Below are 144,179 nucleotides of genomic sequence, written 5' to 3' on the forward strand. Positions count from 1 at the left end.
AACTTTTGGTAATATCCGTAGTTGGGGACTAACTGATTACAAAAGTAACTCTGATTTGTTACATTACCAACTCAAATATTGTAATCGGATTACAGATACTTTTGGAAAAAATATTACAGATACAGATTACTTTTGGATTACTTCAATTGAAAATGAATAGTTGCGCAAAATAATTATGACACGTTGATTGTTAGATTTTTTTAATATGTTTTAAAAACATAGTTATTTTAACCAAAATAACAGTTGCGCGCCTAAATTGGGTGTGATTATCATGCGTGCAAAGGTGGGCGCGCATAACCAGATTAGTGATCGAGGAAGCACTAGTTTTATTGGTAAAAACAGTGTATCTACGATAATATAAACTATTTGTCAAACGCACTCAACACAGCCAGGAAGAGTTTCGAAGATTATGGCAACTATTTGTTTTATAGCTGTATGGCGCTACCTTCAAGATAAAACATTATAAGTAATTTATCACGACTTTTGAGGAGAAAATGTGTTGGGGAGCACTTTGCCAAAGGATGATGATTTGCATTTGACGCAGCCACCTCAACTCCCAGGTAGGCCATGTGATCCTGCTTTTGCTTTGCATCTCAGAAAATTGTGGTTATATGGCTGCTGACCGCATTGAATTTAAGCTAAGTTATTTCTTTCATTTGCGTTTTGAAAATCCATCGTTGGTGGCCCTAGTAATCACAAGTTAAGTTCACGCGGGTAAAATGTATTTGTGTGTGGGTGTTCAAGATTGCAAACGTGCATTCGCGTGCCTGATGCTTTTGCAACGTTTTCACAAAGTTTGTGGTTGTGGAGCAAAACATCAGACTACTGCAGATTTAGTGTACGCAAGTATATGCAAATTCCGTTTTTGCCCAGCTATGTAGTCTGTAACATTGATTGATCCCGCAAAATGTGTTCATTTGGTTATAGGCTATAACTATTTGTTTTCATAATGCCTCTAAATATTAAAGTCATCTAAAAGTAATTCAAAATTATCAGATTACGTTACTGAGTTTGAGCAATCAAAAAGTTAAGATACTGATTACTAATGTGGACAGGTAACTTTAACGGATTACATTTAAAAAGTAACCTACCCAACCCTGTTAATAGCCTCTAAACAGGGCACAATACAACCTTCTGTAAAGCAAAAAAATATTCTGGAAAAGAAACCTAGAGATAAAACATTACACAGGGGTTGTTACATGTTCCATAAAATTGGTATTTTGGACAGGATACACTTGTGCATATTTTTTTGCATCTATGTCCAAGAACAAGACATTAAACAGTGTATCCACGGCAATAAAAACAAGGCACCTAGTGAAAATGTCTTGAGATTTGGAGAGGGGCCCAGGCATTTCAGGCAATTCTTACAAGGCCATGGTCAATCTAATGTCTGTCACAGAATAAATACTCTAGTAACAGAACAGTTCATCTAGCATCAATGTGTTGGGACCTTGGGATAGTCAATCCACTTTTCTTTTTGCGAGTTAAACTAGGCATGAGGGATGAAATGTTTCAAACTAAGAGAGAGCTTGTCTGTCCCTGATATTATCATGCTTCTCTCCAGAAAACGAATCAGACAGGCGGAGCTAAAAAAGCTCAGGAAATTCTTTGTAAAACCCCATGTCTGTGAATCAGTCTTTGTTTTTTTAAACAAATAAAAATGCTTTAACTGATAAAGTGGCTATATGCAGACAGTGTTAATTTCCCTCTATCGTACATTCAAATATGCAGTTACTAAAACCTGGCATAGCTTTTCTATTGTTTCTTAATGTCTATGAATTCCCACTCCATCTCTTAGGTTAACCAGGTCCGTCCTGTGAGTCAGTAATATTGCTGCATTTTATATATAGAAACCATTTTATCTCCTTACATCATGTTTTATCAACACTTGTTTATATAGCACACACATTTCTGGTTAATCAGAACCACTCACAGTTTCAGGTCCAAACAGGTATTATATGGTTAGGGTTTATATCCAATGCATTTCACTACAGCAAACACAGACTACTTTATCTGGTTCAAATAAAAAGTTTCATATAATTATTACACAATGCAAAATACATAGTATGAGATTTACCCGAATGTTGTTTGTGGGAAGTACACTCTATTAGGTGTAATTGTGAAAATAATGTACGTTTCTACATGCCAATATGATCAGTAGAGAAACCACAATGTCTTTGTTCTCTAAGTTGCACATATGACAATGTTTAATTTAAGAATTAAAAAAGATTATGGGCATCATCTTTTTTTATATATTCTTTTTAAAAACACCTCTATTCGTTTTGTCTCCTTTGGTTGGTTAAAACAAGTTTAAATATAAACCGGTCAGATAGTAAGTTATAAATGGAATGCAATTCCTTTGTTGTCTTTCTTTCCCCTGTGTCCTGTCTGTTAATGGAAAGTGGTTGTAAGGCCTGTTTCTCTTTGAGGCTTCCCAGGTTTTGGCCCTGAGTAGGTCTCTAGGTTTATGCTTTGTCTTGTAACACTAAGCCTAAAATGTCTAGATTGTCAGTATGCTGTTGTGTGATGCCTTGTATTTTGAACCCATATAATCAATAATTTGAACAATTTAATAAATCATTGTTCAGTGTGAAGTAAATATATTCAAAAATAAAAGGAATTGGTTTGGTTTGTTCTTAACCATATGGGTATGTGTTAACACATCATACCAATATCAAAAGACCTCAGAAGGCCCTTCCAAGATTATTATTATACAAATTGAGAGAATTCCTGACCCTTAGCAATTTAAACCACATTCAGGCAAATATGACCAAAAGATGCTCATAGAAGTCTCTTAGAACCCCAGGGGGAAATCAAGGGATCCGTCTTGTCATAATCAATGTCAAAGGAGACCACACAAACTTGGCTTACAGAGGAGGTCGGGAAGGAAGAAGCCTCTGCTCTCAAAAATAATATCATTGCACGACAGACGTTTGCCAGGCAACACCTGGGTAAAGACCAAAATGTCTGGAACAAAGCGCACTGGACAGATGAGTCAAAGGTGGAGTTGTTATGGAATAGCAGAGTCAAAGCCCAGATATCCATTCTTTTGAAATGCTGTTTTGGGGGAAAATGTTTCCTTAGTTGATTTCATAAAAAAGGGGGCAACGCAAGCTATTGAAGCTACTGTTTCCTTTGTCAAGGCTTGGTGACAATGACCAGGGGTCCAACATAGGGAGAAGTAATTTGACACAGGTCTGCCTGGGTTGGAAGTGTGGGAGGTCGGACAGGGCTGCCTGGTCATGTCACTCCCTAATGACTCCTTTTGGTAAGGAAGTGCACCTGCAATCTAAATTGTGGTTGTAAAGCTGGGGAATGGTTTACCTTCATGCAATGGAATACCAGGTGCAAAACCAGAATGCCTTTGCAAGACATGCTTGTAGAAGACCATTTTCGACCATTCTGTACTTACTGTGGGGTTACTGTGACAAGGCAAGGCCATAATGGGGGATTGCATATGTAAAATTTGATTAAACATGTAAATATAAACATATTATGTTACATCTTTCTTCATATTCACAACACCATCCATTTGCTGTGTCTGTGTGTTAAGTTTTGCCATTGTTCATGGATACAGTATGGCTCTTCACCTCTAATGAGAACACAACACTCCTACTGAAAGGGAAACAACAGTCACATCTGAAATCTCCCTCCATCTGAGACCAACTTGCAAACAAATAATTGCTTTAAGATACATAATAAGTGTGACAATAGATTAGATAATTATAAGAGACAGAGCGGTTCCACCTTTTCCCCAAAACAACGTCTAGACTTGGTGACATCGCTTTTTAAGAGCAGTGTGTTTTTGGAGCTTGGACATTTGAATTGAGTGAACATGTTGTCGTTGTTCCCTTTAAGAGATATTCTCTATGAATGCATTATTAATCGAGAACTCAAACGGGTGCCCACAAACAGAGATGAATGCCACCGAACCCACCACATCGATCATAGTTTGGCGAAGAGCTACAATCTCCACTCTACCAGCACAGAAGCATGTGGGAATCAGTATTAATAAATGCAAATTATTGCTGTGTTCTGCTCATGTAAAACTACACGGCTGCAGTTCCTGTAATGTCTTGCCTCGTGTTTCCCAGAGGACACTGTGGAGATTCATGTGGAGAATCTCATTTCACAATGGAAAAAAGTGTGCATGTAGTGTGCTGCTTTACACACACTACAACACTGAAATACATATGCGCTTAAAAACACACACACACACACACAATTGTGCTTGCACAGACACACAGAGCTAAAAGTGCAAAAAACTGAGTGCAAGCTAGACTGGATATAGGATGGTAGCCTTGTCTCTACCATGCAGTAATCAATCAAAGAAATGCAACAGCGCCGATAAAACTTTAGTGTTGAGGCTGCGAGGCAAGGGTTTATTTCAATCCCTTCAGGGCAAATATCCCATTGTCTTCTATTACATTTAAACATTAGCAGTTTAATTTCAACCAGGGTCCTGTAAACTGGAAGATAATTGTTGTTTATTTCTGCTGGTACTCTTATGCGGCAGAGTAGAGGGAGAAGCATCAGGTCAGCATTACACTAGAGTACAATACACTTCAGTGGAACAGAGAGACAGAGATGGATGAAGGACCAAGCTACTCTCACAGCACAGCTCATAACACAGCTCCTCCCTATGTGCAATCTAAGCTGCCTGTCACAAGAAAATGTAGTCAAAAGACCATGGACAAAAGATATCTGAACAATCTGCCACAATAGCACCCATGTCATATTTTCTTCATACATTTGTAAGAGGGCTGAAAGGGCAGGGGGGGGGGGGGGTGTCTGAAACATGTACAGTTACCTTAAGGCCTGTCATACCGACAGAGAGATTGTGCTTGTTGGCACCACACCAAACTGTGAAAGTGAGAGTTGGGCAGAAAAACACATGTTAAGTGTCAGAGTTTCCACAAACACAGACATGCACACAGACATTCATAATCTCACATACGCACTCACTGAAAAGTAGGCATGTACTGTCAGCCTTGAGTCATTGTTCTCTTCCATGTTAAGAGACATTCTCATTTGTTCATGAGGTAAATAACCCCTTAGCTGGTCTCATACAGACCCCTTACCTGGTCTTGTACAGAGAGAAGCACCTCAGAACAATGTTGGCTGTGTCAATCTCTTTTGTATTCAAACAACAGACTTGAAAGATGTTAGCCTTGTTAAAATTCTCCAATCCAAAAGGTGGCAGTACTACAGAGCCCTGGAGGTGACATTCAATTAGATTTTTTTTTTTTTTAAACGTGCTCTAGTTTTTTAAAATGTGCTCTCCTTTTACTAAAGAAAACAAAAGCACATTTAAAAAAAACTATAGCACATTTAAAAAAATGAGAGCTAGTTTTTTGAAAAATGTATAATAATTCAATGTCACCTCCAGGGCTCCCAGAGGGGAGGAATGTTATAAGAATTCCGGGAACGCTTCAAAATCGGACTGGGGTTTGGGAGTTTTAAGGCTAATGGAAGTGAAAAAATATATCCTTCGTTGTAAGTTTTCTGAAAATCATAATGCATATCTTAAAGTTGAACCACAGTCTTTAAGGAGAATGTAAATTTGTAAACTTTTTGTTCCTCACCCTGAAAGTTATCTAGGGTCCAATAGGAACTGTAATCCATGGTTCCGGTTTTTTTTTTATCCCTGGAGTTGTCTTACCACTGTGATGTATGATGTAATCATATTCTGTTAAAGATTTGGCCTTGTTTGCAGTCTTGTTCAATAAGAAACCAGCAGCTGGTTTTGGGGTCTCTGTCCTACCCACAAGGTCATCCAAGTGTTATAGTTCCTCCTTGGATTGGGTACAGTATGTACTCATGGCCCTGGTGGATTTAGGGAGGTGTCATACATGCCGATCTTCTCAAAGGGCACTTTAAAAAGCTGAGCTGGGGGTTGCTGTCAGGGCGCCACCTGCTGGCAGACCAGACACTGTGGCCAGATTTGTGGACCCAGGCTCAGAGGGGTGACCACTCCTCTTCTGGCTGTGCCGGGTGAGATATTAAGAGTCCAATTAGAATAATAAATACATTTCTCTGGGCTAAATCCAGCGTCTATTTGATTCTGGACTAGGTCAAAAGTATGACCAGGTGGACAAGAACAGGGACAGCAACGGGCCCCCCAAACCAGGTACTCCGTAGGTGTGGACCAGGACCTCATCTTCTCCTAAAATGTAAAACTGGAGGAGACTGAGAAAAGTTAGAAGTGCATTCCTCATATCCCCCAGCACAATAATATGGCAGCGTAACACCTTGGAACTGAGACGGGGGGTCCGGCGACACTGTGGCCCTACCCGGGGGAGGCCCTGGACAGGGCCCAACAGGCAGGAAATCAATCCACCCACATTGCCAGGCATCAACCAAAGGGACACCCACCAACCGCAACCCCCCTGAATGAGGGCCGAGTATTGCCAGCAGCGTACAGCCTAAATTGAAGCCTAATATTCATTAATTTGTCTGGATAACCAGGGAGAATAGCATTGCAGTAATCGAAGATGAAAAGAAGCAACTCTTGAGACATATGTTATATGTTCTTCAAAGGAGAGGTCAGGGTCAAGGGTAATGCCAAGGTTTTTTACAGTTTTTGGGGACATGACCATGCAGCCGTCGAGGTTCACAGTGAGATCTGCTAACAACGCTATTTGTTTCTTTGGTCCTAAAACAAGCATTTCTGTTTTATTTGAGTTTAAGAGCAAGAAATTCTCTGTCATCCACATCCTAATATTTGAAACGCATGCTTCCAAAGTAGCTAATTTAGGGGCTTCTCCATGCTTCATTGAAATATATAACTGTGTGTCATCAGCGTAACAGTGAAAGTTTACATTGTGATTTGGGATTACATCGCCCAGAGGGAGCATATATAGTGAGAACAATAATGGGCCCAGAACCGAGCCTTGAGGAACACCAAAGCATACATTTGACTTGTCAGAGGATATGCCATCCACACTAACAAACTGATATCTTTCAGATAAATTAGACCTAAACCAGGCTAGAACATGTCCACGTAGCCCAATATGGGTTTCCAGTCTCTCTAAGAGAAGGGAGTGATCAATAGTGTAAAAAACAAAACTAAGATCAAGAAGCAACAGGACGGATGCGGAACCTTTGTCTGAGGCCATTGGAAGGTCATTTGTTACCTTCACGAGTGCAGTCTCAGTACTATGATGGGATCTGAAACCGGACTGGAGTATTTCATAAATGTTATTTGTCTTTAGGAAGGCATTCAGTTGTTGGGAAACACATTTTTCTAAGATTTTTGAGAGGAACGGGAGGTTCGATATTGGCCTATAATTGTTTAATATGTCGGGATCCAGATTAGATATGTCAGGATCCAGATTAGAAATGTAGAGGCTAAATTTCCGCTATTTTTAGTGAGTTTGGTACACATCCGGAGGAAAGGGTGCAATTTATTATGTTCAGCATTGGCTGACCTAGCACAGGAAATAGCTCCTTAAGTAATTTTGTTGGAATCGGGTCTAGCTGAGAGTTTGTGGGTTTAGAACTCATTACAAATTTAGTAAATGTGTTGAGCGATACGGTATCAAAAAATTCAAGTGTCCCCATTGACACCTGGCCAGGGAGGTGCATTAAACATTAAACCATAATGCCCAAATTCAAAATTTCCAAACTTTTTGGAGCTTTAATCTGTGCTACCTGACTTCTGACTGTGGTCTTTTGAAGGACAACGATATATCAGGTTCCCCAGTTCCATCGTCCTCATTAAAATAAAGTTATGGTGCTCCACCAGGGGGTACAGTTGTCGTTACAGAGACATAATTTTTATATATAACTTTGCTTATCTGTAGTATGCTAGACAATTAAACATGCACTTTATGTTTCGTTTTTTTTTTTTAATGAAATTATATAAATATTTCCATTTAAACATATGTTGCATATATATTTTGCATGCTGTGGCTTCATGTGTCTCCTTCAATCTGTGTGACTCTAAGCTTTTTGTAGAAAAAAAGAAACACAATCCTGTAGAGATTGTGCACTGTGACTTATTTTAAATAAATACATCCCTTTAACACTTTTAGTCTCTGTCCTCTCAGGAACAGTGTCCTTGGTTCTGCTAAACAGTTGACACACGTTTCATAATCAATACAAAGGAGAGCTAAGTACAGTTGTTGCAAACATTCTTGAACACTCAGTAAAATCCAGAAGAATTGGCATTCATTTGTTCATGTATTCTTACTATTGTAGTAGTAGTAGAAATGTAGGTTTAATCACAAGAGCAATAAACAGCATTCACTGTCTCCAAATTGGGTTTGATGAGAACACGCAATTGCTGACTAGCTGCGTGACAGTTGATTAAATGGAATCCGGTCAAGCAATCAGTTTTATCTTTATTAAGAGTTGAGTCAGGGATGGGCTAACATTTTGTTCAAGGGGGCTACATTACAGTTTTTAAATTCAAAATCATATTGTATTATTCATGATTTGTTTGTAAAAATCTATTTGTGGGCCAGAAAAGGGCAGTTTTTAAAACATTTAAAGGTCAATTATCATTTGTACTTATTTGTGTTTACTAACACAAACATACTTTTTTATAATTAAATCTAGAGTACTATTTTGAGTATTGTGTGTACTGTAAGCATCCAGAATGCTATTAGGTTCAGGTTTTATTTCTGTGTAGTATTCATATGAGCGACTGGGTTGTGCTTTTAGCAATGTCTGAAAATATCACGTGACTGTACATGAGGTGAAACGTTGTTACATTTATACTTTAGATCACATACTTTGTGTGCTGAGCTTCATAAAAGATGTTTTCAATAGGAAATACAAGTAGTATAATTCATTATTAGTTTTTTCTTGAGTTCTCTGGGTGTTGAATGGACTTTTGTTGAATTCACTTGTGGTTTTTTACTCTTGCTAACTCTGCTTTGTGGGGGCCTTCAGCTACGTGTCTTATCGACTTTGTTGTTCAGTATGCATTCATCACAGCATGATGCTACCACCACCATACTTCAATTTAGGAATGGTGTGAGTTAGGAACTATACCATTCAGGAATGGTATAGTAGGTTCACGCCACACATAGCGCCTTGAATTTTGGCCAAAAAGTTGTACCTTAAGGGGCTTACACACCGGAACCGGCAACCGCCGGCCTAAAATGCCTTGTTTTTATTAATCATCGCGACAATTAGGGCAGCATGCAAAGAGGCAGAAATGTTCAGCGTTTTTCTGGGGATCCAGTCACTGTGATGTCATTCAAGTTTTGGTCAACATCTACTCTGATTTGTCATAACAGTTTGTAAATATTATAATTTCAGTTAGTAATATGTACAACTAAAACTAAACTGAATGTGAAATATTGGTTTGGTACATGTTGTGATCCAATGAATGTAGTCTAGTTTAACAACGTACGTAACGTTTTTGTGTGTGGAACTAAAATAGTAAACTCAAAGTTTCCCCCGGAACGGACCTTGGAGCCGTAACTATAGCAACAGAAGTAGCCTAGCACACTTGATTCAACATAGTAAATATGGCAAATGACAAGCCAAACTTTTATGTGCCTTCCTTCGTTTAGGGAATTATGGCAAATTCGTTTTGTTACTATATAATTCTTGTGTAATTTTAACTCAGATTACTCTGACACCAGCAAATCCTCCATTGTTTTCAATAGTGACAAAAGCGCGATCTCTGATTGGTTACCATCCAGCGGCATGAGGCAAAAGTTGAACATGGTTGAGCTTCAGCGGCAGGACCAAATAGTGTGTACGTTCCCGTGGGCGGCATCCGCCTTGCTTCGGCTTGCTGCTGCCGCGGCCGCCAGAGTAGGAGGCCAAGGTGCTGTCAAGGATTCATTGAACTTAATGGAGGTGGCAGCGGTTGCCAGTTCCGATGTGTAAGCCCCTATAGAGTCCAGTTGTTGCAGAGGTATTGATATAATTTACCTGTACATCATACACTTGCACCTATTGAAATATGTAGCTACTTCAAAGGGATTGTTGGCTTTTCTGCGTTTTGGCGTTTCTCCCAAGTCTACTTTTACTTTGAGGGCTGAATTTTGAGGGACACCTTTTTCTTTGCAGCGCTTTTGTGGGGATGGATTCCACTTCCTGCATATTTTTCAGATTATTTATTTAACTGCTCACTATCCAAACACCTATATAATATTTTGTACCCTTTCCCCAATTTTTGATTTTTGCTACTGTACCTCTAACTTCTGTAGAATGCTCTTTGGTCTTAATTTTTGTTCAGATTCACAGCCTAAAAAAAAGTATCCTTCAACAATGTTTTTTTTCACCCAGAAAATCTACCTTAATGGTTGAACAGGTGGAGGCCAATGTTGAAGTAATTGTTTCCTTGTTTTCTCATAGTGCAATTTCTTGATTATTTTGAGTGTTAGTATTTTTAAATTACATGTCAAAAATGTCAGTGTCCTTTACCATTTGCAGTTCAATAAAATGAGAGAATTGGTCAAGTGTTTGAATTTGCAAGACACTGTATAAGCGATTAATTGAAGACCAAATGCATATGTGTATATGAATGTGTATATATCTATGTAAATGCACAGTGTGGAGAACAAGTATTTGATACACTGGCGATTTTGCAGGTTTTCCTACTTACAAAGCATGTAGAAGTCTGTAATACTCGCCCTTCCAAAGGGGATATCCCTATTTGGAGCAGTGGGTAGTGTGCCTGCCTGGGGAGCCGAAGGTCACAGGTTCGAGACACTGCCCTGCCAGATGCTACATTATTTTCATAGGTACTCTTCAACAGTAAGTGATGGAATCTAAAACAAAAACCCAGAAAATCACATTGTGTGATTTTTAAGTAATTCATTTGCATTTTATTACATGACATAAGTATTTGATACATCAGAAAAGCAGAACTTAATATTTGGTACAGAAACCTTTGTTTGCAATTACAGAGATCATACGTTTCCTGTAGTTCTTGACCAGGATACAGACACTGCAGCAGGGATTTTGGCCCACTCCTCCATACAGACCTTCTCCAGATCCTTCAAGTTTCAGGGCTGTCACTGGACAATACTTCTTCCATTTTCTTCTTCCATTTTCTAATAATTGCACCAACAGTTGTTGCCTTCTCACCAAGCTGCTTGCCTATTGTCCTGTAGCCCATCCCAGCCTTGTGCAGGTCTACAATTTTATCCCTGATCTCCTTACACAGCTCTCTGGTCTTGGCCATTGTGGAGAGGTTGGCGTCTGTTTGATTGTGTGTGAGGACAGGTGTCTTTTATACAGGTAACGAGTTCAAACAGGTGCAGTTAATACAGGTAATGAGTGGAGAACAGGAGGACTTCTTAAAGAAAAACAGGTCTGTGAGAGACAAAATTCTTACTGGTTGGTAGGTGATCAAATACTTCTGTCATGCAATAAAATGCAAATTAATTATTTAAAAATTATTCAATGTGATTTTCTGGATTTTTGATTTTAGATTCCGTCTCTCACAGTTGAAGTGTACCTATGATAACAATTACAGACCTCTACATGCTTTGTAAGTAGGAAAACCTGCAAAAGTGTCAGTGTATCAAATACTTGTTTTCCCCACTGTATATGTATGTATGTAAATATATATAGAGTCCTTACCAGTTGTTCCCAAGCCAATGATAAATAACCTCGGATTTCATTATGCCTGGCCCCAACAAGCAGTTTGCCACCAAGGTCAGTGGATGTAGAGGAGTGCTGTTGCTATTACCTTCTTTAAATTGTGTTCAGATCTATTGGTTCCATGATCACTGTTTATGTGCTGCATAAGATAAACAGACAGATGAGGATTCTGTGATATACAGCCTCATCATGCTCAAGCAAAAAGCTAATAGGCAGATTTACCTGCAAGGATGAACCAGGATGTATGTATTAGTGTGAGGGTTGCCATGGTATCAGAGCATTAAAATGTGAAGCATCACAGTCGATTTATGGAGCTAATGTATTTTGAAGGACCTCATTTCTCCATTATCATTTCCTCTTGACTAGAGAGGTTTAGATTAGCTGGGGACTGAATGTGAGTCGTGCCAATCATTATTCCCCCAACATGTGGTCCCAACTGACGTTCCTCCCCCAGTTTTAGCTCCTGCCATGATAGTGCGAGTCCCTCCTGACGTTCAGTCCCGGGTTACCTTGAACTGGCGCTATGGAAGGTCAGAGAGTGTTCCTGGCAGTGGCTGGACCTACTTTATAGCCATAGGTGGACAAACAGAGATTAACACGATAGGAAGATATTTATTTGATGTTGTGCCTTCGACTGGAAAATGTAGGAAAGGCTTCCAAGGAACAAATTGCTCTCGCTGTTTGCCCAACCTTCCAAACAAAGAAGGCTTTACATTTTTTATGATGGAAACATATTTCTATCATATTAATATAATAAATATATACACTACCGTTCCAAAGTGTGGGGTAATTGGGAAATATATATAATGATTATATTGCTGTATAGTCATTCAGATCTTATACTAAGGACTGCATTCTACCTGTTTTGAATTAAACAACATCAGCATAGTGGTTGCATTGGCAGTGTAGTAGGTGGAACTGTGTCAGTGCTGTCTATTCCAGTGACTATTTGCATTACCTTCTCACCCATTGGATGCAGCAAAATCTCACCTGTCTTTCTATCCGACAAATCCCATGCGATGGTGTTCAAAATTCATGCAACGCGTGTACTAGTTCAAATACTCAGAATAGACTGATATGCATTATGCAAGAAATCATCCCTCCAAATGAGCATGCATACGTCTGTCATTGGTTCAATCATCAATAGCATACACTTTTAAATGAGCGTGAATACGTCTGTTATTGGTTGTGTCATCAATAGCATACACTTTAAATGAGTGTGCATACGTCTGTCATTGGTTCTATCATCAATAGCATACACTTTTTCTCTGCATTTTGAAATTTCTGGTATGAATAATAAGGATGGGAGTTGTTTGTGATTTACTATGATTTACTATGCAGATGTCGGCCAATACAGTTTAACACTCAATATTTGATCTGATTGGATTGAGGCCTAATTAAGTATGTTAACTGTATCTTATACAAACACAAATCCTCTCATGAAGAATAAGATCAGTCAAAAAACCTTAGTCATCATTAAAGAGCCATTGTGGTCTATTACCAGATGTAGCCGACAAACAAACACATGGGTGTATGTGTTCATGTCCTGAATCAACCACGAATGGTGAACTTTACTCGGCCATTGTCAGCTTCCCGGCAGAAGAGCGATGGTTGCCGGTCTCTTCAGAGTTCATTAGGATACTGTGTACACAAATAATGGCTGGAGAGATGAGGCGAGATGGCCATGAATAAACCAACTGAACATGATGATCAAAGCTGCAAAGACAATCGGACACTGTGCATGTTGAAGGGGACGGAACAGACAGGAATCGGTTTCAAATAAGGTTTTCTTTGGTATTGTTGGTGGTGTTGAAATGTACTGGCTGTCCAATTAGTTTTAGTCATTCACTTTTTTTATCAATGGCATTGTACAAGAAGTATGTGGAGGTCCACAAAGGCATGTGATAGTCTGTTGCTGTTGCTAACCTAGTGTTTTTATACAGTAATAATGCATTTTAATACTGAAAACATTGTGGTTTTGGTGAATGCTTCCTAATTAACATTTTATGTGTTATCATATACTATAGTAAAACCAGGTTCAAATTCAAGTTTTGCGTGATTATTGTACTGTATGTGCTACCTCGGGTCAAATAGTAATTATATCGAAAACACTTTTTTTCATTTTCACAGCAAGACCTCCGCTCGCAATTATCTGAATAACAGACCAACAAACAAGTTGCAATATTTCAGAGGTCAAAATGGATACATTTGTAAGAACATTAGGCATTAGACCCGATTTCACTGAAATCCCCCGGACAAGTTAACAACTATTCCTGTTATATAATTTTTATGGTGCCAATTTGACTCCTTACATAATTACCACATGGCATGTCTTCTTCCCCTTAAAAGCCAGTGGAAATGGTAAGATCTAGAGACCCCTCGACTGCATGTGGGGGAGTCGAGGAGAGAAAGAGAGGGGGAGATAGTCATCTCTGACACCCACACTTGCCAAGTACTGTCATTAGATTCTGCTGGGAGGCAAAGTTCAGGAGGTCAGCCCCGTGTTAGGCGTAATGGTTGTTAGTAGGGATGAGGGAAAAAGAGAGTGAGAATTAGGGCACGAGATAGACAGAAATAGAGACACTGGGAGGTGGGGGGTTTAATGAAATGGGAGGCAGGTAGCAATGCGGAAAGTATTTCCAATGTGTTTTAGAATTAAGTGAAACTTTTTAAAATGTAGACAACATTTATATAAAGGGAGATGTGTTTATATATACACACACCTAGTGATGTTTACTTTTCCACCTAGTGACATTTTATTTTCCTCTTTAATTGATTTAAATCTTTGAATTAGAGCTTAAACATCTGATTCTGTAACCATTCTAAATCACCATTAGTGGTTCCTCAGCCACATTTCTACTGCCTTTACTGGTTCCTCAGTGAAACAACATTATTTTCATCTACACACCTATTGTGTTACTTTAGGAGTGTGTGTGTGTGTGTGTGTCTATGTGTGTGTGCTTACTGTGTGTGGAGGGGTGGGTGCTTAAAATCATACAGTACAACGGATATGCACTGGACACGTCTGGGTTAGTTCCGTGCTTGTGGATTAGAAGAAAATAGTTTCCCTTCAATCCCTTCATGTTCAATTAAATGGCCGCTCAGGAATGCGTAACAAGTGAACCTAGCCCCAATTATTCCCCCCAATTTTCCCAGAACAATGTTCCAGCACAGCCCCCCTCAAACACCCCAGTTCTTGAGCTAGGGGTGTCAGGCCTGGCCTCTGAACTATTTGGTTTGTCTGCACTAAAGTGCTTTTCCACAATGCCCCAGATCCATCATTGCAGGGCTATTGAGGCTCATTGTGTGTGTCCATTAACTGTATCTATGGTGCAAGCTCACAAAGGGGCAGCTTGAAGAGGGTCAGTCAGTGGTGCGTGGGCCCCCACCACCATAAATCTGGCTCAAGCCAGCACTGAACCTCCCTTGTGCTCGACTGATGGCATTCTAATCACTCGTACCACTTCGTGGGTGGGACACAGGGGAGTGGAGAACATAACTCATTTGTTTCCAAGTGTCCAGTGACCCCAAACGAATCACCCCCACTTTGCTGTATTTTTCAATTTGAAAGTGTTTTAGTCAGACCAGAGCACTGGTCAAACACGTCCCTTGTCAATATATTGATATTAATATTTGTCAATATTCCACCCATTGCAGCACAGAGATTATATCCATATGAATAATAAATACTGTGAAGTCCACACACACAGCTATGTGAAAGATGGCTAACCTTGCCTCTGCCTGCAAGGTGCTTGTGAAATTGTACATCAGTTGAAGTACATTCTGAAATGTTAAATTAACTAAAATTACTGTCTGAAATGGTACATCAGCTTAAGTACATTGTGAAATGTTAAATTAACTATAAATACTGTCTGAAATGGTACATCAGCTGAAGTACATTCTGAAATGGTAAATTAACTAAAATTACTGTCAGAAATGGTACATCAGCTAAAGTATAGTCTGAAATAGTGCGTCAGCTGAAGTATTGTCTGAAATGCTACATAAGCCTAAGTACATTCTTAAATGGTACATAAATGGAAGTGCATTGGCTGAAGTGAAGCAGAACCTTCTCACCTCCCTGCCACTCCCCATGTTGTCTAACAGCTGTAGCTTTAATAGCAGCCCAGAGAACTGCAATATTAATGCCTCCACAAAGCAGAGATGATCTTCCTGGCAGTAAATTCATATCATAAATGCAGTTTATTTTGTTACCAGGCTCTGCTGAAACTGGAAAGTCCGCCTAGTCATTATAGGCCAGTAATTGGTTCCTGTATGATTGTGGTGGAACCTGGTGGTTTAGCGCATGTGTTAAACCTAAAGCGACATGTTGGAGACAAGGACCGGTGAACAAGTGCAATCCAATCTAATAGATGTCATACCATTTCTACATTTAGAGTTACATTCAATCAAATTCAGAATGCAGTATTTACACAGTAGCTCTTGGTCACACCACGGCCAGCTCCAGGCATACTAAACTACTGCTTCTGTTGCCTACGCCTGGGTCAGTGTGAAATTCAGGGACCAGGCGCCACACCACCAATAGCCACCATGGCTTACAGACCGCTAAGATTTGACCATTGATATAACCGTAGTGGACAAAATAACGGAAACACCAGACAATATATCAAGAACCTAATAAGGTGTACTGTAGGGCAACCCTTTGCCTTGAGAATGGTTGGAGTTTTCATGGAATACTATCATACACATCCTGAACTGTGTTTAGTGGGATATCGCACCATTCCTCAATGAAGAAAATACTTGAAGAATGAAGGACATGGCAATCTTCTTCACACTCTGCGCTCCTATAAAGGTTCAACAATGTTCTAGAATTCCTTAAGCAATGTGTATGGGTGCATTATCATCATGGAATATGGGAACATCTTGGGGAAAGTGTTTGTACCATTGTGGGAATCTGACCCTGTAAAATGCCTTTATATACTTTGGCCATTATATGGCCATGCAGAGAGATCATTGGAAACAATGACTCCCATGAGATGGCTGCCCATATCTTTAAGGATCCCCCACCATGTTTAACAGTTGGCTGCCGACATTGTGTGCAGAAGGCATCCTTTAGCTTTCTCCAAAGATAAACCTGTCCGGATGTAGGAAATAGGGTGAAAGACTACTTACTTTTTTCATTGTTCATAGGTCCAAGTTTTGAACTCTTTTTACCAAGTTATGTGTCTTTGTGTGTTGGCCTTGAATACAAATGGTTTCCATATGGCAGTCCTCAAGTTTAGTGATGCTCACAACCCACACTTTTTGTTAACACTGGGTCACAGAGATGCTGATTCAATTCTGTGGTAATTTTGGGGGCTGCACTTTTGGGGCATTCAGCAACAATCATGTTAAGTCCCTTTCAGTCAACTTTGACTTATTTCCGATCACAATTTCTCTATGCCAATGCAACTTTTCTATGTTCAGCTTGTACTATCATGACTTTTTGTGACTGTTCTTTTTCACGCACTGAATAATTTTGTAGTTTTTGTGACCGATGCAGCATTTCGGGCACAGACTATTGTACCTCTTTGGAACAATTTCCTAGTTTTTGTGACCGATGTGCCAGCAATTCAGCACAGATTATTACACTTTTGGAACTCTGTTAATTGCTTAGAATGTTTCCATATCAAAGTGATAATTGTCAGAACTCTTTTACAGTTGACACATATTTACTGCTAATTGGCAATCAACCTAATGTGACCTCTCCAGCTGCGTTTGGAATTATGATTTGTTTTCTTATAAGTACAGTAACAGTACTTTTCCATGTTGTGTTTCTGTTATTTTGTCTTCCACCTGTATACAGGTGCATCTAAAAAAATATTAATATTGTGGACATTTTCATTTTTTTCCATAATTCAAATAAAAAGTGACACCTTCATATATTCATATATTTTAGATTCATTACACATAAAGTGAAACATTTCAAGCCTTTTTTGTTTCAGTCTTTATGATTACGGCTTACAGCTCATGGAAGTCAAAACTCTCAACATTTTAGAATAAAAGAGCTCTAATCAGCTAATTAACTCAAAACACCTGCAAAGATTTCCTAAGTATGTTAATTTATGCATTCAATATTTGGTCACAGCTCCTTTTGCATGAATTTCTGCATCAGTGCGGCGTGGCATGGAAGCAATCAGCCTGTGGCACTGCTGAGGTGTTATGGAAACCCAGGTTACTTTGATAGTAACTCAACTCAACAGCCTTCAACCTGTCTGTGTTGTTGGGTCTGGTGTATATCATTTTCCTCTTGACAATACCCCATAGATTCTCTATGGGTTTCAGGTCAGATGAGTTGGCTGGCTTTTCAAGCACTGTAAAACAATGGTCAGCAAACCAGTTTTCAGTCGTTTTGGCGCTGTGGGCAAGTGCCAAGTTCTCCTGGAACAGGAAATCAGCATCTCCATAAAGCTTCTCAGCAGATTGAAGCATGAAGTGCTCTAAAATCTCCTCGTAGACGACTATATTGACTCTGGACTTGATAAAACACAGTGGACCAACACCAGCAGATGACATGGCACCTCAAATCATCACTGACTGTGGAAACTTCACACTGGACTTCAAGCAACTTGGATTCTGTGCCTCTCCACTCTTCTTCCAGACTCTGGGACCTTTATTTCCAAATTAAATGCTAATTGTACTTTGGCCATTATATGGCCATGCAGAGAGATCATTGGAAACAATGACTCCCATGAGATGGCTGCCCATACTTTGGCCATTATATGGCCTTTCTGAAGAGAGCACTTTGGACCACTGGGCAGTGGTCAAGTTCTTTTTCTCCTTCGCCCAGGTTTGACGCTTCTGACTTTGTCTCTGGTTTACAGAGTGGCTTGACACTAGGAATGCAACACTTGTTGCCCATTTCCTGGACACGTCTGTTTGTGGTGGTTCTTGATGCACTGACTCCAGCCTCAGTCCACTCCTTGTGAAGCTCCCTCAGGTTCTTGAATTGTCTTTGCTTGACAATCATCTTAAGGCTGCGGTCATCCCTGTTGCTTTTCCTACCACACTTTTCCCTTCCAGTAAACTTTCCATGAATAAGCTTTGATACAGCATTCTGCGAACAGTCAGCCCTTTCAGCAATGACCTTCTGTGGCTTATCCTCCTCTTGGAGAGTGTCAATGAGTGTCTTCTCCATGATTGTGGTTGTGTGTACTGAACCAGACTGAGTGATTGAAGGCTCAGGGAGTTAATTAGCTGATTAGAGTGCTTCTCAGGTCAACATTTCGTTATTGTAAATTGTTTATTCTAATATTTTGAGATACTCTATTTTTTATTTCCATGGGCTGTAAGCTGTAATCGTCAAGATTGAAACAAAAAAGGGTTGAAATATTTCACTTTATGGGTAATGAATCAAGACTATATGAAGGTGTCACTGTCTGATTTTAATTGTGGGAAAAAAAGAACTTTTCCATGATATTCAGTTTTTTTTTAGATGCACCTGTATGTATATTAGCAAATGCATCGTGGTGTCAAGTTTGCAATAACATTAAGAACAGTATTGCAAATGAAGATACATTGTAAACATTACTATAGCGATTTGAATGAATCAAAATGTTAGTTCCAATGCGTCTTAACCTCTAATGGCAAGTGTTCTTTCATTTTGCTATGAAGGGTACCACACATTAAGATGGTGCACAGGATCATCTATCACTATCAATATACATGTCCAGAGCATCAATGCATCACAATCAAGGCTAAATAAACACATTACAGAAACAGTACACAGATGAAACAAATTCCTGCTTTGCTTTCCTTGCTTCGATAAATACAGGTTTCCTGTTTAATCATCCCGCTTGGTTGACAGTTGACCGTTGTTTAAAGTTGTTCATAACCAGCAGGACCTTTGTATGCGGAGACATTTCCCTGCAGCATTGCCATGCAGGTACCTATGTCAAACTAATTTAGGAATATATGGGTTTGGCCAATTGCCCAGTGCCCTGTGATATGGCCTGACTTACTGCAAGAAGCTATGCATTGAATGCCTAATTTAAGCTAATTAATTCAAATAGCTAGACTGAATCTCCCCTAACACACAGCACTCTGTTAATGAATCGTGGGCAGTTCACTCAGACCGTCTCCCAATGGAGTCACCATGTAATGTCTCACATGCGGCTCCCACATACATGACTCCCCCCTGAATCACAGGCTATCATTCCCACAGTATGATTCAGGCACAGCCAATGGAACTCCACAATACCTGACCAGTGACCATGCCAACTAGACCACAAAGAGCAGTGTGTACTGAGGTAATGCCTCAGTGTTGCCTCCTATTGCTTAGTGACGTCAGAACCAGAAATAAGTGAAGGAGTAGAAAGTGTCCGTGTGGTTGATGAGTCCACTGAGACTGGACAGGGTCAAGTGTTTATTTGCAGTCTATTCATCCTGCCAAGGAATCCACTCTTTCTCACAATGTGACGGGTACAAAGACCATGACGCCAGCAGTACCTTATGGAGGCATATTTTGATCAATTGTTCTTTCACAAATCAATGAAAAGATAATGAGCATGTGCTTTAGAAACACCGTTGCTGCTTAATGTTTTTGGAAAAACATAATTTTTAGACAGATTAAATCATATGCTCCTTAATGCAAAGGTTCCATCATAACATATTGTTGCAAATAACACATATCAGACGGAGTGGTGAAAGTGTGCTCCGGGATCCACTCTGTTATTCAACACTGGCCATTCAACGCTCAACATCCTGTGGTATTATCATCTTTGCCTAGTCTGCTGGCCACATTAGGACAAAGATCAATACAGAGACATGGTCACACCACCACATTCACCTACCATTGGTTTGGAAGGATCTAAACATGATCTGAACAAGGCTGGTTCTAAATGTTGTCCAATAGCTCTGTTATGATCTCTGAACTATAAAAAAAAAGATTTCAAATGTTCACCTTGTAACCTTAAATTGGCTTCAGAATTACCTTTTGCATATAAGCATGTGTGTCCTTCCTCCATCCTACCAACAACAATAAACATATTAAATGTTCCATCGACTTGCCTCCGGGTACTGTAAGAGCAGTTGCACTTGAATAAATTACAGAACCTTCACTAAAATCTTGCAAATTCCCAGTAGGCTGCTCCATATTCATACTGTAATGTCCTCCTCTCTTATCCAGAGAACCTGTTATTTCCTTGTCTACATAATCACTGAGATTTCTTGAAATGTAATTATTCAACTCACTCGCTTTCAGGTTGAAAGCAGTTTGACTTGTGGCTTTAAACAAAAGCTTTACAGCAACCCAACACTGAAGGAGGCTATACTTTTTTCTTTATGCTAACACTTATAGAACTGCATGCAGGACCACGATGTTTCATTTGACACAATTGGCTAGCTATTTGATTTGATGTGGGCCTTCCACCTACACCGTTCTCACACCAAATGTCTGACTTGGTTTAACCTGTTGCTGCTTTTTGAGTGATGGAATTGCTGGCTGGTAACAGTCTGAAAATGACACCAGCATCACTATAATGAGCCAGCGTAGAATGAGGAGCTGAACAAACAGGAACATGGCTTCATCATCGCCACTCAAACCCACAACTATGCAATGAAACTAATCAACCATGTGTGTCAGGAAGTAGATAAGAGACGCTGTGTGAGAATGAGATGGAGCGAGAGGGAGAGAAATGGAAACAGAAAGACAAAGCAGACAGGGGTTTGTGTCTCTCATTATAGGCAAGATTGAAAGCAGCATTTTGCCTATGGTGGTTTTGAACAACACAGAGCCATCACCTTCACCCCCATGGCTGTGGTCTGGCTTTACACCTCTGGGCCTCCACTGTGGGCAGAGTCCTGCTCTGGCCTTTGTCATATTTCTACTACGACATCAACGGATAGTTGTTTGTAAGCTATTCGTTATCCTGAACAAATCACCATCCAATAATGGATTGGTTAATGGGTATTTCTGTCTCTCAAAAATAAATAAAAAATAACACACACAAGATCATATATTTTTATTATTAAAGTATTGAACATGATACACTAGATATTATTAGATATCTTAAGGAACATTTTTGAGATTGGATGCAGCCATGGAAACTGCCAGTCCACAATTTCTATAAATTGGCTTCCTTACAGATTTAAAACAATATAAAAATACTGTAGTAGTGGCTACCCACTAAATTAACTCCACAAAAATACATTACTCTAAGATGGGGTCAGATTAAGGTCATGTTCACCATAGTTGAGCTGCTGGGCAATTTCTTATTTCTTTCATTGAGATAGAGCTGTCAAATTTCACACTCAGCTAAGATATGTCTACAGAACTATTTCTGGCTGTAGTGCTATCACAGATTTTGTTCATTGCAACCCTGGGGGCCATTTCCAGTATGGCGGCAAACAAGCTGGGGCCATATCATATACAATGGCATATCTCCTTTTGAGATGTGTGTACTGTAGGTGTAGAAAACATATATAAAGACAAATAAAAAATTACAGAGAAATTGACTTCTAGGATACGCATCTTCCTAAGATATCATTGTTAGAGTATTTAACTTTATTTCAAAATACTTGTTGAAGCGGTTGTGATACTTTTTCATGTTTAGTCTTTTCTGGGACCCTTTATCCTGCCCTTTATTACATGTCTTATATCCACTCTCAGTAAAAAAAAGGTGAGACACTATTTTGCCCAATGCTGTGTCGAGCACAACTAATTCGAAATACAAAAGATAACAAATCACTTATTCATATTAATTATTATTATTTATTTTCTTTCCATCAATTTGCTATGAAATGCTTATAATGGACATGTATAGTAATTGATCTGTGTGGTATATGATGTATTTATTTCTTGTCTTGCTTGCCCCCTCAAAGGAGATGAAATCATATTTGGCCGTGTGTTCCAATTATCCAAGGAGATATGGCCATGTGAAAGCTGTTCAGTATGGCCCTATCCAACTGGTTGGCTGCATTATTGGATATGGAATTCAGGGTGTAATAGACAAAATCTGCAATGATATTATAGCCAAAAAGTATTCTTTATACATGCCCTAACTGTATTTGGAATTTGGTGGCTCTATCTCAAAATCCCCACTGTACAAGCGTAGACACTTGACTATAAAAACCTGAAATGTAGTTTTTTGGACAGAAATATGGTGTCCTATATATTTGTCTGTGTAATTTCATGGTTAGATAACAATACTGTGTCATTTTAATATTGCTCAAAATCAGCCTACCTTATTTTCTTCCAACAGAAAATATGAATGGCAGCCATTTCATTTATTGAAAGTTAGGCTTCATGCACTGCCTAAAATCCTTAAAATGTTCTGTAATGTACCAAATATTAGTGTAACAAGTTTTATGCTTTTATCATTTAAATTCATGGTTATTTAAATTTTCCACTGGACTGTTGTGGATATGCACAATTCATACATTGAAACAATTCAATGTGCTTTACAAAGAAAAATATATGAAAGTACAATAACATAAAAACAAATACTCAAATGAAAACATCAAAGCAAATGAATACTATAATAATCATAATAATAAAAAATACAATAAGAAAACATAAAGCTTAAAAATGGGATAAAAACATAGGAAGCTGTAAGGCTAAACAGTGTGGTTAAGTTTAAGTGCTCAGTCATGGGCATGTGAGAAGAGAAGTGCTTTTAACCTGGATTTAAAAATTGAGACGTTTGGGGCACGTCTAAGATCTTCTGGTAGTTTATTCCAGTTTTGTGTAGCATAAGTGCCAAATGCAGCTTCTCCATGTTTAGTTTGGACTCTGGCCTATGTATTCATTATTTACAATGGGCTTCTAATTAATAGTCAATAAAGGTTTATTGTTAGGTTAGAACACTTGTGATAATATGTATCCATTATTGATCAGAAATTCCTAGTTTACATTTAGGGAAAACATTGCATTTTATTTGTTCCATAATTAACAACGTTTATAAATGATGGTGTCAAATGTCCTGATGAAGTTGCTAATGGACAGCGATGGTTCTCAGGCTGTTGCCTGTTATATCACATAAATGATTTACTTAAACATTTCACCACCTTGTTGTAAATTTAATTCAAGATGAACATTCATACACTAATTAATTTAAATTAACTATACTTATTACAATACATAAACATTATATCAGTTTTTTTGTCATGTTTCTGCTTTGCGATAGACTTAGCAAGAAATAATTCAAATTAAACAAGGTGTCCAAGTTAGAGTGGTGACAAGCTTCGATGGATCCCCTATTTTAATGCCCCCTGAGAAAATGTGAGCTTCTTTATTTATGTTTCTTTCAACTTCAAAAGGACATTGCCACAGAGAATGCTATAGACACTTACAATGAGCCACCCAGCGTTTGAAGCTGCAATGCACTTAGAATAGAGGGCAAAAGGTCAAACTAAGGAAATAAGGTGTTTGTTAAAAAAACTATGGCCTAGAGAAAGATTAGTCCACAGAGGGTGAAAATGACTTTAACATCATCCAGTTGCCGTGAAAATCTGTTTCACACCTCTGATGATCGTCAAGGCAACATCTGATTGGCATGAAAGACGAGTTTTAGCGTTTGGTTGAATCAGGACACTTTTTTGTCAATTGAATTTTGGTGCCTGGGGGCCAGAGAAGCAGAAAAGGGGTTGTCTTTCTTTGTACATAGAGTATCAGAAAATTGAATGTCTAAATGTTTTGTAGCCTGTATGTGTCTGTCCGTCCCGGTCCATGTTCTAGTTTCCGACGTACAATGCAAAGAATATTTTCATTATTTACTTCACATTTCACCATTCCCATACCATGTTTGAATGGAAACGCCCAGATCTATGAACTTGGTCTGTGTTAATGAGTTTTCTCCTTGTGTGGCGGATAGCTTGTCATTCTAGTCCACTGTCTATGAATGGTTGATTACAATAGGCCCAGCCGACCCGACAGGAAAACCGACCCAGTAGCCTCTTTTCACTCTGTAGAGATAATAATACAAACAACCCATTGTATAATCAGCAGCACATTGATCCATTGCGGTCTAGCCTTTAGCAAATGTATTAGCCTCCCAGCGTAGTCTCACACTTGACAGGACAAGATTATAATGAACATTTTAGAGAGAATAAAAATCTCATATAAAGATATTTCTCTTCGGCATTGTATGGATGTGGCCAGAGGGAAATACAACCGTAATGATACAATTTTGATAGAATGGCATCTGCCCATTTAATAGCACATACTGTAAATCCACACACTTCAGTGGAGCTTAGCAATGTCCTGTTTTCAACCATGTGGTTTTGTAGATACTGTAGTACTCAAGATATGATATTCTTCCGCATAGGTTAAGAAACATACAGTCTTGGTCGTATTTTACATTATTTTTATATCAATACATTTGCAGTTACTTGGCCATTCAATACATTTTATGCCACATAAAAGATAAAGCCATATTTTCTATAATCTCTTTAAGAATAAAACATATTTTAATTGCTCCTTAGAGTAACTGTATATGTATCAAAGATTATAAACACGTTTGTTAAAAATTTTCATGTTTCTGGCATTTTATAGCCTGCAGAAATAACATTCTGAGTGTAAGTTTTAGTTTAAGAATTCACCTTAGGTTTGTGGGTATTTTCATTTGGAAGAAGTGCATTCATACAGAGTAAGTCTCCTTATGTAACTATAAAATCTCTCAAAATGTTTTCCAAAATGTTTCAAACATTCATGCAATATTCCTCCAAATTCCATACTCACACTACTATCGTAGTGTTGAATTGTTTAGTGGAAAGTCTCTCCCAAGGGCCTCCCTGCATAAGCCAATAAAACCACATGTCCAACCTGCTTGACCATCTCAGTAATAATTACTGAGAGAGAGGCAGATCATTGTTCTAATAAGTTACCTGTTAACAATTCTATTTTATAATTGATGTTATATTGTTTTTGGCTTTGGTATTATGTACATTATGTCATGCCAATAAAGCAATTTGAATCAAATTAAACTGAATAGAGAGAGAGAGAAAGAGAGAGAGAGACAGAGAGAGAGAGAGAAAGAGACAGAGAGACAGAGAGAGAAAGAGAAAGAGAGAGAGAGAGCTAGGCTAAACTAAGCTAAGCACTAGTTGGCTGAACAAGTGTCACAGCCATGGTCACTGTTACAGTGTGTTGAGTCCAGCCTACGCAGAACACAAAGAATCAGATGCAAACAAGCTGCTTAAGTATTCAGCCCCTGACCTTTGGTGGAACCTCCAAGACAGATTTCCAGAATGATCGACATAAAATCCTGACCCTGCAAGCGGATAGCGTATTTCTTACAGGGCACATTCCACCCTCCACTGACAGCCTCAGTCGGCTCCATACGATGAATAAGCAAGTGTGTTGCGGCTCAGCATTCACACACAGGGTCAGATATATTTTTTCATTTGTCTACGCATCTACAGTATCTAAAATTGAGTAAACCCCTCACATTTTTGTAAATATTTGATTATATCTTTTCATGTGACAACACTGAAGAAATGACACTTTGCGACAATGTAAAGTAGTGAGTGTACAGCTTGTATAACAGTGTACATTTGCTGTCCCCTCAAAATAACACAACACACAGCCATTCATGTCTAAACCGCTGGCAACAAAAGTGAAAATGTCCAAATTGGGCCCAAAGTGTCAATATTTTGTGTGGCCACCATTATTTTCCAGCACTGCCTTAACGATCTTGGGCATGAAGTTCCCCATCGCTTCACAGGTTGTCACTGGAGTCCTCTTCCACTCCTCCATGACGACATCACGGAGCTGGTGGATGTTAGAGACCTTGCGCTCCTCCACCTTCCGTTTGAGAATGCCCCACAGATGCTCAATAGGGTTTTGGTCTGGAGACATGCTTGGCCAGTCCATCACCTTTGTCACATGAAAAGATATAATCAAATATTTGCGAAAATTTGAGGGGTGTACTCACTTTTGTGAGATACTGTACCTACTTGTTTATGGGGCATCAATCACATAGCCCTAGCTGTAGCACAACCCTGTTGTGTTTCATTACTGTTAATATGATTGGTAGCTTAGGATGCATGCCCCCATAGAATAAGAGAGAGACAAAGACCGAGAGGGTCAGAGCAGGAGGCAGAGAGAGGGGAAAAGAGAGTGAGAGGGAGGGAGAGATTGAGACTGTGCTCACATTTAGCGGTGTTGCCCGCGCATTGTAACGAAACGTTTCTCCTACACATCCGCTGTGTCCACATGGTGACTCGTTTTCTTACGGGGCACACCCCAACCCTAACCCCTGTTGGGCTCCACATGGTGAACAAGCAAGCGCCTTGCAGCTCACCGTTCACACGCGGTTAGGTAGATTCTTTCCTTTGTCTTTGTATCTACCTATTTGTTTATGAGGAATCAATCACATGCCTTAGCTTAAGCACAAACCTTTTTGGATTCATTATTGTGAATGTAAGTCATCAGAAGACGGGTAGCTGTGTTGATACAAGGCCTCGTTGGATAACAGACAGGGAGTCAGTCAGACAGCCATAGAGAGGTAGAGATGAAGAGAGAGAACAATATAGACAGAGTGCGATAGATAGAGGCAAAGAGAGAGCAAGAGGGATTAGAAGTTTCTTTATTAGTATCTACTCATTCATATAAGATGTTATTTTTTGTCCAAGTTGTTTGTTATAGCACTAATATGAGTCATAAAATCAACAGCGGTGAATGGTAAACCAGTAGAATACATGAATGACTCATTTGTGAGACCTAACATTTCAAAACAAAACGTGTTTATACCTGGTGTCAACATAATATTTGATTGGTCCTGATCTTATCCCAACAAGGATTGTGCCCACATTCAGCCACTGGATCAACACATTGTTAAATTCTTCTCTTATCTGTCCCCAATATATGCATTGTGACCATTGATGTAGTGATAAATAAGGTTGGTTAGCAATAAACGCCTTCGGGCGATCTTGGTAAGACAAAAAATTATAGCCATAAACCTAAACATATTAACCAAAGCAATATTTGATTGCTTTTCATGTGGGTCTATTAATAGCAATTTTCTATGAACACAAAACCCACATTAGGTCATTTATCCCAAAATTGGTAATTTGGACTGAACACCAGTGAAATGTATCATCTTTTGGAATCACATGAATGTTTACAATTCTCATATCAGCTGTTTCCATTACAGTAATTCATTAGAAACAGCTGAAGTTCAACGGTGCGGGTATGTACAGTATGTGGTAATACATGAATGAATGTACAAAACCGTCACATAAATCCACGAACAAACAACCTTTAATTAATATAACACTACTCTCTGTAAAACAAGGTTTGAAAGTATACGTAGTACTGGACTACAAGTTATATACCCACTTAAATGAATCAGGCAAACATACGTTGCATGAGCGCAGCTAGGGGACACAAGTGGGCATTAGCTCAGGGAAGCCTGCTAGAGGCAAACTAGTGGGATTCTGTGTGGGTGTTGTGCAGGGACACCCCGCAAGGTCCAGCTGGGCAAACGCGGGGTGTCCGCACCCATGGGAGATAGATTGCCATGGCTGCGGACATGGGGGAAGACCCGAGTCCCGAACGAATACATAATAGGTACGACTTTGCTCCTCCGCTCTGTTCTCAGCTCTTCCTTGGTACAATTTCAAACCTACCTTAGTCACCTTGTCACCCCTCCTCCACAGTACTCCTCCCTCTCCTGGTCAAGTATCCCCCCCCTTCTCAATACTTTCCCTTCCCACATTCCAGTATCAACCTTGAACTAATCAAGTGTCATCCCACCTCCTCAAACATCACCCCTCATTTAGTCAGGTATCAACTCTGAACTAGTCAGATGTCATCCCTCTTTCTCACGCCTCTCTTAGTCAAGAGTCAACTATACACTACTACAGAATACATATTAGGATCTCCATGGCTACTCCTACTCAGACCTTACGCCTTCCCTAGTCAAGCATCACCAATCCTCTCTTTTCACTCCTTCACTAGTCAAGTATCAACCCTGCACTAGTGAAATGCAAAAGTGTCAACACTCCTCCACAGACTTCACCCCTCCCCATGTCAATTATCCCCCTCCTCAATTCTCCCCCCTCCTTTGGTCAGATATCAACCCTGGACATGTCAAATGTTAATATGTCACCCCACCTTCTCTCCTCTGCCCTAGTCAGGTATCAACCCAGCAGAAGTCAAACGTCGCCTCTGCTGCATAACCCTCCCCTGGTCAAGTATCAACCAAGCACTAGTCAAACGTCACCCACAAACGTCACCCACGAATTGTGCTGCCGCCACTGCTGGACAATCACAGACAACAGACACAGCTAGCTAGCTTGTGAAAGGTAAGATTAATATTTTTTTATTTTCAGTACCATGATCATATTTAGAGAGGTTTCTGATTTCTTTCTTAGAACAATATAAATCTGATTAATAATACTAAAGGTAGCTACAGTGGGGGAGAACAAGTATTTGATACACTGCCGATTTTGCCAGTGTATCAAATCACATTGTATGATTTTTAAATAATTAATTAGCATTTTATTGCATGACATAAGTATACATCAGAAAAGCAGAACTTAATATTTGGTACAGAAACCTTTGTTTGCAAATACAGAGATTATACGTTTCCTGTAGTTCTTGACCAGGTTTGCACACACTGCAGCAGGGATTTTGGCCGACTCCTCCATACAGATCCTTCAGGTTTCGGGCTGTCGCTGGGCAATACGGCGTCAGCTCCATGCTTCACGGTTGTGATGGTGTTCTTGGGGTTGTACTCATCCTTCTAATTCCTCCAAACATGGCATGTGGAGTTTAGACCAAAAAGCTCTATTTTTGTCTCATCAGACCACATGACCTTCTCCCATTCCTTTTCTGGATCATCATTCCTCCTCCAGGAATTTCTGGCAAGTACTGGCTGGGTGCTACATGTGACAACAATCTCCCGTATTCTTCATATGAATGGGCTATGGGGTAGGGTGGCAAGACGGAAGCCTTTTCTTACAAAGAAAAACATCCAAGCCGAGCTGAAGTTTACAAAAACAAACATCATGTCCCCCAAAAGCATGTGGGAAAATGTGTTATGGTCTGATGAAACCAGGGTTGAACCTTTTTGGCCATAATTCCAAAAGGTATGTTTGGCACGAATACAACACTGCACATCACCCAAAGAACACCATACCCACAGTGAAACATGGTGGTGGCAGCATCATGCTTTGGGGCTGTTTTACTTCAGCTGGAACTGAGCCTTAGTCAGGGTGGAGGGAATTATGAACTGTTTCAAATACCAGGCAATTTTGGCACAAAACCCCAAAAGGAGATGTCCTCACAATATGACAGATCTGGAGCGCTTTTGCAAAAAAGAGTGGGCAAATATTGCCACGTCAAGATGTGCCATGTTAATAGACTCCTACCCAAAAAGACTGAGTGCTGTAATAAAATCAAAAGGTGCTTCAACAAAGTATAAGTTTAAGGGTGTGCACACTTATGCAACCAGGTTATTGTGAGTTTTTTCAATTGAATTGTTCACGTTATAGGTCACATTAAAGGTGGAAAAAGTTCTGACATGATTTATCTTTGTCTCATTCTTTTACAACACAAGAATCATTTTAACAGGGGTGTGTAGACTTTTTATATCCACTGTAAATAATAAAAGAGTATTCAGTAAAATGTTATATATTTGAAATATTTGTTGAACTACATTCTGTTCATTTGACAAATAAAACATGAAACTCATCTTCACAGCCTTCATTTTGAAGACAAATCCTAATAACAATGTAAATAACAATTTAAATAGCTTGATCCTCCAGATTTGCTAACATTTGATGGATATCAAAATGCCCCGGGGCCTTGACCCACAGAACTCACAGAGGTGGTCTGAAAGATCTGTTCACAAACTTTATATTTAAAATTCAAAAAATGTGTGTTCAAACAGAATGTGAGCTAAGTCAGGACAAAGATGTACTGTATGTTGGCAGTGGGTACAAATTGGGCACCAAATTATAGAACAGTGATCAACAGACACCATCTACAACAGCCTGATCTTTTCTTAGTGTTTCCACTTCCATCTACAAAAAATACAAAGAATGGCCCTCTTTCTGTTCCAACAAAACTATTCTGCCTTTCCCTCGCTCTCGGCTGCTCTCTCTGACTGCTATGCAGTTGATTTATCAGGTCTCATTCATCAGGACCCATCCCCTGTATTATTCTCATTCAGCACACAACCGTGTCACAGTGGTCACCGAACGGGGTGGTGCACCGAGATGAAAATGATAAATGATATTTCTTTCATAAGATGCATATCAGCCAGAGCGTGTGATTTTCATCTTGTGTGTTGCAATCTGAAAATTCAATGTCACTTTCTGCAGAGAACGTCCGGGAGTAGTTTTCATTTCTCTGTCTGGGTAGTGTCGCATGAGCGGTTGGCACGTTTCAAACAGGACATTTACTCATCAGAACACAGACACAGGCATACAGTAAATCTGTTTATATTTTAATAAGTTTATGTTTCAGGGTTGTTACAGTGTATGGCAAGTCTTGCAGTTCAATGGAATTACTCAAAGTTACACTATGATTTCAGGACATGTAACTGGTAATAATTGCTGCCTGTAATTATAGAGGTGTAACAGCAAATCCTCGTTATTTCATTACAAATGTGCACGTTATCACAAAATATGTTTGGTTTCTTCTCGGCATCATCCAATTCAGTAAGAACCGTTCTAATGTTGTCTTCTTCCCTGGATAGAATCTGACCGATCTGACTTCTTTTCACAATTATTCATTCTCAGACTGTAGCATTACTACTGCACAATATAAACATCCTCAATTCCCTACCCGATTCACATTTAAATACTGCATATACATGTCTGAACTTCTATATCCGGTTAATTTGACAAATAAAACGTGAAACCCATCTTAACAGCCTTCCCCTCAAAGATAATAGTGAAAAGATAATATTGCTGGGAGTTTTTTGTCACATTTATAGATGAAAACTATTGACGTGAAGCCAGATTTTATTCAGGATTTAACTACATTAGCCAAAAATTGTAACACAAAAACAACAAAATTATTTATAGTGTTGTCCATCTTTGATTGGTCCTATTCATATCTGTACAACTTTTCACATTCCAACATTAATTGGTTTTGCAAAAGACATACAGTGGGGAGAACAAGTATTTGATACACTGGCAATTTAGCAGGTTTTCCCACTTACAAAGCATGTAGAAGTCTGTAATTTTTATCATAGGTACTCTTCAGCTGTGAGTGACGGAATCACATTGTATGATTTTTAAGTAATTAATTTGCATTTTATTGCATGACATAAGTATTTGATACATCAGAAAAGCAGAACTTAATATTTGGTACAGAAACCTTTGTTTGCAATTACAGAGATCATACGTTTCCTGTAGTTCTTGACCAGGTTTGCACACACCGCAGCAGGGATTATGGCCCACTCCTCCATACAGACCTTGTCCAGATCCTTCAGGTTTCGGGGCTGTCGCTAAGTAATGCGGACTTTCAGCTCCCTCCAATGATTTTCTATTGGGTTCAGGTCTGGAGACTGGCTAGGCCACTCCAGGACCTTGAGATGCTTCTTACGGAGCCACTCCTTAGTTGCCCTGGCTGTGTGTTTCGGGTCATTGTCATGCTTGAAGACCCAGCCGCGACCCATCTTCAATGCTCTTACTGAGGGAAGGAGGTTGTTGGCCAAGATCTCGCGATACATGGTCCTATCCATCCTCCCCTCAATACGGTGCAGTCGTCCTGTCCCCTTTGCAGAAAAGCATCCCCAAAGAATGATGTTTCCACCTCCATGCTTCATAGTTGGGATGGTGTCCTTGGGGATGTACTCATCCTTCTTCTTCCTCCAGACACGGCGAGTGGAGTTTTGACCAAAAAGCTCTATTTTTGTCTCATCAGACCACATGACCTTCTCCCATTCCTCCTCTGGATCATCCAGATGGTCATTGGCAAACTTCAGACGGGCCAGGACATGTGCTGGCTTGAGCAGGGGGACTTTGTGTGCGCTGCAGAATGGTCCCAGCTCTCTTCAGGTCATTGACCAGGTCCTGCCGTGTAGTTTTGGGCTTCCTCATGATCAGTGATGCCCCACAAGGTGAGATCTTGCATGGAGCCCCAGACCGAGGGAGATTGACCGTCATCTTGAACTTCTTCCATTTTCTAATAATTGCGCCAACAGTTGTTGCCTTCTCACCAAGCTGCTTGCCTATTGTCCTGTAGCCCATCCCAGCCTTGTGCAGGTCTACAGTTTTATCCCTGATGTCCTTACACAGCTCTCTGGTCTTGGTCATTGTGGAGAGGTTGGAGTTTATTTGATTGAGTGTGTGGACAGGTGTCTTTTATACAGGCAACGCGTTCAAACAGGTGCAGTTAATACAGGTAATGAGTGGAGAACAGGAGGGCTTCTTAAAGAAAAACAGTTTTGTGAGAGCCGGAATACTTACTGTTTGGTAGGTGATCAAATACTTATGTCATGCAACAAAATGCTAATTAATTATTTAAAAATCATACAATGTGATTTTCTGGATTCTTGTTTTAGATTCCGTCTCTCACAGTTGCAGTGTACCTATGATAAAAATTACAGACCTCTACATGCTTTGTAAGTATGAAAACCTGTAAAATTGGCAGTGTATCAAATACTTGTTCTCCCCACTGTATGTCTACTACATATCTATATACATTTCAGGTTTTTGTAGTTTATATCTATTTAATACAAGCTAAGAAGCACAAATGAAATCTTTCATACATAAATAATCTGATCCTACGTTTTCTGGCATGTATATTAACATATTACCTATTCAAAACAGCCACCGCAGGAATGAGAAAGTGGTTAAAACATTGTCTATGTGTCTGTGTCGGAATATAATTTATGTATATACATGTACATCAATCATACATTCACCTAAAGGATTATTAGGAACACCATACTTATACTGTGTTTGACACCCTTTCGCCTTCAGAACTGCCTTAATTCTACGTGGCATTGATTCAACAAGGTGCTGAAAGCATTCTTTAGAAATGTTGACCCATATTGATAGGATAGCATCTTGCAGTTGATGGAGATTTGTGGGATGCACATCCAGGGCACGAAGCTCCCGTTCCACCACATCCCAAAGATGCTCTATTGGGTTGAGATCTGGTGACTGTGGGAGCCATTTCAGTACAGGGAACTCATTGTCATGTTCAAGAGACCAATTTGAAATTATTCGAGCTTTGTGACATGGTGCATTATCCTGCTGGAAGTAGCCATCAGAGGACGGGTACATTGTGGTCATAAAGGGATGGACATGGTCAGAAACAATGCTCAGGTAGGCCGTGGCATCTAAACGATGTCCAATTGGCACTAAGGGGCCTAAAGTGTGCCAAGAAAACATCCCCCACACCATTACACCACCACCACCAGCCTGCACAGTGGTAAAAAGGCATGATGGATCCATGTTCTCATTCTGTTTATACCAAATTCAGACTCATCAGACCAGGCAACATTCTTCCAGTCTTCAACTGTCCAATTTTGGTGAGCTCGTGCAAATTGTAGCCTCTTTTTCCTATTTGTAGTGGAGATGAGTGGTACCCGGTGGGGTCTTCTGCTGTTGTAGCCCATCCGCCTCAAGGTTGTGCGTGTTGTGGCTTCACAAATGCTTTGCTGCATACCTCGGTTGTAAGGAGTGGTTATTTCAGTCAAAGTTGCTCTTCTATCAGCTTGAATCAGTCGGCCCATTCTCCTCTGACCTCTAGCATCAACAAGGCATTTTCGCCCACAGGACTGCCGCATACTGGATGTTTTTCCCTTTTCACACCATTCTTTGTAAACCCTAGAAATGGTTGTGCGTGAAAATCCCAGTAACTGAGAAGATTGTGAAATACTCAGACCGGCCCGTCTGGCACCAACAACCATGCCACACTCAAAATTGCTTAAATCACCTTTCTTTCCCATTCTGACATTCAGTTTGGAGTTCAGGAGATTGTCTTGAGCAGGACCACACCCCTAAATGCATTGAAGCAACTGCCATGTGATTGGTTGATTACATAATTGCATTAATGAGAAATTGAACAGGTGTTCTTAATAATCCTTTAGGTGAGTGTATATATATATATATATATATATATATATAATTATTATAACGTTTCGTATTTCTGAAATTGTGATTATCCATTCAAAATGGATACATTAACAGGGCTACATTAAACATCCACCATGTTTACCTTGAATAATATGGCCATGTGGTCCGATTGAGATATTATCATTTTAGATATTGTCAGCTGAGATAATGTGACTGTACATGGACCATTCTCTGTCATCTTGTAAATGGTGGATTTTGTACAAGTCTCTACTGGATAAAGTAGAATTCTCATCTCAATTTAGAAAACACCTCAGCTTAATACAACAACAACAAAAGCGTTATGTAATTACACAACACCCTACGGTATACCCTCATTTTACCTGATTAACTTGTTTGCATATAAGCTAGATGTTTATGTATGTGTTGATTTGTATACTGATGATTTTACTTAATACCTGTACATTTCCTGCCCTCTTCTATTTGCACTTCTGATTAGATGCTAACTGCATTTTGTTGTACTGTACTCGTACTGTTCAATGACAATAAAGTTGAATCTAATCTAATCAAATCTAACATGTATGATCAGTCTGAACTGTATGGATATGTTAGAAATCAGCCGTTTTGTATAGTGGTAGAAATAATGTATGCATACCCGGTCTTCAAGGGACAGTAATTCAGTTATTTATTGCAGCATTTGATAGTCTATTGTTCATGTCTCGAAACTCTGTCTTACACACTTGAGCTCATCTCACTCAATCTCAAAGAAACTTCTGGTCGTACCTCAGCTTTATAGACATCCCAACCTGCAGTACACAGAAGCCCATTGGCTATTTACTGTCATGCTTTGAATGAACATGATTTCCTGTGTATGGAAAATAAACAGATGGTCGGTTGTAAACTACACATAACAAGCATACACTTCAACAGATATGTATGCTGATACACAATATGTTCAGGTGTGTCTACTGTATATAGTCATCAGTGTTTTCTTAGAGCAATACTTTTCGTTCTTGTTTTTATTTTATGTAGCTTTGTCTTCGAGCTGTTCTTTTTTAAACCAATGTTTTGTACTATGTTGTTTTATGTTCTGTTTGGACCCCAGGATATGTAGCTGCTGTACTAAAAACAGCTAATGAATAAACAAAGAAAGTTTCATTAGAATCAGGTCAGAGGTGTCTGAGATATTACATGTGACTAACACATTTCAGTCGGTTACTCCTTGGGTCAATCAATTGGCCAGTGGCCTGACACTTCATTAACCAAAGTTTTATAAGAATTGGTGGAGTATATCACAGTATATGTGACTAATTTAAATGTACGTTTCTGTTTGGTGGAGTTTGGTCAAAGTGGCCCTGTTCTTATGCTCCCTTGACTGTGCTAGTATACAATAGTTTGTTGAAATTAGTGTGTATGGTTGATCAAAAAGAAGCTTTCACATATGGCCAGGGACAATTCCAGTCAGAAGCAACACAAGCGTTCTGTGAAATATTATCCATTCACTGCATGTTTATTCCAAAACTTCAAATAAACATATTATCTTCCCAGGTGGACTAATTAAGCAATAACGCACGAGGGGCCACAAAGCCCAGAGAAGCCTTAATGTTATTATTAACTGGTTACCAACACAATTAGAGCATTCAAACGTTTTGAGATGTCATGCCCATGGTATACGGTCTCATTTAACATGGCCATCAGCCTTCAAGATTATACCACCCAGTATATAATGTACATTATTTCGCAGTAGCTCAAGGACATGTTTCATCTGCCTTTACTGTTATCCATCTAGCAGGTCAATCTACCTCCAGCTCTGTTGCGGTATATCCAACCACATGGCCAATATTCTGTGGCTAAAGTGTTTGTCTCTGTACGCCACCACAATGGACCTGAAATGAAACAACCAGTATGGAATTGAAGTGTAGACTTTAGCTATGATTCAAGGGATTGAACAAGAATATTGTATGAAACGTTTAGGAATTGCAACCATTTTCATACACATTCCCCTTATTTCAGGGGCTCGAATGTAATTGGACCAATTAACACAATCATAAATAAAATTTTCATTTTTAATACTTTGTCGAGAATCCTTTACAGGCAATGATTGCTTGAAGTCTGGAACGCATTGGACATCACCAAACGCTAGGTTTCCTCCTTTGTGATGCTTTACCAGTCCTTTAATGCAGCTGTTTTCAGTTGTTGTTTGTTTGTGGGTCTTTCTGCCTTAAGTTTTGTTTTCAGCAAGTGAAATGCGTGCTTGATTGGGTTGAGATCAGGTGATTGACTTAGCTATTGCAGAATATTCCACTTCTTTGCCTTAAAAAAGTCATGGGTTGCTTTCGCGGTATGTTTTGGGTCATTGTCCATCTGTGAAGTGAAGTGCCATCCAATCAATTTTGCTGAATTTTGCTGAATTTGAGCAATATAACCCCATTGAACTTCAGAATTCATCCGGCTGCTTCTGTCTTCTGTCACATCATCAATAAACACTAGTGACCCAGTGCCATTGGAAGTCATGCATGCCCATGCCATCACACTGCCTCCACCGTGTTTTACAGATGATGTGGTATGCTTCGGATCATGAGGTGTTCCAAGCCTTATCCATACTTTTTTTCTTCCCATCATTCTGGTAGAGGTTGATCTTAGTCACATCTGTCCAAAGAACGCTGTTCCAGAACAGGGCTGTCTTTTTTAGATGTTTTTTGGCAAAGTTTAACCTGGCCTTTCTATTTTTCAGGCTTATGAATGGTTTGCACCTTGTGGTGAACCCTCTGTATTTGCTCTTGTGAAGTCTTCCCTTCAGGGCAGCCTTGGATAATGATATGCCTATTTCCCGGAGAGTGTTCTTCACTTGGCTCGATGGTGTGAAGGGGTTTTTCTATACCATGGAAAAGATACTACTATCATCCACCACTGTTTCCTTCCAGGGACATGCAGGCCTTTTTGTGTTGCAGAGCTCACCAGTGTGTTCTAAATTTCTCAGAATGTACCAAACTGTTGATTTGGCTGCTCCTAATGTGAATGCTATCTCTCTGGTGGATAATTTTTTTGCAGCCTAAGGATGGCCTGTTTCACATTTTCACTTGCATTGAGACCTCCTTTGGCCACATGCTGTGGGGTCACAGAAACAACTTCCAAATGTGAATGCCATTTGGAGACTATTGAGTCCATTGTCCAATAATTTTTTGTCCCTTGAAAAAGGGGGGGTACATATTAAAGAGCTGTAATTCCTAAACCCTTCCTCAAATTAAAGCTGAGAGACTGCCGTATTCATTATTTAACTGAACTGTAACTTGAATATATTTTGATGAACAACCAAAATGACAAAACCTTTGTCAGTGTCCAATTATTTACGGACCTAACTGTGTATCACATCCCTGTGCTTTATTGCTTAAATATACCACATTGTTTAGCCAATTAGCATTCAGGGTTAAAAAAACCAAGCTTCTAGTTTCTAGCAATGAGCAATAACGAGGTATGTCAAATTACCAATATTCAAATCTTAAGGATGGCTCTTATGAACTACACAATTCAGAGGGCCTGGATACAGCCTTTAGTAGCCTTATGTTATCCATATATCACATACCCTGAGGTGTCTTATTGCTATTGAACATTCTGACAGTGCTCAAAGGAATTGCATGAAATAATGTAAGAAAGTGCTCAAATCTAAATCTGCAAAGCTTGTAGGGGCATACCTAAAAAGACTCAAAGCTGTGATCACTGCCAAAGGCATTTCTACAAAGTACTGAATAAAGGGTCTGAATACTTATGTAAAAAAAAATGTAAATAAATCGGCATACATTTCTATAAATGTGTTTTCCTTTTTTTGTTATGGGGTGTTATGTGTATGTATATATATATATATATATATATATATATATATATATATATATATATATATATATAATATATATATGGCAAATCAAATATAATCAATTATAAATGTGTTCTGTACACACTTTATGTATTCATTACAGACCTCACTTTGACTGCTTTGTAAATTAAAGAGAGATATTGTAATGGACCCAGCCGGTCGGGACTGTTCCGGTTCGTGTTTTCTGTGTGTTCGTGGTTTGTCATGTTCTTGTTTGGTCTTTCCTGTTCCCAGTTCAGTTAATCAGTTTATTCCTTTCACCTGTGTTTAGCCCTCACCTGTTTCTGTTCTCCTCGTTAGTCTGTGTATTTAGTTCTGGCATTTTCTCCCTGTCCTGGTCGGTAATTGTTGTGTTCGCCTGTCCTGTCTTTCAGTGTATAGCTTTTTGTGTCTGTAGTGCATGGCATTTGGTTTTGTTTTCCTTTTGTTCTTATTAAAAGCTTCTTCTTTGACCTTGCATTGGCCTCTGCCCCTCCATAAACCGGATAGATATTTGACGGGTCATAGGACCTTCTGTGTTTGTTCGTATGTGTTAATTCCATGAGAAAGTGGATTTGGTGTTAGAATAGATACATTGCTAAACGTAAGGACAATATTTTGCACTTTCCCGATGAAGACAATTAGCTATAATATTACTTAATGTTAAGGAGAATTTAGATAAATCATTTTCTTAATGTTTTTCTGTACTGTATTATTCACATATTTTCTATTGTTGTACATTGTTACAGTGTATCTATGTGATATGCTACCTAAAGGTAAACATCAATCTGTAAAGGGTGTTTACCTAAAATGTTACACTCCTAAAATGTGATTTTAATAAATGATGCTTAAATGTGTTGTCATTGTTTATAACGTGAGCTTCTATTGCGTGAGAGGGGGCCCCCAAATCAAATTATGTGTGAAAATATAATTTCTTTTGAGAATTCTAAGTAATTTACATCAGTATCCTAGAATTGTATTGGGGTCTAAAGGTTTAATGATCATGTTGCCTCTAAAAGACCCCTCTTATAACTTTTGTATGAATACAGTTCTGCTTAGGGTCCCCCCAAAGGCCAGAGACAGCCCTGCATAGGGCTCTGAGATGGCCTTCCATTCCTCTGGGGATAATATTTGTCGTAAAACTCCAGTCCAGTTGCAGAATACCAGTTACTCCCTCCCACATTCCATTCCTTATTTCCTCCCTCACTTCCTACCTCCCGTGAGGGTTAAAAATGAACAGGACTCAAGTGCAGCTCGGATATGAACCCATTTATTTGAGACATTTGTACATCAAGTGGATGGGCAGAGGAGGAGGGCTCGTAGATTGGTGTGATGAACAGTTAGATGTATAGCACACCAGAAACTGTAATGTGGTTAAAGCTAAAGCGTGGAACTAGAACATATGGGATGGAATTTGACACTATATACCTACACTAATGGTATGAGAGGAGTGGCATGTGGTATACGATCAGCTTCCATTGTCTGAGAAAGCAGAGAGCGTGACAAAGCTCCTTTCATTGGCCCAGTGAGTCATCATCAGCCACATCGGTTTCTGCCATGGCCAGTCCATACTTTGCACAGCGGTGGGGAAAGGAGCACTGAAAGGGCAAACCTTAGAGGTGAAATCTGTATGTTAACACAAAGAACGAGCCACATAAAATCCTTAATGTTAACCCTTAATGTGCCAACAGGGTTCGATTTTGGCAGTCAGTGACGGCAAAAATTTTATCAATTCTAAAGCCTTTTTTTGATCCTTCAGACACGTTCCTGTAAACAACAAATCTATGTTAATGAGGATTAAGGAATGAAATGCATCTTTGGAAATACGACCTCAGTGGTCAATCTTGTGATGAAAGAACAACATTTGGCAAGGAAGATGTACAGGGCCATCCAAAATGATTGGCACCATTGGTAAAGAGCAAAAAAGGCAATGAAAACATTTCTTTGTTGTTTTTCAGCTTCAGATCTTACACTCAATATATGAGAGAAACCTAACAAAGGTTATTTTGTTTAAAGAAAAAACAAACACGGTTTGACAATTATTGGCCCTTCTAGAAATTACCATTGATATATACATTTCTGTTGAGAAGTTTGGGGTCATTTACAAACATCCTTGCTTTCCATGAAAATGTACATGTCATTGTCAATATCAACTTTATTTATATAGCACATTTACAACAACCATGGTTGACCAAAGTGCTGAACAGAATAAAATATCAAATACATGAATAAACAAGTACAGAGTTAGTAACAAAGAAAAAGTAAAGGAAAAGAAAAGAAACAGAACAGGAGCACAGTAAAATACATCTGATGCCAAGTTTAATAACCAGAGCAAAATGGTTTGTCTTTAGCAGCAACTTAAAAGTTTGTGCAGAGGTAACCTATTCCAGAGGATGAGGGCACCCACACTGCAAAGGCTTGATCTCTTATATTTTAATGCCTGGATCTTAGGACATCCAAGAGCATCTGGCTGGTCTACCTCAGTGCTCTAACTGGAGAATGGTGGTGTAAGAGTTAAGCCAGATAAGGTGTCGCCAACCCATTTAAAACCTTGAAAACATTAAATTAGTTTGAATAGGCAATATAGCAAAATGAATTGGACATATAGTCATTGACCAGGTTAGAAAGGATTTTTAATTGAAATAATAATTGTGGCTTCTTACATACCACACAGTCAAGCTGCTCCCACAACAACTCAACAGTGTTGAGATCCAGTTGTGCCAGCCACTCGACAGAATACCAGCTGACTGCTTCTTTCCTAAATAGTTATTTAATAATAGTTTGAAGCTGTGCTTTGGGTCATTGTCCTGTTGCAGGAGGAAATTGGTTCCAATTAAGCACCGTCCACAGGCTATGGCATGGCATTACAGAATGGAGTGATAGCCTTCCTTCTCAAATCTCCAACTTCACCACCACCAAAGCACCCCAAGATCATCAAATTGCCTCCACCATGCTTGACAGATGGCATCAAGCAGTCCTCCTGCATCTTTTCATTTGGTCAGCATCTCACAAATGTTCTTCTTTGTGATCAGAAAATCTGAAACATATGTTGTCAGTCCATAATTCTTTTTCAAATCTTCCTGTTTCCAGTGTTTGTGTTCTTTTGCCCATATTAATATTTTATTGGCCAATCTGAGATATGCCTTTTTCATTGCAACTCTGCCTAGAAGACCAACATCTCGGAGTTGCCTCTTCACTGTTGGTGTTCAGACTGGTGTTTTGTGGGTACTATTTAATGAAGCTGCCAGTTGAGTACTTGTGAGGCATATGTTTCTCAAACTAGACACTCTAATGTATTATTTTTTAATCAGTACTACAGATTTCAGCTGTGCTAACGTAAATGCAAAAGGATTTTAAGTATCAACTCTTACATGGGTTTCTGTAACTTCCTTTTTTTATTTTGGATAAATATGAGGTGACACACAACAAGAAATATTTCGGAGTAATTGCAACTTAGCTTCATTTATGTTAAAAGTTCCATCTGGAAATAAAAGCTTACGATAATGTTGATAGCCAGTGAATGTGGCATTAGTGACCAAGGCTTACAGTTAACATAAAATCATGTTAATAATCATGTCCCTTGAAGGTCCCCAAAGGCTTGGAGTTGTCATGCGCAGATGTAGACTGTCTCCTGCTGAGTAAACTCCAAAGGCACAACAAGGACAGCTTTGTGAAGCCTGTACTGGCACTGGGTAAGCTGAACACAAACATGCTCAACCCATCCAACCTGACAGACCTTTCTGACTGGCTCAAGGCCAAAGGCCAATCACATCACCTCTCCTTCAAGATGGCAGAGCTCCACTGAACCATCACAAAGCATTTGAAGGGAACAACTGTCCCCTTCATGGCCAAAAGGTCATGGTTCATTCCATGCCATGTACCCCTCCTTTTAAATATGTTTCTCCAAGTTGCATTTGGACCGCTGGTTTCTTACCAGAGATCCACGGTAACACTAGAATATCTGCAGCGAGACTTGTATGAAGCATGGCCTGGTCAGGGCCTACTGCTGCATTATGGTTTGGAATCTGGCCAACAGCTCTTTCAGCAAAAAAAAAAATCCTATCCCCACCGAAAATATATTTTGAAGACAAAAATACTTCTAAGAAGCTTAACACAAAGTGTTAACAAGGCATAATTATTATGTCAACCAAAACACAAAAGCCAACTAAGATTCAAAAGACCACCAGTTATTTTACTGTATTCCTTAGCAGGAAATTGCAACCAAGTACTGTCTAATTAGACTAAACTAATGAGGCGTGTCCAGTCCACCCCTGTTTGGCTGAGCACAACCCTCTCCCTGAACTACAATTCCCAGTGGGGAACAGCAAAGTGGAGGAGTGGAAAAAAGTCTGAGGCAGAGGGTAGTATTTACAGGAAGGATACATGTCTCTCTGATGGGTCTGTAACAGCAGCGGTGTTGTGATCAATTTAAATCACCCTGTGGTCTAAATCACCCTTTTTCCTCAGAAAACTGTCATCTTCAACCTTGCTTCAGATTCAGATTGAAAAAAGAATATTGAACCTTGTACGCACATGGCCAGATGGCTCCTCTCTGGACTATTGGACTGGTCCCAAATGGGTCTCTATTCCCTATGTCGTTCAATACAGTTCCCTATGAGCGCTGGTCAAGAGTAGTGCGCAAGGAGCAATGTGCCATTTTGAACAAATTTCTAAGGAGGTACCAGCTGGGTATGATTGATCATTACGGCACTGACCTTTTGACCTTGAACTGGCTTACAGGACTGAAGAAGAGTTATTAATTTCTGTTGCTTGTCTTTTGGATATTGTATGTACAGCTATTCTAACATTAGCATATTTATATATCTAACAGATATATTTTACTATAAACAAATATTTAAAAGCATCAATGAAAGACTCAAGTAAAATCAAGAATGAAATACGTAATCCACCTCTTGGTAGACAAAAGTACAAACAACACTGTCCAATCAAAACTGTCCAATATGTTATGTAATTCATAATGCAATTAGAAAGGAAAGAATGCTGAGTTTGATGAATAAACAAAAACACAGTTGTTAGCTCCAAAATTAGCATTTTATTCGGATGGTTGGGGTCAGAGATGTATAATTTGTATTCCAGTACATACTTATAACCACAAAGCTTCAGACAAAAACCTTTCCCAGTCTTAAAGCTGAATCAGTAATTAGTGCCAACGGTGCCACAACACCCCACCCACCCCCTTTTTGGTACAAATTCAAACAGTTGTGCTGACAAGATTGCTATTTTTTCAATTTTTTTGTTCAGGTGTTTTTTTTTTTTTTTTTATACAAAAGACTCTTAACTTCTACACATTTAATGTCACCCATTTTTTTTTCTTTTTGCTTTGTAAATAAATTTTGGAAATAATTCTTTTTCATTGTTGTGAAAAGATAAAAACATGCAAAAACTTTAATTTGTAGTCCAAATTATACATTTACAAGTTCCACACTTTTTGCACTCCTTCATAGACTACATCAAAAAAAAAAGAAAGAAAAAATACATTATGTACACACATTTTCTTTACAGTGAAGTAAAAGTTGAAAGTACCAGATGATGACTAAGGCAAATGAAGTGAACATGGATTAGAACAAAATAAACAGTTGTTGATTTTGTAAAATACTACACCACTTCAGAAATAAAGGAGAAAACATATTCCGCTACAAAAGTATGATTTATGACTCCCTTTATTTGCAACCAGCTGCATAACTTAAATTTTTTAGTGAAAAAAGTCTAGAATTCTAGCGTACTGTACAGTGCTGTTTTCAATTGTATCTTCCCATCCAAGCTAACAAAGAATCCTTCATCATCTCTTCATCTTTGTAATTCATTTAAATAATTATTGTTCAACAAACAGCAGTATTGTGTAACCAAAAAAGCATGTAGAAGCATACCATAGTTTAACATACTTTATGTTTTGAAATCACTCCAAAAGTCAGTACCATTAAAGCCTTGAACATAAAACTAATCATTCAGATCCAAAAAATGTACAAAAAGGCACATTATATCCCAGTGCTTCTGTACTGTGAAATTCAAGTGTAACTGAGCGCGCTCAATGTCAACGATCCAAACAGTGACAGTTCACCAATGTTCCCTCCCCTTCTCATATTCTGGACCGCAGTTCAGCCTGTGCCTAAGCCTTCAACAAGCATATGTATGCGGAGACTACAACAATAAGAATAGGTTGGTTTCTTTTTGCAAAATATTTCGGAGTTACGTTTTTTTTTTTAATACTTTTCTGTCATTGTTCTTATCACCATTCTCTCAGGGAAATATCGGTAATCAGAAGCTGTCCATGTCCATTAAGAGAAAAAAAAAACAAGATATTCTCTCTTTTCCTGGTTCACCATTCTTTGTCATATTTTCTTTTTAGGTCTTGCATGTCCTGTGTCCTAGTCGTCACTCCCTCCGTACATATCTGCCAGCTTTCTGAAGCGAGGGCCCCAGTCGTTGAGGTAATCGTAGTCCTGGTCTCCGCCACTGCTGGAGGAGTTGAGGGAGCTTAAGGAGCCGGCCGTGGAACCACTGCCCTCGTAGTCGAACACCAGCAGGGAGTCATAGGGCGGGGCCGTGGGGTCGTTGTCTGCCGCTTTGAGTCCCTGGATGGATGAGAAGAAAAACACTCAGTTGTGTGACCAGATTCACCTGTCCGTCCACCACCACCACCACAACCACCACAACCCGGTGACAACTAGAAGATTGCTCCCCCATACATGATCAGTAAAGACAGGCTCTCAATTCCCTGTGAGTGTCCGATGCTCCGTGTTTGGCTGTGAATCTTCCTGAGGTTTCTGGCATGTGAATTACCCAGGACTTGATCAAAAGTTGAGATTCAGCATGACCAAATGCCTCGTCTGACTGGAAGACTGCCACTGATCAACTGGCCCTCCCCCACTCCTCAACCTTCCATCACACCCCGGTCCACAGGCACTGCCTGAGGGGCTTGACACGCGGAGAGCAAAGGATTGCTGACAATATGCCAATATGCCAGTTATAGCCACTCTGGATCCTGATTCAGTACTACACTACAGTACCCACTCAATTCCACGTGTTTAAACATTTCTCCCGAAAACCTGGAACAAAGTGTGTTTATTTTCCAATAGTGTTTGTGTGTGTGTTCCACAGGGCGCTGTGATGGTGATGGTGGGGGCTTCCATTTTGAAGATTGTGCTTAACATTCCCAGAAGCTCGCATAGCGGCCTGAGAGGTCCTTATGGATTGCTATTGATTTCCAAGCCCATTTCTTAACGGGACTCCAGAGACTTGATGGATTGCTAATCTAGCACGGGAGATGTGCTCTGGCCATGAACCGCATTGGGCCCCTGCCCGAATCCAACCTCTTATCACTGCCACTGAGGACATCTAACAAATAATAACTGAATTAAAAGAACCAGAGCACAACACTGAGAAACGAACGAGCCACTAGGCTCATTGGAAACATGTCAGAGATTTATTGAGCTCTTCAACCGCCATCACGCACTCTCCCTCTCTCTCTCTTTCTCTCTCCCTCTCTCCAAAAGGATAGATTGAAACGAAGTGCCTCGATGCTTAGTGATTATTTTCCACTTGTTAGCCTTTGTTAAATGTTGGCTTAGGGCTGTGACGCTGATAATTTGGTGGGAAATATGACAGATGGATTGTTCATTACAATTACAGCCATCACTGCTCCAGTGGATGAAGCCCCATCCGGCACAACCACCACCCCACTGACAGTGTGACAAGGTCAGCCAATCATAGAGCTTCCCCAACTAATTCCATTAACACTGAGTCATCCTCTGTGCAAGAGAGACAATCGTCCATCTTAAGAAAACATTGCACTGCCCTGTCGTCCCTTATCTAGCCTGACTTCTACCTCAGCTCCACAGCTCACGATACAGGTCTCTGATTAAATAAAATAATAACCTCGGAGATTTCACTGATCAGTTCCACGTATTAAGTACAAACTATTGCATTGTTTCTATCAATATGAGGGTTTAATGCAAATAAAAGTGCTGAATTAAAAACATTTCCCCACAATAAACCATTATTGGAATCTTTAATCTAAAATTCTCTGTGTGAAACTTTTGTCCAGCACCTGTGGGCAAAGAAAAGGTTATGCAAGGTGAGCCTAATTTCCCCAACATTAGCTCTGTGAGTGGGAACAGGCTAAAAGCTGAAGAATAGACTATTGTTGGCCACTCTGAGAGGCTAAATTCTTGGGCGGATTTGTGACCTACGCTCCAATTCTAACTCCCCCTTTTTTTTTAATTAACTTCCAAAAGGCTCTGTAGGCATGGGGTTGTGTGCACACTCCAGAATTTGAGCCCAGCCCCGTCATGATTCCCCCACCCATCTCTCCTCCCTGGGCAACACGGTCAGACTCCAGCCCTCAGTGACAGCAAGGCATAAACCAGCTACAAGCAGAATACAGTGGATGGAATCCACCATGACCGGCTGACACGTTGTGCTTGTAATGTGGCTGTCCAGGTCAGGTTGGTCCGGCCCACGACATCCTCCTGTCTCTGTACACGATGAATACCTAAAAGAGCAGAGTTTTCTCTGCTCTAAGAAGTTGCTCGGTGTTTCAGCTTTTTTTATGCACTGGGCAAAACACTCAAAGTCACTAGATATAAATTGAGTTGACAAGAGCATTAAGTGTATTTCAGACCTTTCAGAGAGAGTGAGAGAACGTAGAGCAAGTAGGGAAGCAGAGCTGAAAGGGCAAGTTGTAATCTAAAAACATGGGAATGAGAGAGAGAGAGAGAGAGAGAGAGAGAGAGAGAGAGAGAGAGAGAGAGAGAGAACTCCATTTGTAATACTGTGAAAGTCTTGTCTGTTGGTGCTGGTGAAAAATACATGACCGTCCTTTTCATTTTACTTTTCCCCTTCAACGCTGAAGTCAATGGTGGCCTGAGGCAAGCGAAGCCATGTCGAACAGAACAGGGTGCCTCTATGGAAAGCCAATGTGCTGCAGTCTCTTTCTCATTCCACTTGATCTCTACAGAGAGACATCCATAACTATAACTATATCCCATTCTGCCGCACAGCTAAGAGAAATACAATTATATCCAAGTGAACTCTCTTTGAATACTCATAATATTATAATTACATGCGTGGATTTAGTTCATTTAAATTGGACACATTATAAATAGCTACGTTTTATCAGAGAACAAAAAAAACGAATATCTCATATTCAGAACATTTTAATACAGAACTATGGCACATGCAATCCTAAACTCAAATGGGAAAATGAATTCATGAAATTAATTTCCCATTAACCTCTCATGCGTCTGTTACATTTCACACAATACTTTCATAAGTATAGGGAGGGAGACTGGCTACATGAACCAAACGTATAACAGCACCATCCAACTTCCTCAACGGCTTGCCTTTATTTTGAAGCATTCGCTAAATCTTAATCCCTCTAAACCTGCCCCCAGTCTTTAGCTGAACAATGTTCAGGCATTCGTTGTCTCATTCTGGCATGAGCAACACTGACACATTGGCCCTCTAAATGGACTTTGGAAGAGGGGTCTCGCATGTCCTGTGTCCTCTCCCAGTGGTGAGAGCTGAGACACGGGTGCGTTTGTTCGTGTGTTGGAACACTGGTTTGTTTCATTGTTTACCTCATTGATGAAGTCTCCGATGTCCCCGGGGTGTGGGGCCGCTGACCTTATGGGGTACTGGGGCTCGGGGTGCAGCGGCCTCTCGTCCATACGCCGGATGCCCACGGGCTTGATGGTGTCCGGCTCGATTGTGTCTGGCTGCTGGAGCTGGCTCAGGTCATAATCCTGGAGGGGACAGAAGGACAGATGGGAGTCAGCATGAAGCAAGATCCAAGAAGAGATCCACAAAGAGCTGGGGAGAGGAACTCAACATGGCTGAACCCCCCATCCAGAACGAGTCCATAAAATCATGGATAGAATTCTCTACCTACAGTACATCAGTATACACACTGACAGATTCCTTACCTATACCAGAACACACACACACACACACACACGCTAAGAATCCTATCAGTGGGTGGACGTTAGGTGTTTGTCAAAGTATTAGCACATGGACAGTTAGCTGCATTTAACAGAATCCAGTGTCGGGTCAAGGCTAAGGAACAGAAGATCAGTTGAGGTGTTCCTCTAGTATGCACAGGAAACTATTCTACTCTAATTAGGCTCCAGACACGGAATGGCAGATATGCATAAGCCATTACTAATCCTATTAACATTGCCAAGGCAACCTGACTGGCTCGCCATTTGGTTTATTGAGTTTCACAGGAGTAGAGAGGGATGAAGAGAGAAGAAATAAATGGTGAGAATGAGAACAAAAATGAGAATGAGAGAAAAAAAGAGACACATTGAGAAATAATATTTTTTTTTTTTTACGCTACAAGTGTTTCATTTAGATGAACAAGAGTTGATGCCAGATTTGCGTTGGAGTTACAATTTCTATAGTGTAAACGTATGAAAATAGGAATTGTTGCACACCACCTTCTGAGGAAAGGTGGGATACTTTTCCGACTGATATTCCCCACAGCTACTGAGGTCTAGAGACAACGGCTCGCCCAATGTGTATTGGAGTAGAATCAGTGACGTGGGAGTCTGGTTCTTTAGGTCCTTCCAGCTCCATAAACAGAAAGAAAGAACAGTCGCTGGGACTAAAAACATCACACACCAGAACAGAAATAATGACACTATCATCGGCACTCGTTCGACAGAGAGAACAGTGCCAGTTACCAGGTAAACAACATAGTCAGTGAGTTGAAATGCCTTCCAGGTCAGTGGTCTGGCCGAAGCACTGCTACGTCGTGTGGTGCAGCGAAATTAACCCGTCGCTTGTGGTGTGAATCGAGAAATGTATTTACATTTTATGTTAATGTTATTTAAATGAAAGCTTGTTCATGATAATTGATGCAGTATAAATAGGCTCTAAGTGAAAAAGAGAGAACGTGACAGAAATTGAGAGAAAATGAGAAGGAAACAGACATGGAGAAAACTACAAGGAGAATGTGAAAAAAGGAAAAATGGAGAGGCAGGTTGTGTTGTGGACAGGAGAGGATCAGTGCGGAGCTGGACTGATATGCTATCAGAGGATATGATGGAGGGAATGCCATGGGAGAATAGCTGTGTGCTTAATAAGCGTGTATGATGGATTGTCCCTCTTTAGCAGATTTTCGGTAATCCATCCATCTCTAATATCCACCTTCAAAATTGTCCCTGCTCGCTTGCACACGTAACTATCCACACACAGGCATGCTCGCACACACACGCACACACGAATAAACACACAGACACACACACACACATACACATCACTCATTTTCAATACTTTATTTGAATCCACAAATCAATCTTTTTAAAGGATACTTAAATACTGATGGGTACAGGAAGCAACTCCTCAAAAATACCAAGGAGCCCATAACCAGTAGTGGTCAAACAGGAAGGCCACTCCCCGTTCCTGTTTGACCACTACTCTATTTAATTTTTTTTGGCTTGCTGAGGTGCATGGCCCATCTGAACACCATCATCTATGTCAACATCTGTAAATGTGGATTGGCAAGACCCTCCTCACTCCTTCATGTCAGGCAGTTAGATCAGCGGACTGGCCTCAGGCCGCAGGGGAATCCCACAGCTCTGGAAACTACCATTCACTGTATTCCCTTGGTGAGGAAATTGTCACCTTTATCTTTAAGGCAAAGAGGCAGGTTTTACCAGCAACACTCATAATCTGGACCAGCTAACCATGATCTGTTATGTCGTACACAGGTCAAATGTAATGGAGTCTGGTCCACATTTTTTTATAGTCGCCGTTCATGTAAGGACTTGCACATTAACTGATTTTATACTTGCCCTTGTCTAAGCATACTCCTTTGTGGAAACCCGTTTGGTTACTAGTAAGAGCTGCGGTGAAGTCGCAGGATGCTTACTTCTTGTTTCATTTGGTTTGCAGTTTTTATTTTTCAGCAATCCACAAATATAAACACAAACGTTTCGCCTTCACACGTTCTTCAGTGTGCAAATGCAATTCGAACATCTTTCATCAGTGACAGAATGTGCTTCGAATTTGCATCATGCCCCTCTGGAAGTATGAAAGGATCTGGAAGGGGACATTGGTGACAATGTGATCCTTCTAGAACCATCTACAGGGTCATCCCAGAGGTGAGGGTTTAGTGACAGGGACCAGCAGCATAAAATTAAAGCCTCAGCTAGATAATGACGACATACTACGCCCTTAAAGGAACCATCCTTCACACAATACAGCAGAAAGCACCAAACAGCTGACAAATAGTTAACCCTGCCACACCCAGGCAGCACATTCTATCGCCAAAATTGTGACGGTCATATAACACAATGTTGTGTTATAGGATCCACTTAATCCAATAACAGTTGGAGCAGGACAATGAACAACGATAAGAACGTCAGATAAACAAACACGCTATGTAACGGAAGGAAAGCGTTCACATTTTCTTCAGCGCAAATCAAAGGTTTGCCCGACGATGGCCCAGTTGACTGGCTCAGTGCACTCCTCTGAGGCTTTAACAAGAGGTTGGTGCTTTATTTTGACAACTAAATGAGGAATTAGGGAACCTGCTGTGGCTGCCACACAGGTTTGTTCTGTCAGAATAGTCTGGTGCTAATGAAATAACATGGCTACGACTGTCTGGATAAGAGCATCTGCTAAATGACTAAAATGACAAATGTTTTTCCAGGCAATTAAAGTTAGCATCTTCAAGCTACATTGACTGAAAAGTGGTGGTTGAGAAAGCAATAAAGAGAAGACCAGTCAGAAGAACACTCATAATGATGGAGTTTCTCAATCAACTTACTAAACTTCAACTTCCATAGAAGTTTCTCTAATGTAATATACTTTCTACACCACATTACTCTACACTTCTCAAACGGCCAGTGAACAAGGATCACCTGTCTCCTCTTGGTAGAATGAGTGCCACGCCGAGTAATAAAAACCTGGTCAATGGCAGCCAGCAACTAAAATAAAATACATGGGAGTGCAGAGCGGCCAATGGTCTGACACTTCAATTTCCTTCTCAGCAGGAAAGATAGGGAGAAGAGGTGAGGCATTATATAGTCCACATTAGTTGGGCAGTCCTGTTCATTTTTTACCTAACACGGCATCACCTGTTGGACTCCCAGAATCCATTTCCTTCTGGCACCCAGCCTTCCTCCACTTAGCTAGAAATGAGGGCTTGTTTTCTTTCAATAAATCTGAAATCTGTTACCATGCCTGTTTTTTTTTTTTATATCAGTCTCTTCCGCAATCACTGTCTGCCTTTGTGTGTGTGTGTGCCTGTTTGTTTTTACATGTAGAATTCTTTAAAAGTCCTAAAGACAACAAAGGAACATAAGTCAGGACCCTTTGTTTTGGGTGCATAGGCCGACGGGTGCTAACAATACAGTAGGGAATTTCAGACCTGTGAGAGGAATGTGACATTCACTTTTTCTTATCCTGTGGTTTTTATTATTTAGTTGTCAAACTGATCTTTTGGAATAAGTCTTACTGTACAATTTTTCAGAGTGACTTAATTTCAGTAGTTAGTTTGACCAGAAGGCCACAATGAATTTTACAGTGGAATTATGTGTTCCTCTCCCACCAAACCTCCTGACTTAGTGTACTCTGACCACCATCTGTCTACTATGTTGGTGCAGAATATCACGACATTAATGGACATAGCTTTGTGAAGCCAAAACATAGGCTATGCTACGCTACGCTGTATGCTTCTGCTTAATCATGAACTTTGCCAGTTAGCCAAGCTTGAACTAACTGTTTGAGGTTCTACTTGCGTATGTGGATTTAGCTGCGCCAATGTTCTACTGAATGTGCATCATACAGAGGACACACACTACAGGCAATCCTATTTTTCATTCATTTTATTTTAAATAACAAAGCCTGCATCGTCACAATGAATGTCTCTCTCGCCCTCTCGCCTTAACAGCAGGCAAACGCGGGGTAAGATCGCGAGCAACGGGTGAAAGAATGGCGCTGAAATGTTAAATCCGGGGTTAAATCATCGGCAGCCCCAGACAAGACATTTCACAACATTTCAGCAGGAGGGAGTTAATACATTTATCAGACTGGGATGATGTAGGTTACACTGGCACGTATATTCATATTGATTGTTGTACACGGAGATTTGGAAAGCCAGGAAGTCTGGTTCGTTTTGGCCAAAGTTTACTAAAGCCAAATAGTTGGTAGCCAAGGAAGATGCCCCCTAGTGAACTGGAGTGGGGCCAGCAAGGGCATCGCGCTGCAAAAGGTTGTTGAACTCCACCCACGTGGATGCACGTGTGTGCATTGACAGAGCTAGCCTTGTTTCAGTCCTAATAGAAACCACTGTGCCTGTGTACAGGGCCTGATTAATGCAGGGTCTTGCAGGGCCTAAAGCCCACAGGGGGCCACTGAGACAGTTTTCTGCAACCTGCAAACAGGCCCACAAGAGGCCCAAGAGATGCTGTTACAGCAGAAGTACATCAAATTGAAGTTATATTACATAATATATTATGCCATTTACCAGATGGTTTATCCAGAGTGATTTAACAACATGCATGCAAATATTTTAGATACGAGTAGCTCTAGTGGGAATCGAACCCGCAGTTGTTGTTGTCCCACACAACATGCTCTAATGACCGAGCCACATAGGGCCACGTCTTTAGTATTAAGCTCATACATTTTGGGTTTTATGTAGCTCTCCCTCCTGCCCAATTGCTGACAGATGTGTAATGGCTTCCGAGTCATATCGTTGCCTTTAGATGAAGCTTTGTTAGAACACAGTAGCATATGTCTATATCCCAATTACATTACCCCAGCAATTATGAGCCTCAGAGGCTAATTTAGGACTGAACACTATTCTCCCAACCCCACACTACTCTCCAGTCAACACCACCTAGACCAGTGTTTGGAGAATGGGCCTGTGGCAAGAACACAATCCATTTGTGCAGGATATTACCAGACATTTAGGTAATCATTCACTTGTATTAACTGGAGTTCATTACAACAAAGACACACACCATTATATCCACTGCTACAAACACACACATACACACACAAAATGTGTGTGATTGTGTGTGTGTAGCAATGACACACACAGAGAAAATGTGTGTGTTTGTGTGTGTGTGTAGCAGTGGATATAATGGTGTGTGTGCGCGTGTGTCTGTGGATATATTGGTGTGTGTATATATACTCTTTGTGTTGTGTGTTTGTGTAGCAGCAGATGTATGGCGTGAGAGTTCATGTATATCCGGGTGTGTGTGTGTGTGTGTGTGTGCACACGCGTGTGTAACTGTACCTGGTCCTCCTCTCCTCCTCCCTCCTCGTCGTACTTCAGGATGTTGTCCCTGACGTCGTCCTCCGGGTCGATGAGCAGCTGTTTCGCCTGACGCTCCTTATCACGACGCTTCATCCACACCACAAACATCAGCACCAGAACTGGAGCGAGGGAGAGGGAAACAGAACCACAAACATCAGCACCAGAACTGGAGCGAGGGAGAGGGAAACAGAACCACAAACATCAGCACCAGAACTGGAGCGAGGGAGAGGGAAACAGAACCACAAACATCAGCACCAGAACTGGAGCGAGGGAGAGGGAAACAGAACCACAAACATCAGCACCAGAACTGGAGCGAGGGAGAGGGAAACAGAACCACAAACATCAGCACCAGAACTGGAGCGAGGGAGAGGGAAACAGAACCACAAACATCAGCACCAGAACTGGAGTGAGGGAGAGGGAAACAGAACCACAAACATCAGCACCAGAACTGGAGCGAGGGAGAGGGAAACAGAATTACAAAAACACACAGAAAATTCCAATACCAACAAACAAAATAACATCAATATTTAGCATAATGACGTAATCTACTCCGGAATACCAGGGCTTGCCACAAGCCTGATCAGGCCACATTACGGATAATCCTGCAACGATCTCCTGGTATCTCTCAGAGATGACGTTTATCTCCCTTCATTATCCCAGGGGAATAGTCATGACCTGATGCCTGGTCTTGGGGAGGCGGGTGCGGTGGAACGCTAGCGGGGACACTCACTGAGGAGAATGATGATGCAGAGGAGGATGGCGATGATGGCCCCTGTGCCCAGCCCTGGCGCGATGATGTGCTGCTGGTCGGTGCAGTCGCCGTTATGGTCACACTGGCACACCTTCACCCGTAGGTAGGACGTGTTGGACATGGGCAGGTTCCCCGAGTCTGTGATGATGATCGGGATCTCATAGATGCCGCTCTCCAGGAAGCCGATCTTCAGGCTCACCTGGGCATAGTCACCTGGGAGGAGGGACGGAGACGGAGACAGGGTGGATGGAGCAGGAGGGAAGGAGGTGGGAACGAGGAGGAGGGAGGCAGAGAAAGGGGAGGTGGATTGGGGTTTTTGGAGAGAGGGAGAGAGAATAACTATAAATATGTAACTCAGTTACTAATCCCTAAATTACACAAAACAACACTTCTCCCAGAGAAACAGATAAGTCCGTCTTTGAACTTGCCATCTGCATAAAATATGTACAAATGAGATATCCATGTATTACTACTGGGAAAAGGGACAAGTCATGAACAGCAAGCATTCCTATACCTGGAAATGGATGTTGTGCCAGCATTGCTAATCCAAAATATGGTCAGGATTTTAAGCTCATAAATCCACAGAAGACCTTCTGATAATGCCGCTAAACTCACAGCTCCTCTAATCCAGATGTCTGTTATCCTATTAAGATATTTATTCATTCACTGCCGTTTATACTCACATCTAATCGCTGGCAATGCACAAACAATGACAGATTGCACAATTTCTGTGTCTGCGCAATTATCATAATCAATTTGCGAGCTACTTGATAAGACTAGGAATTAATCTCCTTTATGGTGCGGTGTCTTAATAAAGGTCACGTGATTGATCCAAACTGACAACGCTGTCTATTGTTGTAGGTCACAGCACTTGGCCCAATGGAGAACCAGAAACTCCATGTCCCAAAACAGTCATGCCCATACAGGACTGCCTCTGAGCCAGCGCCAAGCACTCAAACGTTACAGTGTTACTGTCAAAGTAAAACTGCCATCCATGCCCTTGCGCCTCTGTAGAAAGCTGAGAGTCAGGGCCGGAGAAATTCTACGATACAAATATGAATGCATGTCGATGCATGTTGATGGTTTTAATGTTGTTTTATGGCTAAACAGTAAACGTCAACCAACGCTGGAATAAAGCGTATATAATAGATACTGATTTGGTACAACAGTTGAACCAAGCTGACGACGCTTTTATCAAGAATCGATGAGCACATTTGACTAATTAACTCAATCCAACAGATGGAGGAAACCAACTGCAGACTGCATCTTCAACATCAAAATTGTAACGGCCCTACATTTCTGATTATACTCTGTAGTCCCTGACAGTTGATTGGTGCATAGCGCGTTCTGGCCAGAATGGTCACTGGGCCCACTCATCTGGGACATGGGTCTAAAGCAGTCTCGGTTGAAATGGGGCAGAAACCGGCAGCTCTTCAGCTTCTCCGGTCAGCCTGTTGTTTTCCTGGTCTTACCACTGAGCCGTGTGATGGTCCAGTTCCTCCGGACCTCCGGGGGCCTGTTGGCCAGTTCAAACGCGAAGGGGCCGGCATTGGGGTTCAGGTCTCCGTCCAGCGCTGTGATGTTGATGCCGTTGGGCTCCGGCTTCTCACACATCTCCGCCTCCTGGGGGGAGACGTGGGGCGCGTTGTCGTTGATGTCCAGCAGTATGATCTGCAGGGTGCCTGTACCACTCGCCGGGGGGATGCCTGGGTGGAACAACACACACACACACACACACACACACACACACAGAAGGATGCACGCTTAGAATAAAGACCTAAACAGCGACGATGGAGGCAGTGATACCAATTACCATTCAATTGATCTGCCTCATTATAATGCATGGCGTCCCGCAGCACATTTGGTAATGCGGGAAGCATTTCTCCAGAGCCTGGTGCTGGGTTCTAAACCAGGGCAGAGAGGAAAAGAGCCACTCTGCAGGGACCACCATAGACAGCAAACTGATCTGAGAGGGAGAGCCTCTGTCTCTGGAGGCCACATGGAGGGGAATATACCCTAACGTTTGGGGGAGGGGCAGAGGGTCTGTGTGTGTGTGTGTGTGTGTGTGTTTGAGTGCATGTGTAGAGGATTAAGAGCGAGTGTGTCTTCCTGATGAAGGAGGAGGCCACAGGGTGAGAATACTAAAGCAGATCGACAGAGAAGAGCCCTCTGTCATTGCCTCAGCCCCAGAGCCTCAGTCCCTTTAAGTATTCAAGAGGCTAGAAAAGCTTTTTTTACCATTCAGGCCACGTTTAAAGGAGCTAGTCATCTAATCCTGATCTATTAATGCAGAGAAACCTCTTCTTTTGGGAGAGTTTTTAAGCCCATTGCCCTGCGCTGTGCTCCGTGGAACAGGCGAAACCTGAACGCAGCTGAATTCCGCCAGGGAAGGAGAGAGGTGAACATGTCCACAGTGGGGCTGGTGGGCCGGGATTTGCTCGGAAACATGAACCCATCACACGGTGGTGGTTGCTACGTCGCTGTCGCACACAACGTTACCCTGGACGCGACATTTCGCGGCTGCAAAACAATAAACCACTTCACTGTCGCAGGCAGCAGATAGTGCCTGGCGGCTAGGCTACGTACCGTTGTCAGTGGCCAGGAAAGTGGCGCTGTACATGTTGTCCTTCACGTAAGGGGACTCGCGGTCCAGGACAGCGATCGTTGTGATGCGTCCGGTGTTGGGGTCGATTCGCAGCCAGTTGGCTGGGTCTGAGAGCCTGGTGTATCTGAGAGAATGCAGGGGAGGAGAAAACACGGTAGTCACTCCAAGTGTTCACACAGACGTTTGTCATACAAACCGAGCGTGAGAATGTGTTTTATTGACATAACACCAGCCAGTGCTTTGATAAGGCCGTCTGAAAACCATCGATGAATGCAGCGGTCTGGTAAAATGGCTACCTGATGCTCTGCTGCATAAAGCGATCAGGGTCCTGTGCCGTGAAGGTGGTCAGAGAGGACTCTGCTAACATCCCCTCCTCCAGTTTGATGAGTTTGGGGTTGGGGTCAAAGTAGGGGCTCTCGTTGACGTCGATGACCCTGATGGAGACAGTGGCGGTGGACTGGCGAGGGGAGTGGATGCCACGAGCCAGGGACACGTCGTTCACCGCCACCACGGTCAACACGTACGTCCTGCTGATCTCGTAGTCGATGGGCTGGAGGGAGGAAACATAATGTCAACTTAAATCAAACGCAGCTTATGCACCTCAGCCTACTGAAGACCACTGCTAGCTTGGGGGGGTGGGGGCAGTTGGTCTCACCTTAACGACGGTTACCAGGCCCTCGTTAGTGGTGGGGTCGGTTGGCACAGAGAACCTGCCGGTGGGGTCACCCCCTGTGATCTTGTAGACGGCGTTCCATGCTGGCGTGTTGGGCTGGTCTTTGTCTGTCACCGTCAGGTTGGCCACGATGACATTTACCCGGTTCTCGGGCACCTCTCCAAAGAACTGCATGAATAAAACATGGAGGGTGGGACACAGAACAGTTAAAGAGCAGAAACACAGAGTGCTGCACCAGCAGAAAACATTGGCTCTGTGTTACAACTCTGAACACAGACAACCGATTTCAGGTAAATAAATGTCCACAGCAACTTATCCTGTTATCGCCACCTCCGTCTGATAGAAAAACAATACCATTACATTACACACAGGGGCCACTTCATCTCTCATAAATACATAAAGCACCTCTCGTGGCTCTCCTCTTTGACTGCCTGATGCACTCAAGATGTCAAAACTTACACATGCAAACAAGCGGGTGAAGTACGACAATAGTAGATGCACGGCTTGCTAACAAGTCATCTGAAATGATCTACAAGTAGGGCTGAGTGTGGGCTGAGTGTGAGGTGGGGAGGTGAGAGGTCTGCCTTGTTCAGGACCCGAAGTGTAACTTGGAGGTGATGCGGTGTAGGGACGATAAGTGGCCATTGTCTCTCACCGTCTCTGCTGTGAATTCGGGTGGGTTGTCGTTGATGTCGGTGACTTTGATGACGGCCGTGGCGGTGTTGGACAACCCGTACATGGGGTTGCCCTCCATGTCTGTGGCCTGGATGATCAACGTGTACTGAGGCACTTTCTACGAGGAAAACAGAGGAAAGAAAACATTAATAAACAGTCCTCTCACCGAAACACCTCAGGCTGTAACTTGTATTTGTTGAGTATTACATTTACCAAAAAAACATTTTGTCCTACAATTCATCTCCCCCTCTAGCTTTCAAACCACAACGAGGAATACTAGTGATTCTCACAGTGATCAAGCCCACATCATTTCCCTATGGAGAAAGGCTCAAGTCAGCTTGCTATGGGAGTGCAACACATTTACACCACTCGGTGTAGAGTCACGGTGCATGATGGGTAATCCCGCTCTAACAAATGACTCCCTTCACATTAAAAGCCACTCAGGTGACGGACCAGTTGCTAGGTAATGAGAATCTGCAAATTACTTTCACGGTGGCAACTGCCGTACATATAACAGCTATAACAGTGCCCCCGGGGGCAATTTGATTGAGCGGGCCATCTAGCCAGATTGCCCTTGCCATAATTGCACCAACTGGTGTATTTTCTCTTCGATTTATGTATTTATTTAGTTATTTTTCCCATTCATCCACACAATAAAAGCAAGGCCATTGCCAAGCAATTAAATAGAAGTGTTACCATTTATAGCAACAGGATGAAAACATTTAGCTGCTCACTGATGCATGTTGCTTTTATCTCAGAGTAAATAAGTATGAAGCAGACGGCGAGTCCATTTCCGGGTTTGTTGGTAAGATGGTAATCGGACATGCTTAGCGAGCTTCATTAGTTTTAAGACCCACTAAAGATTATTAGTGGCAGAATCAACCCAAAACTATGCAGCTATGGTCCTGCAATCCACAGCAAATTTAGGATAACAAAAGGAAATTATCTCTTGATGTATGCGAGTTAGAAGAGCGCTCAGCAGCAGAGGAGGAGGACACATTCATTAATGTGATAAGTGGCTGTGATAACAGGACTGTAAATTTAATGCTACTGCAAAGGAGTTTAATAGACGGGCACGTGTGCACAACACACACATGCACGCACACAAACTGCCATAATGCCCACCTCTCTGTCCAAGCCGGCTGCCACCGTAATGATGCCCCCGGTCTTGTTGTTGATGGTGAACATGTTGGATGTTGGGCTCTCAGGATTCTGAGAAAGGATCTTGTAGCGAAGCATCCCATTGGCTGTTTTGGGGTCGTCTTTGTCAACGGATGTTACTGTCATAACGAAGGTCCCTGAGGGGTGACGAGACAGACATTGAGACTAAAACTGGGGATTTAACAAGGATTTTAAAGAAGTGTAAACGTGTTTAATTTCTGTACTCCTGTCTATCAGGATCCATTTACTAACATGGCACACAGTCAAAGCGCTGCCCAGAGAAACGCTTTGGCTTTGCCTCGGATGTTGAGAAAGCACCCGAGAATACTTGCTATTGGCAGAGATCTAATCCATATCAAACCGAAGCCAAATTAACAAAATGGTTACTCCCCATGGTTCATCAATGCTGTTTGATGAGGTAATAGTCTAGTGGCACTGTGTGCCAAAGGGCAGGAGGCTGCTCGGGGCTTCTACCTGGTTTGGAGCCTTCAGCGACGGAACCGTTCCAGATCTGGTGGATAAACTCCGGCCGGTTGTCGTTCATGTCAATCACATTGATCACGATGTCGATGGGGCTCTCTACCTGGTTACCGTTCAGATCCACAGCATGGGCTCTCAGCTATAGCAAGACACCAAAGAAATCACCTGTCAGGGGGTCACGGTGGACAGACGGCAATACGCTACACATATTATTCATAAAAGAACAGACGTAATTAGGGAGAATACGGAACACACTTTTCTGGGCAGAACTTTAGCATCGTCATGGCTCTCTACCTTTGGCTACATCCAATTCAAGTAAAAATACTGTAAACCAGTTCCACGGAGGACAAAGTATCCGCAGGTTTTTACTCTCAACTTGTACTTGACTGATTAATTAGGTCACTAATTGGTTAGTTTCTATCCTCACCTTGTTGTTAAGGTCTGAACTGGGAACCAATTTATATGAAAAACCAAAAACCTGAAGAGACACGGCCCTCCGTAGAACCACTTTGAGACCCCTGCTGGTAATGTTTGTTAACAGTGCAGCACTTCTGCAGATGCCCCCTCCACTATACCTTCTTTATCATCCTTCTGCAGATGCCCCCTCCACTATACCTTCTTTATCATCCTTCTGCAGATGCCCCCTCCACTATACCTTCTTTATCATCCTTCTGCTGATGCCCCCTCCACTATACCTTCATTACCATCCTTCGAATTACTGCTTTTATTGCCGGCCCACAGTCGAATGCCTTAACCTCAGTAAAGATTCCACTAGCACTGGACGCTAGACATATCATGACCTCACTGTAGGTTACTGTTACTTTTACAGCTAGTTTAGTAACAAATTAATCTGCACATTGAATCTTTCAAATTCTCAGACGGATAAGTTAGAGGTCCTGAATCCTCCTGGCATCTATCCCTTTCTCCAGGGATCACCGTGGAGGGTTATTTGGACTACAAAGGGGCCTTAAGCACATGGCAGCTAGCCTTCGTGACAACACATACAGTACATATTTCTCAAACGAGGTCGAATACGTTTGCGATAAGAGGGCTAGATGTTTGGTTGACATTACTGATAATGTTTGAAATGTCTGAGCTGTTGCTGCTATTCACTGTACAGATAAGCAAGGCCAAAGTTCTCTCTCTATCATGGACTAAAGTCAATAAAGTCCGACACACTTTAGGTGGTGCATGGGTCAAGGAAAGCTTGAGATTAACGGGAATTGAACAAACTAAAAGTCCACCAAAGTATTTGGCAACCAAAAAAATTATGTTTCGATCATCCGTTCTCTCTCCTGAAAGCCCATTTGTATGTACATAGGAGGGTGAGTGGACGTACATGGAAGTTAGATATGTCTTCTCTGTCCAGAGGTTTCATGACAGACAGCTCTCCACTGATGGGGTGGATGATGAAGATGCCTGTGGGTGGCTGGTCAGCCCCAGGTCCGGTCACACTGTACCTCAGGGAGCGGTTCTTGTCATGGTCCGACCGGATCTGTTTCAGAACGGGAAGTAGGTTGGTTAATGATAATTGCTCAATTGTAGGTATGCCTGTTTATAGAATATACACTGTGTATGTGTGTGTGCCGCTTCACAGTGCATTCCCATTGGTGATTGGTACAGACTGATTTTCCAACATCCTGGGAGTGTATGCGTTTGTGCGTACCTCAGCTATAAGTGGGTGTTAAGTATTTGAGCCTCTGTGTCTTCACTGGGCTGTCTACTTCAGCTGTTAGGCCTGTGTATCCATGGTGTTTGCCCCGACTGCCTTACCCTTATGCCAGCCATTACCCCCCACCCCCCACCACGTGACCCAACGGCCGTGAGTTAAATTGAATATCTACAGGCGGCATATACTGGATTTAGCACTCCGTCAGGAACCAGTAAGCTTACAATGAGAAAGTGTCTACTTCTTAACTGACATGAGGAGGATTTCCAGTCATACCTCATTCACATCCACCCAACCCCTGCTATGGAGAGATGTGTGCAGTTGTGTGTGTGTGTATTTGTTAAAGATAAATGGATGGGCTGGGAGTGCCCTTGAGCCCATGATAAAGGGAGGATAATATCTCCACAGTCAACCTGAGGGAAACAGGCCAATGGAGGGCTCTTTGTATTTCTCACTGTCGTCTCTGATGCTACATAATACCAGGTTACATTCTTACTGACGGCCTGCCTGGGAGTGGGAAATCAGCTACAATTGCAAAAGCACTTGACCTTTTGGGAAGTGCTATAAATATGGCAGTGGACTATTGCTGTTGATACAAGCAGAATGGAAATGGCCCCTCTAAAAATCCACTGCCACTCTGCAGAACTATGAAGCTGAGATAGGAACAAGAACATGTCGCTTGTGGTTATGGACTTCTGTGACTCTTTACCCGGACCAGCTCCTGGGGGAACTCTCCTCTGGAGTTCTCTGGGACGTTGATTGGTGGGATTACCCAGTCCCTCTTCATGCGTTTCAGCTGTCCCACAGAGCTGCTGTCTGACTGTCGAGATGGGAACCAGATCTCCTCAAGACCCTGGGACAGAGATGGGGGAGCTGGCATATCCTGGGCCTGGAGGTAAAAAATAACATCCACACATTTAAAATAAAATAATAAAAAAGGCTTTTGGTAGATTGTTCATGCAGTAGAATCCAGTGGCTTCATTAAGACTGGTCATACAGCCACAGGGAAAAATATTTACCAACCAAATAATTAATAGTTGGTAATTATGCTAGGTGACTTAGCACTTTTTCCTTTATTTTCTTTATAATAATGCTGCATAGGTGGCCAAATGTAGATATTTCTGTTGATGTGATCATGTAATATTTTAGTATCTACTGTATTTAAGAAAGTGATGGTTAACATTGTCTTCATACTGTGGTGATGTGTTTGAACGGCCTCTCCAGATTTCAAGTGACAAACACATGGCTGGGCATGAGAGTAGTGTTTGAGATGCTTTAAATCACAGACCACCTCTCATATCATGATAAAAAGAATGCTCGCGCGCGCACACACGCACGCACGCACACACACACATGCTTCTAAAATGGATGCGCAATCTTCCCTTGGCTGTAATGAATGTGATTTGAAACAAAGGAGGATGGTACCTGCAAGCCAAACTCTAAATACCCATATGGCTCCAATTGCTTATTCTGTTCCACAGAGAAAGACTATTGGGAGAAAGAGTGAAGTAGCGCCAGAGAAGTCACAATAACCTTGAACGCACAGCGGACAAATGAAAACAAGATGACAGCCAACGTAGGTAGTCAAAGTAAATAAATGACAGCTGCAATTTCCATGCTGCAGAATAGTCCCGCTTCTGAAAGTCGCTTTACTCTCTGTCCTTCATCTGTAAATACTGATTGTCAATTCGTTGCACAATATCCCAAGTACTGAAACTAGCCTAAAGTTATCTGTGCAAACACCAAAATTAATTACTGTTTTGCCACCTTACACGAACCCCATCCCACGCCGCCGCGCCGCGCATGCCGCCCCTCCCTGACGATCTTCGGAGCTGTCGGAGCGCCTCCACTAATCATGTTTGAAATCCGATTATGCTGCTTTCACACATTTGAAATGCAGAGAGGCAAGCGGACAGATAGTGGGGAACATGCCTCAGAAATATCTATTACCCTATTAAAGCGAAGGAGAGAGTGAGAGCGGTAATTATTTGTGACCTGGCGTCTAGAATGATAAATGATTTGGAGGGTTTGCTTAGAAGCCTCAGCCCAACACACATAGTCATCTGTCTCCGGAGTGTACTGCAGGTCTCTCCCCGCTCCGTCAGTCTACCTCCCTCTGTTCTTTGATTGCTAGTCTACACTTCAGCCTCCTCGCATGTTTGTGTGTGTGCTAGAGAGGTGCATGGTTATTACAATATTCCAATATAAGAAAGGACGTTAGTTTTCGACTGTTCATGTGCTAGACCTCAAGGAATAGACCTCTTTAAACACTGAAATACTTTTAATTTATTTTTTATTGAATTAAAACACACATCTAACATTTTTGCATACAATTATTTATATGTGTAGCCTACAGTCCAAAAAGCGGTAGCCTAAATGTTGTCTACAGTCGAAAAGTGGTCCTTAGCCTACAGTCAAAAACGACGTAGCCTAGTTGTAGGGTACAAGGTTCCATTGGTATTGTTTTTTAGTGGAGTGAGAATTCACTAATGTTAATGTAAGATTTAATAAAATTACCTAATTTAATGTTAGCGAAATGAGACAGTAGGCTAGAACAAGCAACTAACTGGTATATTTATACATATTCACACATATTCAGAACTTGTGTTGGTGGCCTATAACTTGTGGATGCCATAAGTTCTGTAAAGTGCTTTGCTACTGGCACTCCTTCCCTCCCCAAGCTCTTTCTGTATGCTTGCCCCCATCTCAGCCGAACTCAGCTAACAGTGAGCTAACGATATAACAGTGGTGATGCTAATGCTAGCGGTAGGTCACTAATGTTAACGAGACAATCCTTACTTCATTGATGAAACCATTTCCCCAGGGCTGATGCATTTGCAGCGTTTGCTGAAATAGCATCTAATTGCTGATGTGATTAAGGATCGCATGCTGATGATTCAAGATAATCAATCTCTATTGGAAAGCTAACTACCTAACCAGATAACCTGGTGAGAATAAAGAAGTCAGTCAGAGATTTGATTAATACCATATCACCAAGGCCATAGCCAAAAATGTCAAAACAGTGCATGGAGTTGACAAACAGCACTGACATCAATAGCAAATCAGAGGGTAGGCCAGGTCTAGTCTTCTAAAACAGATATGCTTACCCATTTGAGTCAACCTGTATCTATTTGAAAAGCTGCGGTGGCCAAGCCCATAGTTTATCTATGCTAGACAAGTGTGCATTTCTCTTTAAATGAGCGACACTGGTGACTAATGGTCTCATTAAAATCACATACCTGCAGGAGTCACTATGGTAAATGAGCATCAATGCCTAACGATGCTGTTTTGAAAACCCTCCACAATCCTCCCCTGTAGGATTTTCGTTTTAAACCACAGAACGACTCCATCACTGCAGCTAGTGGTCCGCTGCACTCAGACTAACTAGACATAACTGTCAACATTAACTTTTAATCTGGGGGCTTATAAAAGAAGGCCCTGGCCTTTTATGTGATGCTTTCTGAGAGGTCTTTTTAAATAGGCTGCTTGTGTAGCTAATTTGGCCTCTATGTGACTGGAGGAAGAGACAATGTATTTTCAGACTGTTTCTGTTGAACAAACAGGCTGAGTGTACTGCATTCGTTAACAATAACCGTCCACAGTGTAAGAAGATCAGAAAACACTGAGTTTAATAATTCACCTAAAACAACTCACTCACATCCCTGGAAATTGGTATGAGAGAGGGAGAGCTGAGAAAGTAAAACAATGCTAGTGAACCCCCCCCCCCCCCCATCATAGCTTAATGGGAATCTCTGCACTCTAGCCAATTAACACCATTCTTGCAAGTGAGAAAGAAAGAATTTCACAGATGATGGCCATTCGATTGAACAGGAAAACATAATCCACTACTGAGTGTGAAATGGTAGAAGTACACGGCTGTTTTCCAGTCAACTCCCTGTTCTCTCTCCCTTACACTCTTGACTGCATTACCACGCAGCAAACAGCCAATCACAATGTTGACTGACGAGCACATGGTGAAGCGTTAGCCGTGCCTGTTGACCCAAGCGGAAGAATGAACAACAGAATCTTTAAAGCTAGAGACAGATGCTTCCTGTCTTTTGAATCACCACTAGGAGTACACTGCGAATCACAATACACTCCTCCTGGCCGCTACCGACCACAAGGAGGCTGATTGAAATCAGTCTTGATGAGGAGCTATTCCGCATCTGCTGTCTGCGCCCGCGCCACAACCCACTGACCGTGTTCAGTATATGTTTGTGCTTCCTGTTAAACTGACACATTACGTTTTAATTAGGGAGCATCCACCCAGTCTCCCGGAACACCTGCTACAATTTACTGAACAGATCATCTGTGAACGCTACGGCAGGGCTAATAGGCGGAAGGAATGGGATAAAGGGTTGGAATCGGAATTGAAACATTCCACAATTCTACCGGAAGTCGTAAATGAACAAATGAACCAACATGAGAGAGGGAGAGTGAGAGAAAGAGGGAGGCTGAAAAGAGAGTGAGGGTGGAGAGGGAGTGTGTGTGTGTGTGTGTGTGTGGAGGTGCTTGACGTACCGGTGGGGTCTGGCCTATGGGGGGCGTCAGGGTGACCTGGGTCTGCCACTGCAGCTGGCTGGTCTCATCCCTGGCCACGACAATGAGGGGCACCCCCCGGAGCCTGGACATAGCCAAGGGTCTTAGTGCATAGACCACCCCATCAGCCCCTATCCGGAAATCCGACGGGTTGCTGCACTCAAACCGCACCAGTCCACCTTGACCGCAGTTCACAAACTTCACTGTTAGAGAGAGAGGGAGAGAGGAGTCAGTAAATGAGATTGAAGCTCAGGCAACCAGGGAGACAGACAGACTGACCGACAGCGATTACCCACTCAGACAGACAAACAGACACCCAGACAGTCAAGGGGCCTCCTCCCATACCGCTCACATACTGTATGGTATAGTCCACAAAGGCTCTCCAATTCCTCCTAAAACACATACATAATTTATTTCAAGCTGCACCCCAAAGGTATTGTTCAAAACAGGTGCAGTAAAAAGAGAGAAGGAGAGAGGAAAAGAAAGAGTGCAAAAGGGAGACGTGCACCCCTGAAGGGCACTTGCTGAATCACAAGACAAAATACCAAACCAATCCATGTTAAAACCGGGCTGCCAATTAGACTGTGGCTTAATGCATTGTTTTGTCTGGAGAAATACAGTCATCGGCTTAAAAATTTAAGAGAGAAATAATGGAAATGGGTTACATATTTGTTTTTTGTAAAACCTTTTGGCTCCAGTCATTTAACCTTAGCTTTTTTTCCAATGAGAAATGGGAATGATTCGCTGTAGTTAGCAACCAATCCTAAGGAAGTGAGAAAGGTGGGGTGTTTATTTCATTAGTACACACACACACACACATCTCAATGGAACTTCTTAGTACACAGTCCCAGTGTGGATTTATGGCAGCAGTTTGACAACAGTTCATGTCACATGTGAGTGAGAGTGCATCTAGCAAACTACACACACATACATTCATACAAACACACAAACAGCAATTCACGGTCTCTTTAGTGCATCCTGCTTGGATCCATTTCTGTAACAGGTCTGTGTTCTATTAACAGTGTTAGAAGACAACAGAGCAGATAATACTGAAACTCCTCTAAGCTAAGGAGATCACACGTAAAGATACAAAACAATTTTTTGTGCGGGCTATGCCAATGCTATTTTGAATTATTAAACTAGCGTGGAATTACTTAACAAAAGCCTCTATAAAATGAAGTGTTTCCCCTACTTCCCAACATTGGCAGTGGGGGGGGGGGGGCAACATGCCGAAATCAACTACACAAAATTCTCAATGCATGAAATGCTAAAACATCCTCCCTGTACACCAGTCTCTCTTGCTTGTCAACTTCATTTTTTTAACATTATTTGACAATACTTTGTTAACATCATTCCCTAATAATAACTTAAGTACTCACTCTCAATTAACCATTCTCTAAAACTGTTCATCAATCGCCTCCCAGACTCCTAATTAACGCCAGTAGCTACTAACTATTGAGGCAATATGAATTCCATGTACAGTATAGTGTATTGCATTGGGGGTTAAAGAGGGGGTAGAAAATATAGTTCTGAGTATTTTTTACAATATATTGCAGCTCTGAATAGTTTTTCTTCAAAAAGTTTCCCTTGTACATTGAGGGAATTGTGAGTGAGGGGTTAGAAAATATAGTGGTTGGAATTATAACACAATCCTTCTCTAAAGCTAATGAGAAAAAGCAAATTAAAAACAATAACATCAAAATAGGATTTTTTTAAATTTAGTTCTCTACATTTACTTTAGCTCTAACCATTTCTCAGTGTGCTCCAACTTATAATATTATTTAACGTATGTAAATTATTATTAGTAATGTTGTTTCTTTCATATTTTTCCTACATAATTTTTCCTTTGAAAATGTACACAATACACACTATATAGACACACGGCAGGCATGTATTAGGCAAACTATGAAAATCGGAAATCTTATTATTCCAGCCAAATGTATATAAAGTTTCACCACAGACTTTTATTTTGAAGGCAAATACACAAAAAAACTGAGGTCTTATTGTTGCTGCCAAATCTCTAATCTTTCCAGGATGATGCTAATCTATTGTAGCCGATTGTAGCTATCGAATTGTTACAGTTGGTTAGCTAGCTTGCTTCTTACCTTTGATTTTCACTCAGATGATGGCTACCTTCTTTATATCAATGTGACAGCCACTTACTGACAGTTAAGTACAAACTTGTGAACAGACACAGACAGTTATGTTTCTCTGCCCTCACTCCAAGGCTTGGAACTCAGAATGTTGGGTGCAGAAATGTTTTGCCCAGCTCTGATGTTGGTGTGATACTAAACTGCACGCAATGGTAAACTGCACTCAGCTTGATAAAAAAAATATATATATATATCATAAAGAAATATTCTGCTTTTCTGTGGCAGCACATCACAATTTAGACAATTAGGGGGAAACACTGGAATTGTATCTTCCATTCTTGTGTTACCTTAAGGACAGAGAGTGTTATAGAGCTTCAGAGGGTCTTTTACTGGGAGAAGAGCAGTGGGAGGTAGGGCATTGCATCTGGGCCTGTGGAGGAAGGCTGCATCTCAGCTCTGAACAGATACTCTAACGTTTAGCCCTGGCTGCTGAGCAAGGAGATGTCGAAAGTAAACTATTTTTGTGAGAGTGCACAAAAACACATCCGACAATACACAGAAATACAATGTATTTCCTACCTACTAACTAATAGCTTTTCTGTGGCCACATAATTAACACTGCCTTGCTAGTTCAAGATTGCTAGTTCAAGCCTTTGTGTTCGCTTACATCCGGCTCCCAACATACTATAGAACATGTCCTTCTACTCTGGAAAATAAAGCACAATGGCTAAACCATCACAGCAGGAGATGGAGCACTTTTCCCGATGGCAAAGTAATGTGAAACAGTGAAAATGGGCAAAGCATAAAGAGAGGGGAAAAAATCATTCACTTGGTCAGACTGTTGACTTTCACAGTTGGGATAAAGGCATCCAGTGGTGTGAACCATACTGAATGAACCCCCGTCTTCACCAAAAGAGGACAGAAATATAGCATTTTTCTTTCATGAAGCACCATTTTCATATATATATATTATAGATTATTATTATTTTCACATTATAGGTCACATTAAAAGTGGAAAAAGTCTACACACCCCTGCTAAAATGCCAGGTTTTTGTGATAAATCATGTCAGAACTTTTTTCACTTTTAATGTGACCTATAATGTGAACAATTCAATTGAAAAACAAACTAAAATCTTCGATCGGGGGAAAATGAAAAATAAAAACTTTACAATTCCAAAACATTACAATTTCTCAAATGTTTGAGAACTGTATTGACCGACACTGTTTTAATAATGTTTCTTAAGAGAAAGCTTTTGGCGCAAGCTCATGTGCTATGCATTATCTATTAATTCTCTTCTCTGGGCAAATCAGTGCCGCTAGAACAATTTAGACTAGCCTTGCCCTACAGACTAGGCCTTACAGACAGAGTTGCATTTGAGGGCACACTTTTAAGCTTATACTTTTTTGTAAAACCTACTTGTACACAGGCAGCCCATTTCTGATCTAGGAATATTGCTAAATCATTTAGTATAACAATAACTTAGCAACACATCTGAATGAAGTGTGAATATACCCCCCCGGACCTTGTAAGTAGGGCCTCGTCCCTTCCAAAATCCCAATTTAACCGCTGGTTATAATCAATGAGAAATTCTGCAAAACCTGAGCCATGTTGGTTGAAAATCAAACATTGAACTCAAATGAGGAAAATTGCAGACCTGTTCTATTTTATTATGTCTTCAGTGAGAAAGACAGAGAATAAGGCAACAGGGCCCAGCAAACAGACCATGAACTAAGCCAGAACACTGTACTGTACATTGGTTAGTCTGCTACATATGACAAATTGCCATGCATCTAAATATTGATGAAAAGCGCACAGAAATGTGTCTCAGAGAGCAGCTCTGCATTTTAGGGGAAAAGCAAAGAGCAACATTTAATGATGATTAACATACTAGCGCTGGAGGTCAATCTAGCCCATGCCTATGGTAACAGAAATGTGTATATATTGACCATCTATCCATACTTGACGCAGAGATTTTGCTCAAGCAACCTCATCCAATTATTTTTTTTGTCTGTTTGAACCTGGCAAATCCAACTTCAGAGTGCTACATGACCTTGGCTAGCTGAAGGTGTTTCCTTGCAGCCATCCATCTGTAAATTCAAAGCCTTCAGGCAATCAACTCCACAGCACTAGTCTTCAGACACATAGGCAGAATACAGAGAGAAGTGTCAGAATGGCTCAGCTCTCAATGACAGCTGCTGGGTGGATGAGACTTGAGAGACAACACATTGTTAAGGGGCGAGGTGAGACAATCTAATTCACACGCTCTATTCTTAATGAGCTATATTGATTGGCTGGCTGAAGCACTTTGTTTGTTGTTGCCTATGGGATCAAAGAAATGATAGATCCAATTAATGTGTGGATGAAAATCACCCCAAAAACCATGTAGAGATTCTTTGTGCACCTAGGTGGGCTGCCCGGATTTGTACGATCAGCACAAAGTGAGTTGGAAGTGAACGAGGTGGGAGAGAGAAAGACTGAGAAAATATATCAAATAGAGAAAGACAGAGATGGCACATGGAGGTGGGTGTGTCCTCTCGATTGTCCCTAAGACAGTCATTAGTGTTCATATGTTTTCTACTTTACTTTTTATATTATTTACAGGGCAAGCTCCTGAGCCTGGTCTGTCGCTACCAAAATATGCTACCACAGAGAGGTGTGTGTGTGTATAATATCAAGGTTAGCCTATCTGGACTGCAGGTTTTCACTTCATGGCATTGGGGCCTGTAGTTGGGACGCTAAGCTCCAATTCTCCAGCTCAGTCTGAGATCCGGCCATGTGAACACCTCTGGGCGGCCCTTCAGCAAAGAAGCGTCATGGCGATTGCTGTGCAAATTCCCACCAGGCAACACCAATTCCAATGATAATGAATGGGGATGTCCGGCATGTGTCTATTAATTTATCATGCCCAGCTCCCCAACCCAAGCCCCTGAGCTCACATAGCCCATTGGAGACAGGGGCAGCATTTACTATGTTCCAGTTTATCTATATCTAGATTTATCTGCTCTCCTAGGTATAACCAAACTAAAAGAGATCCTGGCTGCCACCACCGCCACGCCCAATCAGACATGTCGTCATGACCACAGGGCCGGGGAGACAAAGGCCTTAATTAGTTCGGACAGAAACGCCGATGCAGCACAGAGAGGGCTATATACTGCTGCTACTAGCTACCCCGGCTTTTCGGGGGTGGGGCAGGGGGGAGGGGGGTGGGGTGAGAAAACAGGCACGTCAGCAGAAAGTCCATTCCAACTAATGCCTAGCACCGGGGCCCAACATTACCTCTGACTCAACGAGCCCATTCACAGGCTCATAGAACCCCCCGTAGCTGACTAACAACACAAAAAGCATAGCTAAACTCCCCAAAGTGTCACTCTTTTGTCTGTCTCCATCACGTGATCACCCTGACAGACAGGGAACAGATAAAGAATGTTTGTGCATGTGTGTGTGTGTGGGGAGGGGCGGGGGGTTAATGTGCGCATCATTTGCAGTGTTCTCAAGAACAGTCACATAGGCAGCAGTTTTTTTGGAAGATCTAAGATGTGTCATTTTTATGCAGCCTACCTGACAGTAAGAACAAACAAAGAAACAGTCTCTGATAGTCAAACATCCGAGACAGTAAAAATAAAAAACAGAAATCCATAAGTGTATTCCTTTTTATTCCAGTCTGTCAATCCAATATGGTGGCAGGAAGCTGGTATAAAGCTAAAAGGACCATAATGTTGTATTAATGTGACAAGGCTGTGCCACGTCATGTGGGTCCTGATATTACCATAATTCATCTCCAGCTGGTGATGTCATTGACATGTGTGAAATACTCAGCAAAGGTGTTTCATCAGTCTCCTGGCAAAAAAACAGACCCCAGCGAATGCTCCAGAGGCAATCCCTTCGGGCAAATGCCAGGACGCCACTGATAAAATGCATTATTCACAACAACAAATCACCAAATCTAGTTCATACTCTAACAATGGGCCTAGCTAGCTATACTGGAGATTAGACAATGCGATATAAAATATAGGCTGCGCATTAGCTGTGTTCAGTGGAATGTCAATACAAGGGGACATTGTTAACAAATCATAGTGCTAATAAAGCCACTCTGGAAAATAAAATAGGGGCTAAATTGATAAATGGCATAACATTTTTTTTAAGAGGCTTTAGTTTCTGATCACAAAACATGCATTTTCCGAAAACATTTTGCATTAAATTAGAACTTTATCCCCCAATTTTCCATTATGGCCGTTCTACCTTTCACAATATTCTGTCCAAATTTTCCAATAATTATATGAAAAGGCTTAAAACAACATAATGGTTTTAAAGTGTCATAGTGTAGCTTTTTTACTGCTCATAATGATGCATGCTTGTATACTTAATTCTCCTGTAGGTGGATTAAGCTTTTACTATGAATACATTTGGTACAGCCACAAGGGTAATAAGCAAAGAACTGCCATTTTAAATAGTTAGCATATATAGCTTTTTTCCTCAAACCTTTTCTTCCATCACAAGAATCTAAAAGCCATTAATTCTGACGGGGAAGAGGGTAAAGCAGCAATGTTTTTGTTTTGAGTAGAAGGGAATGCAAAAGAAGTAAACAGTTTACAGTTGATGTCTGGATGTTGGGATGATGAGGCTGGTCTTTTCTAGACTGGGGTCTTGCTTGAAGGGGTTTTACTAATGCAGAGCACTTCAAACACCACAGAGAGCCATGTGTTGAAGGCTCTGACTAAAATATGTACAGGATTCACATGAAAGAAACATGGCGAAATATCGACTTACTCTACTCATGTATTTCGGCTAAATAAACTTGTGAAAAGTGAAGAAGCTATCAAAGTCAAACGGGCTACGAAAGGCAGCAGCCTAAATTTATTATAGAGACCAACTCCCACGACAATTATGTGTTATTGCAGAAGACATACCCTCCTGAAACTGAGGCTTCAATTACAGAATGAAAACCTAAGAAAGCTGTAAAAAGATTGGTATGGTGGTCTAACGCTTATCTGCTGAGATTACTTAACACCTGAGGGCTGGCAGTCTTTTTTGTTTAAGATAGCACATAACACCTACAGTCCGACTTGTTAAAATACTCCAAACCATATGACAGCAATACAGTACTAGCGCTTCTTCCTTTTTTGGCATGTCGTTTGCATGTTTTTAGCTAGCAAGTTTATGTTAGTTAAATGGCTACCATGCCATTCACTTGCTAACACAACATAGCTTTCTGGTTAGATGCTTCATGAAAACAAAGCCATTGTGATTTATAGTGACAATACTTGTTAGAGTGGCCAGATAGCTAGCATAGGCAAAGCATTTAGTGTAGCCCAATCGGCTGCCAGATGGGTCTTTTATTATTTTATTCTTACATTGATTTTAATGGCAAGCTGGCCTGAAAGAAAATGAATGCAACACGCCACTTCAGGAAATAACCTCAGCCACTCCAGTATTGTGGTAGGAATGTTAGACATACAGCTCCGGAAAAAATTAAGAGACCACTGCACCTTTTTCTTTCTTTTCCAAAAAGTATATAAGGAATGTTTTGAGTGAGCAACAGAAGTGTTCAATTTGCAATGGTCTCTTAATTTGAACCCTTCTGCTCCTCACTTAAACCCTTCCTTTTCAAATTTTTTGGAAAGGAAAGGAAAAGATGCAGTGGTCTCTGTATAAATATATATATATATATGATGAATGTATACACACATTACTGATACCGTATAACTGTATTTCTTGTGTCTTCGCTAGGTACTCGACCGAGTCATTGATACTGGCAGGGGGTTGTCAATTCACACCACGCCACGTCAGTCAGAAATTGAACGGTAAATAAAAGGCAGACAGGCATTTGGACCAGTTTGTTTCTGCCTTAACCAATACAGTGATACAAACTCTACCATGCAACCCCACACCTGCACAAACTCAGATGGAGACACACCCAGCACAAGTAGCTTCATCTTGGCAGCTAGAAGCAATAACTTAAGCAGGCAGGTCCCTTTCAATCTCAGACAGGCTGACCTATGGGTTTTGTGGATATGCTAAATGGACTCCTTGCCCAGAGGGTGGCAAACAGCTTTTTTCCATAAAGGAGATCCTCCCTGTCCTCCTTTCTCTACACACTTAGCATTTATCTCACATCAGCTCATGACCATTTTTGCTCTTTTAGGAGCCAGCAGGCCTGTCTGACAGTCATAGTGTTGAGAGGACAGTAAGAAGGTAAGCAGATCCACTCCCCACCGGTGCCACTCAGTCACCTCCATTTCCTTCACAGAGAGGGAGATGCAGATATCTATTTCCTCTTGATTGGAACCATTAACGTCCTGAGTTGCTAAAAGAAAATGGCTTAAAAGGGATTCAACAAAATTCCTGCAGATCATTACATACTAGCGCACACTGATTATTATTATTTTTTCTCCAAATGGCTAAGAAATAAAATAATAAGATGTATTGATTGCATGTGTTTATACCCCAGAGTAATTACTTTGAGGAAATACCTTTGACAGCCATTATAGCGGTGAATCATTTGGAAAAATATTCTATGAACTTTCACTTTCAGGGCAACATATAGCTATTGTTTTTGTCAAACTTGCTCAAGCTCAGTTTATTTGATTAGGAATCACTGATATATTGAAATATTCTACGTTTATATGAAATTGTTTTGGACTGTTTCATAGGCTTCCGATTTTATTTTGAATCTTAACAAACTGGGCATTTTTTGTTTGTGACAAGCAAACTCATAACATGCTTCAGTCATCATTAAGTTACATCATTATAAAAGACTTCTTTTAGAGGTTTTGGCTGACAACAATGAAAATAAATATTGTAGGTGACTAGTTTTAGCTGATTGTATCTGATGAATGTATCTGATGAAACTTATTAATATCAATAACCGATAATATAATAATGGATTTGATAGACAACTTAGTGTTCACTGTGCAGATGTATTATGCTTTCAATGTCAAAACATTTGGAGAGGATTTTGACTGATAATATAATGGCAATTTTAAAATGTTTTCAAATGTAACCCTAAACACCAAAATAATCTGTTTAATGATAACCAGCTACCATGGTATAAGCTAGGTGTTAGAAATGGCTATCTAGTTAGTCTGTGGTCTATCATCATTTTATAGGTTTAAATCAGGCTTAACACTTTGTTAATTTTGATTATTTAATTTCATAATTGTTTTTTAATAAACATATTATTGTTAATTGTTTATCTTTCTGAAACTTATGTCACATATTTCAATTTGGAAGTGTTTTTTTTTATGTTGTAATACAGGGCACAGCTTTAAGAGAGAACTAGGTCTCAGTCGTTGTCTGTATAAATAAAGGAAAATAATGAAATGAAATAATGTCTCTATCTCACTTTCTATTTGAGGAACAACACAACTGCTGGCACACAACACCTAGGAGGATACACCCACAGTAGCTCACTACCAGTTTGAAAAAGGGTCAGGGGGATGGCAGCTAGGGCCTTCCCGTTTGCTATGTTTTGGGAAAGAGACAGGGATAGTGGTGGGTGACACATTATAATAATTATAAATTTTATTTGGGGGACGCCATTCAAAACACTCAAGGACATCTTACATAAAAATGGGCCTGTATAAGTGAGTTAGCCAACAGTGAAAGTAAAAAAAAAGTGATGGAGAGGCATTCCCAATTTTGAGACAACAAGGAACAGAAAATACTTTGTGGCAACAGATGGGTACTAACACAGTGTTATACTGCATAAGTGTTGGTATTGCTCTGGATCAAGTTAATCTATGACTCTGAGGCTCAAAAAAAAAAAAAATATTAACGCATTAATGCAAATAAAATAAAAATGTTTTAATGTCTAACTATTTTAAATGAATTGAATGTGCTAAATTTGACAGGACTAATATACTTTATATCTACATATGTGCAAATGAATGAAAAATATTGACACTTATGAACTATTTGAATACTTTTCCCCACTGTCTTTCACCCTGCTTAGTGTCCTGAGTTTCTTCAGACTACGTGACATGGTCAAATCACGTGTTGAAGGAAAATAACCACTTCTTTGAAGTATATCACCAATAGCGGCACATAACTTCAAGCATATTCCACTTATCATCTGTTCTCTCTGAGATCAAAGGGAGATGAAAACCTATTTCTTTGTAGAATTAAAACTGTCATTTTAACTGCAAAACCTTGATGGGACTACCAGTGGGGTCAGTGTGTGTGTCTGTGTGTCCATGTAAAAGATGTTAACCTCCTCCTAAGGGGATTTGACTGTATGTAGAGGCCAGGCTGAACCACACTGTCCAGAACCCTAAAATCATCATTAAATCAAAGTTTGTAAAAATAAGACCATTGAACTTTGTGTCTATAAATGATGCCCTTTAACCCCGTTCTCCCCGTCTTATAAAGGTCACTGTTTTAATTACCTTGACTTCCATCGTAAAATGTTTTACTGCTGAACACGGCTCACTCACTCAGAAGGGAGGGAGACCGACAAAAGCTACTGTATCTATTGCCGGATATCCAAGGAAAATGACTCCAGCAATGCCAGTGTTTTTATGTTAATGTAAACTCTAATGTAATTGTGTTTCCACAAGAAGGGGAGGGAAGAGTAAACTTTCACTGACCTTCCTCTTCTGGTGATGAAGAAAAACTGACGCCATTATCCAGCCTGATGTCACAATGGCTGAAATGGATGAGTTCTGCATCCAGATCATGGGACATGCTGTGCCCACCCTACCGCCAAGGAATTGCGTTCATATGGTACATAAATCGGTGCAAATGTGTTCGTTGTTAACATATCTCCAGTGATATCCTTCCTTAATAACTCACTATTACTATACTTTTTAACGTTTTGCTATTATGTCCTTAATGCAATCAATTCAGAATGAAAAATGCCTTATTACGAATAACATTTACAGTAAACTAAGGGTTAAGGTTAAGCATCAGAGTACTGGCAGTAGGGTTACGATTAAGGTTAGGTTTAGGTTATGCTTAGGCATTGTAGTACTGAGGTTTAAGTTATGACCAATGTTTAGGGTAAGGTTACAAAGACAGAAAAAACACAATTCCCCTACAAAGAAATGCTCAACTCTTGCTGGAATGAAATGCGCTAAAAAAACGACGCAATTCCTCAACAAAAAATGTGTTCCCTCTCGATGGAATCCGAACCGCAACCATGTGACTGAAAGAAGATTGTGGAAACGCCCACCCGCCATCCCTGAACACAACGCCCCAGCAAACAGCCACTCCAACTGTTCCTAGCGGCTACGTTCCGACCTTGAGCAGCACGTCTCATATGTTGACTCTGAATGTAATCGCGGATCATTAAGGACCAATAGCACTTGGATATGTTGACATTCAATGTAACAGCACTGATGAAATGTTCATACTGAATGTAATCATGTTTTCCAAAATTGTAACATATATATGTAATTCCTGCAATGCCTGCTAATTCCTGCAGCTCCCTAGATAACAGGGGCTGATATGTGTTTTATACAGGAGCCTAACGCCAAAGTTATTTTCTTTGGACTTTTAATTAAGAGAACAATATGGGATGGATGAACTATGGGATCATAGAGCAGCAACTTTCTAGTTAGATTCACATGTGCCAGTTATTGTGGTTAGTTATGGACTGACATTGTATGTATATTAAACTAACTAAGGGCTGTGACAACTTGTATTTTTTGAATTCCAATTCAAACACTGTCCATAGGTTGCAATAAAACACAGTATGTCTTTAACATAATGCACTGCTTTTTAAACAGAAAAGTGTGTATTACCGGCAAAATCTTAACAAATTCTAAAATTACGATTGCGATCAACTACAGATGATTATGCAATTAATCACAGTTAATTATTTTCATTGTTTTACAGCACTAAATGTAATATATAAACAATATATAGTGGAATATAAGGACTACATTGAGGGGTGCCTGCTATTATTTTGGGATGTATTCCAGAAAACAGACTTATTATATCAACTAGCAGGAATAGGCCCTAAAGCAAAGCCTCCCAGCTAATAATATCAAAGCGCGCCCAGGATTAGCATAACAGTGTATTTGGTGCTAACGTGAAACAACCTGGCCAGTCAAATGGTGGTGCAAAACACAGACCAAATCATCAGACACTGAACTGAATATATAAAATTGAGGCATACTCTCAACAAATCAACAAGTCAAGTAATAATTAAATTAGTGAACATAAAAAAAAAATGCTTTTACCCTAAACTCTGTACTGAAATAAGTGAAATCCCAATTTGAAAAACACTCTGCTATATAGTATGAAGGCCATTACAGAGTCCACTCAGTCTGAGTAACATGGTGAAGGCAGTTCAATCAGGTTCTATAACTGCATAAGACCGTACTTTAATATACCAGTACTGTAAATGCATACACTTAGACCATGAGGCTCTCACATTTATTTCCATTCAGAGAATTCAGAGAATATAGAAAACATTGAAAAGGGTTTCCATCAGCTGATGTTTTGAACCAAAGTAAGGGGACAGAATCCAATGCTCAAGATATAGTCAAGCACAAATTCATATGGCAGAGACATATTCATGTTCTCTGCCTAGCTGGATCACGTGTGGGCAGGCAACTAAAGTGCTTGAGTGCAACATGTAATGGGACATTAGCTCTGGATTTTGATCAAAACCCAGGGCTTCAAAGACATTCATTTAACCCCCTTTACCATTTCGGTCAGAATGCCATAGTTATAGAAACCGCTATGGTAAAAAATTAATAAATTATTATTTATTTATATGTATATATATATATATATATATATATATATATATATATATATATATATATATATATATATACACACACACACACACACACAGAGTGGGGAGAACAAGTATTTGATACAGTGCCGATTTTGCAGGTTTTCCTACTTACATGTCATTTTTATCATAGGTACACTTTAACTGTGAGAGACGGAATCTAAAAAGATTTTTAAATAATTAATTAGCATTTTATTGCATGACATAAGTATTTGATCACCTACCAACCACTAAGAATTCTGGTTCTCACAGACCTGTTAGTTTTTCTTTAAGAAGCCCTCCTGTTATCCACTCATTACCTGTATTAACTGCACCTGTTTGAACTTGTTACCTGCATAAAAGACACCTGTCTACACACTCAATCAAACAGACTCCAACCTCTCCACAATGGCCAAGACCAGAGAACTGTGTAAGGACATCAGGGATAAAATTGTAGACCTGCACAAGGCTGGGATGGGCTACAGGACAATAGGCAAGCAGCTTGGTGAGAAGGCAACAAGTGTTGGCGCAATTATAAGAAAATGGAAGAAGTTCAAGATGACGGTCAATCTCTCTCGGTCTGGGGCTCCATGCAATGATCAATGATCAATGATCATGAGGAAGGTGAGGGATCAGCCCAGAACTACACGGCAGGACCTGGTCAATGACCTGAAGACAGCTGGGACCATAATCTCAAAAAAAAACATTAGTAACACACTGGATTATGGATTAAAATCCTGCAGCGCACGTAAGGTCCCCCTGCTCAAGCCAGTGCAAGCCAACAACCTCCTTCCCTCAATAAGAGCATTGAAGATGGGTCGTGGCTGGGTCTTCAAGCATGACAACGACCCGAAACACACAGCCAGGGCAACTAAGGAGTGGCTCCGTAAGAAGCATCTCAAGGTCCTGGAGTGGCCTAGCCAGTCTCCAGACCTGAACCCAATAGAAAATCTTTGGAGGGAGCTGAAAGTCCATATTGCCCAGTGACAGCCCCGAAATCCGGAGAAGGTCTGTATGGAGGAGTGGGCCAAAATCCTTGCTGCACTGTGTGCAAACCTTATCAAGAACTACAGGAAACGTATGATCTCTGTAATTGCAAACAAAGGTTTCTGTACCAAATATTAAGTTCTGCTTTTCTGATGTATCAAATATTTGTCATGCAATAAAATGCAAATTAATTACTTAAAAATCATACAGTGTGACTTTCTGGATTTTTGTTTTAGATTCCGTCACTCACAGTTGAAGAGTACCTGTAATAAAAATTACAGACTTCTACATGCTTTGTAAGTGGGAAAACCAGCAAAATCGTCAGTGTATCAAATACTTGTTCTCCCCACTGTATATATATATATATATATATATATATATAAAGATGATCAGTGAGTCTCCACTGTGGGGATGCTCATGGAGGCTTGTAAGAATTGGCATTATTACTCCAGTGCAAAAGAAAGAGGTCTGTCACTGGGTTGTTCCTCACAGCAGTGCTTGGTTGGCTGGCTAACCTCAGTCTCCCTGTGCAGTACATGACAGTTAAAATTGCACACAAAAAATTCTAATAAAGCTCTCGGTGTAGTGGTGTGGTGTTATGTGTGTGTGTGTGTGTGTGTGTGTGTGTGTGTGTGTGTGTGAGAGAGAGTGTGGGTGCCTTCTCCTCTCTTCTCTAGACACTATATATCAGTATCCCAAGAGTTAGGGACAGAAACCAAATAACTGACACTTCTCCCACAGTTAATATAGTTGCCTACTTTCTGCTCTCCTTTCACTGTATTCTTTTTTTGCAAACATTACAAATCAAAATATACCACTTCTTTGTATGAAAATAAAAAAGCCTTGATTGCCCAATCATGCAGTCATAGATTTGACACCTAGTAACACTTCAAACAGTCCCATTATTTCACACGATGAGGTTGTAATAACTCTATGAAAATAATGACAATGCTGTTTTTTGTGTTAAAGCCAGAAAGATGTCTGAAATGTTAACATGTTCATGTAGAATGGAACATTTGGCCCACAGAATTTGATCTGATTATAATATATTTAGGTGGTTATCAACAAACAACCATTTTAAACATGCCTACTAGGGGGCAAGGAGACCCCAACCCCCGAACCATTATTTCCATATTCAACATGGTTCCTAAAGAGCTCATGCTGCGGCAGACATCAAAGGCTACTTACACCAGTATATCAAAAGTTTCGAACTGACCCTGACAACCTCCAGAACCGCAACACTATCTCATGTCTTATGCTGGAGACCTTCCCCACCGATGCTAATGCATTCCTGGTCAGATACCTGCGTGACATCAAAGTGTGCAAGTAAACTGGTAAAAGACTGAGATTACACTGACAGACACTTCCAATATAATTCACGACATCTGCACCTAGACTCTTAACACAGACGGTTTCAAATCCACCCATCCAGAAAAGGCTTGCTGCATGGGAATGATAAGTGACAGTCAGCTCTCATATTTTGGCCCACTTCAAAACGGTGACAAAAGGCCCTTTTTTTCTCTCCATCTACAGAAAATCGCAGGGTTACGACCTATGCTGTCAGAGCCTGCAGCTGAGCACCTCCGTGCCTTGGAGTCACCACGATAGAGATGGCACTTTTTGGGGCTCAGCGTCCAGAAGGCTACAGTATGTCCTGAACTGTGCTACACATGTTCTTACCGACATTCTCCCCTGTGTGCACATCACTCCACTGCTGTTGAACGCCCCCATATGCTCAGGCACTGACTCAAAAACCTTAGCTGACACCTACCAGCCTCTCCAGAACTCTTGACGCAAGTATCTGTCTGACCTTGTCTCCCCGAATTTTGTCAATACTGTTTTCCTGTATACTTGATCTGGGATACCAAGTATATGCTTTGGTGTCCCCTTGCATTGTTCTGTATTGTATTTATTACAATTGCTATTCATTTATATCAATTGCATAGTCATGACCTTTCATCAATTGGCTAGCTAGGAAATATATTTTGCCAGAGAATTTACATTTCTAACTGAGCTCATCAGCTTCCATCCCAAAGTAACTGTGTGAAATTACTTCATCGAAGGCAAATATATATATATGACTTACATTTCTCCATTTCCGTCCAGATATGAGCACTGGCATCAGGTAAGGCTGTTTACTTACGTGACTAACGCAGGAAAAAGTGATGATTTAACAAAGAAATTGGAGGAATTAATATTGTATTTATAAAGCGCTTTCAGAAACATTCTTTACGAAAACAATCAATTCTCCCGATTGGTTCTAATCAGAGGCAGTAAATTCATATCAAATACTCAATTAATTTGTGGATGTGTTATCAACAGACAGTGGCTGAAATCAAAAAGCTGAACACACTCAAAGGCTCTGATCATCTGATCAAGGGACAACATTATCCTCAAATGCTGGCATACAATACTGTGCAAAAGTCAAACTATAGCCATTTATTAGGGTAGTAGTGCTTCAATAAAAAGAAATACCTACATAGACACACACCATCCAAATAAATGACTTTAGTTTGACTTTTGCACAGTATTCTACATGTATAGAGACAACTGTATTGCTGCTGTCAGTAAGTAAAGCTAACGCTGCCAAGGGAGAAGTTTAAACTAGAAGGTTCAGCTGAGGCATCTGCAAACTGAACCAGACAGGATTTGCATCACCACCCAATTCAAATTACCTCTCAGCACAGAATCTTGCGGGGAGATATTCTGATTTTGTGGGGGTGTGGAATTGGACGGACTGGCATTCAGCCGCATTTCAGCATTTCCGTTCAGTGAGCGTGTGAATTATAAAAAAAAAAAAAGTGTGTCTGTTCGTTGGTTCCAGCCAAAAACCTATCCCCATGTGTTGCCATGTCTCTGACACGTTTAAAGCACTGCACCTCACAACTGCTTGACATGGGTGAGCTACTGAGCGTCACTTGACAATGAAATTGGTAGGGATAGGAAGGGGGCCATTAACTATTTGTCAAGTCATTTATGCTTTGAAGTCCTTTTGAGTGTTAAATTAAATCAAACTGGACTTGCAATCTCTGTGGTGGTTTAGAGTGGAATTTATACCACTTATAACACAGAGTGGTGAATATAAAACAGACCAAACTACTTCAGAGGTTTAGCAAAGCTAACAAGAGAGAGCAGCTCTTGACTAGAAACATGTTACATAAATTGAATGGCCATTATAATGTAATTGAGAGCTTGTGATGGACAAATAAAGAATACATGTTTTTAATTAGATTACTGTAAGTGCTAAATCAATTTATCAATGGGAGATAAAGCTAACACAAAGGGGTGCCCTGATAATGCAGGATAAAGAAACAGAAATACAGAGAGCAATATAACTTCAACTTGTTAGGGACAAAGGGCTTCCGATTCTGAATGAAATAGTAAGAGGACAAAAGAGATGTCCCAGGAGCTCCCTTGGAGAGTCGGAGAGAAAGAAGGAGACCTTTTGTACGTTATCAATTCTGATAAAATTAACACGCCTGTACATTATTAAATTTGAACAAATTGTCCACACTCGTGCAATTCTTCTTGACATCGGCCTTCAGTTCATTAAACAATGCTCTCTCTGAACCGCCAGCCAGCTCCATCCACCACTAATAATAAGCATCACATATGACAGAGGGACCACTCGTAAGGTGGCCTCCATAATCACACGTGACGTGCCCACCCATCACGGGCCAAACACAACCACATTAATCCATGGGTTTGTGAATTGCTCTGCCTACAAGTGATCGTTTGTATTCCAAGTGTCTTAAAATCCTGTAATGGTATTTCATTTCATACAAAACTCACTGAATCCCCTCATTCTGACCTCAGTGTTCGGTGTTGAGTGACAGCACAGACAAACGGCCTCTCCCTGTTAGTGTAGACACTGGCCTGCACACATACTGTGTGAGAATCAAGGCACTGACAGAGTACAATGAATATTCCCAATTACATGCACTAGTTCCCACTATTTGTTCAACTAGTCATTTGCAGACAAGTGTCCAAATGTGAAGGCTTTCTGTTACTCTGAATGCCCCTTGGATATAAGGCCAAATAACACTTGGATTTAACATGCAGCCTACATGCAATGTAAAACAAAATCAATATTATATTGGGTGCTGTTCTATGCCATTAATACAATTTCATCATATTAATGGAAAATTACAGTGTTTTGTCTTTCATTTAAAAAGGATATGTGTTGTGGGAAATTTAGGCTAGCTTCAACAATGTGATCAAGAAAAAAACACAGAGCAAAGAAAATACAAAAAACAATGAGCAAGAGCGCTTTTTTGCTTTGTTTTTTAACTCAGTGTTTTTTTGGAATATTGGAAAATTCTTAGTTATGTCACATTGCATCAAGAACAGTTGTGTTCTGCACAGGGGGCGGGAGGGGTCTGTAGGGGGAGAGCAAATTAGGGACCTCACTCTGCTCCTTTCCAAGGAAGATGTGGGGAGAGGGAGGGAAGGCATGGGGAGATAAGAGAAGCTGGCCGTTGGATCCCGTTTTGGGGAAGAAAGTAAGCAAGAGATGAAGGAAGGTGAGTCTAACCGTCTCTCTAGAGAAAACAAGAATGAGACTGCTAACAGTCTACACAGCCTACTCTGCTCTGTCTCCAAGAGAAAGCAGGTGATTTCCTGAGGCTAAGGAAAGACACAGATAAAATAATATTTATTGGAACATTCATGATGTTGTCCATCATTACTGTTAATGAGAGTTGTGTAGACCTATTCAGTGTGACAGAGATGGACAGGTTGATCTTCCACAAAAGAAGAATATTGAATCTCATGCAAAGGTATATCAGATCACTGTATGGAAATGTACTTAAAGTAAACTAGCAATGGAAATGCCACATGGATACCTATACCTAACTACATGTCGATATATGGACAAACAGACCGTGTACCATTATGTGACGACCAGAATATTTCAATGCCACACCACCTAATCTCCAAACCCTCATACTGCCCACCCAGCTGTTATTGGACCCTAGACCACGGGGAACTACATAGGAAAAAACCCTGACCACTCCACCAGCCACCGTTCTCTAGGGAAAGACAAAACAGAGAAGAAAACCATAGTCTTGTTATGGGTCTGTCAGAAAACAGAAAACCTGCTTACTTAAAGAGAAGAAGAAAAAAATTCCTCAAAACAATGATGCTTGCAAAAGAGAAAAAGAGACAGAGCGTTCTTCAAAGAAAAAGGCAGGATTAGAGCAGCTGCCAATACAGGGGGTAGGCTGGGTGTGCTTTCGCCAGCCACCACACGCTTGAATCAATACGTGTCAAATTCCGCTTGAAACACAATTAGCGCGGCGCTAAAGAAAAATAAGGAAAAATACACACAGCGAAGATTAAAGGACGCACACAATGTTCCTCTCAAAAGCTTTAAAATTCAACACGTACACAGGCTTTCAGACACATGACAGCTTGTTATGCGCCTGCTCGAGTCGAAGAAAGCTGAGACGAGCAGAGCGGGGAGGACAGGAAAGCATGCATCTGTATGAATATACAAACACCTTTTTAATGTGTCTGTTGATACCACTGAGCCATGTGTGCTGTTGTGCGGGTTTCCTAGAGATGTCGAGCTGGGATACGTCACACAACGCAAAACACAACACATCATCTTACCACTAACCTACTACGGCCTACTCGATTTGGGACCCCCCCCCAAGCCCAAATTTAGTGGCTCAAAAGAGATGAACCGACTGATTGCGATGAAACGGAGGCGGTGGGAGGTGGTCAGGGCGGGGTGTGACTGGAGGGTCGGGAGTTTTGGGAGTAGTCGGATCATCCATCTGTACAAGCAATTAACGTTTGTGTCTGCAGGCTGAGTGAATCACACGCTTTGACATTTATGGCACAGGCTTCTGTAATAGCACTGACGGTTGGTCGCCTCGCTGTTCAAGGAAATAAATAAACAGTGCATTTATACTGTATGCTTCCGTGTACAAATGGGAAGCTATCAAACATACCCTGCAGACAATGTTGTGTTTTGACAGTGTTATATGCGGGTTCAGGTAAGCTATGAGAGTGTCCCTTTTACATGCACGGAGGGGATCAAACCTGCAGGCAGTGGGAAGGAAACATGAGGATATGCAATCTATTGACCGGAGGAGGTGGTTAAAGATTTTTGTCACTGCTATCGTTCTCTCACATAAACCCTCCGTAGCTCACATCTAGCAGTTGGAGAGACATCGGAGGAACGTCTTCCCATAAGGCCAGCTGCTCACAGTCATACGCAATACATCCTTTTGACTTGGCAGCCGCAGTAGCAATTTCAAAACATCTCCCACCTACACACGGGCGCACCGCAATGTCGCTGACTGAGACTTGGCTTAACCCAACAGCACCAGGCATTGGCCATTGCACAATACATTTCTTATCAAACAGACAGCGAAATAGACCAAATGGTATCCCTTTCCACTTGATTGAAAATAATCAAATGTGTCATTTTATCAGCACGCCAAGCACATTCATGCCACAGATGGGATATGTGAATATATGAGTTGGTTGTAAAGGAATGCATGGTCTACGTTTATTGTCATGAATATTGAATCCTTGCTGTTATGTATTGCTATATGGTGTTAGTACAGCTGTGTTTCTACACTGGGCATAAATACATTGTTAACAGCTGTGTGAGCCTGCAGGGATTGGCTTCATCCCTGTTGGTAAAGCACTTCAGATGGGTCATACACCTGATTGTTGCATGATAAGAATAACGCATACGGACTGGTTAGGGTCAAAATATACACAACCGTTCAAAAGTTTGTGGTCACTTAGAAATGTCATTGTTTTCCCTAAAAACATACATGAAATTAGTTTCATTTGTGTCCTTCAAATTTGCTTTTGTCAAATCCTCCATTTGTAGCAATTACAGCCTTGCAGACCTTTGGCATTCTAGTTGTCAATTTGTTGAGGTAATCTGAAGAGATTTCATCCCTTGCTTCCTAAACCACTTCCCACAGTTGGATTGGCTTGATGGGTGCTTCTTACGTACCATACGGTCAAGTTGCTCCCATAACAACTCAATAGGGTTGAGATCCAGTGACTGTGCTGGCCACTCCATTATGGACAGAATACCAGCTGACTGCTTCTTCCATAGTCTGGAGCTGTGGCTTGGGTTATTGTCTGTTGTAGGAGGAAGTTGGCTCCAATCAAGCGGCGTCCACAGAGTATGGCATGGCGTTGCAAAATGGAGTGATGGCCTTCCTTCTTCAAGATTCCAAATATCCCACCACCACCAAATGACCCACATACCATCACATTGCCTCCACCATGCTTGATAGATGGTGTCAAGCACTCCTCCAGCATCTTTTCATTTGGTCAGTATCTCACAAATGTTTTTCTTTGTGATCTGAGCACCTCAAACTTGTCTGTCCATAATACTTTTTTCCAATCTTCCTCTGTCCAGTGTCTGTGCTCTTTTGCCCATAATAATAATTTCTTTTTATTGGCCAGTCTGAGATATGGCTTTTTTGTTGCAACTCCCGAGTCACCAATTTAATGTTGACTTTGAGACTGGTCTTTTGTGGGTACTATTTAATGAAGCTGCCAGTTGAGGGCATGTGAGGCCTATGCTTCTCAAACTAGACACTGTATTTGTCCCAGTGTTTCCCAACACAGCTAAATTGTGATGCGCCGCCACATAAAAACAGAATATTTTTATGAAATACCAAGCTGAGCGCAGTTACCATCACGTGCAATTTACTATTGCACAAGCATCAGAGCAGGGCAGCAATTTTCTGCACACGACGTTCGGAGTATCAAGCCTTGGAGTGAGGTCAGAGAAACGTAACTGGCTGTGCTCTGCGCGCGCATGTTTGTGTTGAACTATCAGAAAGTGGCTGTGACACTGAAATAAAGAAGGTAGTGACAACCAAAGATAAGAAACAAGCTAACAAACCAACTGTCACAACTTGATAGCTTCAATCGGCCACAATAGATAGCGTTATGCTGGAAACATTCAGCAGCAACAATAAGACCTCATGTTTTTGTATTCTGCTTTCAAAATAGAAGGCTGCAGTGAAACGTTATATACATTTGGCAGGAACAATAAGACTTCCGATTTTCGTATTTTGCCTTCAAAATCAAAGTCTGCAATGTGTCTATATAATGTATATTGTGTACATTTTCTAAGGAAAATCTATGCGGGAAAAATATGGAAGAAATAAAATTTCCATTTAAATAATACTAATAAGCTAAAGAATATTATAAGTTGGAGCACACTGAAATGGTAAGAGCTTAAGTAAGTTAATGTAGAGTACATTTTGTAAAGTGTCATTGGGTCCTTTAAAAGCACTGTATATATATAAAATGCATTATTATTGTTATTATTATATACATATATTACATTTTTATGTTATTACTGTTGTGAATTTGCTTGTGCTCATTAGCTTTGGAGAGGGATTGTGTTATAATTCCAAACACCCTATATTTTCCATCCCCCCCTGCAATATACAAGAGATACTTTTTGCGAAAGAATTATTCAGTGCTGAAGTGAATGTATTGTACGAAATACTCAGAGGAGTAGGTAAAGTTACAAATGTAATGTGAAATCATGAGGCACTGTGTGCTACTGTACATCCAGCAGAACTACATTTTCGACCCCCTCTTTAACCCCCAATGCAACACAATATACTGTACATGGAATTCATATTCCCTCATTAATTAGTAACTAGTGGGTTTTTTTTAGGAGTCTGGCAGGCGATTCATGAACAGTTTTAGAGAATGGTTCATTGAGAGTGAGTACTTAGGTTATTATTGGAGAATGATGTTAAGACATTATTGTTAAACAATGTTAAGAAAATAAAGCTGACAAGCAAGAGAGACAGGGAGGATGTTTTAGCCAGTTTGCACTGTTCTGTGAATGGAGTATTACACTTCCGTTTCGTGGCAATTTCTTTTCTGGAATAGGCATTTATTTCTCAGAATAAGAATAGACTGATGAGTTTCAAAAGAAAGTTCTTTGTTTCTGGAAATGTTTAGCCTGTAATCGGACACACTCCACTAGTCTGTAGAAGGCCAGTTCTATTGCTTCTTTAATCAGCAGTTTTCAGGTGTGCTATCTTAATTGCAAAATGGTTTTCTAATGATCAATCAGCCTTTTAAAATCATTACCTTGGATTAGCAAACAAAACCTGCCATTGGAACACAGGACTGATGGATGCTGATAATGGGCCTCTATTTGCCTATGTAGATATTCCATAGGAAATCAGCCTATTTCAGCTTGTCTTTAACAACATTGGCAATGTCTACACTGTATGTCTGATCAATGTTATGTTATTTTAATGGATAAGAAGCTTACCAGCTTATTTGCAGTATCCTCTGTCAGCTAGATGGGTTTTTACATTTACAATGGGAAACAAGTTGTGTTCCCCCGAACACCGTGTACTCAGTGACACACAGACGTTAGCCTTGATGTTGATGCTGCACATTTTTGGGCACATGTCAGTGCCGATCAAAACGACACAAAACTGGGCCCGTAGCGTCACTGCTAATGTTCAAACCACAGGAAATGATAGCCACCAGCTGCACAAAGACAAAGTGAAGTCAAATCCAAGGTTAACGACTGTTGTTGATGGAATGGTGTAAGAGCAATAAGAATTATCTGTGTCCATAGGCGGTTTCATTATCAGTGTGCAATATTACAGCAAATGGTGACACTGGTAGAGACATCTTTATTTTCATATGTGTGTCTAATAGACTAAAATGTGCTGCGCATAGACTAAATAGCCATAGACCTAACAGTGGTGAAAGAGAGAGACAAAGAAAAAGAGAATGAGAGAGAGAACGAGAGAGTGAATGAGCGAGAGTCCTCTTAGCCTGGTTTAATCAGCTGAACCAAGTGGGTTCAGGACAGGATATGTACAGCTGTGCTTTATTACAAACACAATGAAGACCAGATTAGGGGATCTGAAAGGAGGATGGGGAGGGAGGGGAAACCAGGGAGAAATGGCTCCAATCACATCTGTCCTCGGTTTGTCTCGGGCTCAAATACCAAACAGCAAGCATGGCTTTGTACAAATCTGTCTCCACTTGGACAGACACGGCAAGCAGGCAAGTCTTTAAAAATTTTGTCAGTCATTAGGTTGTTTTTTTTCACTGGCTGGAGCTCACTGGAACAGTATGTCGCCTGGCTCTTGATAGCAAGCTAGCACTATTTCCGAGAGAACAGGGTCACAATGATATCCAACCCTCCGCGTGGAGCTGTGTGGCGCTACAATGAGTCATCTTGTTCTCACTAATCAAGACGGTGATGAATTTACTGTATATGCACGGCTTACAGACATGCACTAAACATTCACGCTAATCTCCAGAGAGATGAGCACTGATGCTTCTCCCTCTCTTTGACTGTGACCTTAATGGAAAGCAGATTGTTTATACTGACGAAACTAACTGCTGTCTAGTTTTTGTTTCGTTTTTCCGTGCTGACTGGGTCTTTTGTTTTGAATAAAGTCACAAATGTCGATCAGACAATTAAGCGAGATTTAAAGTGATAATTGTCTGGCAATTAAACAATGCTTTTAGAGCAGTCCTGGTGATGCATTTTACCCAGCTGTAAAGTGGATTGTAGAGCTTCAGGAGTGCAGGCAAGCGCAATGCCTCCACCTGAGTCACTCTGAAAATTAAAGACCCTGAGAGACATGGAGAGAAAGAGAACGGCAAATGGGGGGGGGGGGTGTGGGGGTGGTAGGAAGTAAGACAGAGAAAAGAGAGAGATGTGCTATGTTTAGTCTGGCCAGCTTTGTCATACTCCTATCCAGCCTCAACCCTACCAACCTCTGGGGCAAACAGACAGACTGGGGTTCACTGCTTGTCACGGCCACCGTGGAAAAGGGCTTGATCAGGAAGACAGCCCACTGCCATCAGAGCTCCAGCGTCTGACTGTGTTTACCGAGTGCCTTTTTCTTCTCCCTTTGAACAGCTCACATACGATGAGTGATTAAACATCAAACCACATGGTCTGCCCCAGACTACTCCACTGGTCAGTGGATAATGTGGTAACCCTTTGCCTTTTAGAGATGTATTTTCCACAGGTGGGGTCATTCCCAGACAGAGAGATGCTACTGAGGGAAATGATGCAGACTGGATCATATGACTAATCTCATTTGTTGCAATGTTTATTTTGATTTGTGTATAATATAAGGAAGTGATACTAAACAGGCTTTTAGTGTTGTTTTATTGAGAATTTTTTTTTTTAAATCAAATACGCTCGCTCTTCCAAGTATAGCCTGGCCTCGGATGCAATACTTTACAGTATGCTGCTCTCATTCCCAGGGGACAATGGAGGATGGAGAAAGCTAAACTTGGCAACGGCTGCCCCACAGCTAGAACATAGAATAACAGGGTACATGGCTGCTGCCACTCTGCTTCCGGGTTGGAAATGGTTGGAGGATTAAATTGTGCCAGGTGGCGTCCCATTTTCTTCAGCAATCCCCCGCCGGGGCTCCAGGTACAAGAATAGCATTTCTGGAGAACGGGATTTAACCTATTCTTCGGGAACGTGTGAATAGCAGACGTCCAGGAGCCTAGACTGTGGCTAGTCCTGTTAGTCAGATTACAGAGCAGAGCTTCTTCAGTGGAAGGGCCTGAGCTCCAGGGCAGGTCTGTATCCCCCAGCTATCCACAGGTCTCTGAGCCTGTTCAGAGGAACTACTGGAGCATGTGCCTTTCAATAGTCTAAGCTCATCTTGGCCTTCATCGAATGTTAGAAATCTTGCAGTGTATGCTCAAAGTAAGCGTTTTTTTAAAAACATTTTATGGATGTTAAGTGCTGATGTTTCTTAGATTTTATGTTTTCAGTTTCTGCTCTTATTCCAGTTCCTCCACATCATCCACAATCTTACGTAAGGGACGTGATTCTCAATTTTCTTCATTCTTTAAGAACCGTCTCGCTCTGACAGACTCTGAAAAATGCATGGATAGCCCAAGACGTACTGCCTAATAACTCACATTATATTAATTCAATAACACAGGCCTATAGCCCACCACGGTTGTTTATGAGGATCGTAAAAACCAACTTTAATATCCCAGTCTGTTAGAATTGCTAATCTTCAGTACTACGGCATAGAAGGCCTGAGAGGCTGCAAGTCACCATTACACACGCAGCCAGCCTCCTTAGAGCTCCCGGCCACACCGTATTTCTCCCACTATACAGCTAAACACTGCGTATATATGGCTGTATTGAGAAGGTGTTGGGGCTTCTCCCACGCAGCTCCAATAAACCCGTAGAGCCGACATTTACAGTCTTACCAATTCTATGATGTCAGCACTGTGCCTCCAGAAAATCCTATAAACGTCGTAACGCTGTCTGCTTCGCCATCCTTAATCGTTCCCCGGGAAAATATGACGCTGATCATTCGCGAGGGCCGGCGCGGGCCGCTCACGTAACAGGCTCAGCACCGGAAGGCAGGGGCGCGGAGTCGGCGCCACCTCCACCAACAGGACAGCGGATTCAGTGTTTGAACAGAGAATCTGAATGCCGCATACACAGAGACAACAGGTCAGACGGCGACACGATCCAAGCTGGGCTCGTTGACGCTAGGCTGCTGGCCTTTAAACCCCCAACACAGATGGTTGGAATCACGTTGTTACCAAAGCCACACAGAGTATTTTGAAGATGAGGAAAGGGACGCTGACGTGGGCAAAACCCTCCGCCGAACCACAGAGTCCATTATATAAATTGAATAACACAAGATCGTGGGCCCTGAAAATGTAGAATGATTGACCTAGTTATTGACTAATGTGGCCCCTGTTAAAAAAAAACAGATGGCGAGGTTTAAAAGAATATCATACGCGTATGGCAGTTGAGGCGGATGGAAATTAGAACTGTGCCCCAATGGGGCGCGTTTGAAATCCCACCACAATGTGAATCCATGGTGGACCACGATACAATTGGATCACTGTGAGTTTTCTCATCGTGTCAAAATGTTGTTGAAAATACTGGTACAAGCTACAACAGTGCAGATTTGGCTACATTTGACAACTGTTATCTTTTGTCAGAACTGCTTCACATTTGTAAGCTGTAATACAATCCCAATCACTAAAGACTGGAATGCACTGTCACTTTTTTGAAGTCACATTGATTCTGAAGGGAATTTCTCTCCTTTTGTCCCTCGATTTAAACTCCATCCTTCTACTGTTCAGCAACCACCATCTGAAAGCAGTAGGAAAGCATGAATAGAACAAAAGCCAAAAGACAACAGACACACAAAAATTGCCATTCGGTCCACCTGTGCTTCTCTTCTGACTTAATCAGTGATGTGTCAACAAGCCTCAGCGGGACTTGCTTCACAATATTTACTACGCACCATGGGAGGGGCGGAACATTCTGTTTTAAGGCACTGGTTAGAGACAGCAAGGAGAAATCTAGTGAATTAACGTTAACTGGGTTTCACATGGGGGGGGGGGGCAGTTCAGAAGTATCAACTTTCTCAGGAGAGACCACTAAAACCACCAGCACCGGTAATGGTCACCGCCAGAAAGAAGGAGAGGTTCTGGGAAAGGGCGTTGTCGCTGAACCTCAACACTACGTTGGCCCATATTCTGTTACCCCCATCCTTTATGTAGTGTGGACAATAACAGACTTTGGGAGGGGGTGGGGGGTGGGGGAGGGAGGCCCATTGGGGGAGCTCCGATTACCCTCTCCCAACTCTACCGACACCAGGCTGTGTGATGGGGTTAGTAGGCCAGTTCTGTTACATGACAACCAGTTTAGCCTGGTGGTATCTTCCTCCAGGAAACAACATGCTGTTTAGATGCCTCAGGGCTCGGAAAAATCCATGCGTATGCACGCACGCATGCACACAAAACACGAGCACATACATATGGAGCATATCGCGCACACCTCAAAACCAACACAAGCTAAACACGGGAGTGTGAGACGGAAGTGCGTGTGTGTAGAGAAATGCTTGAATCATCCTTCTCTTTAGTGCAGTCATTTACATAACGTGGGAGTGAGAGGGCAAAGGTCGCCCCCAAACCAATCCTTTTGAGACGACTCACAATGGGCAGTAGCTGAAAGCCTACAGCATGGCCAGCAGGGGAGAGTAGCTCCTATCGGTCTGTTGTGTTCTTCCCCATCCACCACTCTGCTGCCATATCACATTATTCTCCGTGTTCACCTTTTGAAAAGTATCTGCGAGCCGGCACTGTAACCTGAAGCAGTCTATGGATATCGCTTTTCAAGTAAGAGAGAGAGGCAGAAAGAGAGAGAAAAGTGCAAAAGAGGAAGGATAAGGAGAGAAAGAGAGTGAGAGGGAAGATGGGGGGGGGCAAGAGAACAGAGACAAAGAACTGCCTTTTGAAACAAAAGAGGGGAAAAGAGGTAAACAGTCTGTTCATGGGCTTCCTGTAAAGCAACATCCTAATGCACTGCAAGGGGGAAACCATGGGGCTGTATTCAAATGTCCTGTTAAAAAGACTCATCTGTCAGAAACAGAGCACTCAACGGTGATCTCTTCTGCCAAGCAGTTCCTCAGCAAAGGGCCAAAAACCAACCAAACAGACTCATGTAAATAAGATTTTCCATTGCAACTCCCTGAGCCACAGCCAAAGAAGAGCTATAACATTCCACTAAAGTACTGGAAACAATGGAGTTTAAAGGGACACAGTTAAAGGGGATTTTTTTTTGGTGTGTGTGCCGTAACCAGGGGCAACAGAGTGACTAGCAGAGAGTGCACTTTATCCAAACACCATTTTAATTAGAAATGTGTCTAGATGTTCATGTACAGTTTACTTAGGTGGAGAACACAGGTTTAAATCAAGCATTAAATCACATTTGTTCTTTCTCTAACAATACAGTTGTTGTTAATTTTGGTTGGCCACTTAAAGAAGCCGGCCATTACGCCAGAAGCGCTAATGATTAAGCATGCAGGCTTCAGTCGTTCAATGGAATGGTATTTTAGCAACAGTGCATGTCTTCAAGCGTCCGCAGCTGGGACGCGGGCAGATTTCCTCCTGGATCCTGGGTCTAGGTGTGCATCGAGGCCGCGTGCGTGTTTGTGTCGGGAAGATGAAATGGCAGCTGCGGCGACATGGGATATCATAGGAACTCTGGGCAACTAACATTTGCCTTTCTGTCTCTCTGGAATCCAACTTAAGAGGTCGTCACCATTCCTCTGACCCTCGGCCCTTGGCCAAACGCACGGCAGCTGTGTGTGCGGGGTTAAGAAACAAGATAAACAACAGCTACTCTGACAGACGCTCCTAGCTGCCACCACACCTTGGCTATGTGACACCTCAACCCTCAGAACAGAACTGTCGTCGAGGACTACGTTAGCTGCATATAAACAGCCATGGCCGTATTCGGTTTCACAGTATGAGGAAAGACAGAATGAGGGCAAAGCATACCGAGTGGAAATGTGAGATACCCCGATGGTGCCATAAATCACAATGATGTGACCAATAGAGCTGTATGATATTTCACCAAATTCTGGAATCCTTGATGTTTCTCCTTGCATATGTTCCATTCGATCATCCAGGGGGAGTCTTTGGTGGAGAAGCAGTTTGAAGCAGGCCAGTGGGAGCCGTCCAGTCCAGTTTCAGATCAGTGTTGCTGTACATATGGCACAAACTGCAACTGGAGGGGGCCGGCGCCCACGTGTTAGATTTAAACAGGCTAGGACAGCTGGTGCCAAGAGCTAAGACCAAATGACAGTGGAGAATCTTGGGGAATTCGGACCGTTTTTATGACTGTGGGCAAACTGTTGGAGCTCGGAGCTCCTCCTGCTAAGGACATTAAAGGGGGTCTTTACGGGGCCTGCCAGCACAGCCCTGGCCCCTTTAATGAGGGACAGTGTCCAGCCCAAGTCCCCTCTTAACTACCACAGCCCCCCCCCGTACTGACGACCCACTGTGGGCCCCCAGCCACATCGACAACCAATGACATCTGGCCCCTCCATCTCTAGCCTCCTCCTCCTTATATATACCAGGCCTAATGGCCAATTTACAAACTCAAGAGCCAGGGAACAGGAACATGGTTCCCATTTATAGTTCCACTGCACACACTGCCTCCTCCCCAGAATCCTCCGCTCCTGCTCCGTCGATCACTCCCACATTAGGTTATACGAGACAGGAGGCCCATCCGACCTAATCAGGCTTATCCTTTCCAGAGGACGGCCATTAAAGTAGCCTCCCTCCTACCATGCCACGCCAGACATCGACTGGAGTCCAGTGAATTAAAGAAATGAATGGCTTCCTCAGTATCACAATTAAAACAGCAAAAAGACATTTTAAGAAAAGAAAAAACAGATGAAACCTCATTATAGAAGTGAAGACTCTGTTCCATGCCATCATGCATCAGATAGAGCCGGAGCCAGAGCCAACAGCATTATAAAACATTTATGAACATAACACGGCATGGAACACACAGGGCAGATGTATTTTATTTCAGCCTTTCAAAGGCTGGTTCATATTCTGCCTGAAACTCCAACAGCAGAACTCTGTCACTCTAGAACACAGCAGTGGACTTCTCTTCAGGAGAGAAGAGTGAAACAGGTTGCAGACAGCTATTCTGCCTGGACCCCTTTGATAACCTATTGCCATCACCCATTTTGATCTTCATTTGAGTTTTACTCTTCTTCAGCATGATTTCTTCTTCACTCCGGCTCGGGGTCTCATTCTGTATCAAAACCCCTCCCCCTTTCATTCCAAACACAACAGTGTTATCCATGTCAAATCCATTGGAGACTGCCTGGGGGAGTCACTACGGAGCCAATAGATTCCTCCATCCACTGAGTCACTACTCAGTCCACACTAGACAGAGGGAGAGCTTGAGCAATAACCTGCTTCAAAACAAAAAAATAGCACTTAAAATCTCTATCTTATCGCCTCAATTTAGTGGAATAAGTGATGTGTTCTGTGTAAGACGTAAGCTTCGAAAATTGCTTTGCAAATCAGTATAAGCTACTGAACATGCAGTAGTCAGAGGTCTTTGCCACATAAAGGTATTTTATACTTTGCTTTTACAAGTAACAATATTATAGACAACACACATGAAACCAATGAATGTGAATTCATACATAAGGCTTTTCCGCACGTCTGAGGTGAGGTTTGAATCTCAGCTTGGTTTTATGTCCCTTTTGAACCAACCAAATAAACTGTGGATGAAGATGTTAAAAGGCCTTGAGTCCTCTGGTCTAAAAGAAAAGCCGGACACGTTAAGAGAGAAATAATGAAACTCCTTGGAGTAGTCCTGGTAAGCTCAGAGCCCCTGCAAAGAGGATTTTGTATAAACACATTAATCTCCGTACTGTATTGAAGTGCTTAACAGACCAAATTCCTATGCAAGTCAGGCGAAGAAGAACAAAACAATAGCATCTGACACATTTTAATCCTCCCCTTAAAGTACAAAAAAACAGGGAAATATATTCAGTCTTGCAGACACTGTAAAACAATTATGCTCACAACGATCAGGAAGTGCTTTCAGTGGTTAAGAAGGGAGCGAGAAAGAGAGACAAAGAAAAGAGAGAATTTTCTGAATCCTCTTGTTATGTCTTGTTTTTTGCTGAGCCATTTTAACAGGTGACTTCTAACAATTAACACCAGGGATAACAGCCTTTCACCTTCCCTTCCTGACCGGGCCACAAGTGTGACATGTAACATGGTTCGACTAGATGAAAGACGCACACCAGAAGTGTGAAACGCTCATTCCCAGCCAAACTGATAGACGGACCATTGTTATTCTAACCCAGCCTAGGGAAGTATGTTTAGCCTCTCCTAATGGCTAGCCCCCTCAATGACAAGGCCCTGCACTAAAAATAAACCATTACAACTCTGTACAACCAGTTGGGAAGAAACCATTATTTACTGACAGGCAGCGAAGGAAAAGAAATGAGACACTCACTAACTCCTTAACAGTGAGGTAGACCCACAAGTTGTTGAGCAGCAGAAAAATAGATCAGAGTAGGCAGATAATACTAAACATGGAATCACAGGTGAAGCCATGAATCAGGTTCTGGGTGCCACTATTTCACCCTGGCTGCCTCCGCTTCCACAGTGGCCATAACCATAGAAGTGACAGTGAATACTAATAGGGTGAGCCTCTGAGTGTCGCTCCAAACTACCCCGGCACACACAGAGCACTGCAGCAGAATAATAAATGAGTGACTTTGACAGAAAACACATAGGCTTAAAAGAGGAGAAAATCAGTTTGAAGGATGAGAGACCGTCAAGGCAATGAATTTAAAGGTTGGTGGTGGGAGGGGGGCAGGGGTTTTTGGATATGACAGGGGTGGTTATTTGCTGGCAGCGAGCGTTGAGCGGTGAGCCCCCTACACCAACAAAGAGCCTTTCATATTTCCTGTGAACAGCGACACAGACTTCCATTAATCCCCAGGGGGAGGGCTCATCTTGGCCTTCCCCTCTGCACATAAATTACTTCCCTGATACCCTTTCACGTATTACCGCTCAGTGTTTTCACCACAAGAAAGCAGGAAGAAAGTAAAGAGAGCAAAGGAACCGGCCGCAGAACATCTTGAATGTGTTAGCCCACTCTTTAAACAGTTATGTCGGCGCTAATTCTTAACACATGCTTTTGCTTCGTTGAGCTTTGCTTAGAACCAGAACTAGAGAATAGCAAAGAGACTGTGGAAGACTCTTGATGGCCATCTCTGATCAGAAAGAGTCAGGAGAAGAGACATCGGCGTGGTCCAAAGCTCAGTCCAGCTGTCATGTTTTGTGAGCAGATAAAACAGATTCCGACAGACAGAGTGCATGCCAATCCCCACTCATCCCCTACAGAATGGCAGCGACCAGCGGTTCTTCCCGGCTGAGGCAGACACACACAGCCTCCGACCCCTCAGTGGTCCACGGGTCGAGGCCCGACAAGAGGCTAAAGAGCCATGGCTACAAACACGCACACAGTACCACATGCCTGGGGAGGAGAAACCACTACCCGGAAAAAGACAGTGAGAGCGAGAAACAGCAGAGAGACAGACAGAGAGAGGGAAAAGGGGAGACAAAGAGAGAGAGAGAGAGAGAGTGGGAGACAGAGAAAGGCGGAGGGAGAGCAGGGGTGAGGGAAATGCCACCACATTAAATGTGCATCTTTCTGTCAGGCCCACCTTATTTCAAACAGGCACAAATCAATGGCGGCGCAATCACATTTTCCATTGGCGCTGCACTGCGCTTTCAGAGCGGCGGAACAATAAATAAACGGCAGGGATAATCACAAGGCCCAGATTGGAGGGGAGTGGGCGAGGAGAGGAGAAGCCAGACACAGCCTCAGCTGTGGCCAAGTGGCATGGAATTCTGTTCCAGCTGTCAACAGCAGCCAGACGGCACCTACTTCACCACACGCCACCCCATCAACGGCCACACTGGCCTCGCTCCGAAGGGACCGCAGCGGGGTTGGGGGGGGGGGGGGGTCGGGGGGCAGCGGAATAACGGCGGCCACTTATTGTTACCTCGGCTAGGAAAGCCACAGGCGGCGTTGTTTAGATGCTGCGTTAAGGGGGATAGGTGTGGTGTGACAGGTGGGCTTGCGTACATCGTCAGAGCTATTCTCCCAGGCAGCACCATCCCAGCGCTGGCTTGTGCTGCTGCCGCGCTGCCCGAGGCTGTCATCACTTGGCATGACTCAAGTTCGTGAGTCAGGGCAGCGGGCACACAGCTGCGGGCATGACAAAGTGCCAGTCACGCACGCCAGTACGCGTTCAACTCCACGGCGCAGAAATCATTTGTACTCAAACACTTGAGGTCTGCTGTCTTTATCCCTAACGTTTAACTACCCAAAAACTCTCAGTTAAAACAGGTCAAAATAATACTCATATTCTCCTATTGAACGTGCATGAAAGGCAAACTGCTTATCCAGTTGATCACTAATGTGCTGTAAATCTCATATAGAACGGTTTTGAATGGCAACATCATATTCATCAAATCTCTATTCAGACAGGAATCATTCAGCAACCATATAAAAGACCTCTAACAATGGCCATTACTGGTCAGGGGAGATGCACGACAGAATAGAATAGCACTGCTAAATTCACTGCCGCTCCAAAGAACACAATGGCCTTGTTTGTGTCACTGTGACCTTAGCACTCCTAGACAACACATTCTCTGTGGGACAGAGGGAGAGAATGCAAGCCTTTCACATTCAAATGGCCTACCCAACCAACATTTGTCTTTTTTTCCCTGCACATCCAATAAGGTCAACTTTATTGCAACCTAGACAGGTTAGCCCCCCCCCTCCCAAACCAAACCTGATTGCAACCCTGAAAACAAACAAACTAGAGGAGGTGGTGTCGGTCCGTTGTGTCTGTTCCTTGAACCTCCTCGGCACATTCATGTGAACAGGCAGGATGGGGCTTATCTCTGTTCAAGTTATCCCGTCAAATGGCACCCACTTCAGCATACCTCAGGCCAGGAGAGGGGGCCCAAAATAGCCTGAGCTCCCCTACTTAGCCTCCCTTCAATACCCACTGGAGGAATTCCTCTAGATCAGCCAAGTTGCCTCTGTGAACGCCATGCATGGAATGGATTCCCTTGACCACACACACGTATATGTACACATGCCCGAACGCACACACACACACCCACACACACACCCACACACTCAGAAACCACCCATCCTTCCACCTCACTGTCAGCAGGCTAAATGACACAAAGGGTTCATAAATCAGCTTCAGTCATTATTTTACTGCTATCTCTTTGTTCTTTTCACATTAAAAAAACAGACTATAGAAGAGTTCTGGTTTAAATTGGAACGTCTCTTTTTTTCCAAGCTTACAGATGGACCCAAGTAAAGACAATTCACTGGCTGCACCGCTTTGTCTATATTTTCTTTCCATAATTGTTTTTCTAAAGGGAGGAGATAGCGGTTGGTCTTGTGTTAATATATACGTTGAGGATGGAATAAAATAAAGCCAGGTGGGACCCCCTTGATAAGCTTCTCTTCAAAGTCAATCAAAAAGTGTTTAAGTGAACTCCACAAGGGACATGTATGGTCAGAGATTACAAAACACAGGAGTGGTTCGGTACAGGCAGCAGAAAAACAAATGAAAAAAGAACCATAGAGAGGAAAATGCAATAACAGCCTTGCATGCCTACCTCCCCTCCCACTAAGACATTCATATTGGAACAAACAAGACCCTAATAACATGTGGCGAGTCTCCTCAACCCATGACAATCTCCGACAACCCGCCCTCGACCCTGCAGACCTTCTTTACATAGTTCGTCAAACTCTGCCTCTCTTGCCCTCCACTCTGTTTTTATTGTTCTCCAGCTACAGACATACCAAATCAATCACGCGCAGTACAAAGACCCAGCAGGGAGACGGAGAAAAGATTGGAAACACTGGAGCAACTCTAGCTTTAAATCCCTTTTTTTCATAAAATCTTTGAAAAAAAGAAACAAAATCTTTTCAAATCCCCACACAAATCCTTCATCTAGTCCAGTAATAATGACCTCAGTTCAAGATTGAAATCCAAGTGTTCATCCTAGAATCAGTTTACGCATTTAACCCTGGCCTTCCACCCATGCATCATGATTTAGTCGAGGCAATATGATTCTGAGTGACTTTCACTCTGGCCAGACGCAATCAATTTGAATTCTAGCAAAAGGAAAATTCCATAGTGTAAAATAGAGACTAAAATGTCCACTGAATGGGAACATTTCAGGATAAAGCTGCCCCTAGGTCTTTGATTCCAATTCGTGGTCCTTAATAAGGCCAATTCATTCTCCTCCCATACCCAAGTCCCTCTATCACTAGTGACAGGCGTGAAAGGTCAATAACCTTGGCTCGTAGCCCTCATATGGTTAGCAGTGCCATGCCACACATTAATGGGTGAGCCCATTATTCCAAACTCTTAAAGTCAGCCGAAGGAAGCTTGTCTTAGCCAAAAGGTCACAGTGCTTAGAACACTTAGTGGATAGAGTGAATGAGAGACACAGCATGTCATGAGATGGAGTGTGTTGCTCTCTTGACTGGTACAGTAGGAGGGTTACCGGAAAGTACCAGGAATGTCAGTGAGTTAACACTGACTATGTACGTTGAACCAGAGGACATTTACTAGCCACTTCTAACTAGCATTTCTTTCATGTTTTATGTTGGTTCATATTGACATACTGACTGACAATGCTTGTGTTCACCGCTAAGCAAGCCCGGTCAAGTGGGCTCTCCATGGTAAGCAGAGCCTCAAATCCGTAATTAAATCTATTAAGGCTTCCTATCTTTAATTCAGTTCATACTTGAGCAAGGCCCAAGTAGTGCAGACTTGGTGCAACATCCAGGGTGCCTGAGGCTATAAGCGACTAGCCCGGGGCTATAAGCGACCAGCCCGGGGCTATAAGCGACCAGCCCGGGGCTATGAGCGACCAGCCCGGGGCTATGAGCGACCAGCCCGGGGCTATGAGCGACCAGCCCGGGGCTATGAGCGACCAGCCCGGGGCTATGAGCGACCAGCCCGGGGCTATAAGCGACCAGCCCGGGGCTATAAGCGACCAGCCCGGGGCTATGAGCACCCCAGAAGTGGTCCTCCACCGCCCTGACAATACCTTCAGCTTGTCTCCTGCTGAGCCTGCGTTATTAAAGCAAATAAAGTGGCGTCACGCTGCATGCTCTTTAAGGCCTCAGTAAATATCGACACAGGGTGAGATAATGTAAACCCGGGCTGAAGACGGCGGGGCGAGGGATATCCGCATGACGGCGGCAGCGTCAGAGCAGTCCGGTAACTGTATATCACTTTGAGTGGGACAGTAATATGGACAGGCTCATCCGCTCGTCTGACGAGGAAACAGTCTGGGTTGGGCGAAGACGAACTGTCGCCTCCGTTCCCAATAACCAGATGCCCGAGATTAAACTGATATAAATCAACATAATTAGTTTGTTCTTTTGACCATGTTACTAAATTCGATAACTGTCCCTTCGGATGTGCCCTGGGTCATGTGATCAGTGTGTAGTGATGAGAGTTAGTGTTATTCATATCCTGCCTCAGCCTGTCTTTCTCCAGCTCTCTCTCGCTCGTTCTCTCTCTCACTCTCTCTCTCTCGTTCTCTCTCTGTCGCTCTGTCCCTTCCTACAGCATAGCTCAGCCAGACACTGAGGCCTCTTCTGCTGAAGCAGAGAGACCACTGGGAAATATAAAAAACACCACCATCCACAAAACACCACCGGCCGAGCAATTCGTCAAAAAAGATGTGCTCAGCTAATGACTAAAAACCACAAGGTTGTCAAGGTCAACATAAGGAACAAATCCCGGGGTTGGTTTGGACACAGCATAATGCTAAGCAGAATGCTTCAGTTGTGTCCACGCATCACTCAATCATCCAGCGGAGGACAGGGGAGCTCATCCATCACACTGCTGCTTACGTGAAGGAGGGGGGGATGGGCAGGGAGTGGTCCGAGACGGAAGGGCCAGATAGATGGAGGGGGAAGGGAGGATGTGTCAGAGGGGGATGTCACAGGATAGGCACTGGCGACTCATCAGAGAGCAAAGTCCAAAGAGCCGCTGTTGCGTTGAAATAGAAGCCCCCTCCGGAACACAATAGTTGGTGTGGCCCACGGCGGCCGGTGGGAGGGAGAAGAGGGAGGGCGATAGGCTGCCTGTCATCTCTCTCATCCCAAGCAGGATATTGGCCTTTGTGGAACATGGTTACAGTATCTGGGTCAATTAATGTCTCCCTGCCTCAAATTTCCCCTTTTGTTGTCTGTGAAATAATTGTGTGCCAGTTCCTTTGGCCTCTGCAGCTTAGACCTTGAGGTGAGCTTTACATTCAACAAGAAAGAAAACATTTAAAACACTAAAAACACACTCATGCATTGCCGGCACAGTTTTGCTCTGTTTCACGCTCTCAGTTCAGTGGAGCAGACTCATAAATAAATGAATTTAAGTATTAATTTCCCTCTATGAGCCTACAGACACGAGATGGTCCCATTTCATTTAATTGTTAAATGCCTTCAATCTCCTCTTGTTTGCTGACAGATAGGTAGAGCCAGAGGATTAGAAACTTAAATTAATTTGAAACAAAGAAAAAGGAGAAAGAGAGAAAAAAGCTGTGAGTTCCTGTGGTACGAGGAATATTTGTTCTTGTTCCCCATTATGCTTAGCGACGACTGAATGGTGGGATGTGGTGGACAATGTGAGGGATGGCCTCCGCACACTCAGCTAGCTAGCAGCATGAGGAGAAAAACAAGCACACAACACAGAGAAAGGGAATGAAAAAACGGGAGGAGGGCACAATAAATAAGGGGTTTTGAATACTGCTCAATCAACTGCTGGGGCACCACTGTGAACAGGGCTTTCTTTGTAGAGCTAGAATCTAGCAGGAGAGATATGGAGTTGTTTGCTGTGCTGCTGCCCAAACTAAAGAGGGCCGCCTCTTAAAAAAAAAATAAAGAAACTAGTGAAAACCACAATCTGGTCAGCTCTTTATACTAAAATAAACTTAATTGTGTTACTGTGTTGATCTATTGTCTGTCAAGTGCGAGCTGGAGATTTAAGACTAGCCTGCACATATGGAAGCCTACGTGGAAAGCGAGGTCAACATAGCTTTTTCTACCCAATGTCATTACATGGAAGGGTCATGTTCTGCACTCCCCGGATGTCTTTCCTGTTAAATAAAACTCACACATATGAATTAGAGTGGTCGTTCAGGCTCAGAAACCAACGCGGACAGGAACCATTCCCGTTCCCCTCAGTCTCACCTCATCACAGAGTACTTACAGGGAGGGATAGGATTGCAAAAAAAAAAAAAAAGAAAGAAATTCATCTTTGCCTTGTGACAGACTTTTAGATTGAAGCACCACATCAATTCCAGAAATCTAAGCCAGAGTGGGTCGAGAGTGCTGGGGCCCAGGTTTGTTTCAGAAGCAAATAACCAATAAAAGCACATAACCTTCATATGACTGACAACCTACCCGTGCACCTGTTGTATGAAACCTACAGCCTGGGTTCCCACATCCAAACCTTATATGGATACACAGTCAACACAATCATTTGGAGAAAAAAAAAGTCTGTTCCAAACGTCATCAAGGCTTATGACGTTAAACCTTTTGACATTAAACCATTTGAAAATTCACGTTAGACGCTGCTTAATGTCCGCTGAATAATATCGGAATGATAGGCTGGTGACTGACAATGAAGCAAGGCCCTTAGCAGCAGCCGTGGAACTCTCCTCTAACTGGTGGAGCGGGAGAGGAGCTCCACTGAAGCCCAGGGCCGTCTGAATAGGGAAATGATATGCCAAGGACAAAATGACCCCACACGCACACACACACACACACACACACATACACACACAATCGTTGCAGATTACACGCACACACACGGACACACACACACACAGAGGCACCTTAACCACCACCCAATGTCAGTTTCCCACAGTCTAATAGGGGGCAGGGCTAGCGTCCGATATGAGCGATATGAGCGTGAGTGCCGAGAAGTGAGAATTGAGCCGTACCGAAGGTTAGCCGGAGCCAATGTCAACTCTCTGTCAGCCACTCACACCGAAACTCTTTATCTGCATTCAGGCATTTCACAAGTCCCTGTCTGCTCCCAAAACACGCACAGATGCTGAGCAGGCTACCTATTTGATAAGGAGGCGCTGGTGAGAAAAAAGGTCAGCCATAAATAAAATATGACCTCTACAGTCACGCCGGCATCATAGCCCTGAAAGACGCTGCCGACCCCCCTCCCCCCCGACAGTGTGGAAAATTAGCCGCAGATGGGGGCGATTGCGTAAATACATTAAAGACATTACTATTTCATGGTTATGATACGGCCTTTAGAGTGCCATGGAGCCAGGCTCATTCTCCTGTACTCTCTCCTCCACCTGCTCAACTAACCAAACCAACGTGCTATATCGAGGGCTAAATTGCATCAGAAGTCGGAGGTATTGAAGCCATATACCACCGAGATCCAATTAGCCGCCATGACACTGACGGTGATCTAGGCCATGGCGGCGAGGCACAGGGAAAGACCAACACTGACACGAAACGTGCGGGGGACGAAAACATATAGGGCCTCATAACAATAAAGAACAAAGCAGATTCCTCTGAAACCTGGCAGAGTCAGACATGCTTTAGCTGGGAACTGGAGCACAACCTTCATTACAACATATTGATCAGGCCAAACAAAGACCCTGGATCTATTGATCTGTGTGGCGGGGGAAAAAGAGCTAAACAGGGAGAATGAGAAGGAGACCAATGGACTGGTGCTGCAAACTGGATAACTCAGGGAGAGGTGCTTGCCGAGGCTAAAAACAAGAGAGGCAAGGGATTGGGATTTAGAACCACCATCAAATGGGACGGGGAGAGAGGTGTGGCCGCTGGGTTCCACTTGATGTCCGACTATAAAAAACAAGAGATAAGGGCATCTTGTAACAAGCAGCGATCCTTGTAATGAAAAAAATAATAAAGTAAGGGCTTGGCTGGGTTGGATGCCTCCTGCTGCTTCCAGTCCCTACCCCCCCCCCACCTCCGCTTCTCTTCCTCTCCTCCTCGGCTCCTCCACTTCTCTCTTTATCGAAGGATGATGGCTCCTCTGTAGTTATGGATCTCATCTCCACCAGGGGATTAGAATATTAAGGAAGCCTTGTTTGACTATTGAATAATTCAGGATTGGCACAGACATCAGTGCTACAGACAGCGCTTTGCTATACAACCTCATCTGTAGCAAGGCAGCCAGGGGGAGCTTGGTTTCACAAGGCGGTTACACACACTTTCTTATCTAGGACCACAATGCACTGTGCCATGACACTGACTGAGGATAACCTTCAGATGGGCATTATTCAAAACCGGAATGTGGTAACTGACCCCATGCCCCGATCCCGTGTATCTTTGTTATAACGTCCTATAAACTCAATGGGGGAATTCAGAAATGACAAAAGAACCCGGCAGACAGTGTGTTCTAGTGTTCCACAGGCTGCCTCTCAGAACTAATAAAGACACTGTTAATTACAATGCCACGGACACACTAATTCATTACCATTTATCAGGTGTACAGTTCGGAGGATGGTGGAAACATCCGGACCCAACCAACTGACCGGCGCCCCTCCTGAAACGCTCCACCTCCCCGCATGGATGGATGTTAAATGCAAAAGTGGAGGAATTCAGGTATGATGTCATAATGTTAGCACTTCAGCAGTTTTTAAAGTGAATGTGAATGCGCCGATATGCCGGCCCTACTGACCTTTTATTTCCCTGAATTAGCCACTGTCTTGTAGCAAGAATGTCGATATACACAAAAAGTAGCAGGGAACAATGTGTGACTTTGCAAACTTACCAGATTAGGTATCTGTGGTGATTACCCATGAGCAGCCATCATTAGGCAGCAACGTGCACTGAGAAGTGACGTGCATGTGGCGCCGCCCCAGTCAGGGTCACGACCTTCATTAGCTGGTCTCTCCATTCAGTATAAACTTGCCAGAATGACATGCTGCCACCAGCATCCACACACACATGCGTGCAACACACTCACACCGCCCCCGCAGAAGAGGTTGAGTCAGTTGCTGAGCACCGGCCCCAATTCGCCATCCGAGGTCGACCAGGGTCGCGTCTGAACAAACACATATGCCTTTCAAATACTTCTGAGAAAAAAAATATCTGCACAGGGGTCATCAGATTGAGCGCAAAGAACCAGAACAACAACAGCAACCCCTTCGCAAAAAAAGAACCAAAACCACCAGAAATGTGTTATATTTTATGTGTAATAGTTTTTTCTTGAAATGTTTTCTTTTCATCAAAGGGGACTGCTTAATTGTTGGTTTAAAGGATGTGTCTTAATAAAACGGAGCAGGGAAAGGTAATTTAACCAAACGAAAAAGTCATGAAAAGTGCTGTGATTTCGAAATCCTAGGAGGTCTTTTTGTCCAGCACACATTTCATTAAAGAAAACAGAGCGGCGAAGCTGTTGCCCCAACACTCACAGCTGATGTTTACACTGCTTGTTTAAACCACATAGTGTAATCGTTCAACTGTATCTCCCCAGCCAGGCCGGCAGGCTCAGGGTCTGAACCCACTGTCAGTGGAGCCAGATACAAAACAGCTCAGTGGACACGGTCGACGTGCTGGCCCAAAAAGCACTTAAAGTGCGGTTGAAGTAGACCATAAACACAGTCGCCTTTCATCGGCCCGGCGCGTTTAATTGGCAAACATATCTGAAACTAAAGGCCTTCAGGGTTGGAAGAAAAGAAAAAGAAAAATGGAAAGTAGGGTAGCATAGTGTAGGTGGTGGGGGTTGTTAGTTGGGTAGGCAGGGCTGCTGCATCCTGGAGGAGGGTGTGTTAAGTTCAATTAGGCTTTTGGGCTTTTTCATTAACCCAGTTTTGGAGAGGAATGCCTCTGCTGAATAATGCCGCTGTGACTTACTCGCTTAAAATCCCTGCATAAAAAAAGAACTCCTTGTCTGAAAGGCAGGACAATACATGTCAGCTCTCTATAGCCTGTATTCCATTATCCAGTAGCCTCAAGACGCAGGCCACACTGCCATCGCCAGCCATGCTGCCATTTTATCTGCTGTTTTCATCAGATGAGTAATTTCCATCAAACAGGAAACGAACATGACATGAATGTTAAAATGTCCTTTTCATAGGAACACTCACTGGTATGGGAAGTGGTCAGCTTAGCTGTGGCGGTGAATGGCGATGAGTATAGCGAGTGGGAGTACATACAGGACACAGGCCATGTTTGGTCTTTCTCTCAGGGACATAGTATCAGCAAGCCCTAAACAAATAGTCCCCTGCTTTAGAACAAGGTCATGAGGGGCCCCTTGGGGCCAGCAGCGGGAAACCTTCGGAGTCTGATGCAGATTCGCGTTCACAAACAAAGAGCTAAAATCCCTTTTCCACATCATCGGATAAAGAGAGGAGGTGTCATATATAAATAATTGTCCTCCTTTTTGCTCTCTGCTGCTCTGGTAGCCAGCGTTGTACAGATTCACCTGAACGATTCTATTGAGAACCAATGGAGCATCCACTACAGCCAACCAACAGCTCATCCATGGATCAGCATTACCTAACAAATCATTACGTCTTCAGAATTAGACAATTACTTTTGTGTATTGTGGAGAAATTGCCAATGAAGAGAATACCCAAGCAGTGTTGAATGTGTTTTGGGCATTTTAACATTGTTATTCCACTCTATTTGCATGTAAATGTTTCAATTCTCTGTGATCTTTTCAAGGTGTGTATTCTGGTAATCAATCATTGAAATTAATCCCTTTAAGAGATCTTGGGGGGGCTGAAGCTTCTTAAACCCCAGACTCCACACACTTCTACTATTTCCACACTCCAAAGTGTTGACTGGCAAAAGAACAAAGTGTGCATATTGTACCTAACACTGCATTATGACAGGCTGACAGTCACATTCACATTTATCCTTCTGCCCAACTTGGGGGAAGCAAAATGATCAATCTCTAGGCGAGGGCCTAGTATTAGCACAAAATGCTCCCTCGATTTTCTAAATGAGGACAGGGTCATGCATATTACAAAGAGCCTGCTAGATTATTTCTGACATAACAAGGAAGGATTTTCTGTTACAATGAGCATTAACACTCAGGTATGGTTGAGGAGAATGAGTGCCACAAGATTCAGTCAGTCCCCATTCATCCATTATGTAGGGCTAAGGCTGCAATTAAGGAAAGCAATGAAATGCACAGGAGGCAGGCATTCTCACAGAAAGAAAAACACTGTGGTGTGGTGGCTTTACGCTCTACACCTCATGCGGTTAGGAGCCACTCGGAAACCCCCGGTTACACTGCCTCCTGGTAAAAACAATATTCACAAGCAGCATGGTGAAAGTGGAGTTAGAAAACAGGAGGGGGTGGAGGGTCTCTCGACACTCCCTCCACACCGTGTGAGCTTTGTCTTTCAAAACATGCCACAGGAGCCTTTCATTAGCGACTGGCGCTTTCATTAGCATCATCCCACACCACTGGGCCACTGAGCCCAAGCCACAGCCCAGCGCATTACAATGACACAGTCAGGAAACCTGTCAGGGAACCTCTCCCAACGAAGGCTGGAGGGCTGAGGGAGGGATGAGTGGAGGGGAAAAGAAAGAGGAGAAAAGACAGGGGGTGAGGGAAGATAAAGAAAGTGGAGAAGAGGAGCAATGAAGGCAGTGAAACAAAAGGGAACCTGATTAGCCCTGGTCTTGGCCCATCCACAAGCCAAGTGAGTGGGAAATCCGTCACCTGGTTGATCAAAGGCAGGCTGGGCAGCGAATCAGGTATACGGAAGGCCCAGCAAAATCTCTGTCTTTCTTTTCAATCCACTCTTGTATTCCCTTCTCTCTTTTTTCCCCTCTTCCTCTCCTCTTTTTACCCTCCCCCCTCTGTTTCTCACTCTCTCGCTTTCTCTCCACACCCCCCATGCCGTTCTTGGCCTCCATCTCTCTTCTGACTCACATTCTCGGCTGACTGTGAATTCTAGACACACACTGTGAAATCCAAAGCCAGTGGAGTCATTTTTTGGTAAAGATGACCTCAAGGCCTAAAGCCCTTGGATAGCATGTTGCTGGTATATTCCTGTTTTATTATCAGCTGTAGCTCTGTCTCAGCTTTGTCCAGAGGTACTGCTGGTGGCTGTCACTATAATTTGTGCGCGATGTTTGTCTCTTTGGCAAAATGTTCACTTTGGGAATGATTACTCGCAAACATTGCCAGTCAATGGTAATGTATTCCATTACAAATTATAATTACAGTTACCATTCATTTTGCAGTTGGGTCCATTAAAATGTAAAATTTTTAAAACATGACATATTTCTGAATGGTGTATTGCCATACGAAGAGCAACGTATGTACTCAGGACAGGAAGTACGTTTATCGCCAGATCAGTGACTTGAGTGGAATGAGTGGTAGCAGCACAGAGACCCGTTAATTCGGCTGGGAACCGGATGAGTTCCTCAGCACACAACATGCATCCATGCCTACACATGTGATAAAGAGTCTGATGTGATTGAGGCAGAGGAAAACCAAGAAATATATCATTATTATTCAGCTTTGTGAAGATATTTGTAGCAAAATATACTTCATTCATCTTGTGTATGAAAAATATCTATAAACATTTGACAACCGTCTCTCAGTACCTGCCAAAGTATATTGAAACTTTAAGTAAACAAGGATGTCAAATAAGAAATATTTCTGGGCTGCGTTCTTTCATGTAGTCTAAACGGCTCTAAAGCTTAGCTTTTTGTGAAATTTGTGCCATAAATGAACTTTGAAAAAGTGCTTCTTTTTCCATTCTTGGTGCGCTGAGTGCTATCACCTCCAGACTAGTGGGTGGGTGACCGAAAACAAATTTGTCTTAGGCAATTGGTGGTATACTAGCAGCAAGCAAAGACGTAGTACAGCACTCGAAGTCAGTACTTCAAAGTTCTCTCAGAAACATCTTTTTTTGATCGATAAAGAGAAAAGCATTGCTAATTTTAGAATTATACACACATCAATTAAGAATTTTGTTTGCTCTATTTCTGCGTTGTTTTTCAAATTGCTTTTGAAAATAAACCTATTGGGATTTTGTGTCACCTGTTTGTGTCAGCGGGAAATGGCCAAAAGGCTCTGAAGGGGAGAGGCAGCGTAGGTGGCATAAGTGACTGATCCATACAACAGCAGTAGTTGGAGATCGAGCACAGCAGCGCAGCTGAGCTCAGCTGAGTGTCACGTATATAAACAGGAAAGTAGCTAAATCAACGAAAAATCCCCGGGGCTGCCCAAAAAGGTAGCCAAATTTGTCACTAGACTCTTTTACCAATAAAAGTCGCCAGAGGGGTCTGAAAGTGAACAAAGTGTCAACGCTGTGCAGTACTGTAGCAGGCAATACATGTGGTGAGCCATAGGAAACAAAATCAACCAGAGTCATAGGCTATTGTTCAACAACTTAGAAATCAGGCTGAACTCTGTGGCACTAATATGTCCTTGCTTCTAAAAGAAATACTCCTATAATAGTTGAACCGAATAAAAAAAAAGAAAATGAAGGGATGGGACAGAGTTAGCCTTTCATTCTTAGAAGTGCCAAGTAGTTAAACCTATTTGTTCTATAAGACGCATGTGTCAGCAAAGCTGTGTTGTATTCTCTGGATATGTAATTTCTAAACATAAAAAAGGATGCTTTATCAGCTCTGAAGATTTTCTTTTAAATACACATTACATTTGATAAATTTCGCATCCAAAGGGCCTTAAAAAGCCATGGCTATTTTTTACGACAGATAGTTATTAAAAGTCCAATGCAAATGTTTTTAGAAGCAATTACACAAACATATATAGCTTATTTGTAGTGATGGAAGATAGAAATGGATAAAGTTAAATACTGTGATATTGTTTGACAATATATTGTATCATCGCAAACATTTCTATTAGACGGTCTGATCAGTGGTCTTATTGGGGAAAAGAAACCAAAAACTAGCTTTTATTGTCTGAGAGATTTGGAACTGACTTTATAATGGGTCTTCAACTCATTGACTGCCTGGTGATGTCACACAACAGTAAAAGAGTATGATTATCATTTCACAGTATTACAAAATTTCACATTATTATTCCAACCTCATAGTATGGGAATATTTATATAAAATACAGGAAAAACCTTGACTACTTAATCCAAAATCCACAATCATTAAAGCCCTTTTCAGAACTAAAATAAATATGTCTTTTCATTGTGTCTTGTCTTTGAAACATTCCTTTTTTATAGAAGGGACTGCTTTAAGTTATCAACTTTCATAAGGCTTCAACATAATTCAAATTCTTCAAATATAGAGCTCAAATAACTGGTTTTAAAGGCAAATAAAGCTTCAGTCAAAACATAGGAACGCATTGTCCCAATGTTTATGCTTTGGCATTTCAGCAAACACTGCCAAGATTCAAAAAATCTAAATTGTGCTCTGTTCTTCAAAAAGAAAATAATTAGAAGCAGAGATAAATTGATCCAGATTTTATTGGCTTACAAACCAAAGAACATGGGTTTGTTGGCCAACATTACATTGACACAAATTGTTGAAATATGTTTGATGCTTGTTGTCAACCAACACTGCGCTAAATCTCAGCAATGTGTTGAGCAAAACACAGTATAGACATGGGCAGACACACGCACGCTACAGCGCACATGAACGGACATCAACAGACAGTGAAGAGAAACATGGAGAGATTCGCCACTTACCGTTGAAAAGGGGCTGTCCCTTCTCGGCACTCTCTGGCACCGCCACGACGGACACATCTTCAGAGAAGCCTGGCCGGCATAGAGGAGGGGTTCCTCTGCCCTCGGTGGTGAACTGTGTGTGTGGGGGGGGGGGGCAGAGAATGAGTAAGTCGCAAATCATCCCCCCTTCAAAACGTCCTTCTCTGACTACCCCCCAAAAGTATTGCTCAGTTCACGTTGTGAACCCTCCACTCCACTCTTCCTCCACAGTTGTACAAAAGCATCTGTTGTTTTTATAGCAGGGACTGCAATTAGGATAATGAGGCCAAAAGGGTTAAGCATTAGCCAAAGAGCCCGGCTAGGCAAGAACAGGCCCCATTTGTCTCTGTGAGGAGAAAGAGAGGCCCGAGCACAAGCACAGCCAGTGGATATATCTCAGAGGCTCATGGCTGGCCGGCCCCCTTATCTCTGCTCTGTTCTGGGTAAACGAGACTCTTTGAAGTTCAGGAACAGTAAAAACTAGACTACAACTACTAACAGTTTTACTAAACGGTAGGGGTGAAAGTCTGTGTCTGAATTCCTGTGTCTACTCAAACAAAACACCACATCATCATCTCTGTTTTCCTCCCCGTCTCGCTCTCTCTCTCTCTCTCTGACAGCCTAATGTTTGTGTTTTTTTTTTTAGATCAGTTATACTTCTGCAATTAGTTAACATAATTAATGATAATCTGCAAAAATACAGTATCTATTTACATTTTATATGGATTTTTTTATTTTTTATTATAGACAAAAGAAATAATCTGAAGGTAAAGTAGGCCATTAGCTAGAGTTGAGTTAAAATAGATTCGCAATCACTGATTCTGTAAAAGCATGTGCAAATCCAATCAGACATACCGGGTGGGCTTCAGCCACCCCACATCCCCAAATACACTTAATCCTATTTCTTTAGAAAGACCAGACCTCAAAAGAATGTGAAACAAGGGGAACTCAACAGAAAAAAGCATTGTGGGTATCCGTGCCACTTGCCATTCCTAATCAGTGGAATTTGAATCGAATATGCAGGGGGAGGAGAGGGAGGGGGAGGTGTAGGGCTGCCTTCCTAGCATGCTACATCAGACAGAGCACACCAAGAGGCACAATGGTTCACACACCACAGTACTTCTACCTAAACGTCTGATAGCTTTTTTTTTTTTAAACAAAATAAAGTTATTTCATAGTAGAGATTAATCATTTTAATATTTAAACAGTTTTTAGAAAAATTTAATTAAATTATTTTAAACTTCAAGTAATTGAAACTACAAATTAAAAAAAGTTAACTGTGAAGAAACCATTAAACAAGTATGTGCTATTAAAGTTTATAAGTAGGCTACTAGATACTTTTGTACTTTCGATCCTCGTCACTACAGGCAGATGAGATCAAGGCGAGGAGGTCGGAAATCAAACATTAACTTCGCATTGTCTCTGGAAGAGTTTGTGGATTGCACTAGGATGGTGAAACTCGACATAAGTGAACCGCTGTAGCAGTTTGCACTGAGCCTATTTACAAAACGGAACGGGCCATTGCCTCGAGGTTAATGTCGTGTCCGTTAGGAAGATAACAGTATAGTGGTAGGTTTTTGTAAATCAGTCGTTCAGATGGATGATTCAAGTCGCTATCATGTTGGTTCGAAAAAAGGTTAAAATGTAGACAACGAATGGGCATTTATAGACTATAATGCATCTCAGAAAGTAAAATAAATACAAATAACAAGTATTGTAATCAACGTTAGAAATACATTACAAAGCTTAAAATACAATTGATAATATTAAATTGTATACGTCCAAAAGCAAATTAAAAGATAGATTCATTGTAGCCAACACACTATCCTTTTTAAAATAATAGCTTTGAAAATGTCTAAGCAGGTTTATTTTCAAGCAACCTCAATCTATTAGGTATTGTCATTATTTGCTGACGCATCAAGTTCCCAATAGCCTACTGGATGGATTCGATCCGGAATCCAGGATAAAATGCCCATGTATCCTTTTCCATCCTCAAAACAGAGAGCTGCAAGAGACAACCGGGCGGGTAACCGGAGAAATCCCGGCAGCAGCATCCTCACAGAAAACAAGCACTAGTCTTATAACTGTTGTGTGTAACTCAAAGCCGTTTCGGAGACACATTACCTGCAAAGCGGCCAAAAGCGTGAGCACAAGCAGTCCCGTGCCCTCGTATAAGTACATGGATAGGCCGGTTGTTAATTATTTCCACTTGCAATCCGTGATAAATATCCGTATGTCTGCTGCAGTCTGGATGTAGTGATGAAATCAAACGTTCCCTGCTTACAACAAAGGCGGCAGCGGCAGCAACATTAGCAGCCTCCCCTATCCACTCTCCTCTCCGATCTGAGATCACCGCCTGGTACTGAGGCTGCTACCCCCTCCCATGCAGCCCCCCCCCCTCCCCCCGACAGAAGACGCTGTCGCTGTGCCAGGTTTTCTCACTGTCTCTCCCTACTGGTCAACTCGCCAATTTCTCACACCACAATTTGTACATTGATTTGAAACGCAGGGGAAGCTCGATTATGTCCTGATAATAATTGATAATAGATAAAATAATGACTGTTATTATTATTAAAGACAACGAATGCATACCTGGATTTTGCCAATCGGATAGGATAACATGTATGATTGTATTAAATATATTAGTCTATGCATATGTGCAAATGCATATCATTAACTAACTAATATTCGACATGAAAAAATTATGTTTCCTACCCTGTTTAGTGGCGGACTGAAACCACACATTTCCACCCGAATTTCAACCACTGGTTATTATTTTGTCCCATTATTCTGAATTAACGGACCATTAATTTTCCTTAATGCCCCGCAGCGCAACACTGTATAAATAACTAGCCATTCCCGCAAAAAAGTTATAGGCCTATAGCTCCACGGGGATAGAAATTGACCCGCAAATCCGAGATGCAAGATGGCCAGTCCGCACCTGGGTCTTTACTACGATTTCCGAAATTGTAACTTAAAACAGTGAAACAACGAATACACAATCACAAGTGGGCAAATGTAAGGTTAAAATGAAAGCCGTCAATCCAGTGTGATTTAAATGACAAGGTGATTATAATGCCCTCAAACACAGGAAATAGTCCACGTTCATATACTAGTGGGAGCTGGGAAACTCAGATGTGTCAGATTTGCTAATTCTAATAGTAATTATCTTCCACGTTCAACCAAGTCCACCAAGTTTTCCAGTCCCTAAAAACTTGCCACAGCCTAAATGTCTAGGAGAAATCGTCTTCCTAAAGTAGGCGGTGAATGCGCATTCCTATGGTATATTTAATAGCATACAAAACAAATAATAAATATATTTTTTTCTGATGATTTTAGAAGGATATGCAAATAGCATGAATGCTAATCAGATATGACACCTCTCTCTCTCTCTCTCTCTCTCTCTCTCTCTCTCAATCTTTAAGATTTAACATCAGAGATGTACTGGAGGGTAAAGGTTATTAACGCAGCCTTTTATTAATAAAATCGTGTTTATCTACAATTTGTTGCGTACCCAGCTACATTCAGTGCTACGTTTGTATTATTTTTTTCAATTTCTAATCATGTCAGTCGTTTTGCGAACATTTTGAATCATGAGTCAACTGTGGTCTTCATATCTGACCCAGATCAGCGATGGCATCTTGCTAGTCCAAGATGCTGCAAAGGTAAGGATATTTTTAAACGTCCAAAACTCATGCGTCTGCTGTAGAATAAGAACAAAAAACTAATAGCTTACTTTCGGAAAATGAGTCAAATTGTAAATAAAATAGTTGATGTTTCAGTCAGCTGGCTAGCTAGTTAGCTAGCTGCTGTAGATAGCCTGTCAGCTAATTAGCTCAATGCAATTCTCTGCTCTACGTAGATACTGTACAGTTCTTGCCGCTGGCATCAGTAACTTCTTAACTAATGAGCTAGCTAATACGTAATCCTAAAAATATAGCGAGGACATATAGGAAGTACTGTAGATGGTCTGAGCCGTTGGCTAAACCCCCAGTAGTAGGAAATATATTTGATCTATTTTTTCAGTAATTAAAAAAGGTGCAGTGAAAAAATATCACAGCAATTAAAACATGATTCCAAATATTGCTTTAAGAGAGTGAGACAAACAAGGACAATGAACACAGTAATGCTGAGGACGGCTACAATATAGGAAGGGGCAGAAAGAGAAGAGAGTTTGTGCTTTGGTAGTATACATGTATTACCACACACTGTACATAACTGGTGCTCTTCTGCTGTTTACAATACATTATTGCAGTGCAGCTCAAATTAGATAATAATCATGAATGTAATTAAAAAAGAAAACACATTTCACCATGAACATGTTCATCTTTATTTTCTGTTAAAGTGGTGTCCAGTCCAAATGAACTGTTTTGGGAGGAATAACCTGTGAATTGTGTGCAATTTGTAGAGAATTTAACTCCCTATTAAAAGACCTGCATGAAAAGCAATGAAATTATATAGCTTAAAAATAGCACATGTTTTGTGAATTGTTTATCTTACACAATCGCCTGGAGGACTTTATAGTTTACCCACCTTTTTTTTACTACTAAATCACTGTAAAACATTACAGTGGAAGATGTTGCAGCATGAAGACAGACAAGTACAGGACTTGAGTTTGCTGTCCAAGAAGAGGACTTGTGTTTGCAGTGGATAAGGTATCACAAATAGGTCTACTTAATATTTCAGGACAAATAGCAACATAGTTTAGAGCTCTGACCCAACATACATAATCTATTTCACCATGGAACATCCCACCCTGAAGCATTAATGAACATCAGGTTTTATTTTGTCCCTCAAATAGTCCTTCGATTGGTGGTGAGTCTTGTATGGTATTTAAAGTTATGGTAATGAATATGGCTGAACACCAACCAGGCACTCAGATGATGTGTCCAGTATACCTTCCTTCCAGGAGTCCCCCACTGATTTTGTTAGTCTGTCCCTCACTCAAATATTATATCAACATTCATAAATCATGATATAATGTGCAACATTTCAAGATACTAGAAATTTATATTTATTGAAGTAGATGCTTACTATTAATTACGGTATTTAGGGTTGTAACATAAAAGAAGGGGTAGTAAGTACCGACATGGTGATACTTATTTAATTATACTTTTACTTAATTTTACTTAATAATAAAGTTATGCACTTATGCAACACAAAATTACCCTGTCATTAAATGCAATTGCAGCCATACAATGAATTAATCAATAATTACATTAAATAACACAGCAGACGCTCTTATTCATCGTAACTTGAAGTGAACTCCGTATTTGGAGGATAAACACATTTCAGTTTTGATTTTGGCTCGTATTACAGCACTTTGGATTTGAAATGATGGAATGACTATGGGGTTAATGTAGGCTGTCAGTTTTAATCCAATGGTATTTTCATCCTTAATGGATTAATGATTTCATCCTTAATGGAGAAATGACAGCGCATTTTATCCGGGCCTCACAGCTGCATCTTATTTGGCAGATGTGTTCTTTTTTGTATAATTAATGCATGCACAAGACAGCTTTCAATGTCTAGTCTTGAATCTAGGCTTTGCATTTGCATTTGGAGTGTAATTTGTAAATCTACAAAAAATAAGGACCAAAGAAATGCCATCCTGAGGTAGATCAATCAGAATTCATCAGAAACATAGCCAAAACATTAGGTGTACTAAAATCAGAGCACACCACAAAGGACAATGCTTCACAAACCACTGTTCCTATGCTTAAAAGATTAAAAAGAAGAAAGAAAACACTAGTAAGCTCAGAACACCACTACAGTACTGTTTTGTCTAATTAAACATATTTGAATGTTCTTGTTAAAGTCCAGACTGGATTTATATGTTATGGGAGGACAGGGTATTCTCCAAAACCCCCACATGTCACTCAGTTGAAACAGTTTTATGTGGAAGAATTTGGTTGCAGTCTTTGCAGCTAAAAGTGGCATAAATAGTTCTTGAGTTACAGGAGCAATTACTTTTTCACACCGAGTATTGGGTGTTGCGTAAACAAAATGTTTTTGTTTTGAATGTGTTTAGGTTTTTGTTAATGATGAGATAGTATTCAGGTTAAACCAGAAAAGGTCTATCCTGACCCAAAAAGCATACACGGATGCGTACTTGGAAAATCCACCAGAAATAGTCGCAATATCAACGTGAACAGTTTCATTTTAGGCTTACCATAGCGCAGCTACTGAAGGTTGTAGCCAGCAACGTTTTTGTCTATCCGGAACAAATCCCAATGCACAATTTGCTTTGATGAAATTAAAACGCAGGTCCTATTGGTTGCAAGTCCGCATCTCTAACCACTACGCTATTTAACAAGGAGTAGTCAGTCACTCAATCAGGAAGAGACATTTGCTCTTCTTGGCCTGGCTCCGTTTACGTGGTCCGGCAAAGAAGGGGTGGTGAATCCAAATCTTGCCTTTGATACGGCAGCTTTTACACTGATTTAAAACGATGATATTTCAAGAAGTAGAAATGGCATCAATAGTCGTTTGACAACCAATCTAATTTGAGTCAGTTTGTAACATGTAACAAGTTAAGTGTATCAATTTTTTTTATTATTTGCTGAAATATCCACTACTATTCCATTTTAGTTACACATAAATGTCAAATTGTCTGACACATAAAGAGGGGTTCTGATCGCTCTCGTAACTGAAGTAAGAGCCTGCTTGTCACAAAACAGGCAACATTATGAGAATACTGGCAAACCAGAGCAGATACACAAGATGCCTTAATGTAAAATAATCAGTAGTGGCTACATTTCTGAATGCTTTGAATGAACAAGCTGTGTAAAACAAGGTTGCCCCTTTATCTCCATACATATTATTATGGCTATTGAATAGCTAGCAATGAAAGTGACAGCTAACAATGACCTTGAGGGCTCATGGTTAATGGTCTAGAAACAGAAGTTTCAAAGAATGCAGATGACTCATGTTTTCTTTTGACAACTTATGAAGGATTCATTGATATATATTATGCAGATATCATTTATCTGTCTATAAATGGGAGTAGTCAGTCCATTGATGCTTAACAGACTGTCCACAGACTTTCTAAAACACTTCAGTTATACTAATCCTAACCGTAAGCTCATCCTATCCCTAATCCTTAACCTAACTGTTATTGCAAATCTAACCCTAACTTTAACCTTAGCAACCATTGACTTTCAATGAACAATCTACTAGCACTTACCCTAACCTTAACAGTTTCCCTAAGCCTTGTCCTGACACTTCTTTTAAATGTAACCTTAACCTTAGCCAACATTTATTTGGTTTTTGATAGTTTGTTAATAGTATGAATATCTGTGGAGCAGCTACAGATTGTGACTATACAAATAAAGTGTAACCTTACACTGAAACATGTTCTGGTTATATTGAAATGTAAATGTTTATTCATGGCCTACCAGCTAAAGGAGAATGCTTTTTCAAGTAGTATGAAGGCGAAAAATACTAACATTAACATTAAGGAATCAACAATCATTATATTTCAATTCTAACTGGTTTTCAGGCAACTTAAAGGTAGTTCTAATATCTCTTTTAAATGTGACTCTTTGCCATTATGCTGTCTAAAATAAAGAATGTTTGGTTAATTGCGTTTTGGATGGTTGCATGGTAACTTACAGCGTCTACAAGTAACTGTTGCTCCCAGGTCATTTCTGAAAATGGAAATATGTTCTCAGTCATACATGGGAAATAAAAGGGAAAGAATATTCTTCTTTCTAAATAAACCAATGAAGAATTAGTTACAATTCAAATTCTTTCTCCCAAAGGGGACAGAACCAATAACAAACAATACAAACAATATGGTTTAACTCAAATGCAATCCTAAAAGAAAGACAAATCTTCTTTGGAATCATTTATGATATAGGCATTATGTTTAGCGACATGTTCAGTAGGAAAAGTAATATAATAATCAAAGAAAAGTTGTAAGTCTACATAATAATGCATTGTATTTAAGTGATTTCAGCTAACACTACCAACAATATGACATCAGATCAACAGATGTGCCTTTCAATTTAAGATATTATGAAAAATACTCACTACAAAAAGAATGCAAAGAAACAGAATGATTTATCTCTTCCGGTACAATTCATTGGTGCTAATATCAGGGTGTAATTGGAGAAACTGGGAGACACAGGGACCAAGGTCAGATAGAAGGAAATGTAGTGGTGCTCTTGGGATTGATTTTTTATTTAGGGCTGTGTCAGCATATATGATACACATAAGGAGTTTCAAGACTTTTGTAAGACACCATGGTAGAAGTGAGGGATGCATTGTAAAAGGAAACAACAACTTGATAAAACACTGGGAAGAATGGGCTGATCAGTGGACAGTTGAGGTTTGGAGTTGAGATCGATTGGGTTATCTGTGGACACTACACCAGTGAATGATGGATGGCTAGAGATTTAGTTTTCAATTTTTTTCCCTTCCAACCCTAACCCAGCAGGATGGTTAGTCGAATGGAGGATCGTGGGGGTGTGGGTGGATAGAGGGAAAATCGTGAGGTTTGATGTGTGTGGTGGGTGTCATGGGGAGAGGGAACCTGGTAGGGACATTTAAAGAAATAAAAACATGTCTGTCGGTTTGACGTCTTGTAGCCTTAACGATTGGAGAGCAGTGGGGCATCCAAATGTTACCCATTCAAGCCTGTTGAGTTTTATGCACATTCAAATCAGTTATACAATTATAATGACATCTAAAGGCTATATCCAAGCAAAGTATTTCACACAGCTCAAGATGATTTATGTTTTGAATGGCGTTTCTAGCTTAAAACAGTTGTACACTAATTATAATAATTAGATTGAATAATAATTCAAAAAGTACAAATGGTATCAACCATCTGTTTTTAACAAGCTACATTGAGTTACCATGTAATATGTAAAAGTTAGATTGGCATTTCTAGTTTAACAGTTTATGGGCAGTGGAAATTCTAAATATTTCCCATTCAACCATATTGATCTACTAAGCACGTTTAAATGGTTTTGTAAAGTTGTCAAAAAACTGTACTCATTAGTTTTTCCAGACCGGGCTGCATTTCTTTCTAATCAGTCAAGCCTATGGTGTTTGTATGTACCTTTATTGCAGCTATTAAAAGCAGAATTTCTCCCATTCAGGTGTTTAACCATTCCAGTGTGTATGAATTAAAATGAAAACATTTCTGTTGTGCAAACCATATTTGTGCAAAAACGTGTACATTTTTAAATGTCCTTTAGTCTTGGTAGCTTTTACAGTTCTACCTGTACATGTGGTAGCAGAATGTGCACACTGGCACATACCAGTTTTAAACTTCAATTTATTTCTGAAGGCAGAAATAAATTGATTGGTTCAGGCAAACACCCAATCGAAATGGATCAAAAAGCTGGATCAAAAAAGCAAATGTATGTTATCTTGACCAAAGGGTCACCATTGAATGTTAGCGTAACCAAGTCATTTAGCACATACTTCATTATAACATAACAGGCAAACTTACTCTTTTACAGACATTAGCAGTATTGCATGCTTCTTGATTTAATTTGAAATGTTCATGAGTGCTGCCTCCTCTCCATTTCAGTTGGATGTTTGCCTGTACCAGTCACATTTCTTTCTGCCCTCAGAACATGTTTAAGTAAAACTGGTATGTGCAGAACAATGGGTGTGAACATTTGCTAAGGTTTGTTTTCAGCCAGCATTAGGAATTAGCTTTAAAATCACAAGATCATGCCAACAATCTAAATGTTTCCTGCAGATAAATTGTATATTGGCCATAAATGTGTTATAAAATGTGTTCTCTCTGCCCAAGCAACATCAACCTTGGTGCACTTGTATTCTCTTCCACTTGACTCATGCACACACAGTAAAAATAAACATCTTGAAGTGCAAGGACATACAACAGAGCTGTGTGTTAAAATACACTATAATGGGACCATGAATGAATGCATTCTTTATCCAGCTCTGTGGGTAAAACACTTTATTTTTTACCTAACAATATTAGGAAATTCACATGATCACCCCAATTCCTAGCTACATTATGTATGGTCTGTGGTGGTCCAGCAGTTTAGACTGCCTCTTGTGCACGTATGCAGCTACAGCATGGATTTGAAACCAGCAGTTTTTCAGCAAAAATGTCTCCCCTTTTGTTCACAGTTTTTGTATCTATGACCAGAGGTGTAATAAGTACAAAGTAAAAGTACTCACCTGGGTTCGGCTGTGTTCACCACTTTAGGGAAGTATGTAATTAAGATCTAAGTAATCAGGTAAAGGGAGTTCAAAACTAATAAGTGATCCGTTACAAAAAAGGAGTGTAAATGATCAATTATGGTCACTGGTTAGTTATGAACTCTGTTTACCTGGTCATTTAGCTCCTTCTTAGGAACTTCCCAAAACTGGTGAACACAGAAATGTAATGTCTATGGAAATATCGATGTGTAAGTGTCACTAATCTCCATTTCGGTGGTTAATACCTTTTTTGCTAATTTAATCTCAGGGCATTTTCCAATTTGCATATTTGATAAGGTAAATGCAATTATGATTTTATTTTTTCATTGTCAGTTTTCCATTGGTGGCCAAGCAATAACCTTGCAAAGTCAACATCAACAAATGTTTTTTTGTAATCCAAAGTAACAGTTCTGCCATATGACTGGTCACAATATGATACACAATATGATATTATGATAAAATAGTTTTTCTTTTTGTTCGATACTTAAGCTTTAAATAGCCATATGTATGTTTTTACTGTCCTACTAGCATAAATACAAGCAGAAATAACCAGAAGACATTTGCAATCAATGATTTCAGTACATTTTTCCAATATTTTTTTCTACCAAATTTTCCAGGGTGCCTGAGACATTCCCCATTTCAGCTTTCTCACCAGCCTGTCGATCAGTTTGAATTGAAGTGAAGTCTCATCAAACTCATTTTAGACACTGGCAGTACTATCCCCCACCTTAAACCACCCTGGACTGGCTAAAACTTTTCTGATCTTGCTTGGTAAAAGAACAGGGGGAGAAGACAAGCTGTTATTTTTTTAATTCAGTAGGATTCTACATAGTATTCAGGCAGGATTCTACACAGTATATAGTGGAATTGATATTGATGTGCTTTGTTAAGAACCTATTAGGTAGATTTAATTTCATGGCATATTTTGACTATTTGTTATTAACATAGAAGGTTACATTGTTGTTACTGGTATTTATTCAAATCATAAGCATTACATTAATTTTGTATAATATTATCAATTCTAGTCGCTACACCGGGATGGATTACTGAACAGGCATGCAAGGCACATGCCCAGGGCCTTCCATTTCCAGGGGCTTGGCATTTTAGCTAACGTTATACAACATGGTTCAGAATTCCCCTTTTTCATGCTAATGGTATAGCTATAAATGAATGAATTAATAAACACTTTTTGTATACTTGACCCAGACCAGTGGCACTGGACAGATATTTTATTGGTAGCGTACTACTAGTAGCTAGCATGGTACTTATGAAGAGCTTACCTGGAGGAGCAGTATATCCAACAGCTCACTTTTCAGGTCCATCTCTGCTCGTTTATTCTAGCATCACTTGATAGCAATGGCTATATTTGAGTATTCTCTAGAGCTTTATCCCAATTTCTTTGAAAGTGGGAATTCAAAAACACTGGATCCACAAGAAGACGCAGACTCTATGAACATGAGTATGCCAACCATGACAAACTATTTGTGAAGTACTCCAATTGAAATATCATATTTCACCAACTCTTTATATTATAATTAGCATTTTTTCTGGAAATATTACAAATGGCTCTTTTAACGGAAAGTATGTCCTTCTAGATGACTCTATGGAACAAAGAAAGGGCTTCAGAGTTTAGGGACAGAAAGAATGCATATCCTCTAGTCAGGAGAGCAATGTATTATCGTGATAAAGTAGTTGAGTGATAAGTGCAGTTACGGAACCAGCATACCTGAAATAAGATTAAAGACAAGCAGAACTTCAACTTTACAGTATAAAGGAAATGCAGGCACTGTAGACAGATAGTCCATCGCCTGATTAAGTTGACAACCTTTGCAGGTAAGAAGAGAAGGACGCAACGGATTTGATTGCTTAAGTGTTTAATCAAAGTTATTCTCATTTAGCTGTTATTCAATCAAGAAGTAATACTTTCAGCTCTTCTTCACATAAGGCCAGGGATGGGCACAAAGAAGCTTTTACATTCTCTTAAAACATGGGATGAATAATGCTCTTTCATGTTCCCATCAGGCAGGCAGCAAACATCAGAAGACAATTTAGATATCCCTGTATCATAGAGGGTGGCACAAGTTAACTATATGACGACATTCCAGTGCTCTTGTTTCATAGTGACCTGGGATTCTATCCTCGTGATGGTGTACAGACAGTGCCACTCAGTCCACTAACGGGCAGCTCAACATTGGCTGAGTGCTATCCAAGTTGAGGAAAGGACAGTCTGATAAGGATACCTTGCTGTGTCACATTCTAGCAACTCCTTGTGGCGGGTGTGATATGTCTTCTATTCAGATAAACTGTACATGTATGGAGCAATGTTCAAAAAGTATTGTGTCTCTGCAATAGCAAAACGTGATGTGCCAGTGTTTAGAAACGAATATAATTATTTTTATTTTCCATGTTTCTACTCCATTCAAATAACAGGTACATATATACATATGGTATGGAGCTGCTTCTCAATAACATCTTTTTACCTTTTCCACTTATAAATACCAACACCTTTCTACTTACTGTAGTTCAAAATACCAAAACCCTTTTACCTATTACAGTTTGATTAAGCAGTTACTGTGTCTACTATGAATTTAAATGGAAACTATTGCAACAATTTTAATTACATTTAATGTACATTGAACTTCACAAACAGCATCAATGAGACAGAATCTACAATGTATTACTCATATCAACTGAAGAATTTTCTAAATGAAAGAAATTACACAGTGCAATATCTCACATTGTTTATTGTGTAACTGCCTAAATTGGGTTAGAGATCAAGTTGAATGACCAGCTGATAATTTGTATAGCATTTTGAACAAATTGCTTCAGTTTATGTAATCTAATCGAATTGAGAGCGGGATCAAAATGCGCTCTCTCTCTCTCTCTGATTAACACCGTCATGGTTATCTTCTGTCAGGGGGAAGTCGAGGGAGGTGAGGGGAAGCTAAGGGGGAGGGAAAGTGAGGGAATCCAATTATGACTCCGAGCATTCAATCAAGCTATATCACGTTTCATATTTCATAAAGCCACTCTGTGCCCATGAGAACTGTGCATGCAGCATATTTCTCCTGTGTACTGCCTTTTATGAAAATAACATGATAAAAAATTGCATGCAGCCTAAAGTAGAATATCATAATCAACATGTTGTCCTGATTCAGAATCAAGATCTGTTCTCATAACATCAGCCACAGACCTGCCTTTCCAGTGGAGTTAAGGCCAACATGTAAGGGGCTGAGTTAGATAAAGGAAAAAGGGAGCATATCTAGTGTTCTCATACCTGTTTTCAAGCAGAGTCTGAGTGATGAGGAATAGCACCGGGCCTCATTCACCAACCATTCTTAAGAAATTCCTTTTTAAAACCCACTCACACAGTTTCCCCGAAACATTCACCAAGGTTTTCTACTTTGGGATTTGTTCTTGGGTGACAACAGAAACACACTCAAGAGCACGCTTACGCTGACGTTTGTGCCAAATGAATAGTTTTTACTGCATTATCCTCAATTCTACAGTTTTATACTAATTCGTCATAAAATTGTGTCTCAACATTACATCTTTTTTTTCTTACATTAACATCACACCAACTTTAAATATTTAGCTAGATACCATTAAGCATTGTATTAAACTGACAAACATTTCTTATGAAGTTTACTTCACTTGACTTTTTCGTCAAGTGAAATGATGATAGAATCGTGGAGACCCATGTTATTTTACTGCGCGAGGGGTTGTGGTCTATATTCCCCCAAATAGTATGCATGGATGGAAAATCCACCAGAAATAGTAGACCATTGTCTGGTATAGTACTATGGTTTTGGACATACTTCTCGCATACTAATCTTGCATACTATTTCATATGCCAGTATGCAATTTGAGATTCAGACTCTGTATGTGCAGCCCTGCAGTCTAATGCCCTCTCATGGGGATTGGTGGGGTGTTTACCTATGCTAATTAGGAACAACCTGCACATGCTTTCAATTTATGAGGACAATGGGATTCATGATTTTAACAATTAAAAACATGTCATGAGTCTGACAGACTTTTCTTAGAACCTGTCTCAAGAACAAATGTAAAAAAAAACATACACTATTGTTGAATGAGGCCCCTTGTTCTTAAGCCAGCTGTAAGGTAAGCTGTATGGTGCATGAGGAAAATGTTGTCTCTCCGTTGCTAACGCTGCTGTTGACTCCTATAAATGCAGGTGTCCAGGGGCAGGTCGCTTGGGGCTAGTGGCCTGGTGGGGGGAAGCCCTTAAGTCCTGTCCCATTACTCTGCACAAACAGCTCTAGCCTCCAGGGCATTTTCAAGTTCAGCATAACCTTACACGGTTACAAAACTCTGCCCATGCTGACTATATGTGAATTGATACAGTGACTAGAAAGTCTACAAAATTCTAGGTAGTGTGTAGTCTGTGGTTATTCTATAATGTTACATGTCATGAACCTTTAGGGAATTAACTTACCATTTCCTCCAGCTAATTGCTAACACATTGTAGAATAAACTAGTTATAAATAAAGGAGAGCTTTCTGAAAGTGCTATAAAACATTAGCATTCCAATGGCCCACCTCTTCAACAGAAGGTCAGCCCTTTTGATACGAAACACACATATTTCTACCCCCTCTCTACTATTGGCTAATTAGCTCATTAGCCAATGGCATTCCCTGACGTGTCAAAGGTTGCCCTCTAACAAATGAGTCAGATGAGAGTAGCATCTTAGCCTTCAAAGCAGCTATCAATTCCAATCAAGCTTCATTGTTATGCATTCAATACAGCCCTCTGAGGACCACAGTAATGCAGTGATTATTCGTTTCTGGTGCCAAATTGGCTCTTTTATGCCATTTGAACAATATAACCAAATAGAGCAGAGAGTGTGTGTATGCATAGAGTGTACGTCTGTTCTGTCAGGGAAAAGATAAAAGGACCCCTATAGAGCATCTCTAGGCAGAGGAAATAGGGGAAAAGAGTGAGACGCCTAAGTTCCCTATCTTAACAGCTACTCTTCCCATGCATCACAGGTATCACAGAAGAGTGACACGCCCTCACCTTTACCTCCCGAAGCGCAATCTTGAGGCCCCCCTGAATGAAGCATCCTCACCTAAACCAACAGATTTTAGCCAAAAAGATTTCAATTTACATTTGTTTTTAGATGCATGTGTGCTCAAGTATACCACAACATATTCTCAAACTTGTGAACGCTGGATTCAAACAATCCATGTTAGAGTTCCTGGCCCAACAGTATAACCAATAGACCCTCGCCATATCTGATACACCTGCCTCATTTGTTTTGTGTATTCTACATCAAAGTAAACATGGAAGTAGATTATATTTCATATAGATATAAAGCTAAATGTATCCAACAAGACCCCATTTAGATTTTTTGAAAAAGGCTTCTGTAAATGTGTTCATCTCACGACCGTATATCTTCAGCTATTTGGATACAGTTTTCTACCCTTCTGTGCGAGTTGATGCCTCTCCAAGCAAAGTCCAAAAACAATCCAAAAACATACCTCCCCTACATGGAATGATTTGCTAAGCTTCCACCATTGTAAGTTCATTAACACACTATTGAATGTGTTTATTAGATTTAAGCCAAATACATTTCATTGTAAGACAAAACCAAAAACGGTATGAACCCTCCCTCCCTGTCTTCCACTGACATCACTGACAGGTGTTCATCTCTTCTCAAATGAGCGGTGAACTAAAATAATCTCAAACAGGCTTTAAGAGTGAGCGGACTGGTTTATCTACTGGAGCCCAGGGCTCTATTGGCTCACCAGATGTCACCACATGTTAAGGGGTGAGTTAAGGTAAAGGTGGCAGTTACCTAAAAGGGACAGGGTAAATTGCGAGGGCCAGTAATCCAGAGTTTTAAGGTGACTGTGATGAGAGTTGAAAGGGGGCGCAGGTAACAAAGTGGATAACAGTGAGGTAAATGAAATCATATTTGTCGTGGAACTTTCTAGCTGATCGACTGATGCTGAAAAACACCAACGGCCAGCTCTGAGCAAGATTGAGACAGGACTATAACAGGTTGGTCTAGGTTGTCGCTCCCTTTGAAAAGAGGTATGACCGCAGCAGCTTTAGAGTCCCGTGGGATTACAGATGTTTGAAATTAGAGATTTAACAAGCAGATGACAGTGGCTTAGATGATAGAAAGAAGAAAAAGAAGACAAAAAAGTTCTATAACATTTAGCCTTGCTGATTTGTAAAGGTCCATTTGAAGCAGCTCCTTCCCTACCTTATTCACCTGTTTTGGATGAAGAAATGCAAAGGGGACAGGAGGTCAGGGAAACAGTGGTGACTGCAGACATTGGCTGAGTAGATCCAAATGCATGGCCAGCCCTAGTAAAATGACTGCTGATAGATAGCATTTGCATTTGGTAGCTGAGGTCGTTGGATTTAAAAGTCATGATACACTGAGGCAATTGTAGACCTCGTGGCCGCTTGTCTTATCTCTGATTGCTAACTCAACTCATGCTGTGTTTTATTGACCACCCACGGGCTATCATCTAGCGCTTAGCGCCATGTCATGTTGAATCGCTAGATGCTGGATGCCAGCTCTGAGCCAATCAGAAAATTGGAGAATAAATCATTAGTAAAGGTCACAGAGAGCATGAAGAAAAGGGTTTGTCCTGTGCCTGTGCAAAGCTGATCATCTACAAAGCTTTTTCAGCTGAAAAGTTGTCAGTGTGAATGTGACAATCGCTATCCAGGACAAGGTGCTAATTGTTCTCATGTATGAGTGCAAGTCAAGTGCCCATATGTGTCTGACACTTGGCAGTGTTTCTGAACTTTTTAGAATCAGAACCACAGGTGGCAAATTAGTGTTTGTAAAATCCTGCCTGCTGATTTCCAGGGAAGTGTAATGGGTGGATTTTTTCAACAATAAATGGAAATTTCAACATTGGTCATATTATACTATGTAGATCATTTGAAAGGCAATTGCAACACAACAACTATCCTAACAAAATGTATGATTGATCAGGGTTTGCTTACTCAGGTGACTGTAATTGTAAACTAAATGTCAAAGCTATGTTGACCTGAACATTCCTAAAGTGTGTCTAGCTGTGAATCTAATCTTTCCAAGGATACGACTAAAAGGAATACAGTGTATGAGCAATAACTTGTTGTTAACTGACATGTGTTATCGTCAGTCTTTAAGTGATAAAGGGCTTGTTTACATTACGAGAGACAAAATAAAATGCTTGATGGACTAATCTAAGTTTGAATCATGATTTCCATAGCGTTTTTTCACACCCACATGTTTGAGACGTACTCCGCAGGATTGTACCCGTCAGTCCTGGGGAAATTGAGCAAAATGCTTGGGCATTGCACTGAAACTTGATACAGTTCAGACACAATTCAGTTCAGACAATTTTCTTCACACTTGGAAAGCTGTGTGGGGGGGGGGGGTCTCTATCAAAAATGTGGGGCACTACCGCCCATGGTTAATTCATTGTTTACATAACAATAAAATATGCAAAGTGGATTCAGATTCTGTAAAAGTGAGTTGGATTGCCCTGTTTTGGAGCCAAATGTTTAAAGACATTTTCACAATACTTTAAGTCAATGGCAAGGAATGACTGTGAAAAATAAAATGTTTGTTGGATCACCTATAGTATTCAAGCCCGACAAGGGTGAAAATGAGAATACATTCATACATTTGTGAACTTCTCTTTTGCAGTCAACACAATATTCTTATTGTGTTGGGTTGAATCATATCATATCTAGATTCACTGCAACATGTGTATTGCAATTTATGAAAAGATAGAGGAAGATAGATTAATACACATACTACCAACAATAAGTTTTAATAAGAATTACAATTGATTTGTAGAAAATTCCACACCAATAAAACATATTTACTGTATCTAGTGGAATTTCAGGTGAAGGACATTGACCAGAGAGAAGTACAGTTAGGTCCGGAAATATTTGGGCACTGACACAATTTTCATTATTTTGGCTCTATACAATGGATTTAAAATGAAAAAACTGAGAGGCAATTGAAGCGCAGACTTTCAGCTTTAATTCAAGGGGTTGAACAAAAATATTGTATGAAACGTTTAGGAATTGAAAAAATTTTCATACAGTCCCCTAATTTCAGGGGCTCAAATGTAATTGGACAAATTAACACAGTCATAAATAGAATGTATCAAGTATCCTTTGCAGGCAATGACTGCTCTCTGGAACGCATAGACATTACCAAACTCTGGGTTGCTTCCTCAGTAGGTTTTTGGTCATTGTCTATCTGTAAAGTGAAGCGCCAATCAACTTTACTGAATTTGGCTGAATCGGAGCAGACAATATATCCCTATACACTTTCAGGGTTCAACATTAACAATGGCCTGCTGGCCCGGGGCCAGTTAGACCTAACGTCAGACTAGTAGACAAGGACAGCCATTGGCCCGTACGTAAATTCATAATATCGTATGAAAACATTTGCTTGGCTTCTTTGTCACACTCCCACTTTTTGCTTGTTAAAATGCATCTCTGGTGCTTCTTCTCCCCCCTCGGTGTGGTACAGTACCGGTGTCATATTTTTGACCAATAATATTTGATGGCTCTTCTGTTTTGACCAATCATAGTTCATAATGCATTCTAAAGCAGGACCCAAATATGGTATCGTAGGAGGCAAAACAAAGGCAATTTTTTATATATATATATATATGCGTGTGTATGTATATATATATATGCAGGGTTGGGTGGGTTTTTAAATGTAATCCGTTAGAGTTACAAGTTACCTGTTCACATTTGTAATCAGTAAGGTAACTTTTTAATTACTCAAACTCAGTAACGTAATCTGATTACTTTGAATTACTTCCATATTAAGAGTCATTGGAAAACATATAGGAATAGCCTATAACCAACTGAACACCTTTTGCGGGATCAATCAATGTTAAAATGTACATAGCTGCCCAGAATTCACATTTTACCTTATGGGTTGTGTAGGCTACAGTGCCTATGGAAATGGGTTTCTAAACCATTGCTTTTTACTTCAGTATGATCTGGCTACATCTCTACATTACACACTAAAGGTCTGTCAGATATTCAGTCATTCCAATTAATCCAATAAACCTCAATCTTTTTATCTGAACGTAACCCCAAATCTAATGATGCTTAAGCCTGTTCTGTTATTTGTGTTTTATTCATGTTTTTAATTGCTTCAAAACATTGTTGAAAAATAAATGGCAGTGACTCTTAAAGGGTCCCTGACATTGTTGTATATAAAATTAAGATATCCGTAGCTTTTCGCGCATAAACTAAATCTGCAGTAGTCTGATTATTTGCTCCACAACCAACACTGTCAAAATGTTGCAGAAACCCCTGCACGCGAATGCACATCTGCAAACGAGAACACCCTAATAGAAATAAGATTTACTTGTGCGAACGTAACATGTGATTATTATGGCCACCAGCGATGGATTTTTAAAACGCAAATGAAAGAAATAAACTGTGATTATAAACCTCCACACTTAGCTTAAAGTAAATGATGTCAGCAGCCAATGATAACCAATGAACACAATTTTCAGAGATGCAAAGCAAGCAGAATCACATGGCCTACCTGTATGGGCGGAGTTGATGTGGCCGCGTCAAATGCAAACTATCATCGTTTAGCAGAGTTCTTCTCAAATATAAATTTTCTCCTCAAATGTCATGGTAAATTCCATAGAATTTTTTATATTGAAGGCAGCGCCATGTTACAGCTATCTAACAAAGAGTTGCCTAATCTATTAAACAATGCCTGTAAAAGGTATTTGTGCAACTCGTCCTGGCATTGTTGTTCGGTGCATTTGAAAAATAACCTTGAAACGTGTAAAAGATATAACACCAGGTAGGTCTATTGCCTATCATTGTTCTGAGAATCATGCGTCGAGTAGATAACTACATAACATTTTATATGACTCGGCTAATATTATCGAAGATATACTCTGTTTTTACCAGCCATCCAACCAACCAAAACCGGAAAAATTTAAACTAGCGCTTCCTCCGACACTTAAATGGTTATGCGCTTTCCCCTTTGCGCGCATGATGATCACACACAACTGAGGCGCACAATTCATACTTTGGTTCAAATAACAATATTTTTATAACATTAAATAAAAAATTCAAACATACAACATATCATAATTATTTCGTGTACCTATTCTTTTTCAGTTGAAGTAATCATGTTTTTTTTTCAAAAGTGTGTAATCCGATTACAATATTGGTGTTGGTAAAGTAACGTTTTTTGTTGGAAACAGTTGCAGTTTTTGTAATCATGTAACGGATTACTTGTAATCCGTTGATCCCCAACTCTGTATATATGTATATTCTATAGGCCTATAAGATAAATGATCATATCAAAACGGAAATCTACTCATTTCTGTAAATTACCTTTATTTTGCACCAGTGGTTTTATCAGATTCTTTATGAAATTATTGAGTAAACCTCATGAAAGCTTAAGCAACAAGGTTAATATTTGTGTCTATGTAGGATAGGATCGATTAAGATTCACTTTCTTTGATACCTTTGTGAACCTCAGCTTGAGTGACCTTGTAAGAGACAGGAAGGGGTCGGGTTAAACACGCTTGACTCTGCCCAGATTGAGCGAATGAATGAGGTGGCGCGTAGCCAAATTTAAAAAACAAATTACGACCGCCTGTCATGTTGTGAAGAGGGATAAACCATTCACGGACTACATCCATGACATCTGTGAATACGGATAGAAACCATACAGACATGGCTTGTCCACAGTGTCATGTTAGCTACGCCTTCTTAAGCGCCTGCCAGCAGTGACACACAAGAAGCCAGTCAACCAACTAGTGCAAGAACTGTAGTGCGCCATATTTGTTAACGTAAATATATTAACTAAATTATTTTATTTTCATGCTTTTAATTTTCAAGGTTTATTTGTCAAATGGACCGAACAACACAGCCTCATCCTGCACACATTAAATGAAATTACAACTACGTTTTATTCAGTTCGGGGCAGTGAAAATACAGTCCGGGACAGTAGATTTCAGACCCCCCCCAAAAAAAGGCAGTGTTGGACCCTGCACAGAATGAATCTGCCTGCTTCTGTCTTCTGTCACAGCATCAATACTAGTGACGCAGTGCCATTGCAAGCCATGAATGCCCATGCCATCACACTGCCTCCACTGTGTTTTACAGATGATGTGGTATGCTTCAGATCATGAGCCTTTCCAAGCTTTCTCCATACTTTTTTCTTCCCATCATTCTAGTACAGGTTGATCTTAGTTTCATCTGTCCAAAAAATGCTGTTCCAGAACTGGGCTAACTTATTTATGTTTTTTGGTCAAAAAAGGTCTAATCTGGCCTTTCTATTCTTGAGGCTTACAAATGGTTTGTACCTTGTGGTGAATCCTCTGTATTTGCTCTCGTGAAGTCTTCTCTTTATGGTAGACTTCTCTTTATGGATAATGATATGCGTACCTCCTGGAGAGTGTTATTCACTTGGCTGGATGTTGTGAAGAGGTTTTTCTAAACCATGGAAAGGATCCTACAATCATCCACCACTGTTGTCTTCAGTGGACGTCCAGACCTTTTTGTGTTGCAGAGCACACCAGTGCATTATTTATTTTCTCAGAATGTACCAAACTGTTGATTTAGCCATTTCTAATGTTCCTGTTATCTCTCTGATGGATTTATTTATATGTATTTTTTGCAGCCTAAGTATGGCCTGTTTCACTTGCATTGAGAGCTCCTTTGACCGCATGTGGTGGGTTCACAGCAACAGCTTCCAAATGCGAATGCCACACCTGGAATCAACTCCAGATCTTTTACCTGCATAATTTATGAAGAAATAACAAAGTAATAGTCCACACCTGTCCAAGAAACCGCTTTTGAGTCTGTTGTCCAATTGCATTTGATCCATTGAAAAGGGAAGGCTACATATTAAAAGGTGTAATTCCTAAATCCTTCCTCCAATTTGGATGTGAGTACTCTCAAATTAAAGCAGAGAGACTGCACTTTAAGCCCATATTCACTATTTAACTGTATATTTTGGTGAACAACCAAAACAACCAAACTTGTGTCAGTGTCCAATTATTTCCGGACCTAACTATATGTGGTATCTACATAAGGCTTTGACACAGTGGATCATATTTTAAAGTTAAAATATGTTAAACCACGGCAATTGATTACTTTGGACCCTATATAAGAGACAACAGGGTGAATGTTAATGGAAGAACCTCCTAGTGCAAATATAATTAGCTGTGGAGTCCCACAGGTAAGCAACTTTAGTCCATTTCTCCTCTTATTGTACACTACTATTGTCCGATAAGAACAAAAGTCTAAATGGAACAGATTGTTAGTGCAAATGTATCCAAAACATTACATTTATGATAGCAAACATACTTTTAGAGTAAACCTTGTAAGTTCCCCTGCATTCATTCTCAAAGTGGGTTGCACAAAAATCCTCAGTCTGCTACCTTGGGTATCAGATAGGAACCTGATTGGTGAGACTTATTACAGACAAACCAAAACATAAGTAATTATTGCTTCTAATCAAAAAAAATATTGAAGACTCAAATGCAATTGTTCAGCATCACTGATTATGTGTGCACATCATAATTCACCAGCAGCCCCAAACATCTCAGGAATAAGCTAAATACCAGCAGCCAAAAAAAGCAGTTAAGATTTGTACTTCCCCATGTACTCTTTGTGCATTTGTGTAGTCTTCTGTGTCTCTTACAGACCAGTGTGCCTAGGCTAAGAACATCTTTTGGCTTCATTGAAGGTTTGTACCCTTAATGAAACCCCAAGTTTCATTGCTGGTGACAGATCTGAATGTTGCTGTGCACTGATGTGGCACTGGAGTATAATACCGATTGATTGGCTGATTAGTGAGGACAGTGGCAAACCCAGGAGAGACCCAGGGAAAAGGTGATCAGTGTCTGCCCTTAACAAATGAAATAGCAGTAATTGCTATTGATTTTAATTGTGGCATGTGACAGGAAAGTGTTTGTTGACATGTTTCTTTGCGCACTCCTTCATTAATTCCATCATAATGTTATCCGATCAATTCAGAAAAGATTTCACTTTACTGTCAGCCCTGTGTTTATACAGTGCATTGATTTGTTTATCTGCAGTGATTCATTTGTTCTCCATTCATTCATGCGTCTGCTCCTTCTGTATTAAATCTATCCATTATTTCATTAACCCTTCTGTGTTTGTCTTGAGTCTTTAAGGACATTAAACTAATTCTGTCAGTGGAAGCCATTTCACTATGAACAATCTATCCTGGAAGAATTCAATCTGTACTTTTCGCTCTTAAATTGTTGGCATGGACAGATTATAGTGACACTGCTCTACACTACAGTAGAGGACATGGGCAGTGAAAAGTGTTTGAACAAGTTTCTATTTCTCTCTCCTTCAACACCAAATGAGAAAATGATAAATTGCTCTGGTATTTCACTGTGAGTTGTGCGAGAATGAGACCAGAAAGTATTTTCACAGAGCGTGATCTCAAGCAGGTCAAATGGAAGAGCCAAGTAAACTCACTGAAACCAAGATAATGCTAAGCACTATTTGTATTTCTGTTTCATATAATAATACTTTTGGCATGATACCAATGTTGGGGAATCTGAAAAGTATTTTCTTCCATACATGTGCACACACACATAGACACACACGCATGCACACATGTGCATGCACATGCACAGAAACACACACACACATTTACACTCATGGTCAGGGTTAATCAATAAACCAAAGCAATCAGTCTCCATCTCAACAACATTCCAGCATCCCTCTTTCTCATTCTTCTTCCACTGCAAATGGGCGATAATGATTAAAGATGGTCCAAACACAAAAGTCCTTGAGGATCTAAATTAAATAACCAGCGCCCTCTCCCAGACCCAGTCCCATTTCATTTGCATACAATAGGAATGCCATCCCTTTCAAAGTGATGCATGGTCTGCATTTATCTAGTACCCACTGATACTCTCCATAAGAGTCTCAATGGGCATAAACTCAGTTGACCAGGCCACCTTCATCACTCTAAGGGGTGTAATATTCCCATTGTCATTCAAATATGCATGATGGTCATGGACCTTTCTCCCTGGAAACTGAGCTGTTCTCACCCCTATCTTTTATCATGCTGGCTTGAAATCCATTTCCCCTTATCGCTATTGATCTATCTGTGAGGAGACAGGTTGTCAGCCGTTTACAGTCTGGCCTTTCTTATTTACAATGGGACTTTTAGAGTTCTAATATACAGCAACCCTGCAATGGATGTATAGCAAATATAGTGTATATATATATATGGATCTGAGCGTTGGATCTGATATGTCCTTCCAACTATATCTGTCTTATCTGGACGGCTGGAAAACGTTTCAGGATTCAACACCCCGAGTGTTACCAGGTGAAAAGGCTCATTAGCATATTTCCATGGGCCTTTTTTATGGTGGTGTTACGATCAACTTTGTTAGAGACCGACATAATTGTACTTTCTCTTTCAATATTATGTCAATACATTACATTGTGGGTAAGAGCATCTGATAAGTGGCTTTTAATATTAATATACAGATGTTGATGTCCTTGCAGTCTAATAGCAAAACACATTTTTTTTCATTTTGGCCTGGATGTGTAATATGTTGTTTTTGTGTCCATTAGCTGTAAGTGGAATCCCTGTCCTCCCTCACCTAACCATGGAATTTCAAGCTTGAACGCGAGTGGTTTTGTTGACATTGAAAACATCTGCAACTTCAGGACATAGCATAACATTTTTGGGAACCTATAGTCAAAAATCCCAGAATGCATTTTTATATACTTGAATACAGGTTTTATTTTGTCCTGCCCATTGCATGTAGTAATGACTGCTCATAAAAGGTTTTACGCATTCTCTACCAATGTTTTCAACACACAGCGTTGACATCCTACAATACATAGTTACGTTGGTATAGTCTAATTTAAGCAGTAGACAGGTTGTTGAGTATTAAAATCATTGCAAATAGTAAAATTCCTACTGTTGAGGTACTCTCACAATTATGTGACATGTACTAATATAAAATGCAGCATTCTTTTCACCCCATACAAAGACATTGTCTTATTGAACTGCCATTTATATTATAGTTATTATATGAATGCATGCTTCCATTCTAGACTTTGTGATTGCTTAAATTAGCTGTTTTTGTATTCCAGTGGGTATACAGAATACCATCATTATGTCTGTACTGTAGTAATCCATACTATAGCAAGAACAGAACCACCAGCGTGGCTACCACAGTATTCTGCAGCAAAATGCCATTGCATCTGGTTTGCTCTTAGGGGGATTGTCATTTCTTTTTCAACAGGAAAATGACCCAAAGCACACATCCAGGCTGTGTAAGTGCTATTGGACCAAGAAGGAGAGTGTCAGGAGTGTTGCATCAAATGACCTGGCCTCCACAATCACCCAACCTCAACCCATTTGAGATGGTTTGAAATGAGTTGAACCGCAGAGTGAAGTCAAAGCAGCCAACAAATGCTCAGCATGTGGGAACTCCTTCAAGACTGTTGGAAAAGCATTCAAGGTGACTACCTGATGAAGCTTGTTGAGAGAATGCCTAGAGTGTGCAAAGTTGTCATGGCCGGGTGTTTTGTAAAAGCACTTTATGACAACTGCTGATGTAAAAAGGGCTTTATAAATACAATTGATTGATTGATTGATCAAGGCAAAGGGTGTCCACTTTGAAGAATCTAAAATATAAATGTATATTGAATTGTTTAACACAATTTTGGTTACTGAATGATTCCATGTGTGCTGTTTCATCTTCACTATTATTCGAGAATGTGGAAAGTAGTAAAAATAATGAAATATTTTTTAATTAATAGGTTTGTCCGAACTTTTGACTGGCACTTTATGTATAGATAGATTTTTGTTAAAAACAAATCATGTATGTTGTGTGTGTGGGGTAGAAGTCGGTGTTTCCAAAATAAAGAATTAATTAAAATGCCAAATTAACGAGGGAGGGGGGAAAGTCTGTTCAGAAGTATTGGTAGGTTTTAGCTAGGAGAGAATAGCTGTTTGTTTTTGGAAAAAATATGTAAAAAAATAATAAAAATATGTTTTAAAAAATGTCAGTGCAAGGATTACCTTTAGGATTTCAGAAATTGCTATGATAAATAGTAAAATTATTATTATACTACTTAGAAATGATGTTGAGTGATTGGAGTATTTCAAAATGTAAAGTAATTTAGCTGACACTCTTGTCGAGACCAAGTAAAAGTATTGAGTATACATGTTCATACTGCCCCCACCCCATACAACCAAGAGAGCTGTATGGGCCAATATATAATGAGGGGATTGCCTCTTGGTTTGGGTGGGACTCCTTGGACAAGAAAAGGTTGAAGGTCCCAGAATAGAGGTCTATTGCCACACTGAATTCTTGTTTCATGGGGAAAATATAGTGCTGTGTAAAATCACCAGCATTGCACTGAAAAACATAGGTTGGGGAATAGGTCTTTTTCTAATCAATAAAAGCAGCTTCATTTCAAGCGGTGAGTTGCATCTTCCCACAGCGTTGCGCTGAAAGAATTGTCTTGGTTAAATGTTTTCAACATAAGCTTGGTTTAGAGCCCTACAACCCTGCTACCAATGGTCAAAACTAGGCCATGGCTATGGTAAATTGTTGTTTTAAAGTTATAACGCAATGTAATTCAAAGTGTGTACTGAAGACTTACTGTGTTATGGGTTTTAACAATAATGATCGCAACCTCTACTATAACACACCCCTTTTCACCCACAACTCATGTAATCATATTTTGTAATTTGGGGCTGATAGATACGTGGGTGCACTTATGCCGTCTCCCTGAAAGCATTCAGCTTCTTTTTTTTTCAGTATATCCCGTTAAATGATGCCACTCTTTACAGAGCCGCAAATATTTGTCAAACAACTCAAACACGGCTTATGCAATTATTTCATAGACCAATATGCCAAATTCATAACAATCAAGTTCAATGTATTCTTATTTATTTACTGTTAGATATTTAAATGTTATTTAAATGTATTGCATTAAGAATATTTGAACCTTTTTAAATATCCCCTATTCCCCACTATGTAATATCAATGAACTGTTATTGTATCTATTTATATTTATGAATCCGTCAATGAATGCATCCTGAACAAAGAAAATACTTTTGTCCTAGTTCTCTGCTTTCCAATTACAACGTCAATCATCTTTCAACACAAATCTTTTTCAACATACATCACATTTCTCACAGTTCTCCATCTCTTTCATTAACCCGTGCACCCACAGAGGTGGTGAGCGCAATCTCTTTCCCTCTCAGGGCGACACAATGCACACTCTGTTCACAGTCACTGCATGAGCTTGTGACTAGCCTCCTAGCAAGCTAGCTATATGGTGTTAGATTGGTGGCCAGTGTTGCACATGCACAGAAGGGCACGCTCAAAATTGTATTGAATTACGCAAGCACACCCAGTGTTCATACTTTAATATACTAATTTATACTTGAGAGCCTGCGAGTCTGACAATGGGCAAACTTAAAATGGCTGTTGGTCAATAGATTGCCAAAAGCAGACAGCAGTAGGATGAGGCTTTTGGTGCTTTAGCCCAGTGTTTGTGGTATCAAACAGTTATAAAGATAAAGCAGTTAGGTGTTAGCCTATTGTGTTTAGCTAATGTTGGATTACCATTGCACTGCTTAAAAATAGACATGTTTTGATTAATTATTTAACAGCTCTATTCTGGACTGTATAAAGTCCTATAACTCTTAGTCAAGTTCAGGTGAGTGTCACTGGTCCTGGTTTATTGCTTTTCCTTTGGTTTGGCGTTCTTAGACCAAAAGGTTGGCTGTACCGCCTCTCTGACCTGGGGGCATGACTGTCTTATTTCCTATAGTGTCATACAGAGTGGCTGGTTACAAGGGAGCTATAAATTATGTTTATAACTTGGGTCCTCTGAAAAAGGGAACAAGTTAAGTTACTTTCTAGTTCTCTACTCTCTTTCAAGTGGCGTGAAAAGCCGACCTGAATTAATGTGGTTCATGTCTAGCAAAGGTTTTATCACCTGGAAGACAAGGCTTCCAGTTCGCCTCTGTGCTTCTAGGCCCGAGTTGATATGTGAATCGGGAACCTGGGGTCTTCCTGGAAATTGTATTATTAAGTGTATAGAATTGATTCGGGGTTATGAATTCAAGAATATGACCAAAGAAGTGATACCTTTACTCACTGTATTAACACCAAGATAGATTTACAGAAAATGTAAATAAAAAAATCTGACTCGACTTGTGAGCTCATCATGATGTTTGTCCGTACTTAAAGTTACACTGGGAGTGGAAATGAGATGGCATTAGAAATGAGAAATTAGCCTCCCCCCCAAATAGTTAACGTGAGATTCCATAAAGTAGTGATTGACTGAATGAACACCAATATTACTGTTGATTAAAAAAATATATGTAATTCTGTTCGTCGCTCATTAATCTGATTTCATCATACAATATGCCTATTATTTTAGTGACGGTTTGATAACGATGGCCAACCTACCCCATATAGTGAACGCTGGCATGTCTTTGTTCTGTCTGGCTTTTTGCAATTTGAAGCCAAAGTGTCAAGCGTTTCTGAATGGCTCATGAATACTCAGCAGGTTATCACATATTCTGAGGATGCTGTACTTTGTTCATTTATTCAGAACGCATCCATATTTCCCACTTTGAATATGGGTATGCTGAGAGCAGAGCTAAAAAAAAAAAGAACGATAATGTAATTATCTGACTATTCCACTTTGTGTGTACTGTGGTTACTCTTTGCAGTGCTCTTGTTTGTAGTGCACCCGAGGGGAGGTATCTCCAACCACCTTAAGCATTCACTGTGAAGCACCTATTGGCTTGTCTTCACTCTCTCTAATTAGTATAAAAAAAGTAACACAGTCTTCCTTTACTTAACATGAATATTTCAAATACAAAAGAGGATTATTTCAACTCCATTAGCGTTGCTATGTTGGAAAACAAATTATTACATTTAGCTCAGAACGATCATGGGGTGTTTGTGTGTGTATGTACATTTGTATATAATGGCAGTATGTGTGTATCTATTTGTACACGATTTGTAGTGTAAAATTGAAGCTGCATGGTTTCAGATATACGTAGGCCGTAACTCCGGCATGAAAAAGAAAGACATTTGCTTCCTACACAGCAGATGTTAGTGGCAGGTGGCTTGGAGCAAAAGTTTCCTAATTTGGCCGGCTCATGAGGTGATCCTGTAAAATATTTCTTGACTCTTTGACTCTAAGTGTGGACAGCACATATACAGTATTTTCCACGGATTAACGGTGTGATCGTGCGTTCTGTGTGTTTCTTTAAATGGCAGCCAATTTTGCAATGGCGGTTTGTTTTTATGTATCTTTCTAAACCACCTTTTCAGGGTTTTATTCCATGCCTTAATTTCCCATAGGCTAAACATGACAATCCATGTTGAAACATCTTACCATTCTGATGCAGAACGGTGACAAACCTGCTGGTGCTCCCACATACTGTAGACATGGAACGGAACAGAGGTCCCTGTGCACTCAAAACACTAATCATACCGTCTCTACTGCTTCTCAGTCTCGTTCTCACCCTTCATGAACCGCATTGGGCTTTATGGGACCAGGGTTGAAATGAACACCTGATGTACAGCAGATGTGTCAAACTCTCAGCATTCCGGTGGAAGTCAGGTATTGTTGATGAAGCGGACCAGAGCACAGCATTTGGTTTGCTGCATTCAGCTGCACTGCACTTTGAGTACCGCATGCATTGAATGTCTTCAGCCTGTGCATTGATTTACTTTGAGTACCGCATGCATTGAATGTCTTCAGCCTGTGCATTGATTTACTTTGAGTACCGCATGCATTGAATGTCTTCAGCCTGTGCATTGATTTACCATGAGATGGTACAGACATGAGAGACAATGAATGTGTCTTGCCAAGCAATTCTGCTTCTTATCATGCTACTAGATAAAACGACAAGTAAGCACGGGTACCACTTGCTGTTTAAAAATCACTAGTGTGGGTACCACTAAACGTGAGTCAATTATAGTTATTAAAACAAAATGCCAGGAAAGCCACCATCAATGTAAGCTTACAAATTTGCTTTAAAATATATACTTGAAAAATATGCTCTCTAAAATTCTGGTTTGACAAGAACAACATTTTTGTTCTTATGAGTCCAAGAAAGAGACACACAGAAGATAACTGGACCGGTAAAAAAATTAGTTCTCTCCTGTGTAGCGCTATATCTCAATTTACAGGTGGTTGGCAACACCTCACTATCACTAGGTAAATTAAATGTTATTTTTTTTTGTTTTAAAGAAAATCTGATTTATTCCTTTACACAAATTTGCTTTTGAAGAATCGGGCCCGAGGATCACTTTTTAGCTTTTTTGTTCCGTTCAATTTCCCTCTCACCTTGGCTTTTCTCTGTACCTAATTGAGTTTCATTGATTTATCCGCCGTGACGCTGACTTGGCCCCAGCCTCTGCTGACCCAGCAGAAAAATACCAACCCTGTCTGCTTTCTAACAGCACTGCCTCTCCCCGCTCTGCTCCCCAAACACTGCCTATACACTGAGCCGTGAACTGCCGTGCCAAAGGGAACCGAAGCCGCGTCAACCTGCTCCTGCTTGCTCCCGCTGGCCCCGCACGCAACGCATAACAGAGCTGGGAGATTAGTGTCCCTCTCACTGAGAACCACAGAGCACTCCGGGGGCTTGGTTGTGTCGGTGTTTACTGTGGCTTCCCCTCTGTTCAGGAGATCTAGCATGAAGCTTTGGTGGTGTGGGCAGAGGACATGAGGCTATGTTGGCTGGCAGTGCAGGCCTCGAGTGGTCTGGGGAACCGAGGTAACAACCGGCCATGGGCAGCTTAAGGAAAATGTGTCACCTTGA

At 41.1% G+C, this 144,179-nt stretch overlaps 1 protein-coding gene and 1 long non-coding RNA gene across 3 annotated transcripts in view; both read right to left on the reverse strand.

Moving 5' to 3' along the window:
- Positions 1–5,167, reverse strand: part of LOC109615197 — a 6,580-nt gene extending 1,413 nt beyond the window's left edge. Inside the window, exons 1-2 of the long non-coding RNA XR_002196188.3 lie at positions 5,082–5,167; positions 4,811–4,863 (exon numbers count right to left, since the gene is read on the reverse strand). This is a non-coding gene — a long non-coding RNA (uncharacterized LOC109615197). The remainder of the gene's footprint in view (positions 1–4,810; positions 4,864–5,081) is intronic.
- A 38,267-nt stretch (positions 5,168–43,434) lies between these two features.
- On the reverse strand, positions 43,435–115,476 carry LOC105018767 (cadherin-2). Of its 2 annotated transcripts, XM_010884462.5 has the most exons (16): positions 115,259–115,476; positions 113,117–113,228; positions 66,226–66,446; positions 62,414–62,593; positions 61,375–61,530; positions 60,030–60,174; positions 59,520–59,692; positions 58,375–58,512; positions 57,702–57,887; positions 57,343–57,596; positions 57,028–57,170; positions 55,914–56,147; positions 54,421–54,654; positions 53,670–53,809; positions 48,001–48,165; positions 43,435–44,994 (listed from the first exon to the last, which is right to left on the reverse strand). In XM_010884462.5, the coding sequence occupies exons 1-16, from the start codon at positions 115,313–115,315 to the stop codon at positions 44,788–44,790; spliced, it is 2,745 nt and encodes a 914-aa protein (XP_010882764.4). In that variant the 5' UTR covers positions 115,316–115,476; the 3' UTR covers positions 43,435–44,787. The 2 variants fall into 2 exon arrangements, with proteins under 2 accessions (XP_010882764.4, XP_034147349.1); XM_034291458.1 differs by lacking the exons at positions 43,435–44,994; positions 48,001–48,165; positions 53,670–53,809 and adding an exon at positions 54,065–54,138.
- Positions 115,477–144,179: the final 28,703 nt, after the last annotated feature.

Source organism: Esox lucius, chromosome 3 (assembly GCF_011004845.1).
Source record: "Esox lucius isolate fEsoLuc1 chromosome 3, fEsoLuc1.pri, whole genome shotgun sequence".
Lineage (NCBI taxonomy): Eukaryota > Metazoa > Chordata > Actinopteri > Esociformes > Esocidae > Esox > Esox lucius.

Excerpts from the sequence above, each read along its gene's own strand:
- LOC105018767 (XM_010884462.5), bottom strand. The coding sequence starts at position 115,315 with ATGTACTTATACGAGGGCACGGGACTGCTTGTGCTCACGCTTTTGGCC. Across the intron at positions 62,594-66,225 it reads CCATAGGCCAGACCCCACCG|GCCCAGGATATGCCAGCTCC; the intron begins GTACGTCAAGCA and ends TTTTACCTCCAG. Across the intron at positions 61,531-62,413 it reads TCCCCCAGGAGCTGGTCCGG|ATCCGGTCGGACCATGACAA; the intron begins GTAAAGAGTCAC and ends GTTCTGAAACAG.